This window comes from Squalius cephalus, assembly GCF_949319135.1.
Source record: "Squalius cephalus genome assembly, chromosome: 8".
Taxonomy (NCBI): Eukaryota; Metazoa; Chordata; class Actinopteri; order Cypriniformes; family Leuciscidae; genus Squalius; species Squalius cephalus.
The window spans coordinates 14,242,220-14,363,304 of record NC_137129.1 but is presented as its reverse complement, the minus strand read 5'-3'; the positions used below and the strand labels follow the sequence as shown (position 1 = coordinate 14,363,304).

Here is a 121,085-nt window from a genome sequence, read left to right as displayed (position 1 = left end):
CGGTCGGGTTTTGTGAACTTACAGTGGCCGCTGCGTGCGTGTGTCTGTTAAAGCCCAAAGTAAACACCGGCTGTCCGCGCACCGTCCACGTAACGTAATTTTCGTCATCAGGAGGGTCCGCGGATGTCCACGTACAGCCCAATTTTTGTGAGCTTACAACAGCACATGTGCGAGTGAATAGGGTATATGTCGAACGTCGCATGACGAAACCGGAAACCTGGTCTCATCGCATCCGCTTGTCATAGAAAGTGTTAACAGCCGTATGAACTGACGCCGATATCTATGGAATTTTAAGGTAATCAGCTAACCTACCTATCTCACTTTGTTATTGGCGTTTTATTCTATTTAAATATCTAAACGTTAGTGTGAAGATTTATTTTTTTTTTTACTTTTAAATATCGATCTTCACATGCGAGGGACATTGGTTATGATCATCTTTGCTCGATCCTTTTAAGTTATCTTGAGTAAAACAGTAAAAAAATGCAAGAAGCACATACAAAAGACCTGAACCGGAAGCGATGCGTTCTGTTTTCCGGTTTCGTAATGCGACGTTCGACATATACCCTATTGAGCGCTTGAAAACAAAATCCTCTAGATAGTGCGCATGCGCCGAATGCGTCTTTCCACGCTCACGGCCAAAGGAACGCGGAAAATGAAGCATACCCGGGCCTTAAAGGTGCTGTATGTAACTTTTTCACTCTACTAAAGCATAAAAATACCATAATATGTTTGCAGATATTTAGGAAACATGCTGAGTTCACATACTCGTTTCTCTGAAAAACACTTCTACAGCCAGTTATTTTTCTTTGAAATGTGCATTCCGTGCTTGAATGTCTGTTTTTGTTTTGTCTGTGTGATCTCGCCCACTGCCAGTTCACCCAATAGTATTTCGACACCCGGGATGCCAGTTGGCAGGAAACAAACTGGGTCAGAGATCGCAGATTCTACCCAAACTAAAAAGCCTCAGTATCCATCTAAAAATCTCTATGAACGAGAGCATATTAAAACACGGATGAATCAACTCATCAACTTACTCCTCGTAAGTCTCCTCGGCTTTCATTGTCAATTGTGCTCGTTCCTGAGTGCTCGTTCATCGAGTCTGAGCAGGAGGGGGCTGGGGAAACAACGATCTCTGATATTTTGAATTTGGGCTGCAGTACCTATTTCGACCACTAGCTGTAATTCTTACAGACTGCACCTTTAAGACCACAAGACGTAGGCTTGGGCTGCATCTGAAATCGCATACTTCCATGCTATATAGTAGCCAAAAAACAGTATGTGACAAAAGAAGTATGTCCGAAATTCACAGTAAACTAAAACTAAAAACTTTACATATTTACTAATAAACCTTGCAAACAAAATTACCAAAACTTTAACTAATAAACAGAAACTATGTTTAATAGTAAATTATATTGAATAACTAACTAAAATAATTCAAGCTCAACCATTCAACCCTGTTACCCAAATTATTGTACAAATTTACAATGATTTTTCTTTAATTTATGGGATTGTTCATTTATGTGTTTAAGATCAAAAGAAAAACACATTCTTATATTTACATGGAGTCTCCTTATCTGGAGTGTTCTCTCTGTGCACAATACAGTGTGGGATATGTCATGATGCTGGTACACAATTGGATTAAGAGGTTTATGGATTATAAAGACCTAAATGGGCTGACAAGGCAGTGATAGTCACCTGGAAAGTGAGTACTATTGGATTAATGGTGGCCCAGACGCTAACCTGTCAGAGAGAATTAAAGCAACAGCCTCTCTGCAGAGGTTCAGCCATGTTTGTCTTTGCTCCTGGACATGAGGAATCGTTGCTGATGCTAGTGTTCACTCGTGGAGAGGAAACAATTCCTAATTTTGATCCTGCCACTCATTAACCACTACTCTGGCTTTTATAAAGGTTTTCATTATATATTATTTTTGCGACTGCCAGGAAAAACAATAAATCCAAATACCAATGACTGATATAGTGAAAGAATTCCCAGTCCCGCAATTTCAAAGCAAGCATCTTCTCAGCACAATGATATCCAGGAATAAATGTTGCAAAATCTAGGACAGAAGGGAAGACTTTGTGACACTGAGAAATAGTTTAGGCATTAGACTACCAGCCAAATTGTTTTACCAGCAGTAGGTCAACATTGAGGAAAAGAAGTATTTTAAAGGACCCTAAACATTAAAATGCATTTTTATGAAGCAGTTTAAGAAACCTTTTTTTTAAGCAAATGTTATGTTCAGTTCAAATAGTTATGGAGATATTCAGATTTTTTTTGCATGTTTAATATGAATAGAACATTGAGAATAAATTTTTATCGTGACTTTTGCATACTGTACTGAATTAATGATCTCTGATGTGGTTTTACCAGAATACCCGTCGCAGATCTGTTTATGGAAATAGGATTAGGTAGGAAACAGCGATCGTTTCCTTGTTGCAGACCCTCTTTAAAAAGAGGCATCTGGTTGTATCATGATGAAATTCATGTTATAATTGTGCAGCTGTGTGGTTTTGAGTCATCTTCATAATGGCTCTGTTTTGTTGTTGATAAATCAGAAAGCTGTGAACAAAAGTTTTTGTTTGTTTTGTTTTTTGAGAAATCTGTTGCATGTAAACAAATGTGTTCTTTGTTTTTGATAAATCAGAATGCTGTGAACAAATGTTTTTGTTTTGCTTTTGATAAATCAAATGCTGTTAACATTTTTGTTTTGCTTGAATTTGCTTTGTTTTTTGTTTTGTTTTGTTTTGTTTGTTGTTTTTTAGAAATATGTTATGAGAAATCAGAATCATGTAAACAAAAGCATTTTTGTTTGTTTTACTTTGCTTTTGCTTTCTTTTGCTTTGATCTGCTCTGATTTGCTTTGCTTTGCTTTTCTCTGCTTGGGTTTCTCTTCATTTTGTTTTTAAAAACTAACCAGAGCTAACTGGCATCATAATCAGTTATGGGATAATTTAAAAAAAATCCCTTGTGGCCTTGTTAAGAGTCATATTTGCTCTTTAATAACAGAATCACAGCACACATGTGACAGCCTAATGTCTCATTAAGGTCATGTTTTTGCATCATAGTGTTTTTGTTTTTGCATGTTGATTGCACTCCATATCAGATAAAGACTGCAATGCATCAAACAGTCAAATAAACCCTTCCAGGCAAAACTGTTTGGATATCTTGTAACATGATTCAAAATTAGGTCAAATGTCTGCAGTGACTGCATTCTGAAAGTCTCACAGTGTTTTGCACACTCATTAAATGAATGTTAAACACTATTTTTATACTGATGATTGACTATTCTGGAGGCAAACGCTTTAGAGAGACTTGCAGCGTTTGCTGGTAAGACTTATGACTATGTAGTTTGTTAGTGGTGAATGTTGCTGAATAGACCTGAATGTAGCATCTGCAGCATAAATGTAAGGTCAGCTAAATTTCACCCCCCTTCAGCAGCAGTTCATCTTAAGCTGCTGTACAACAGTAAGAAATCTGAGCCAGACGCCACATATACCTCCTACACACAATCGATATAGCAATTATGAGATGACAGGACCAGATTCAATATACACTAACACAGCATCTTTGTTAACAATCCCTCTGAACTGATTCAGCACCCTGCTCATCACAGCCAAAGCATCTCTTTCATTGGGGTCCATCTGGTTTTCGGGAAATAGCGCCCTCAGCTGTCCATACACCATTATGAGTCAAATTACCTTTTTGTATTCAAATAATTGTTTGGAAAATAGTTTCAATCTTTGACATTTCTATTATTCTTATAATTTATTTTAAAAACTTTGACATACATTCATCTCTCACAACCGTATTTGGTTCATCCATTCAGTTCTTTTAATCATTTTGGCCATTCTACCTATTTCTTCTTATGTACCAGTGTCAGATTGAGCTTTTTACTTAAAACTCTGCCTAAAAGACCAGCATCTCAGAGTCTTCTCTTCACTGTTGTTGCGGATAAAGTTGTTGTTTATTGTGTACTGTTCAATGCAATTAGAGACCCTGATCTTCTTGTCCTCAAGTTGTTGTGCATCTGTGCTGTCCTCTTGTCTCTCTATCCTAATGAGATTCTGTTGGCTGGCTTCTTTTAAGGCAGCTTTTGAAACCAAAATTCATAAAATACACTAACATTGTACTGCAATTGTCAGTCTTGTTTCAAATTTGCACACCAGAATGATTTCCTATAGTGATAGAAGATTTTTAAAGATTAATCTCTTATGCTCATTTGATCAAAAATACAGTAAAACAGCAAAATTGTGAAATATTATAACAATTTAAAATAACTGTTTTCTTATTTATTATATTTTATAAATCAATTTAATCCTGTGATGGATATACTGAATTTTCAGCATCCATTAATTAATTTATTTTAATATTTTAATTTGAATACTTTTGTGGAAACTTGTACTTTTTTAGAATTCTTTGATAAAGACAAAGTTCAAATCCAAATATGTTGTTTTGCTAGCTATAGCGGGGAGCAAATGGCAATCCAAAGAGCTGTGCACCCTCGAGCAAGAATGACAAACACCGATTGTGACAGAACTGATATAGCTTCTGACACGTCATTGGTCAGTCACGAGTGAGTGAATTAATACGTGATTCTTGATGTGATGTGTGAGATACGACTCCTTCCACCATGTACTGACCATCTCTGTCGGTCTGGAACTGTGAAATAAAACTGTACTTTTACTCAAGTATGTTTCCAGGAACTCTTTACACCACTGCTTTACTGTCACTTTTGATCAATTTAATGCAGCCTTGACATTAGCCTAATTATATGGTCTATGACTGCAGTCGAAGTCCACTTTTGGTCTAGATATCAAAGCTTTTTCAAAACCTTATAATGTAAAATTATCATTCAATCGCCAACAATGTATCCAATCAGTTTGTTCTCATTACAGACTGTGACCTTCACGCAGTCAGCAAGAGCTTCTGTCATGCAGAGTTATGTCTTTAAGTGTCTTCTAAAGTCAAACAGGCCCAGAAGCTGTGAATAATTTGTCTTGCAGAGAAGGTGAGACGTGTGCCTTTGAAAGCCCTCAGGGCTTGTACATAGAAACTGAATCCTGACAACTGAACTTCCTCTACCCTCTTCATAAGTCCTGACATGTGACACCCACAGTTTTACCGTTCAAGACCTATATAAACAGTTCAGAGCTCTATAAAACATAGTTAACCCAAAAATAAAAGTTCTGTCATCATTTACTGACCCTCATGTCGCTCCAAGCCTCAATGACTTGCTTTGATACTTTGAATAACATTCATAGTCTTCTGAAGGTAAGAGTTTCAGTGAATAATAAGCATTTTTATTATTTTTTTGTATTAATTCAAGCAACTTGGAATACACTCTATTGGCACTGATGGTTCCATGAAGAAACATCCATAGAACCTTTCAATCACACAAAACCTTTCCATTGCCCATATTCTTTATAGTGGAAAATGTTTTCTTAGATGTTCTTATACACACACAAAAAATGTTTCTTTAATGACATTGCTGTGAAAAGCCCCTTTTTTATTTTTAAGAGTGTATATAATGCACAATTCATATAAACCACCTGTACATTTGCTGCTTTTTTGGGTGTAAATTTTGGTGCTTACAAGCCTCTGGTCACTACATGCTTTCATTGCATGGAAAATATTTGCATGAACATTCTTCAAACTTTCTCATTTTTTTGTTTCACAGAAGAAAGTAAGGTTTCTTAATGACATGAAGTTTTGGCCACATTTAAAACGACGGAGAAATATAAAACTATTGATTTAAATATTTTTAATATGTATGTTGGAGTGGGAAATACAGTTATAGCTCCCCGCAACTCTGATTGCCCGAAATTTCTTTACAGCATCATGGGTAATGTAGTTTTCCACCAGGAATTCTGGTATTAAATGATTACTTAAAAAATAAGTATAAATAATGCAAGTTGATGGCTTAAGCAGAGGCATACACCATCGAACAGCCTCATAGCTCACAACACGTCTGTCTTTAAAGTGTTAAGTTATTATTAAAATATATTTTTTTATATGGATAAAATTAAAGGATTTTATTTTACTTCCGGAACCAACCATTGCACTATTGACAGTAGACATTTTTAGAAAATTTTCTTGGGTGAACTTATACCTTTCAGGCATGTTTTGATATTTCAAAAGGTCCCCAAAACTATTTTGCTTTATATGAAATTTTCTTTTAAACTACAAAAAGAAGCATAAACTAGAAGCATTATGTGATATCTAAGGAAAAATAGTGAGGAGACTGGGTTTTAATTCTGATTATTTTATTTAAGACACAAGATTCCTATTACTGAAATAAAGAAACAATTAGCCACTTAAGGCTAAAAGTTGAAGAAAGTGTAAAGTGTGGTTTTTGATACTGTCATTTGTATACAGACACAGACAACGGGCATACTGTATTACCTTATGCAAGCTCAGCAGCCTGTGCCAAGCACTTTGGCAAGACTACAGGAAAACAATCAAAGCTACAAGGCTTTAAAAATCATTTTCTTGACATTAGAATTGGTGATAGGCAAAGGGTAATCGCCATGTGGGTGAAGTGCTTCCAAAATAGTTGTTGAATAGAAACAGTTTTCTTCCTTTGTCCTCAGTCAATATTTTTCTCCTTCAAAACAAATTATGCCCTCCATCCACACACATATCTGGTTTGTACAGTCACAACAACAAAATGGTTTATTGCCATTGTGTGTAAACAGACAGCAGGTCAGCCTGACATATTGACCTGATCTACAAACACATCTCCCAGGCCAGCAATGTGCTCTTAAACTGCCAGTGCTGGTTTTAATAGCAGTCGATGGCTTTATCAACAGGCTGTGCTAATTTGGCTTCAGATTTAGGGGCCGTTCACACAGAACGCTTTTTTCCATTTCCATTTTTCAATGTAAGCGTGCGCTAGACGGACGTCTTTAACCGTTGCACTCCCGCCTTTTGACACGGCATTTTAAAAACGTGACGCTCAAGTTAAAATAAGTTGAGTTTTTTTAAAAAGCTTTTCGTTCTGCGTTCTGTGTGAACCGGCCCTCAGTCATGTATGGAATGGAGATTAAATGATGCACTGTTCAAGCATTTAAAAACAAATCTGCATTATTGCAAACCCTTCACTTACCAAAAATGAGTTTAATCATTTTATAAACTACTTGGTCTATTGATATAAGGTGCAGCATAAAAGGTTGCATTGTTACTTTTAAAGCCTTTTGTATTGATCATGTAATATTATGTGGGCTGTCAATGGTTGGTCTTATGAGATGGATACATTAATTTGATTATTGATTGCAACCGCACAATACAATATTGTTTGACCTTGGTTCATATAAAAATTCTGCTTAAAGACAAGAAAACCCTTTTCTGACAAACCATGCTTGCCTGTCACTTGTTCCTGGACAAAAAGCTGATTATTATTCACAATCGGTGAAAATCATAAACACGTACTTATGTGGGCTTGGTATTCTATGACTAAAATGTATCCTGCTTATATAAAGCCGAGCTTTTAGGTGAATCTCATGAAATCAGTCAATTTCACATTAGTCCATAAAATCAAAAGAAAAAAATTGCTTAAATAAAATGGAGATTGGTTTTTAGGTCCATTATGATATTTTGCAGTGTGACATTCTTTGAGAATTAAGCTCATTTATCTTCAAATTTTCATTACCATGATGTGAAAAAAAAAGTTATTTTCATAAAAGTATTAAAACATTGTTTAGTTAGTGCATTTGTTGTAATTATTTTAAATTGTGTTTATTTTAATGAAAAGGATGAATTTAATAAAATTGTGATCATTAACATGGTTTTTTTTTTTTTTGTCATAAAAAATGTCACAATGCCAAAATAAGTTAATGGTCCTAAAGTAGTAATATATGTATATTTTAGCCAGAATTTTGTGTGTGTTGTGTGAGATTCACCTTTTTATTTTAGACTAATTATCAGCAGCATATCATAGTGGCATGTCAAAATTGTAAAAAAATGTAGAAGATTTTGAGAATAAAGTTGTAAAAGTTACAAGATGTTATGAGATCAATGTTGTAATGTTACATTAATAAAGTATAAAAATTCAAAAATGAAGTGTAATGCTAACAGGATTCACCAACTAAGAATTTCTTGCTCTTAATCTCGTAACTATACAATTTATTCTTGAAACGTATTGTCTTTATTCATGTAAAAGGCTTATTATGATATCCTCCCCAATTTTATTATCAAAATCTGTTGTCGTTTTTTTCAACATGCCACTTAAACAGTATTATAATAGACAGAAAAAATTCTTCTACATCTCAGACCTGGGATCTGGGCAGTAGTTTGTCTTACTAAATGATAATATATGTCATATAGTGACTGTGAGGGTGTGAGTCTGATCCATGAGGGTTGTACGATCTGTCTAATGGTTTTAACACACAGTATGTCCGACTCAATCAAATTCTCTCCGCCATGTCATCCTGACAGCACCTCCCAACATGGAATGTCATGGAATGCAAAGAATGATGAGACGGATCTGAAAGTGAATTTTTTCCTGAGTTTAAACAGCAAGTGATGCACCTGAAGCGAGGCCGCAGGCGGACACTGTGCAACAAAGTGTGAAAACAAGAACCTTATTCTGTGTTTTTCTCTTTCTGCAATATCATCAGAAGGTAGGAAACCTGGATAGTCGTCAACCCGTGGAGTACAGCTCATTTCCCATTATGTACATAACACAGCGATACACGGTTTTAAATTCAAACAAGCTTTTTTCTTTATATATAGATTTTCTCATATATAGATATATTGATAGAGAGAGAGCTTATTCATACTGTGGATGTTGAAAGAGAACACGACACATAATTTAATGTTAAACATACGATCAGTTTCAAATGCATGCCCCTGACACTATTAAGACCTTGCTGAAAGCTTCAGTCGTCTTTCTCCTCATAAATCGGCGGTGAACACCTCGCTGTGCGCTGTCTGATTATAGTGTTCATACAAAAGCCACTTTGCTTAAATTTTAAGCACACACGAAAGCAAAGCTGCGTTTGAAAACAGCTGTGCAGTTGCTCGAGATGAATGCGGAATCAAATCAGATGGACAAGTACCTGTGAACGCATCCACATCCGTATATATGACACTAAAAAAAAAGCAAAACGGGAATATCTGGAATGTGATTGAACTAATCAATAAGCAAATTTAATAAATTAGATTTCCGTATGAGACTCTCACTCATTTATCAAGATAACAGTGAAGCCATTAGAATTTTTTGATTTGCATATTCTAAGGTCCTTTTCCCAAAACGCATCCTTCAGTCCGACACGAAAGCGTGGCATTGCCACATACTCAAACCCTTCGGCTGCATTTACATTTGCTATTCTCGTTCGGGCCACAGTTGCGATGCCATGCAGATAGTAAAGATTCAGCACAAAGGTGGGGTCCATCAGAGAGAGAAGAGGAAGTTTGGGGTGGGCGAAACGTGTGTGGCGGGGGGGGGGGCGCGACGGAGACCGGCTCTGCGCGCTTTAGCTGACTTCAAAGTTCTGAGGCTGCGAGGCCGATTCCGAGGGCGCCTCCTGCTGCTGGGAGGGAGAGATGGCCAGCGCTTCCGGGGGGTCGTCTGTGCTCGTGCTGGTGGAGACCTGAGTGGGCATGTGATGGTGTTGGGCGAGGGGGCATGACCCGCTGGGGCCGGCCTGTGTTTCCTCTTTCTCCTCGTCCTCCTGCTGGGAGCTGGAGTGCTGGAGCAGGGATCCCGGGAGCTTGACGGGGCAGAACGCAGAGCCGGTGGGGATGAAGTTGACCTTGTTTTTGTCAGGGCAGGAGAAAAGGGGGACGGTGGCTGACTGTCTGGATCTGAGAAAGAGAGAAAAGAGAATGTTCCAAATGGAATACTAATGTATCGCCTACTAAATACTACACGTGCAAGTTTTTTTTGTTTTTTTACGATTTCTGTCACCTGATAGGAGTTTGGGTTCCTTTGCAACTGTCGCCTTTGGCTTGCTTAGTTCGGGACAGTTAATATTCAGTAATATTATTGTTTTGGCTGCACTGACAGTATCGGATGAGAACAAAACTGAATTGATTTGGATGATGATATCACTGATTTCTGCAGAGCTGCTTTATAACTGATTGAACTTTGTTATTGAACTGAATGGAATCAAAAGAACTGACGCAAAGTGAACTGAATCAACACTGAACTCACTTCAACTGAATATTGACACTATTTTCTTTTTTAGAGCAGCTTTACAGCAGAATTCAATTATTTTTCCATCATTGATCATTATTTTGATGTTTTGTGTTCAAGTCCTTCATTGCTGAGTGGCCAAGGAGCACCTGAAGGTTAATATGATTTTAATTTAATATGAATTTAATATGAGTGTTCCATACAGTCAGACGGTGAAATAACGAAATGCAAAACCTAGCTGAATTGTTGTCATTTAGGTTGGCAGGGCATGTAAAGAGCTAAACAACTGGCCTGACGGTGTCAATAAAAAAATTAAATAAAAACATTTTTGTTGAGCCCTGCATGCGATTTCTAAACAAATAGTCTGTGAAACCATATGCAACAATAAACGTGCTTCACTTATGTTTTACATTAGCATTAACATTTCAGAAATAAATAAATTCATTCATGCATTTTAAAGGAACACTCCACAGTTTTTTCATATTAAACTATGTTATTCCCTTAACTAAGACGAGTTGATACATACACCTCTCTCGTCTAAAAAGCGGTAAAAAGGATAACTATAATGTATGGCGGAATAGCACTTGGGAGCACTTCGACTTCGACTGTAACTGTATTTAAATAGGGAAAACTTAGAGGTGTTTGGTCGCTTAGACGCACCAGAGCGATTGAGTGCACGCACTGAGACGAGAGAGGTATGTATCAACTCATCTTAGTTAAGGGAATAACATAGTTTAATATGAAAAAACGGTGGAGTGTTCCTTTAAATCCAATTTCCTGAAATTATACATTACAGAAAGAGATGATGTTTTATATTCTGGTTTATTCATCACTCTTAAAATGGATGATCAAAATGAATGCATTGTATTGTAAGACACTATGTACTATACTCTGTTTGGATACTGAATATTTTAGCAAAATGTTGTAGGTCAACAGAATATTCCATGCATAAGGAACATTTGCATACTGTGTACATTATACATTCTGTGTGCTGGTATGCTATTTTAGGCTCACTGCAGAAAAAAAACCCCTACTCACGTCATTTCCTCAAACACTTTGATCTTTTCACAGCCCTCTGGAGGCTCCCGTTTGAACATGTAGCTGTTGTTGGGTTTTGGAGACGAGGTGAACTTAGGCAGAGGAGAACTGCTGCCGCTGTCTGCAGGAAGAAATTACAAATCTCAAATGATTCTCTGGATTATTATCAGAGCTGAGAATCTGTCCAACTCTCATGATATAATAAAGCAAACTATCAAATATAATATGAACTTGATATAGCTCCTTGACCAACAATCTGGCTTGATCACAAGTCTGTAGGTTTGACCTTTGTCTCTGTCGTCCAGCATCTCGTCAGTGGAGTATGGGCTGCCGTCATGTGAGCGGGGTGGGCATGCGGGTGAGGGGCAGGGCGACAGGCTAGAGCAGCTACTGGAGCGCCCGGGCACTGATGGCGTCTGAGTGTCTATACCACGACTACTGCTGCTGCGCTGCTGGGGCTGAAACGGAGCCCTCCGTCCATCAGGAACCTCCAGCGCCTGAGTGCCAGTCAAAGAGAGAGTCTTTTAACAAGTGTGCTCTGTTATCACTCTTCTGTACAAGAGCAGAATAAAATAGAGCAGATTTGTCCCATTTGTTCACATTAGTTAATGTTAGTTCATGGTGCATTAACTAATGTTAACAGATATAACATTTGATTTTAATATATGTATCAGTAAAGGTAGAAATTAATATTAACTAAGGATAATAAAGTAGAATAGAACAAAAGTATTATTCATTGTCATTTCATCGTAACTAATGTAGTTAATTAAAAATAACAAATGGAATCTCATTATAAAGTGTAACTGTTTTTTTTTTTTTTTTAATAAATACTTTTATTCAGCAAGTACACATTGTGACTCTAAAGACATTTATAATGTGTTACAAAAGATTTATATTTTCATATTATATATTTTTTACTTTCTACTGTTTTCAAAATTGATAATAATATTAAATGTTTCTTCAGCACCAAATCAGCACATTAGAATGATTTCTGAAGGATCATGTGACACTGAAGACTTGATGAAACAGCATCACAAACAGTCGTTTCAACCACACACAATCATTATTTCTGACTTACAATAATTCAAATTACTGTATCACAGGAGTACTGGAATAAAAGTTTATAGTTCGGTTATAAACACTGATCTCTATGATAGTTATTATCAAAACAGAGCAAAACTTTTTGAAAGTAACTGGAAGCTTAAAATAAAGATTGTATAAATTACATTGTTACACCAGTAAAACAAAAAAAAGTATGTGTCATTGAATCATTCAATTCAAGAGATTCGCTCAATAAAGCTGATTCATCCAGTAATGAAACAAGTACTTAGTGAGTATGCCTTCAGGAGTGTGCGTGTACCTTTAGCTCCTCTTTCTCTCCATTGTCTTTGATGAAGACTTTCTCCAGCTCATGGTTGATGCCTTCCATGCTGCTGGGAACCCTGGAGATGGAGGGCTTTGGCACTGTGATGTTGGACAGTGGCATCTGTGCTGACTTCGACATGGACGACTGTGCAGTGAGATGGTACAAATGTGCATTTCACAAACTATTCAGAAATTGCTGGATGTATTTACTAAATACACTGATATTACAGTATGTGTGTGAGCGTGCGCGGACCGGAGCTTGGCTGGCTGTGCTGATGGTGGTGGTGGTGCTGGTACAGCAGTGGAGGGGGGAAAGACGCTCTTTACTGTCTTTACTCTGCCGGCCTCCGCCCTGTTTACTGCGCTGCAGCTGGAGCCTGAGCTTAGCAATCTGAAAGTCACAGAAAAATAAATAAATTATAAAGGACAGAGGAGACAACAAAGTTATTTTATCATCTACAAGGATAGTAAATAAAAAGAAATAAATAAAAGCTGGGACTCGAACTCTGGCCGCCTGAAGCGCAGCTGTGCTAAATGTGAGAGTGCTGCCCATAAAGCTATGACTCCGATAAAATACCTTAACCCTCTGGGCGCCACGGTCGAGTTTACTCGACAAGATGCGGCACTGAATAAAACGGCCGATTTTGTCAAATAGGGTGTCAAATTTCGTTCAACCTCCCCTCCACTAGTTGGCAGACATGTCATACTTCATCCCCGACTCAAAAAAAAGTCATGCTTCTATACAAAATCTTCGAGCTAGAGCGCATTGAATCAGTGCGAACAAAAGCGGAGCTAGTGTGCAAGTGAGCCATTTTATCAGAGCAATATTGTCAACATCAGTGAGTATTTGCATTAGATTATTATTATTATTATTATTATCTAATGGCATCAATAAAGCTTACCCGCAATGAAGTGTTGTGTCTTCTATTCACGGACCCTGATTCTGAAGGGGAATAACGTTATCTGCCTTCAGAAAATGACGGTGATTCTGAAAGTGAAAGTATAGCCCTACACCAAGCACAAACGGTGAATCCTTTGCCCAATATAACGTTAGATGGTCCTTTGCCCAATGTCAGTGGTGGGAACAATGTTTCCCGGGGTCGGAGTGTTCATCGCGAAGTTAGCAGGCGTGTTAGTGTTGTGGGGAACGAGGCGGCCGCGGGAGATTTTTACCGTGCTAGCCGTGACCGTGTGCCTCTCCGCAATCGCGGCGACAGTATTGTGGTGGAGACTTTGTCTAATGCCACTGGGTATGTTAGACGAGGTCGAAGTATTCATAGGGCAGTTAGGGGGCAACGTGGAGGCAGGGTGGGGAGTCGCAATGACAATGACAGTAGTCCGAGCTGTGCACATTCGGCGCGCGCGCGAGGCAGAACTGGCCGCGCCCGCGCGCGCTGCTGCTCGTAGCAGGAGAAGAGGCGATGTGACACGGGGCAGAGCGGCTATTATGCATAGTCTATCGCAAGACCACACCATGAAACACTACAAGAAATGTCACCTGGATGAATAGGGAGTCATTATCTCTACAGCAAAAGCCCTGCAACAATTGTTTTTGTCTGCCATTTATTACACTGTTGATTTACTATCTATTTCCCTGACCATTTAGTAGTGTACACAATATGTGTTCTTTTTTTTGTGTTCATGTCCTTGTGATGTGTGCGTCTTTGTCAGCTAAAAAAAAAAAACAACCAAATAAACATCAACAAAAACCATAAAAATTTTATAATCCAAGATGGCGGCCACCATATGACGTCATAATATGCAAATTAGATGGGAAAATGTAATCCCTACATAAACTTTGGGTCATCCTTAATATTTCTCTAATTTACAGAAAGTCTCTATCTTTTATCACTTTTAAGATATAGCCTTTTGAAATTAAGATGTCAAAATCGAACATTTTAGGAAAAAACCTCTGGCGCCTAAAGGGTTAAATTGACCTGAGTGCTTGCTGTAACTCAGAACGGCCACAAGAGGTCAATACAAAACAGGCAGCTATGTGACAAGGCTCACCCTTTAAATCCTTTACCAAAACACACACACACACACAAAAAAAGTTAAATGTCTTTCCTGGTCTATTAAGAATTGCTACCCGTAGTAGGAAGAACAACAACAAATAAATAATATTGTAGACACTATTCAAGATACAACTGAAAACCCATCTCCTTTGTGAAACCTTAACTGCATCCTACATATTCTATGCTTTTACCATTTCTTAAACCCTCCCTGTTCTAGCTGATACTATTCTGAACAATGTCTGAAATTTTGTAGGGATAGCTCATCTTGCGTTATTGCCTCCTTAAAGTCTATTGCTTGTTATATTACTCATTTGTTACTTTAGATAGAAGCGTCTACTAAATTAATAAAATGTAAATATTGTAAATAATGAATCTACAACAAAAATTGGAAATTGATATTTAACCCTCATAGCCCAGGTCTCAATGTGACCCGCTCCGCCTTTTCAAACTGGCTTGATCACTCATAATTTACTTTTATTGTCTATATGTCCTGAGACAACAGAACAAGTCTAGACTTGTGCGTTCCTACTGAAAATACAATTGGTTTTCTGTACATGGATGTTTGTCTTGATAACGTTACATTTCTTGCAACAACATTCTCTTCTCTGATGACACGTTTACCGACTTGAGGACGGGACAACCTGTCAATCACATGAGATCACAGGCATAGCAAACCACAACGATTTAAACAATTCCCAATGGACACAAGTCCCGCCCTACATTTTTTCTTGTTCGAGAAGCCGTTTCACTAGGATATGTGTCACAATAGGGAAGAAAAAACTATCGTAACTTCCGTTTTGTGCTGACTTTAAACTACAGCCGGTACCACACCTCAACAAGAGGCAGCATTTCCTCCATCTCTGTTTGTTCTACATTAGAGATGTCAATCTAGAAAAGACATGAAAATTTATTGCAAATGACATGTACTTCATTTAACTCAAAAAGGCAGCAAAAACGCTGTTTGAAAATTACAGTGAAAAATGTTTTCAGAGGTGCTGGGCATTGCATTAACTGAATTACACAGTATGTGTTCAGTTGTAACAAGGGGAAATCCTGAATGTGCTCTCTTATAAAGCCCTGCTAAGTATGTCAATATACACAACCTAAATCCACTTAAGAGGTGTAAGGGGTTATAAGCCACTAAGCGAAAGCACTTGACATGAACATGGATAAAAATGTGGATAACGAGGACATGAACTTTCCATATGCAGGGAAGGAAAGAAGGCCTAAACAGCCTTTTCTTGGAAAATCTCCCAAATGGGAAACAGTGAGATTATTCAGGCCTTGCAGAATGAGCTCGCTGTGATGAACTCCTAAGAAGCCTCTATTACTTGTGTGTTCATGAATATGAATATGGACACAATCCTGTGGCTGCAAATACAGCAGGAATTGTGTGCAAGCAGCCAAAATGACAGATTCACATAAGAATTTAGAAAAGAAAGAAAAGACAAGCCTGAAAATACCACAAAATGGTTACTTTGGTGTCTCAAAAATGTAAGTATTAGATGTAAAAATCTCATGCTTTTAGTTGTGATACCTATTAAATATGTTTAATGCATATATATTTTTAAATATAAAATTAAGTTAGCATGAAAACTAGATTAAATGCATCCAATGTATGTATTGCACAGCAGAGGTCTCAACTGTATATAATACACACACACACACACACACACACACACATACATATTATATATACACACACACACACACACACACACACACACACACACACACACACACACACACACACACACACACACACACACACACACACACACACACACACACACACACATATACATGCATACATACATATACATACATACATACATACATATATATGGTAACACTTTACAATAAAGTGCATTAGTTAACATTAGGTAACTACCTTAGCTAACATGAACTAAGAATGAACAATAGCTCTTCAGCATTTATTAATCTTAGTTAATATTGATACGTTATTAAAATCAAAGCTTGGATTTGTTAACATTAGTTAATGCACTGTGAACTAACATGAACAAACAACAATGTTGTCAAAGGTTAATAAATACTGTAACAAATGTATTGCTCTTTGTTAGTTCATGTTAGTTAATACATTAACTAATGTTAACTACTGAACCTTACTGTAAAGTGTTACCAAGTGTTTCCCCTTGATTACAAAAAAAAAAAAATGCAACTCCTACATTCCTCAGAATTGTGACAACCACAAGATAGCATTTTTTAGATGTTTTATACTGCATGGCAGGAAGTAAATGTTCTAATTCCATTTTGTAAATGTTTATGCAAATTGTAGTTTTGACTGCGTTAATCAAGCTCAATCATTCAACCCTGTCACCCAAGGAATTGTAAGAAAACGATCAAACAAATATTTTATGGGGCTTTATGGGGTCTTTAATTTATGGGGAATATAAGTTGATTAATAATTACAAACCAACATTTGGTGGTTGGTTAGCCCCTTTTGTGTGACAGCTTAAATCTTAAATTAGGCTACATTTGCAGCTCTATTACCCATTCTGACATATTAAAAATCATTCTGATGTTTATTAAATGTTTATAAAAAGCTATTAAAGGTTTAGGTTGAAAGTTTTGAACCATATTTGACCGCTCATATCTTCTGGTAACAGGGTTGAAAAAAAAAAAAAAAACGGCAAAGCCCATAGAAAATGACCTGTGAATAAAGCGGCTCATTTTCTGAGGGTTAAACCCAGTGTCATCAGTTCTTTTTCCCAGCAAAAAAATAATACAAATAATAACAATTCTGAGCAGAAACTTGTTTGAGGGTTTGCACAGGAAATGAATTACTTTTGCACCTGCACGTTGCTCATGCAAGAGAGTAAATTAGACAGGTTTGTGCACATCAACGATTAGGGCTTTCCCTCAACACAATGTCTAATTGATAAAAATGTGACTTCAGTGCGAAAGGACACACGACATGACTTTGCACATATTACTTGCTCTAAAACCCACACGCCCGTATTGTTCCAAAAGCTTGGAGGTGATGGGAAAGTCATAAATTGGCAGGAGGGGGATAATGGTTGTTGCCGAGAGGGGAAGTTGATTGTTAAAGGGGGAGATAGTCTTATCTCACTGTTCCCTGAATTGTCAGGGAGGGGCTGAGCGCCCGTGATAAGGCTGACTTTGCTGCGGCTAGCGCTAGCAATAACACGAAGTGCAGCGCCGGAAGTCTGAAGCCACACAGGAAGTTATATATAGCAGCGGGTGCAGGAGGAGACGGATGGGTCGTCGTGACTGGCAGTCTTGTATAGAGCTGTGTAATGGGGGTTTTATTTCCATCGCCTGGCTACTTCGCTGGCCACACAGGATGAGATCATCGCAAATGCAGAAGTGCAATGCTCATCAGTTTCAGGACAGTGAGAGCTCTGTTAATAGCTGTTAGTGTGATTGCACTTTCTTGTTCTCCAAACCCAAGGGGAAAAACTACACAGCTGTGTGCGCAAGACACACATAGTATTTCACTGTTAAAAGGGTGTGTGTTTTGTGCTACTGATGTAAGTGCATGTGTGTGTGTGTGTGTACCTCTTTAAGATGGTCAGAGCTGCCCCAGGATGCTGAGCGCTGGTGTGTGCTCTTTTTCTCTTCGGCCTCGTCACTCCAACATCCAGGAGTCTGAAACACAAAATGCAATTTTGTCTTTTGACTATAGTGAGGATTTTATATTGTTTTTACATAAAGCTAGTTCTAATACGAACTAACTTCATATTTTTATAATTAAAAAATAAATAAATAAATATATATATATAAATATAAATATATATATATATTATAATTACACCATTACTCCAGTCTTCAGTGTCACATGATCCTTTAAAAATCATTCTAATATGCTGCTTTGGCTTCTCAAGAAACATTTCTTACTATTATCAATGTTGACAAAACAGTTGTGCTGCTTTATATAAAGTGCGATCATTTTTTTTTCCGGGATTTTTCGAACAATAGAAAGTAAAAAAAAAAAACAGCATTTATTTGAAATATAAATCTTTTGTGAATTTATAAATGTGTTTGATGTCCCTTTTGACCAATTAAATGCTGTTTTTGTTTCTTTCAAAATAAAATCTTGCCTTTTAGTGCACAATGTACACTTTACTTACTTTCTTTATAAATATTTTTTTACCTTTGGCGGTCCCATAGAAAAGTTTTGAAAGATTTAGTTAACTTCTGGGGACAATTTTCCCCCAAAATTGTAGCCAAGTAAATACACTCACACACCGATAAATCACATTCCCATGCTTCATCCTCCTGACCCACTAATTCACACCAAAATCACAAAGGCAGCATTGTTCCTGCAACCGGTTCCTCAATAAACGTTCACCTACATTCCTTTCAAAAACAACATTTTCTGTTACTATAGGAAAGTCTGCAGGCACACGTGGATGTGATGTGTGCACTCAGGTATGTTATTTGTTTAGTCAGCCCACCATGCAGCACACACACAGTAGAATCTGGAGCCCATAAATGAGGCCCTGAAGTGTCAATCCAATGTGATTAACAGCATATTATTATGCAAAAAAAGTCTATCATAAGCTGATGTCCACTGATATTTTCCCTTTTTTTTACCTCAAATGTTGACTGTACAATTGAACTTTTGTAAAGTTCGTTGGGCAATGTCAGGCCATTTTTGAGTGTCAGTCGTTGGCTCTAGATGGACGCAGTCTTGTTTTTTAGGATGATTCAACATGTAGAATCGGTGTCGGGCCGTCGGTGAGAGAGAGAACTCTGATTGGCTGTTCAGTTTAGCGAACGAGTCAGTGCACGAGAATAAGAGCAAAAGTGACGAAAGCAAGCACAGAAGTCATGACGGCTCAGACAGAAGGTTGTTCTAATTTTACGCCATCTTACCTGAGCATTCCACTGCGTGAACATTTTCATAATAACATGAGGGGAGTGGAATAAAGAATGTGATCAGCGTGACTGATATTCAAAACTGTAAGCACGCGCCACTTGGTTTGTGGTTTGTGTACCTGCAGTCTTAATTTCGCTTTCCCTTTTTGAATGACAAAATAGACGAATACAGCTGCTTAAATAAAACACCAACCACAATTTAATACACTTCTATACACTACTAGTTTTCAAATACACTACTACTCACAATTTTGTGGTCAGCAAGATTTTTTCCATCAAAGAATATTTGAAAAAAAAATCCACAAACTTTTAAATGGTAGTATATACACAGAATATCAATCACAATTCATTATGCATTGGAATCATCGCTGTCAGTTACAACTTGCTTAGAAAAAAACAAAACAAAAAACAAGATTAAAAATCTCAATAGCTCTGTTAAACAGCATGACTATCTTCATGATACTTTTGGGGGGTTTTAAGGGCTTCCTGTGGACCAATAGATGTGGTGGAAATGTGTATGTGTACCTTGTGAAAAACAGAGGAAATATATTTTCTAGTGAAAGATGAAAATGGCTCTCTTGAGCATACATTGCCTCTATGGGACTGCCTGGAGCTGCTGCTGTGGAGAGAGGCAGATTCAAGCCCAGTAAAACCCCTGTGTTCATCAGCCAAACAGACGTCACACTTCAAAGCCTGACCTTTGGAAACAGATCGACACTAGAAGGCCAAAAGGAACAGAGGCTTTGAAAGCCTCGTCCTTTCTTTCTGTTATTCAAATTTTTTAAGGGATTAACACTTTTTTTTTTACTACCCTTTTTCTGTGAAACAAAATTGTATACTTTTTATTTAGCTATTTATTTATTATTATTGTCTGTTATTATTATTTGTGGGATACTACTTTTAAGGTACTTCTTGCTCGAAGTTTGACAGCTCCTGGGCACACATTATTTTTTACATACTTTACATTATTGCAGCACCTCTATTCCTAGTCTGTCTGAAATGTTCTGATTGTCCAGCTGACCCTGTGGCTTGTGATTGGCCAAACACCTCAAGCGTGTGTCGGAAATGTAACAACCCTTACCAATATCGTGAGTATCAGCTTCCAAGGCTTCTAAAGCAATTGCAAACACAAAAAATATGAGCAAAGTTGGAACTGCCCCATTTTTTCAAGAGTAGTCTTTGTATATAGCCGGCATTGTACTCTCCCAGGTTCAGGAAGCGGTCCTCCGTAAAATGCACTGTACACAAGCAAACAGCATTATGAATAAATCTTACTTCATAACTTTTTTCTTTGTGTATGTGTTTGGATGGGCATTATGCTAATATTTCAAATTGTGGCATAAATGTTTGCAGAAGTAATATCGGGACTTCGATCGAGGAGTTTTAGGCAGGTATGGAGCAATGATCTCTGTTAGAATAAATCCCTTTTATGGGAGACTATGAGTTTTGTAACTTTGCAGATCTTATATATGCACAAACAGATATTTAATTGTATGGAAAAGAACAGTGCAAATATGCAACAAAACCTCTCCTTGTTTCATGATAGAAAGAAAGTCATAAGTGTTTGGAGTAACATGATGGTGGTGTAAATAATGATAGCGTTTTCTTCTTTTTTTTGGGCGAACTATCCCTTTAAGAAAAGGGATGCAGGCTTTTGGTTATTCCGAGAGTAGAACATCCCAAAGTCACCGCTGTTCACCTGATCTGACTGTGTTATTGCAGAGGAAAGCAGCACTGAATCACTGTAACAAAGGGGACGAGGGGTTAAACCCAAGACACGGTTCAATAATGGAGTGGGAAAAAATCTGAATCCCAACAGAGCTGCCGCACTAATCTATAAAGCTTTTGTCATTGCATCAAACTTTAAAGACAAGCTAACATGAGAGTTGTTTGTAGTTCTTTGACACCGGTGAGTAATAAAGGGTGAGACTTGAGATGGCCTGTCCTGGTAACACCCAGGCTTTGGCAAGTGAACATAATTATTGCACGTTTATAAACCGACTGGTTATACAAAGAATATATAAAGAACTTCTTGCATGAAATCTCACACCAAGGAAATACAGTAGGCACAAAAATAATTCAGTATCTCATGTCAGTAAGCAGAGCAGAGCCGCAGAGAGTGTGTGGCCTCCGTTGCCATGCAGCAGTGAAAACAGGATGCGGGGGGGTCATGTGACACGCTGCAACTCCTCCGTTGCTCTCACAAGTCCAAATGGACCACAACACCTGACCTCTGACCCTCCATTCACTCACTGCATGTGTATAAGGGGCCATATTTGGTTCTTTTGTAGCATTATAGTCCTCTTATAATGTTACTCAAGAAACAGTCGTAATAGTTTACATAATCATTTTCCACCCTTTGTTACTTTTTTAGAGTCAGGAGACTGAAGGCTAAACAAGAAGTTTTTGCTTCTGTATCTTTAAGCTCCTATTTGTAAATGACCTCTGTTATGATTGGCTCTGTGAAATGAATATCAGTACTCTGTCACTCATGTTGCCTTCAAATTGCCATTTTCTCATTAAAAATGAATGCATTCTGGTCAATTTGTTGCTGCAGATTGTTGCCCTTTAAAAGTTACATCACAGCTGTGTTATTTTAGGATTATTTACATTACTATAATTAGCTTTTATTTTTATGTTTTCAGCTTTCATTTTAATTTTAGTAATTTTGCTATGTGCTTTTTGTCATTTTTATTTATTTATTTTTAAATATTTTTAAATTATTTTTAGATTAATTTTTATTTAAGCTTTAGTAATTTATTACTTTAACCTATTTTATTTCAGTTAGTTGTGAAGACAACAATTTTTATATTAATTATTAAAATTATATTTTATTTTATTTCAGCTTTTTTGAATTAACAAAAATATTTGTAATAGTTTTAGTTAACAATAACAACACAGCATCACAGCAATGTCTTACAGAGATAAAAATGAATTTATGTGATTTAATCACCCTCATGTTGTTCTTTCCCTCTGCTGGAGATCACAAATCTCTTTTGAGCTTGTGTTCAATGTACAAGTGGATGCGCCCTATTTGATGTCACTGACTGCAAATGCTATTGGTTCTTATGGGTCATGTGACCAACCACGGCATGACATGTTTAAAAATGCAAATACAAATTCAATTTGAGAGTTATAGCAAAGAGGAGGTTTGTCAATAATGACTTACATTTGGTTTGTACCAAACAAAAAACTATCATGTGACTTCAAAAGAGCCAACCATTGACCCAAAAATGAAATTTACACAAAGCACAAATAAAGTTCCAACAGAATTACAGAATAGCGTCTGGTTTACACAAAACTTGTTTTTGCTTTGAAAACGCAAGACGCGGGTAGTGGAATGAATAAAAACTGCATGGTCTCAAGACGCGTTTTTTTAAAAGTTGAACTTCTTTTAACTCGAGCGCCACGTTTTTAGAATGCTGTGTCAGGCGCGAGCTGCTGCAAAATATGCGAGACATGAGCGCAACGGTTAAAGATGTCCATCTATCGCGTGTTTACATTGAAAATCAGTCGAAAAGTAGCGCAGTAGAATGAAAAAAAAAAATCGTTCTGTGTGAACATATCTAAGAACATGTTGAACAGATGCACAGTGTAGTTGTCATTCAAAAACTAAGTGTTAACAGTGGAGGCCGTTAACACTGGGAATGGCATTCTTGTGGTCTCGTCTTTCTGAACGGTTATATGACACTCGGTGCATGCTGAAGCACACAATGAGAGGCACGGCAGAGTCATTACCTTTAGACACACTGCACTCCCGGAGGTGCCAAATCTCACCTTCAGTGTAGCAGCAGATGGTGGGTGGAACTGTGGGATTGTGGTGATTGTGTTCTGCCTGATACACCTGCTGACATTTGAGGGTAAATCAGCACCTGACCATAAGACAGGTGTGCGTGAGGTACGTTGTGTTCTCTATAGGGACGTGCCATAGTAATCGACTAGTCAAAGAGGCTACTTGCTCTGTAAGTAACACCTCAAATTGACTGATTACGCTTGACCTGCAACTAACCCCAACCACGTATGCACATAGGGCTTGACTATAAGGACTGTCTGATGACAGTGTGAAAGACACTCAGGGCAGTTGACGAAATGGTTGATCAGTCAACGCTGCTTCGTCACGAAATTTTATCATTTGCATGTTTTTATGTCAATTTAAAACTTCAAGAGATTTTAAACCATTAAAGCTCAAGAAGTTACAAGAATTCAGTTCAGTATTCTTTTAGCGCACATGAAGCGCGCAAATACTGAATTGAGTTCTTTGAAAAATTATGTCAAAATGCAGACCTACCTGAAAAACTGAAAAGCACTGTTTATTTCATTTGTATCAATGTTCTATTGTATTTATTTGTGCTATTGCTTGTAATGTGTTTATTTATTCTTATTTTATTCTGACTGTTTGCTTGTCTTTAATTGTTAAACTTTAGATTAGTTAGGCTAGTAGTTTTTGTTGTTGAATCGAGAATTTCGAAATATTTGTTATCATAACCTTATTAATTAGAATACAGGGTTACATGGGTAAAAAAACAAACAATGAAAGCAATAACTGCTTTATTTATTTTTAGTGAAAATTTTGACAGGGCGAATAAAAATGTGAACCCTGGCCTGACCGGGCCAGCCGAAAGAAATCCTCAGCGTTGATCCCTGGTACATTAGAAAAACAGAGAAGATCTCTTTGCATGCAATCACAGAATGCATAGTAATGAGCTGGGTGAAAAGGTATCACTAAAAAAAGTTTCTTAGTTTATCATGTTGTTAGCTTGGCAACAGGGTTGCCCCATTCACCGTTTCCTGTGGAATCGGGCTGCTTTTAAACTGTGCCACTGGTAGATTTTTTTTTTTTTCCCAGCAGGTTTCGACATTGCTCTGACAAAATGCTTGTATCAAATTATTTCACTCTACCCAATTAATCTTCTAATAATGATAGAACTGTGCTAGATAATGAGAGAGAGTAAGGAGATTTTTGTGAGCAAGGGCACCGGCATGTGTGTCCGGCTATTATCACTTCCAAGGTAACAGATTGGTGTGCGTTCCTATTCTATGGCAAATGATACATCAAGACCTGTCAATCTGAATGATCAAACCAATCCAAGCTTGCTCCAGCTGTACAACAGTGTCCAATTGGTCTCTACACATCGTCCCTATCCACTAAACCAACTCAGCACACCGGAGATCCAGTTTCCATTGGTTAAACTTTCAAATGACGTTGGAAAACACTGCGTCATGATGATCGCATTCATCGCAAAGCGATCGGATTCCTAAAGTCTTACAGCTTTAGCCAAGCAGCATGTCATGTCACTGTGATCTACGCATTGACTTATGTTGTGTTTGGGCTCGTTCGAGGCCACCTGCTCTAAATAAAGATATGTGATCTACTATGGTTTACTAATGTATTACGAAGTTACAAACAACAACGCGCCGCAAAAGCATCATGAGTGTACGGTTTACACGTGTGTTGGTGGCGCTTTTTCATACAAATACTTGGTATAGTTTGGTAGTTGAGACCTTTTCAATGATTTATGACAAGTTTATCTGTTATGTTTGATGATTTTACAGATCTCATTTTCATGTAAAACAGTTAGTTTTTCATGTTATGAAAATAGATCACTTCTGATATGTCAGCAAATTTAAAAGCACGTGTTAAGTGATGGTCATATTCCATTTATTATCTGTAAAGCCAAGCTTCTAAGCTTTAAAACAACACTTATTTTGTATTGGTTAAGCAAGTGGTTGTTAAGTAAAGTAATAACTTAGTAGCGCCCACTGTTTCGGATTAATGAGGTTAAGGTTGACGATTAATCGATTAATTGATCGTTAATTTAAACAATGATCGATTATGGGAATTTCTGTAAATTGACATCCCAAGTAGGTAGGCTAGTAGATGGCAAGGCTGGCCATGTTCATTAATAAACCACTGAATACTCAAACTCCACTACAGTCACAACTGGTGATCATTACAGCCTCTGATAAAGTATTACAGTCTCTGAGTGATTTCTGCAATTCAGCTGTGGGTCTAATACAAACCCATGTGTAAGCAGCGAAAGTCTTGGTTCCCCGTCTGTGGTTAATGGTTTATTTGATACCAATAACAGTTTCATGCCAAATGCTAAAGGTAACTACAGTTTACAACTCAGTAGTTCTTTTAAAGTTTCCACACATTTTGACTGATGAAGGATTTAAAAATAATTTATATATAATGTGAATATTACGTTAAAAAACAGTTCATGTTTACACTGATTGAGAATCATCAGTTGGTTTCAGCTCACAGAAATCCCAGAAAATAGTCCAAAGTAACACAGCAAACATGCAAAAACCCAGAAGAACGATGGACCTGTAAAAGCTGTCAACCTAACGTTTGCAAACACACCTGAACACACAGGCTTTGGAGTCAGAGTTAGATTTGGAGCACAGTGGGTGAAAGTGCCTACCTGCGTGGACTTGTCTTTCATGCAAGAGGGGTTGTGCAGGTGGGATTCACGTGGCCACTGCCCTATCAGGTAGGGCCCGGTTATAGCACCCAAAGAGGAAGTCCGTCTGATCGAACCTGTGCTCCACACCTGTTGCGACTTTGACCTCTCAACTGCCATAAGGAACAAACAGAAAGAGAAACAGATGGGTGATGAGCAGACGGACTGGGGTTGCAGCAGCCCTAAAGTTATTTCCCTACAAACTGCTACCTGTTTACTAGGGCTGCAACTAATGATTATTTTGATAATCAATTAATCTGATGGACAACTTTAAAATATTATACATTAAAAAATATATATTTTTAAAATAAAAAATTGTAATTTTAAATTAAGGATTTTAATCCATTATTTTAAACAATATTATTCCACATCCTACCCAATGCTGTCTTCAAAACGATGTGTAATATTAAGCCTATGAAAACAAATATAGTGAATGCATTTATGTAGGCTATAATGTACAGCACATTATAAGCAAAAAAGGGTTAATATACAATCTAAACCTAAAAGCAACTGATTTCTTACTATTAGCAGGAATTAAAACAACTAAATTAAAAATGATAATAACCAAAAACAAAAAGCACAAAATGTTAACATACGAGGCATGAAAAACACATTCACAAATCACTCGGACATAGTATTTATATTACATTAATGGGCTATTCCAACAATAGTGCCATAGAATTTTCATTTTCGGGTGAACTATCCCTTTACAAAGCTGCATAATTATACTACTTAGATTTTGAAAAAAATATCTTACAAGTCCATTCTGCCCATATCCCATCTACCGTAGATGTAGACTGGGGCTCAGAAGCAGGTTAACTTGTTTGCATTTTGCATTTAAGCAGAACATCAATCCTTAATGCATTTGATAAAAATACCTCTTACAAATCCCTCATCCCACAAAGTTGGAGGGGAACTGGGTCAAGGGCACATGAACTTTTCTAATCAGCGATAGTCAGAGCGTGACATCTTCCTACAGCAGAGATGACAATATTTACTCCTCTCAGTGGCACTATGAATACATCATCAGATACATGGATCATCTTTATGGCTTTCAGAAGACTAACTCACTCAGGTATCTGTGTACACAAGGCAGTTGTAGGCAAACTGCTCTCATGTCTTTATGAAAAGCAGAGCCATGGGAAGTAAATGCCATGCCCTGGTGTTGAGTTCAATTCAAGATTATTAACATTCACCAATAAACTCAATAGTTGATTTCCCTAAAAGTGATTGGATGACTAGTTCCCTGGCAACCAGAATTGATGGTCAACAGCATGGCTATGCTGGTCCACCAGCTAGACTAACACTAACCAGCATAATCCCCCACCTGGACAAGCATGACTCCAGACCAACTGGTAAACTTTGTGTCATTGACCTGTTGGTCAGCAACTTCTTGTCTGGTGAATCATTTAAAAAAAGCAATTTTGCATTTTATCACATTTATGTGGTTCTGTACAACTAAACTAATAAACTAGTCATTTGTTAGAAGGAATAGTTGGCCAGTCTGTCTCATTCTAGCAAAGTTTGTCCGGTCCACAGCATGGCCATGCTGGTCCACCAGCTAGACTAACACTGACCAGCATAAACCAGTGTGGAGCAGCATGCATATTCGGGATGAATCTAGAACAACAGGAACCATCTACATTTGTGACCTGTTGACCAGCAACTTCCAGGCTAGTCCTCAATGTTGCAATTTAAGAATTTCAAATTTTATCACGTTTATGTGCAACTGTGAACTGTGCACCCTCATCCCTCACATCAAAAGTGACTTTTGACAGAAGTCAATTTTAAGAGAGAACTCAACACATTAAATGTGTGATTACACTGTGACCCAAGCCGACTGCTTATTTTACAGCTACAGTATTGGTTCACGCAATAAGCCGTTTTAAGCCTGATGACATCTCACTTGGTTGCAGTTTGCCAAAAGCTGTTCACACCTCCCTCAATTTTTTTATCATCGCCCATGTGTTTGCATGGTGTAAAGCCCACATCAGACGAGCAAAGCGAGCATCAAGTGAAACCAACAGAGAGAACAGCGATGAAAACTCAAAGGAGATGAGAGATCCATTGTTAGTTGATGAGCAAATGTCAGAGCAAGTGTGCAAAATGTAAACCACGTGTTTTCAGATATGTGGTGTAAATAATTCGATCTAAGGTACTAAGCAGGATTCAGAGAATGGGATTAGGACTAAAAGACAAACGTGTGTACGAGAGACGCTGTGGACACAGAGAGTGTACACTGTTGCTATGGTGATGAATGGTCAGCTTATGGATTATAGAGTCCATTCTAGAAGACCATATTTAGACTTGGCCCTTATATCACTGTGCGCTTTTTAGGAAGTGACTAACTAGAGACAGAGTCACTGGAAAATGTAGGTTAAATCATCTCAAACTACAATATAAAGGATTTTAAACAGCAATCATACAAAATTTTGTTTTAGTTTCTTACTTGTAATTGTTGCAAAGTGCACTGCTATAAAGATGACATTCATTGAGAAAAATCATATGGATTACACTTTTTAACTTCTTTCATTAGTAATAGTAACTCATAAATATCATGATTTTAGACCAGCAAATCATATGCATATTATATTGGATTTTCATGACATGCATTTGAATGCACATTAATGGAACTCCGGTTACCATGAAGAAATATTAACCTGAATAAACAAACAAGAGTGCACTGACAATTATGCATTTACAGTAGGACAAATGTTGATTTTAAATTCACATTTTGTTTGCTTTTAGACTCTTTGTCTGTATTGGCAATTGACAGCATGTTGACAGCTTAATTTGCATTTAACTAATGTCATTTAATTAATAGCCTAATGTTTGTTCTTAATTTAAGGTATTATAAAGTGTTATCAATCATTTTAGTATTGAATACATATGAAGGGATGAAAGCTCTCTCTATTCAGATAGATGGGAAAAGCTATAGAGAGGGAGTGAATGACAAATATCAGGTTAAGTACGATGTTGTAAAACAAGCTTATGCTGAGTTCCAATATCAAAGTTTGGCTCTGACATCTGGACTCAGGCCAGATATACCAGTGCAGTGCATTCACAATTTCTTTTATAGATGTAAAAACAACCTCACTGAGAACTGTTAACAAAGGAACAGACCTGTCACCAGTCCTAAACACTTGATTCATCAAGGTGAAATGACAAAATACTATGATGTTCAAAATATATACAGTACGACATTGATGCTTGAGCACTGAAGACTGAAAGATTCAAAACTACTACAGTGGTTAAAAGTTCTACAGCAAACACAACTTTTATTGAAACAGTAAGTTGGGGTGAGACATATGAAGAGGTTTGTCATTTTGCAGCCATTTTAGTTTGTCATAGCCTGGCAAAACCTTGATTTGCTACTTACTAGTAAGAAGCAGGTGGCACTTTGTTAAACAAAAAGTACATAGAATTTTATTATTATTAACTGCATTTAATTGAATATTAATTGTGTGTATCTGGTAAAAGATTATTTACCAACATTTAGGAGTTTTCTAGTGTTTAAAAAAATGTTCAAGCTTATTTTAAAAGGCATAGTTCACTCAAAAATGAACATTATGTCATTATTTACTCAACCTTATGTCATTCCAAATCGGTATGACTTTCGTTTTTCTTAGATTTTAGATTAGTCCATGACCCTCAACAACCCAAAAAGGCTCATTCAGACTATATATTAAGCTATGCTTCTTTACAGGTGCCATAGTTCAACATGTTTTAGCATGTGTGCTAACTGTCAGACCACAGCTCCAACCTGAGCTTGTTTTTTTTTTTTTTTTTTTTTTTTTAGCATTTAGAAATGCATACTACAAAAACCTAGAGCTTGAATGAGTCAGTTATGGCCTGGCATTAATTTACTAAAACAAATGCTTCTCACACGTGTGCTTTGTTGCACTAACAGCTATGCTTATTTGCACGTCAAGTTGGTATAGTTAAACATGAAGGGGCCGAGGTTGACTCGGTGCACGGTTTGACTTGCCCAAATGTTGCTCAGTGAGTGTGGAAGGCATTTGCTCATGGAGCCCTGGCATTGGAATGCTTCCTCTCAGCCTGTTTTACAGTTTCCTGAGAGCAGATGGAAAGGCAGGGCAGGTTTATGCCAAGAACCGTTTCAGGAGAGCACACTGACACCCCCACAGCAGGGCAGGGCGGACAGATTGAGAGATTGAAAGAGAGATTTCTTCATGTCATCCTTCCCTTTAATCACTTTAGAGCTGCAACTAACAACCATTTTGTTAACCAATTATGTTCATAATTTATATTATTTATTTGATTAATCAATGAATCAGGTATTTCAAATGAATAAAAATTTTCAGTATTCCATTGAAGTTCATTTAAAAACATATATATATATATATATATATATATATATATATGTATATAAGGGCTGGGAATCGATAAAAAAAAAAAACTAATTAATTGCACAATTTGCTGTAATTAATTGCAATTAATTGCATTTCCTCCAAGCTTGTAATCATCAATATTTAAACTTATAGAATCACCTAATTAAACGAAAAAGGAACAGAAAATAGCCCTATATTAAAATAATATTAAACATCAATATATGTATTAATCAACATCAATGTATTATTCTTTTTCAATAATCAATCAACATAATCAATTTAACAGATAAAAAAAAAAAAAAATTATCAAAATAAAATATAGTCCTACAAAGCTATTATTACCAGAGCATGTGATCAGAGCAGGTCATTTTACCATTGTTGCCCAGCATGACTATACCAGCTCAGCAAACAGAAGTCTACTACAGAGAAATTTCACGTTATTTGAGCGGACTTTGCTTTTCCAGTGCGTGATCGGTACATGATTGGAGTGTTTGGGCCGTTAACGACAGAGCAGAACATTGAGCAGAGAGCGCAGCGCGCTGACACACACACACACACACGGAACGGAGAGTGCGGCGGCGCACACACGGAGCGGAAAAGACCCGCTCATGAAAGCTGCGCGAGAATGAAACCTGATCGCCGAACATGGAGAGGCGGGACGGCACCTTTTCAATAGCAGCCGCAACAGGAAATCATTGAAACGAGGGGGAAAAAAAGTGCTGCGTTAATTGTGTTTTTTTTTTTTTACGCGTTAAACTTCTCAAATTAATCGCAAAGATTAACGCGTTAATTCCCCCAGCCCTAATATATATATATTAGGCTTGGCACGATAGTCGGTGTTACCGGTGTTACACGGTGTTCAGTCGCAACACCGGTTTCATCACTTGCCCACCGCAGCACCGCAAAAAATTTTTTTAAAGCAATTAATTACGCAGTATCCGTATTTTCTGTCACCAGTTGGCTGTTGTATGATCACGCTTAACCATTCAAGCACGACAAAACAAGAGACCGCGCTGTAAGTCCTGCTACACACACGCACACACGGAAAAGACGCGCGTCAGTATCGAGTTCTCTTTTCGGCCTTGAACAAAACATAACACACACAAATTATGCCAAAATGTCCGTTTTGTTGAGTGTCCTCATAAGAGCAAATGATTTAAATAATATCATAAATGAATGTAGAGATTTGTGAGAAAATGTGACGCGTGTCAGATGGAGTGTCATTAATGTTAATCAAAGAACAAAGGTCTCCCGTTAATTTTGACTGCATGGGAAGAGATCGCGTCTTTTGCGTTTTTCATGAATAATAACGAACCCACCATTCACACACTGTGGTTGAATTCGAAATCGCACCCTATTACCCTCAAATAGGGCGTTATTGTATTCAACATGATCTCAAGCAGTGAAAAATAGAGGACACTGACAATGCGCTGAAAGACAGGACCGAGCAGGTAATATTTAATATGAAACAAAGTCTCAACTTTCAAATTTGGTCAGTCAAACAAAAATAGGCCTACCATTTTTTTGGCTCTTTAATGTGTCGTGACAGATTGCCTCAGTTAAAGCCAAGTTCAAATCCGAAGTTAATCAATAACTCTTCTGACTGCTTTGTTGCACAAAAATTGTGGAATTTGATTGCTCGCATGTCAATCAAACTCAATACGAATGATGAATTGACGCCATGTAAAAAAAAATATGACATCACTCTAACACCCCCCACCCCTACGATGAAACCGGTAATACCGGTGTTGTCACAAGTCGATTAACCGGTGGGAGAATAATTATCACCGTCACATCTCTAATATATATATATATATATATATATATATATATATATATATATATATATATATATATACACATATATGTATATATATATATATATATATATATATATATTAGGGCTGTCAAAAGATTAATCGCGATTAATCGCATTCAAAATAAAAGTTTGTTTTTAATAATATGTGTGTGTACTGTGTATAATTAAATTTGTATATATAAATACACACACATGCATGTATATATTTAAGAAAAATGTGTTATTTATATATATAAAAAATATATATTTATATATAATAGAAACTATATAAAAATATATATACAGTATATGTATGCAAATATTTCTTAAATATATACATGCATGTGTGTGTATTTATATATACAAAATAATTATACACAGTATACACACGAGGTTCTGACTATTAAGTCACGCTTTACAGGATTAAAGTGATGACACAGCACAAAACAATAACTAATTGTGAATACATTTTGTTTTATTATATTATTATCAGTTTTATCTATTAGCCGTGCAGTATGTGTAAGCTTTGAGCGTGGTAAACGGAGCGGCACTATGAATGCCGTTAGTAAACGCGTGAGAGGTGACATTCAGTAAAATACTGCGCTTGCAAACAGAGAGGGAGAGTGCGTGGGTGGACGAAACACTGAAAGACCTTCTGTTGTCATTCACACAATCACATTTTGACAAACATCATCGCAATACAGCACGTTTGGCTTCGAGCTGTGAATTAGGTCATATTAGACGGGGGACAGGTGGTTTTGCTCGCTGCACGGTGGGGAAATAAAACAGAGTAATTGCTTCGCTGCAGAACTGCAGCCTGCAGGTTATGATGTGTTCACATGTTTGGAATTCTTTTATGGCATTAATATGATTTAATTGGAATTGATGATCACTGCTCCTGGCGTTCGTTCTTGATTCAGTTACTGTGGGTAAAGTGGGGTGAGCAAACTTTAGTTAGTGGGATATAACGCATTAGTGTGACAGCCAAGGTAAAGGAAGTGCAAGCCAATAACATCATGCACACTGAATATGTGGAAGTTTAAGGGTTTCAGAAGTAAATACAGTCCCTGTTGGGAGTCGATTTGCATTGCAGTAAACACAGGCGCTATTGTACGACATCCATTAGCACAGTCGGAGTGCTGTTGGGCCGAGCGAAGCGTTTCGCGCAAGGAAACAAAAACGAACTGCGAGGCAGGGGGACATGCAAATGTGAACTTTTCCCCTGCAAACGCATCAGTGTTCACCGCTCTTCAACGAACTCACCCGCGCACGTCACATTTTTAATCACATCACCACCACAGCATTCAGACAATCCTTTTTCACTTTTGGACGCCACACATCACATTAAAAAGCTGGGGTCAAGGTGTATTAATAAAAACAAAACCGAGAATACAAGTTGCAAGTACAAAGAGAAAAACAACTTCAGCTAGGCCTATATCTGTACAACATGGTAGAAATGTGGTTGAAAGCCACTGTACTAAAAGAAAATGTGCTAAAAGAAGGAACAGTCTTCTCTGATGATGCTGCAAAATGTTCTACGGTGCAAAATCACATGTATTCCAGAAATAGTCCTTATTTAATAATTAATGCAAATAAGAACTGAAGTCAGGGCAAGAAGCAAGTCAGTCTCCAAATTAATGTTGAAACACCCAAAGCCAGAGATATTTTCACACTGAACTAGGCTATATATAGCAGATTGAAAACCATAATCAGATATTGATCTACCATCAGTATTACCATTATATTACTGATAATTGTTTGATACCTCAACGCTCAAAGATTTCAAATAAACACACTGAACCAGCATGTGTAAAAAACATGCATTGGGTGATACTCCTCATAGTAAAATAGTCCTATCATCAACGTGTGAGATCGCTGATACACTAGATAATCGTCGGGTTGGGGGTGGGTAGGGGTGGGAGAAAAAAATCGATCCATCGATGCATCGCGATTCTCTCTCCAACGATTCTGGATCGATTCTGAGCTTAGTTTTTAACCAGATATGCGATGACGCTGAGTTTGCTTTAGAAACACCCGTAATCTGCTTTCTTCCAATTCCTCACACACATACATACACCACTCAAACTTTCCGTAAAATAATCTTTCATAAGTTCGGAAAGGTTGAAGCGAATTACTAGGACATTCACAGGCTTCATTGCACAGGATGCGCTGTGAGAGACGCGCGCTTTGTTTGATGTTACGTTACACTTGAAGCGTGCTGTCTCGCCTTTCGGTATTTTCCTTACAAATGCTCTACGAAGTCATCATTTATGTGGTTTGGAATGCAGTGGACTTGTATATTTAAATATGAACCTCACTAACAGAAGGCTGCTTTCAATTTCAAATGCTGACGCGCGCTTTGTTTGTGTAGATTGCTCGCGCATGCGGCTGTGCGATTCCGTGTAAGTGGTTTAATATACTTGTGCAAAATTAACGTAAACACAGCCAGTTATGTCTTAAGGGATTAAACGGACAGGACAAACCACTTTACTTCTTATATTTCAAAAGAGATCCGTGCGTGAATGCAGCTTAATAGATCTCCCGCAGTCTATGATGTCATAGTAAAAAACAACAGTAAAGATGAAGAAAAATAAAATCACTCACAGTTCTTGAATGGAAAACGTTCAGATAATCTTAAATAGGCTACTGAAAGCACTATTTGTTTGTTTGTTATGTTTCTATGCTCCTCTTTATTATTTGCTACTTACTTGTATGTTTTGAAGTTATATTAGTTTAAAATTCTTAACATACAACTGTTTTATTTATTTTTTTGTATTTTTTTTTTTTTTTAAGTACTTAATTACCTATGTAAACTAATGAATTAATAGGGAGGGGAGGGGGGAGGAGTAGATAAAGAATCATTCTGGAATTGGATCGGATCGTGAGGTGACTAAAGATTCCCACCCCTAACATTTACATACTGTGAATCGTTTTTTTGAATCGAGAATCGTTTTTGAATCGAAAATCGAGCCTAAAAATCGATATCGAATCGAATCGTGACATTTTCTGAATCGTGCACCCCTAGGGGTGGGTGCTTTTTTTTTACTTAGGCATATTTGCTCATTAATTTGATCATTCATTTACTTGTTTATTTACTCATTCGTTTAATTATTTACTTACTTTTATCACAAGAAAATGACGTGAACAAAATGTGAATCGTTGTCCATCATTTTGTAAGCCAAGAAGTAGTAGGCTAGTTGGTGATAGAGAAAAAATGTCACGTCGCAATATTGGAAACATTTCAGTTTTACACCATGAAGGTGAGTCAATAGATATCGCACAAGCAATGTGGAAACTTTGTGCAAAAGATAAGTCGGCAAAGGAGTCCCAAACCCCAGTCAATTATTCACTACAGAAAATGAAATTAAAAATTGACAGAGCTTTCTTCATCTAACACAGAGAGATGAATCTACTTCAACATATGCTGATAAGATAACGGTATATAACGGTCTTACTTTATTTTCTTAATATTTATCTTGTGGCACATACGTTAGTAATTTTTTTTTAAAGATAATTATTTTGTGTTTAACAAGTTTGTGTTTGAAATAAAGCTGCTCTTAATTTTCATTTATGACTGATTATTGCAGTGTTCGGACCTATTAGATTGGTGTTACATCATTTTAATTATATAATTAATTGTATAATAGACCTACATGTTTTTAAATCCTTTTCAATGAGGAGTAAGCTAATTTATCTAAGTTTTTATTATCACATAGCATCGGTGTGATTCACTATGAAATTATGGCGGAGCAAATGAATTGTAATATTAATTTAACAATAATAGTAGCCTAACAATAATAATCGCAATAATAATTTAGTACATTAATTGGAAATGCCAAATCCTCTTGATATCGTCGATATCTCTGGCTTTCTTCGATACAAGATATCAACATCTATCTGCACAACCCTACATTACATTGGTGTTACATTTGTAAACTACTGTGAACAAGTCATGCTGTTCATACAACAATTTCACACCACAACACTCACTGTAGAGCAAAACAAAATTGTAAACATCCCTGAATTGCTGTGGGGTTTCTTTTGATATACCCTATGTCCTGTCAAACTTAAAATAAACAAGAAAACATTGCATTGCATTTTTCTATAAATAATATGTTCTACATGATTATTAGCCTTTCAGGACATTACAATTACGTGCTAGTTCTTTTGGGCACAGATACATTACAAAAGTTAACATGGGAACTGATAAATAGATAATAGCCTATATCCTTCATCTTTTGCTATTTTCATGTACTGTAATCAATTTCAAATAAGTCTATCATATGTTGTTGTACTAAGAGAAGTGAGAGATAGTGTGTTTTTTGTGATTATGTCATAATGCTGCTCTCAGGCCTGTTATCACACATCCACCCAGAAGCTGCACTTCAACAGCACTCTAATGCTCACATATATGAACACAAAGTCACGGCCAAAAATACTGCTGTCTTAGAGAGCAAGACAAAAACTTACTAAGTACAACAGAAGTACCCAAATGTATTTCTCCGATACATTAACTCCAGTGTTTCCTATTAATTATGTAGATTCTGGCGGCCCGCAATAATCTAATCTGTCCTGCCACATTTTCACAATGAACCGAAAATATTTTTAAACTTTACCTAATATCATATATGGTCTCCAACAATGTGTTTTGCGCCATTGCTTTGGCAAAAGTATCTGTCAAACAAGCTAAACTGAAAGCGTCCTTATCCAATAGCAAAAGGCTGCAATAGTGCGATTTAAGCAAATAGGCTAGTCTGTTGTAGGGCTAAAAATTAAAGATTATTTTGATAATCGATTAATCGGTTTAAAATCTTTTCTTTAAAAAAAAATAGATTAATCTGTGTAAAAATCTAGAATTTTTTATACATTAAAAATTCATTTGAATCCATTATTTTAAGCAATGTTATTCCACATCCTGCCCAATGCTGTCTTCCAAACAATGTGTAATATAAAGCCTAAAAACAAATATAGTGAATGTATCTATGTAGCCTACGCTGTACATTATAAGCAAAAAAGGGTTAAAATACAAATATTGCATTCTAAACCAAAAAACAACTGATTGCCTAATACCTATAGGTGCATTCACACCATTTTGTAATACCATAATTATGAGATTCCAGCTTGTAAAAAAGCGCTTCTGTTCTGGTAGAACTCGTAATTGCAACCTGTAAACTGGGAATTTTCGGAGAGTTCCTTATTTTTACCACGTGACCGTCGTACCACCCTTCTGCTGCTGATTAATTTAGCCGTTGACAATGTTGCCTTAAAAATGCATAATTCCCAGTCAAAGAACATGAACGGCCAGTCAAAGAACGAGTAAAACGTCACATTTTATCATCTCGGAATTACAGTAATTACGACATGGCGTAAATGCAGCATATGACTTATGAGTATTTGACAACAGAATCATCTTACATGATAATATATTTGTCTATCTTTATCTTTAATCTTTTTCTTCCTTATTAGGATGCAGCTGACAAGGACTCTTACAAACTCCAGTGAGAATCCTCTGCGTTGATCAAGAAAGTCCTCAGCTAAACCCATCTAGAGTGATGATCGATTTGGAAGGATGTTTGGTGATGGATGAACTGACCAACATCATGTCTTTTGTGTCCTTTTTTTGGACTGATTTACGCCCTGCCCTGGAGTACCCTAACTGTATGAAAAACAATTTTATTTTTTTCAGCAGGTAATGTTTAGCCTGGGAAAAGGTGAGCAGGCACCTAAAATTAAATACTGACATTACTGTGAACTCGAGAGTAAACATACATAGTTTTGGTGCAATTTGTTGTGATTGTCTTTTCATGTTTTATGAGGAAAATGTATTCAGGGCATGTAAAATTCATGTTTTGTTGTATTTCAAATGAAAATTAAAATAAAACAGAATACTAATTTTTTAAGTAACCATTACTTGATTATTTTAGGGCAACCAGTTTGCTCACATTTTTTAAGTAGTTGGGCTAGTACATTGAACTTAAATATACTATGTGTAATAACTGCAAAGTAATTGATATTACAAAACATTTTAAGTTAAATTAACTCATTTTTTTAAGTTACCATTACTTAATTATTTTAGGGCAACCAGTTTGCTCACATTTTTTAAGTAGATTCAACTTGTCTGGGCTAACAGTGTTCTATTTTTAAAGCAGAAATTAAAAAGACTAAATTAAAAACTATAAACAAAAACAAAAGCACAAAATGTTGTTAACTTGTACGAGGTATGAAGAACACACACTTTCTCGTCTGAACATAATTATATTACATCAATGGACTATTCCAACAATAGTGAATTTACTGTTATTGCTCTCATAAATATGACTGCTTGTGTTACATGTAGAATTTTAAACTTACACTTAATATCTAAAAATATATATATTTGAACAAAATGTGTATTTTAGTCAGAATTATTAAGCTCCTATTCCATTGTCTGCTTGACGGGCTCGTTCATTTCATGTCAGTGGTTTTAACAAGACTCACTTGTCAGAATATGCAAAATGGAAATGCTTTTGGGACTTTTACAGATAAGGATATAACCCTAAAATGTAAGTTATGCGCTGAGGAAAACACTTGTCAGCATCTGCCAAAGCAGCACGACAGGGAAAAACGCGGTAATAGCTTGCATTCGTTTGAAGCTCTTATAAATATAAAGCATTTGTAAGACTGGAAAAACTGGAAGACAGAGCTACTCTCTGTAAACATTTGAGCTCACTCTTGTGAAGTTAGCATCACCATTTGAGACGCAAAGTCTCACCTCAGAATACATCTTCCCCCACTCCCCCTCTCTCAAGCTGAGATCACATGAAAATCACTCAAAAATCCATTTAATGTGAATAATTATCATTGAGTATTATACATGTTTGATATCATTTGAAATGTCTTAGTGCGACTGGTACAAAGGTCTCATTCCCAAATAAGTAAAACAAAAGGAAATAAGGTTTTTAAGAGTTTAGAGACAACTGGCACACAAAGGAAAGTGGTCTCTAGGCAAATGGTCTCCTACTCCCAAAAGGTGTCAACTCTGAATATAAATTTGCATCGTTAGCAGATGTTTCCATGTGAAAGAAGTTTCTGTCTATATAATGAAATGCAACTAGAGGATCAGCACGATTCTGTACCTCAGATCAGCCCGTGATGCGGAGAGCCGCCGGGACTCTCAGCATCATAGCCTGGGAAAACCCAGACAAACTTCCGGCAAATTTAGATTTGCTCTGCAAGTAGTCTGGCAAAGAGCCCATTCAAGCCGATTTCTAATCCGTCCAAATCGAGGCACCAATCAGAAACGTTGAGGCGGGCTTTACACGATGACGATCGCTCTGGTTTTAGGTCTATCCAATTGCGCCCAGAGGCATTTGAGCGACGTCCATTGGTGAAGCGCACCAACTTTTAAATGCATTATTATATTCAAATTGCAAACACATGAGGACAGTCTCCATGAAAGACCCACTGGCAGATGAACGTGCAACTACATTTCTCTCCGAAACGATAGGAAATTAAATTAGGTTTAATAGAGGATTTTAACTGTGACAAGATGATTGGCAGGGCAGTTTAAGTGACAGGATGCACGCGACAGATCTGTCCGATAAAGATGACGAAGTAGTATGTCCCAAAGCTTGCCTAATTTTTTGCTACACATTCAAAAGTAAATACCTTTTCTTCACAAAAAGAGTACATACTTTTATGGCGTAGTGTAACTTAGGCGAATTGGGACACAGCATATGGCTTTACATGATGACGATCGCTCTGATTGGTTTTAGGGCTATCCAATTGCACCCAGAGGCATTTGAGCGACGTCCGTTGGTGACGCCCCTTTGGAAATGAGTTATTAATGAAGCTTTGCCAGGCCATAACTCAGTTACTACTGAGAATGGTCTGGTTTTAACCAGGCTATCAGCATCATGTATTTCCTAATGTCAGGTTCACATCTCTTCTCTTTATTCCATAGCTTTTGATGCTTTGTATTGATTATCTTTGAATTGATTATGTAATTGGCATGACACATTTACCTGACATAATAAATTGTAAACATTTGCTTTTATTCTATGGACTCTGGCATTATTTTCAGTAAAGAGTTAAAAAGAATAGTCAAACATTTGCACACTTTTAATGATGCACAGATATCATTAAAACCTTTTCATTTATGGAGTCTGATGAAATAACGAGAAAATACATATGAGAAAATGTACTGCATTTAATCAAAAATACTTTGCCACGAGAAAAGACAGTAACACGCAGAGACCTTCCCCTCTGACCGGATGCCTCCATTGGGCCGATTGAGCGCGGGCTTACACATTCTTATGTTTTGGACAACTTAAATCATGTACCTTTAGCGCAGTCTGCCGCTATTTTCCATATGCGTTTTGTCCATTAGAAATTTGCTAATGTAAAGCGACGTAACTGGCTGATGGTTTCTGAGCACAGCGCGCAGACGCGACTAATCGAAAATCAAATTCGTGTCGATTATTTTCATTATCAATAATAATCGATTTTAGCGATTAGTATTTGCAGCCCTAGTCTGTTGCGCTGAGTCCACTCAGTTCACAGTGAATCCAGCGAACTACATTTATGCATGTGCTGAGAGTTTAACACGCATTTGGGAACAGTTAGTTCACCCAAAAATGAAAATTATCCCACAATTTACTCACCCTCAAGCCATCCTAAGTGTATATGACATTCTTTTTTCAGCCATACACATTATATCCTGGCTCTTTTAAAATGGAAGTGAATGGTACCAGATTTTGAAGCCCCAGAAAGCACATCCATCCATCATAATAAAAGTAATCCATATAAGACTCCAGCATGTTAATAAAAGCCTTCTGAAGAGAAGCGATGCATTTTAGTAAGAAAAATATCCATATTTATAACTTTATAATCTATAATCACTGGCTTCCGCTAACAGTCATACGCAAGTCGAGTTTCACTAGATTTGTAATAAGAGGCAATTCAATTGTAAACCTGTTTTCACAGAAACTCCAGATTTTCATTCAAATTAAAGCTAAATGGTTTAGCCTATCTCATACAAGTATCTTGGGGATAATTATAATGATAATAATAATAATAATAATAATTGATGCATTTAACATTAAAATGTACAAAAATGTTTTTTTTTTGGGTGGGGAAGGGGTCCGCCCCCTATAGTCTCTTAAAATCTTGTGGGAAACACTGAACTCAGTCTACACTCGCAGTACATCAAATGAATAGTGCTTAACATGACACACTGAATTATGAGAGCTCAGAGACAGCATGTCTGAAACAAGAGTTTCACTTCTAAAAATATCTGACTGTTCATTTAACTCATGATAAAACGCTCAAGAATTCAAGGCCACAGAATCTTTGATGATTTCTGTAATAAAAAAGCAACAACTGCACATTAAAAGCTAGACAAAATTTCTGTCAGTAGGTAGCTGATATGACATCAAGCAGTGTCAGCAGTGTGACACGATATACTTAATTTTAACTATTTGAACTAAAAGTATTTTGAATTGGCTGTATAGAAAGCTGGGATATGATACAGTGTTTTAACATTAACAATCACACACAACGTTTAAATTAAATGCACTTTCCTTTAAATATATACAAGATTAACTTAAAATCCGGATGCTGAATATTACAAATTAATAATAATATCCATATGATGTCCAACTTTGTGCAGTAATGCACATTACAAATTGCTTACTATAATAATAAAAACAATGTATAGTTAATTAATATAAACTTTGTAATTTTTTTGTTACTTACAAATCTATTAATAAGCAAATATATCCTATGTTTGTTGCACACTGCAGAAAAATACAGTGAGAACTTCAAACTGAAATTCAAACTTCAAATGGCAGAAGATATATGATTTTTCCAATGCTTGTTCAATGTCTAAACCAAAGTTTTCTTTCTTGGCTAAAACAAACATTTAAAGGTCCCATGGCATGAAAATGTCACTTTATGAGTTTTTTTAACATTAATATGAGTTCCCCTAGCCTGCCTATGTTCCCCCAGTGGCTAGAAATTGTGATAGGTGTAAACCAAATCCTGCTTCGCCTTTGAGAAAATGAAAGCTCAGACGGGCGAATGTGGAATCTTCCCTTTATGTCATCATGAAGGGAAAGGTTATCTCCCCTTTCTCTGCTTTGCCCGCAAAGAGAATTTGGCCCGCCCATGAGAAAATGAGCTATGCGAGCGCGATATTGGTTTTTCCTCGAGAGACATCATGGCTTGCAAATGAGTGAAGCATGGCAGTTGCTCAGTGTTTGGATGTACAAATGAACACAAAAGTTTTTTTTTAGTTCCTTCATCCGAGTCTCTGAAGAACCAGTGGGTTATGTGAATTTCTGATGTGTAATTGTTCAAGTTCAGACAGATAATCTTTCTCTCAAAATCGTTCAATACTGTTTATGCATCAGTAAATCAAGCCAGTGACTAAACGATCAACTTCACGTCGTTTCTCTTAGTAGGATGAAAATAATCGTATTTAAACTGTGATTAAAACAGAAAGCATCAAAGAAAAATCCCTTTCCAATCGCCCAAGCTGTCAATCACACAGCGCGAGTTTATTTGGACACTTGCCAAAACTCGTTATGAAATCAATGACGCTGTTACACTGCACAACGAAGCTCTTACTGTATTTAAATGATTTCATCATGTTTGCATTGGTGAAAGCATTAGTGAGAGTGCAGAAACTGCGTTGCAATGATAAGATCTTCATTCACGCGATCAACAGGCTGTCATCTGCTTAATGCTCATCACTGCAACCTTTTATGTGATGGGAATAGATCTAAATACTTTAAAAACTTCTCACGATTCGTTCATCTCGATAGCTGTAGTAGTAAAAACGTATAATAGCTGTCATTGTAAAAGTTTTCAAGAGAGTTCCACATGTAATGCTAGCTATTTCATATGAAGCATGTCAGCCAATCACAGCAGTGAGGGTTTACACTGAAGTCTCACAGCAGACACGCCCCTTCAAACAGAGCGTTCAAATCAGAGGCTAAAATCAGGGTAGGAAGAATACCTTTTATTTCTAAATTATGACAATTTTTGATCTAAAAAACATGCTAACATTATAAGGGCACCCCAAGAAACATTATAAAATAATAAAATAATCCATGCCATGGGACCTTTAAAAAGACTTTAGAGCTCCTTCTGATGGGTCATTCATGTATGATTTGTTCATTGTGTCTGTCACTTGACAAATGAATGAAGAAGTAATTATTTATGTTCCTCATAAATTATATTTGGCTGCATTATAATGATTTCCTAATTCGAAATATGATCAAGATTGCGTAGGAGGACGTGTTCAGGTATTTTGTCTGTTGAAAATATAGCATTTAACGCCACTTAAATGAACAAAATGACTTCAATTAAGATCTGTTCATTTTGATGAATGAGATTGAACGAGAGATTCAGTAAAATGATCCAATCCTCCCATCACTAGCTCCTTCCTGAATTTAATATGATTTCCATATGATAACAGACAGATAAACTTTCATCAGCCAGGCAAATATTTAAAGGTGAACTAAGTAACTTTTTTATCTTAACCGAACAGCTTCGGAGTCATTGGAATAGTTATATGACTGTTTTCGGGTTGAATGGTGGTCTTCTCGCACCCCTCGAGCGCCTGTGAGACGAAAAACCACCCTTGCAACTTTGGGCCGGCGAACCGCCGGCCGCAGCATCAGAAAGTATCGCGTGATATCAGGTCTCGCGACGTAACGAACTGCTTTACGGCACTGCACACATACACTATCTAAACATTTATATGCTAGCCTTCTGTGTATCATACATACCTCAGTGGACATGGCTCCGTGCGTTCGCCGGGTTCTTTGAAAACAAATGCACATGACCAGCGGGAGAAGATGGGAGGGGGGAGAGTCGCCAACGAGTTTTGACGACAGTGTTGTCAAATATCTATTCCGAAGCTGTAGGGGGAGCTCTATAGAGAAACCCGCGAGCAAAAAGCGAGAAAACAGCGAAGAAATCGGCAAAGCTGCATAATGCATATTGATTCTCCTTACAATATAATCAAAAAAAGGTGGACATTACATTAACCTGTATCTCTGATACAAAGCCTCAGCAGAAGGAATGCCTTATCACAAACACCAATTCATAATCAATGATTAAAATAATGTCAAGTGATTCATGATGATTAATGTCAACAAAAATGACTGCATACTGTAACCACAATCTCCATTCATATGCATTGGCCTCAGAAAGTATTTGGACTCACTTACTCTCTGAATGTAATATCACTGCAAGCATATAAATTGTAGGCTATTTGGTTTGATATTTTGTTAATGCAATGGATTAAAAACAAATGTGAATTAGACATCCAAATCACTGATCTCTATATCATAGATCACTGGTCGAAATATATTTTAGAGCCACTGTAGCATCATTACTGTTAAATCTTTTTTTAATGACAATGGTGGCTTATACCAAGTTACCATAGGTTTAAAGTTAGTAGTGTCGAAAATATGTAGGCCTAAATATGAAGACTGAAAATGCAGTAGGCCTACTGGGAATGAATGGACATTTGACATGTTATTTATCCTAAATATACAGGCAACACGTCGAGTCGTTAAATACGGTTTTAGGTGCTCAATTTGCAACATTTAGGTTTCATAATAATGTGTTATGAAGCAGAACAGCAGGGTTGAGGTTGTGTGTTAGTGACGAGGCCCCCTGTGTGGCCTTCACACACACACACACACACACACACACACAACCTCCAATTACCCACGTAATTCTTTCCATCCCTGCTCGATAAACAACAGCGAATTAACTACAACCATGAGAAAGACATGCAAGCTCATTCATTCACGACTGGGTACATAGAAAGAACGCAATATTGATAGTTATGCGTGTGTTTATGAAGCTACAGATCGCTAGCTTTAGCAGGAGCTGAACCAGCGCGGGCCGTGTCTCAAAACCTAGCGAGCTCACTACATAAACGGCTTTTCTGGGCATCACAGGGGGCGTGTACACGGGACGCATTCTTGCAGAAGACAGAAACGGAATGGAACCGAACGCAGCGTTTCAAAAAACGCTTATGACACAACGGGAAAAACGTTCGTGTTCGCGATATACGATGACTGTCTAGGCAACTCACTAGGCTTTAAATCACAGCCATGGTCATGATGCATAAACACCCTGATTATGCACATTAATATATATTAACGCTTTAAACGCATTTGGTTTCGTTTAAATAAGCAGATTTAGTTAATAGGGTTAAATGTATTTTAAATATTTATTCACTGTAATATATCTAATACTCTTATTAAAGCTGTCATATCTGTGTCATGCATATGCGTTTATGGTTTATAGTGCTATAGTGACAGTTTTATGTGAAGAATGGATGTTGTTTTCATATACAGTACATTATAAACACCCTGACCCAATTAAACGACTTCAGCAGCAGCGTATGAGAAGATGCTAAAATGAATGGCAGTAAATGAAGCAGGATTTGGGCCTGTTGTTTACCTCTCAGGACAGGTGAATGAGGGCAGCGCTCGGGTGAGCTCCTGTGGTCCGGAGGAGAGCGCCTCTGCCGCGGGATCAGCCGACCGTCCAGCGAGCCGTTTCCTGCCGGACTGGCGAGCGTCGGGCTGTCGGAACTGGAGCTGCTGTGCTGGGCTGCTGCGGTCGGTTCTGTGTTGCTTCCGACTGAGATGGAGGAGGAGGAGGAGGAGGAGGAGGAGAAGTTGGACGCGGGAGGGCGGGTCGGGCTGTGCTGCTGATTTCCACGCAGGAGCTGGTAGGGCACCGTGGCGCGAATGGGCTGCAACCGGCTAGTGTTGCCGGCGGAGGATGATGATGATGATGATGCTGCTGCTGAGGAAGAGGAGGAGGAGGAGGTGTTGATGGGGGACCCGTCATTGCCGCGCTTGACCCGAGCCGAGTGCACAGGTGATGCTGACATGACTGAACCTAACTATGTAGTAGTTTTACTAAAAAATACGCTAATACATTCCTTCCCAAGCCTTCATTAACTAAACTCACGTCATTAATTAAACTTCTTATTAAAAGTCTTTTAACAGTTAAAAAGCAGAAGCTTATTTTAATGCTGGTGTAATGCGCAGCCTCAGCTTGTCGGTTAGTGTGCTGAAATTGTAGCAATGTAACGTTAGCTTCCCTGAACGAAGTTTTTGTCCTTTAGTCATGCAGATGATTGGATGACGCTAACTTGTCCTTAAAATGTGTCAGGGGTTCATCCTAGTCTGGAAACCTAAAAAAGTTAACGCTGAAGAAATGTTATCCCGACTGTCGTGTGTCTCTGCACCCCTCTTTGCCTTGTTACTCCAAATGACAGGCACTTCAGCGGCACAGTCATCGAGACGTGTGGGCGGGAGCGTCCGGCGCTCTTTCGACCTGTGATTGGTGCATCGCAAGATCAAAATAAAATATGATTGGTTTGGCAAAAATGATGGACTCAGAAGGAGCCAATGGACTCATTGTGGTTAAGCACGTTTGGGATTCTGTCTTGCTATTGGTTGAGGCTGTAAACTGACAGACTAATCTAATGGTACAAAGTACAAACATTAATACTAGATAACACAGATGGTGTAACGGACTTAACGGTAAGCAATGCAAAGAGCTTTAGAAGACATACGAGAGACCGGGGCTCTAAATGTCATTTATTAAATGTATTAATTAATTAATTTTAGCTCTAAGGTTGACCAGTACACTCAGGATAAGTTTCCCCAATAAATGTCAAATTGGGGCAAGTTGTCACATTTTAAATGTCATTTATTACATTTGTTAATTGAAATGTCATTTATTCAATTCGGTAATTTAAAATGTTTTAAGACAAAACAGTGATGTGACATTTTTGTTAACATTTAAATGTTTTGACTTTTCTGAAATATATATATATATATATATATATATATATATATATATATATATAAATGTATTTTACCTATAAGTACCTATAAGTACACAGTCAATTTTATATCATTTTTATATCATTTTTCTGCTAAATAATATTTGCAAGATATGTACATACAAAACAGCAAATTGCAACAAAACAATGTAATCAAATACGATTTTAATTAAACATTGTCATTACATTCCGCTCATGCTCAGAATTTAGCATAAACATCATGTGGGATCAGAATCAATGAGGAATTCTGTTCCAGATATGAATCAATAAGGAATCCATAGTTAAGGTGACATTACATTATTTTACAGACATTTTAAAGGGCAAAGACAGCACAATGCAAAATTTGATTACTTCAGTACAGTGTTTTGAAAAGGACAGGTCAGTGACTGAGACATTAGGAGGAACCTTAGATGAAATAACTGCATCTGACGAATCAAAACAAAGACCAATAAAAAAAAAGTGAGATTTGATGTGATATCAAGCAAATAAACTATAAAGTAAAGTACAGAGGATATAAAGGAGACACAGCTAAACCTGAGTGCATTGTGTACATAGCAGCACGCACTATAAAACCCATTCATTAACCTAAATTCAGATGAAAGGGGGGAAAAAACAGCTCAACAACTATGTGGCCTGTTCAAACAGAACAGTAAATCCTATTAAAATCCATGTGCATGTTTTTGCAATCAAACAATGTTCAGAATACATATCTGCCTCCCAAAATGGAGCAAAACTTAAAACCTTCATGCATTAAAACCAAACAACAACAGTAGACGTATGCAATGTTCACACCAAAAAAAAAAAAGCATATTTATATATATATATATATATATATATATATATATATATATATATATGCATACATTTACAAACAAAGAGATATAACATTGGCCTGTTTATAATGAGCACTGCAATGTCCGTCTCTCAATTTTAAGTGCAATTCTTTCACTTAAGGTCATGTGTGTAATTTTTGTGGTGTAAAAATCCCAACTTAATATGCAGACACAACTACAAGTAAGCAAAACTCTAATTATAAAGACGAAATACTCCAAGGCACTCATGTGGTGAAAGTAAAAAGCCAAAACGAGTAGATTCTACACTTTTATTTGGAGGTTTTTAATGATTAAGCCCAGTTAATTAAAGGCTTTTTAATTTCACCATGTGAGTGCCTTGGAGTATTTCGTCTTTATAGTCTGATCCAATGAGCACCAGTGGCTACGTAAAGACTACCGTGCAGCACTCTCTGCTTTTGTGGTTTTATAAGCTTTATTACTGATTCCCCTGAAGTGTAAACACCATCAAAACATTGTTTGCATCCAAAACAGCCCGGCACAACAACACTGACTCAATGATATGCTACACCTTTAAGGTTTATGGGTACTCACTGTAGTTACAGCAAATATAGTGGACTAGCCAAAAGGCCATTATGATTGTCATTTTTAATATTTATATATATTTTAAAAATATAATTTATTTTTGAATTAAATACTTATATCTGTTATCCAATTATTTATTTTAGATATGTTTAAAGAATTACATTGCTAAGTGACAGATTACTATAAAATCATTCTTTCTATGTATCACGACTGGTTTAAGTGAACGATCTGGAAGAAAACTTCTTGAAACCGGTTCCATAAATTACAGTAAGTCTTTGCAGAACTAAGAAAAAACTGAGGAAGGCCAACGCAGACTGCGATGTCTGAAACATCAAACAACCGAATGCACCTACTGAGAAACATAACAGTTTCAGCATATCATCTTATGCTACAGGACCCCACAGAGTCAAAATGCTAAATTGCACAGAATTTACACCCGTAAAATTTAAACAAACTACATTTGAAAAATGTAAAGCCATAGGTCATCTTATAAATACTCATCTACTGTTTTTAAATGAGGTGGTAACACTCATCTCACACAATCAAGTGTAAGATCCTGAGAGACTGTAAACCATCTTGATGCGAACTTCACTAACTTATTTAAACTAAATGGACAATATGTTCGTTTGAGCCCAACACCCTATAGTCAGTGACCGATTTTTTTTCAGCTAACTGGAACTAGATCTTCATTTATTTAAGAGGCAAGCGGTTAAGGAGAATCTTGACAACCAAAGGCTCATAGTTCATCACGTGTAAGTGATATGACTGATGGGCTGAGAGTCACGGCTCACAAAGCACCGAGTTCTCCAAGGAGAAGTCATAACGAAAGTTGGCTAGTTTGTCATTTATGTCGTGAGGCAAGGTGATATCTGTTACAAAGGGCAGGCCTGCCTGCATGGCAAGGATGTGTGGTGCTAAAGTGAAAGGTATATCGCCTAGAAGTTCAGGGAGAGCAGGGGTGGCGTCCACACCGTGAGTTTCAGAGGACATCTTAGCAGATGTGGGCTGAGAGGAAGGCTGAGCAGTCTCTGCAAATCCTCTGTTCCCGGCACTGGATGGCTGAACAAAAAGAAAGAAAATCCACAGTGAAAACTGAGAAACCTGATCTGTTGAAGAGCAGTACTGTTATTATGTTCATCACAGCATGTGTGACTCAACTATAGTACCATTTACCAGACTGTGAGCTGTGCCACTGTGAGCAGGTGTTTAGCTCTTTAAATCCTCATCAATGCTGAATGCTCAAGGTCAAGTGATATAATATGTCAGGTATCAGTCCATTTAGCATTATTTGTTATTAGTAACACTGACTGCAATGAGTCAGGAAATGTGCCTCTCATTATTACCCCCAAAAAGAGAGAGCCTGCAGCCACATAGCTGAGAAATCTGGTCTCATATGAGGTGGATGATTCATTACAGCCCTGAAACATCACGATGAAGGAAGCCTCATGTTGCACCACAACTAGAGCTGAACGTAACAGTCTGACACAACTAATGATGCACAGATGTGCAGCATATTTAATACTGTTTGTAAATAGATGTGAATCATTTTCATCAAGACAATAAGCAATTCTCATTCAACTACACTACTGTTTAAAAGTTTTGGGCCAGTGAGATTTTTCATTTTTTTTGAAAGAACTTAAAACTGTTATTTAGCAAGGACACATTAAATTAATCAAAAGTGCCAGTAAACACTTTTATATTGTTACAAAAGATTTCAATTTTTAAATGCTAGTCTTTTGAACTTTCTATTCATCAAAGAATCCTAAAAAAAAAAAAAAAAATGTATCACGGTTTTGTATCACACTGAAGACTGGAGTAATGATGCTGAAAATTCAGCTTTGCCATCACAGGAATAGATTACATTTGAAAATATATTCAAATATAAAACAGATCTTTTGTATTTTACTGTATTTTTGATCAAATAAATGCAGCCTTGGTGAGCATAAATGACTTCTTTCAAAAACATCAAATATATATATATATATATATATATATATATATATATATATATATATATATAATGTATATTATAGACCCAAAACCTTTGTATGGCAAAGAAAATTCTAAAATATATAATAGTTTGGGTGTAGTGGTGTATTATAATATAATCAGCTCTAATACACCAGTAAGAGACACTGTCAATCCTGTGCATTATCAAGTAAGGTCAAATGTGAAACTAAATGCTCAAAAATATGTTAATTTGTCAATAATTAAATGAGCAAAGCTTTCTTAAGCTGCAGGTAAACATAATCTGGTTGTCATAGTTGTGGAGGTGGTTTCTTACTTTTCCTGTTTGTCTTATATGAGTGCCAAACACATGTCAGACAGGGAATGATGATCTATTAATGCCAGTTCTTTACTGTAACATGAGACTGGAACAATACATAGAGGGAGAAACTAAAACACTGAACAACTAACTGAACTAAATAAGGTGGAAATCTTAACTTCCATACGAATGAAAGTGGATGGTGATCGAAAGCTGACTAAAAAGCACAGTAAAAGCAGTCCATATGATTTGCACTAAAATCCAAGTCTCCTGAAACCACATGATAGCTCGGTGCGAGAAACAGCCTAAAATTTGTTTCACTCAAAATTGAATCTTCTCCTTGGAAATATTGGTCACTATTCATATTCATTATAAGGAAAGGAGTAGCTTGGATATTCTTTCAAGGAAAAAACTAAATCATACCAGTTTTGATAGACACAAGGTAAGTAACTGATTAGAATTCTCAGCTTGTCCTTTAATCATCTGAATGAGGTTTCTGAATAGCAGCTTTGTGTAGCTCATAACACACGGCTTGTGGTCCGACTGAGTCACAGAACTGCTAATTCAACTCTGGTCATTTCTGAGGATGTGCTTTCGTGGCATTTAACAGCTTTCCTATAAAGTGTCATTCTGTTCCTGTCAATGTTTCGCATGTAGTGTCAATTAATTTCCCCCTAAAAGTCTGCATCAAGCGTGAAAAGCATTCCCTATTGTGGCGTATATCTGAGTGAAACAGAAAAAAAAAAAAGATGTACGGCTGGACCTTTTGGATTTTGTCCATCGGGAACTGATTGGATCCTTGTTAATTGCTGTGATCTCATGTTAGCAACAGGTTGCTGGAGACGAGGGATTATTGTCCCAGTGCACACGTCATCAGAGACGAGATGTTACAAGAGGGAGAGGAATGTTTTTATTAAAGATTCATTTAAAAAAAAAAAATGCTGTGCACAGATAAATCCTTTATAACAAACACTGCACCATTCCATAAAAAAATGAGAATTTTCTATTTTGATTTCATTGTGACTAACATTAAAGGGTTAGTTCACCCAAAAAAGAAAATTGTGTCAACAATTCTCTCTCATGTCGTTCCAAACCCATAAGACTTTCGTTCATCTTCGGTGCACAAATGAAGATATTTTTAATGAAATCTGAGAATATAGAGTTCATTCACCCAAATCTCGGATGGTTCAAAATGTTCATAAAGAGCTTGTAAAAGTAATCCATATTAATCGGGTGGTTTAATTGATCAGCAAACTTACATAGAGCACTCAAATATAGTAAACGGAAACTCTACTTTCTTGACACATGAGAACAAACCTCTGTTCTTTCAAATTCCATTAAAAAAAATCTTCATTTGTGCATCGAAGATGAATGAAAGTCTTATGGGATTGTAATGATATGAGAGTGAGTAAATAATGACAGAATTTTCATTTCTGGGTGAACTAAACCTTTAAAGCAGGGGTGTCGAACCTCGGTCCTGGAGGGCCACTGTCCTGCAGAGTTTTGCTCCAACATGCCTCAACACACCAGCCTGGAAGTTTCTAGTATGCCTAGTAAGACCTTGATAATCAGGTTCAGGTGTGTTTAATTGGGGTTGAGGAACTAAAGTAAACTCTGCTTTAAATCATTGTGCTGTTTTTCATCATGTGACCTCTTTGGAACTTCTAATTCTTTGGAAACTCACATAGCAAACTACACACCGTCAGCCCTCTTTGACAGCTGATGATTTTCATGTGGTTTTTCCATTATTTTTCCATGTGATTGTAAAACGCACTTATTCTATCCACAACTCCAATAACTGACTCTAGGCTTTGGGATTTTGTGAAAGCCTCTCATATTCAATGAGAAAGAGTGAGACTGAGCGTCTTTCATTAGCCATATGTCTCCAGGCGGTGCTGGAACAGATTGCTGAATGGCAGCGGCACATGTTGGCGCTGTTCAAGTCCTGCCACCTGGCACCTGTCACACACCCGCTCGGCCAGCGCAACTCAAGGGGATCTTTCTCTCTTCAGTGCTGTTGCGCGCCCAGCACACAGCATATGGAAATCACGCCGGCCCACTAACACAGACGACTCTATGAGTGATCCTTAAGATTTAATTAGGATCATAGTGAAAACGTAGCATACTCTGTGTTTACTGATACTCAGCTCTAAGCAAAGAATGTTTTGATGTTTCATCATCCGCCAGGTCAAACTCGTAAGTTTGATCACTTAAAAAAAAAAGTAACAGCACACCTTTCCTCAACAAGCATGTACATCAAGTCTTTATACAGCTCTTTTCCAAATAATCACACATTTATCCAAAAATGGCTAAAAGAAGCATAAAGGTGCGGTGACACTAGTGAAAGTTTGCCAGCAAAAAAGTCCACTGTTAATAGTGTATCGATCAAAGTGACACAAAAGTCACTTTAGAAATGAGCAGCTTTCTGTTGTTCAACTAAATTAAACCTGTTGCAAATCTTCCAGTGGAAATTTTTCTCCCTTACGGGAAATTCCAGGGTTCCTGATGAAATGACTGAATTTTGCCCATGTAAATAACGGTAAATGTGACTGCACCTTGAATTGTGTCTATATGATTCTGACTTGTGATGTGCACTACATTTACAGTCTTCTGCTATGTGATAGATTTATGTGAAGAATGGACTAAAATTTAAGTTGTTATTCACTGATAATCTTGCCCACCAGTGAACCTCTGGGACTGGACCAATGAGTCAGTGAGTTGTTCAATCTTTTGAGCCTATACTTTCAATAAACCCGCTGATCCGGTTCACAGCAGTTTCAACACAATTCAACAGCAATTTGTAACTGTTTTGTTTTGGAAAATTGGTGGGTAATTTGAATTAATTTTTACATGTTTGTATTATCTGCTTACGCCCTACTAATGCTTTTCCATACGAATCACATTGTACAAATTCATACAAAGTCTTACATTAATAGCTCACTTGATGGGAAGTTTATAAATGAATGATGACTTACCTAAATTTTGTTAGAAGTTCGTTGTCATACCATCAAGTATATGTAATTATGGATCACTCTACTAAGTGAAACAAAACACACCTTAGATGGTTGTACTATTACATTTGTTGCAGGCTGCTCAATGTTCATGGATTGAATTTTCCGTCGCTGGTCCTCAACAGTTTCACCTGAAAGGCAAAGAATAAACACAATGAATACTTTTAAAATCAATCACAGAAGAAAGGAATAGCGATTCCCAATGCCAGTCATAGACGCTTTACGGCAACGGCTTGATTTTCAAAAAGAATAATAACTTTTCCACCACGGCCAGGACAATAATGTGGATTAACTACATTTAACAAGGTAGATTACTTTCTTAGATTACTATCGTAGATATATTACAAAGCATTCCTTCTACGTACTTACAGCCACAATCAACGGTGTTACTTAAGAGTAACCTGCAACACCTTGAAACCATAACTAGACCGAATGCTGAGTAACATAAAAAGGCATTCTCCATGCAAGACCGTTTGCATCATTACATCTTTTTCCTGTCTGAAGTTGCAGATGGTCTAATTCCTGCTTGAAAATGAAACCCAGCCTCTTCCTGTTGCTCCTGAAAATAACACAGCTGAATGTCTTGGTGATCGTCTGCTCACCTCTGGGGCCTTCACACACACCACGGCTCCTCCCTGTGTTATTAACACCTTCACAACACCTCCACAAATAACTCCCTCTGAGATGGTGTCCATTGTTTATGTTCAGGGAAAAGCTTGTATGACTTGCGTTTAAAGGGGCGTTCACAGTGACAGCGATATAATCACCAGAGGTCACCACTAGGTCTTGGTGTTCGTGTGCAAGTCACTGTACCTCCTGGACTGCAGTTTCCAACTGCATCATGATGTGGGTCACATTCTCTGCTTACATTTTTTTTTTTTTTTTTTTTTTTTTTTTTTGCATGGGCAATGCTCTCTGTTCCTTATTTAGTCTCAAACTGCCATCTCCAAACGACACGAAACACTGTAAGAGTGAATTTCTTATAAGACCTTCCCTATACCATCGGGGAGTATTGCACCAAAATATATTTTTTAACCAAAACCACAATTCAAGTTTCATTTCCCTAATGTTTTGATGTTGTAGCTGAAAATCAAAACTGAAAGTAAAGTTTTGGTAATTGAACTCTGGTTTGATTGCTGTTAAGGTGTTTGAACATTTTGTTGTGTTCTCAGATAATAAATCAAGCTGTAGAAAAGTTTTTCCACAGTGAGCTGATTCTTGATACTTCAGCCAAAGATATTGAACATATTGCAACCTGACGCTGAAGGCTGAAAGAGTCAAAACATAAATTGTCTATTACTGTATTAAAGTTTGAGAGCATTGTGACAGTCTGCTTTCCTTTTGTTCTTTTTTTTAAGGCCTTCTTGTGTGTTTTTGGTCATGCACCTGCTCTAAAGTTTTTTCTTGTTTGTTTTTTTGGATGTGCACTGCACATACAATCATTGGAGAAAAGCATAATTTGAGAAGCGCTAATTAAACAGCATTGTTTCAATCAATGATTTCGGCTGAAACCGAAAAAAAATGCATATTTTTTGGTTGCCAAAATTTTGGTGCATCACTAACAGACCTGATCCGTTTATGACCAGATGTTAAACACATGCTCTTCAGGAATGTATAAAGTCTCAAATCAATTTTATTCAGCTTTAATAGCCAATACGGAAAAACAAACAAAGGGTGAAAGAGCACAATTATTGAATTCATTCACTGGAAGCCTTTACATTACACAAGCATCTAAAATCAAATAATAAAAAAACAATATTAAGAAAAGTAGAACACTATTCAGTGCTATTGGCTGGATAACTTCAGCTGTAATACAGCCAGTCGCTTACAGCAGTGAATCAATATTAACACCAAGAACGATAACTATAAATCAAAGTTAAAAAAAAAAAAAATAGCACCCACACCACAACCGTAACAATAACAACGATCTCGTTTTAATCACTTTCAGATCGATTTCTTTCAGGCTGGTGACCAATAAAAACATTGACAGCCAATCAAATCCATTTGTCTTTAAAGCGTGTGTTCTGGGTGTAGTGTTCTCAGGTGCTTGAATGTTATTATGTCTTGGAGTGGATTGTGGAGGCCAAGATGTTTATCGCTTGTTAAAGCATTTGTTCTTTCTGTGAATGAGCATTTAATATTAAATAATTCAGTGGAAACAATTACAAAACTCAACATTTTGCTTGTACTGTCCTTGTTCCAAAAATCATGGTGACATAGGTTTACGTTTCTCGCAGCCACCGCACTAGCCATTAATTTTAATCGAAGGAGACGTAGGCATGTTATCCAGGCATTAATGGCAAGGAAAACCCCTTATATTGGGAGTGGCCACATATGAGGTGTTTCTGGGATGTTATAGTACGCGTAGTACACGAGTTTAATAAAGAAATTGTCTTCTGTCCAAACATACCGTGCCCTCTTTAAAGAATGATGTGACTTTAACCAGATGACCTGTAAATGCAAAAAAAAAAAAAAAAAAAAAACATTGTTTCCATTGCAGTTTTGCAAAATATTCCTTTTTTGAATTGCCTGAAAAACCACCTCATACGAGCGTAAATTTGTTTGTTTTTTTAAATATATGGGAGTTTTTACGAAATATTGCCTGTATTTTCAATTGGTGCAATTTGAAGGGTATGGAAACGCAGCCAAAGCTGAAACAATCTGTATTGTATGAAGCGATATATAAATAAAGGTGAGTTGACATGAAACATAAACTGATCCTTTGCTAAGCTCCTGCTGTTTGCCACTTTACAAATCATATATGGCCTCATTTGCACTTCAAAGTCAAAGCAAGGAATTTCTTTCCCCAAGAGAAGTGGATCTGTGGCACAGATAAATAATGCAATGTAAAGTAAGCCTATATCGAGCCTATATGTGCTGTCAGCATGTTACCGCAGCCGCATACGCAAGTTCCTTGGGCCTGTTCTAGTGTGCTGGAGGTGAACCGAATGAGAGGCTGCTCACTCACTGCAGAGCCAATGAATAGAGCATGACGTACAGATCCCCTTTTATGTAATCTGGGCGTAATGAGTGGATCTAGAAGGTCCAACCACACCCTAACCCTACCCATAACTATATCCCTCCACCCATTAGATCAACAGAGGTGGAGCTGGACTAGGTCAAGCTCCACCCATGATGTCCAGAGAGGGGAGCTGGACGTCATTTGGCTCTGCAGTGAGCACCACTTAATATGAACCGCTCACACTCAGTAGGAGTTATGTGCAGTGTTATATATCAATGACATGATAGATAGACTAATTGCGATTCCATTCATACAGGAAAAATTATCAAAAAATTTAAGGTAGTCAATTTGAGATGTGAACAGAACCGTATTAGTGCTCCAAACCAAATCGACAACAAGTGTGTTTTACTGCTGTGTGAAGGTAGCGGTCATGTGTTTGTCCCGTCAGCCTGGCGAACCCCTTTAGTCTATATCCAGGTTGTACCAGAGCACTTCAATGTAGTCCAGGAATCACGCTTGAATTGAGTTCATCTACAATTCTACCCTAAAGTACTAAGGCTGGTTCACATGAAGCAAGCTGCACTCTGGACCGGATTAATTTCATAATGTTACACCACGTACCGTTTGTGTTCCAGTTGCCAAGCACACTCCTTAAGCCCATAATGAAGAGTGAATAAAAGAGGTTTCAAAAATCAAAATAGACATTGGGTGATGTACTTTGTTTCAAAATGAACCTAAAATGCTGCTGAAGATTATGACTCACAAATCAATAGAACAATAATATATTTATAATCAGTTTGTAATAAACACTGAGACTTTGCTTTAAAAATAATAATAATAATTTATACATCCCAGAACCGAACACAGTCAATATGAAATCAAAAACTGAGCCTATTTACTTGTATATTTCTGTAGGCCATGCGGCCTTGCCAATAGTGCAAATAGTAGCCTATAATTTAATACCAGTTAACATTGTTTTCATAAGAGTTAAGCGACAGGCTTCATATAAATGTTAACTTCAAATTAAAAGCATCAAAGCATCACTCTCCTATCGTGAGATTCTCTGTTTATTTCCAAAACATTCTCACAGTATGGTTAGCCTAAAATTGGAGAACCAGCATAGTTTGCCATCCATCAATCCTCAAATATTCAGCAGTAATTTTCCATTCCCTGGTTACCAATATTTCCTCGAACTACATGAGCACATGGTGTGAGCTATTCAAATCTGGCTCAAGCCCTCAGTAAACATATCCTGCTTTTTATGAAGCAAGGGATCTCTCTTTCCCTTTGACCTACATTCCCTCTAATACAGTAAAATGTAGGCTGGGAGGCATAAAAACATAAAACCTTATTACTGCAAGTTGCAACTAGCACAACAAAAGGAATGCTATGTAATTTCATTGTATTAACTGTCGAGGCTGTGGCATCTGTATCCACTCCAGGTACAGGAAAGGTGGTCCACAGAGGTACAGAGAACCCCAAATACATGTCCTGACTGATTACTACTTCATATTAAGGGAAAAAAAGTCAATGAGACTAAACAGAATTGTATTAACTATTACTATTGATGAACTACATTGACAGTGAATGTGAGGATTGAACTATACTGCCCTCTTGTGGTGGATGGGAATTAACCAAACAACGTTTGGATTTATAGTTTCCTATTAACAATATTTTGGATGGTCACACGGATAGATAGATAGATAGATAGATAGATAGATAGATAGATAGATAGATAGAGATAGAGAGATAGATAGATAGATAGATAGATAGATAGATAGATAGATTTCACTTTATTATTCAACTAAAAGAAAAAACAAACAAAATCTAGACATTCAGAAAGGTGCTCCTAAAATAAAATGATCAAATGACTTACCAATGATGACAAATCCATCAGTTTCCCTCTCAGAAGATTTCTTGGCTCCGTCATTCTTGAATCCGAAAAACTTCAACATCTTGTGTGTCTGTTGAAAATCAGTCACTCCTCAGCACACGTGATATGCTGGTATGAAGCAGATTTCGAAATCAATCGAGTGTAACAAGTGTAATTTGCTTTTTCTGTATGCATTCAAAATCAATGTGATCTAACGTTATATAAAGTCACAACATGAAGTCAATGAAAACTGTGCTGCCGCTTTGTTTTTCCTAGACAGCTCAAGAAACAAGCAAGTTAGCAAGCGTTGCTATACTACATTTCTGCTGAAATACAGTGAACAATAAAAAGAACAATCTTTTTGAGATTTGAGTGAAATGCTGTCTTACTTAAAATCATACGAGTATAATATTTCAGTTTTGTTGTGGTAAAAGCGAGCTACTCGACTGAAGTTTTGTTTACGAGTCCTTCCCACGCCGTGTCCATCTGCTTTTTCGCTCCGTGTGAAAACAAAAAATAAGCTTTTGTGTATCACTCTTACAATGCGTCTCCAAAAAAAAAAAAAAAAAAAAAACGACAGTTCTTCAAGCTCACGTAGTAAAGCATCAATAATGTATCTGTAAATATTTACTAGCATGTCCCTTACTAACAACTGTGAATATACGCTTATTATGCATGTGCTTATTAAAATAACCATGTGCGTGTGATTTCTGTGGGTTGGAGAGAGTGTTGTTCACTTGAATTATTCCCTGTAAATATGAAAAAAAAATTATTTTATTTTGATAGAATACAATCAAATATGGCTTTTATTATAAATCTATTTCTAATGATGGAAAATACCATATGATTAAACAAAAATGGACTAAAGGAAAACCAAACGTATTGTTATTTTATGTAGAAATTAATTATAGCCCTAGTGAGTAACTTGTCGGTTAGAAAAATTAGTAAAGCATGACGGACTAGGTTTCTGTGAAGCTTTTAAGTAATGACGATATTGTAACGTTACCATTTCTTTTATTTTTCCTTTTTTTTTTTTTTTTTTTTTTTTTCCTCAAACTGTTATACTGCATTTTGATATGTAAATGGTTATTGTCATGTTCACTGAGGTAATTTGACAGGCAATACATAAAAAAATAAAATAATAATAATAATGATCAAAAGAATGAGCGGAAATGATTCGGACTTACCACAACTAGGAACTATAGTTAACAGGCTATTTGTTTCGAGCGGTTTTCTCTGACGCACCGGAAACGTGGTCATCCGGGAAAAAATACGTCACTTGATCCGAGTTTTCCCGCGGTTCTGTTTGACTCGACTGAAGTCATTTTGGGTTTTATTTCTTGTGTGGTTTGCCGTAAACATCCGCAATGTCAGGCGTTTATGAGTCCCCGAAGCCCAGAATCAATACGTCGATGTTGTCTCAATACATCAATCGGCCAGTCTGCTTCATTGGACGCTTGGAAACGGTATTGACCTATTATTCACTTATATGCATGTCCTGAATAATGAACATTCCATCATTTATTTATTCCGCAATGAGCCATCTAACGTTAGCTGTATAATGAAAATCAAGCGCGAATGATGCATGGTATAAGTGTTATGATACGGTGTAGTGTATTTGAGTAGTTATCAGTATCATGTTAACTACAAGACGAGCTTATTAGGGCGAATTTTTCCACGCATTGCAAAATAAAAGCGTATTGGAAGAGTGTGAGTTCTGTCTAGCGTGTGAACATGACAGTATGGTTGTGTATTGACAGGTCCATCCATCAGGAAAGGTTCTTACTCTTTCAGATGGAGAAGGAAAGACTGCATCAGTGGAGCTCAATGATCCTGTGAGTGATCAGTTCAGCAGCATATGATGCACCTCTGTGTATGATGTTGGTATTTATTAAAAAGGTCATATTCCCCCCCCCCGTCCTGTTTAGCTGGATGAAGAGCTGAGTGGGATTGTAGAGGTTATTGGAATGGTGTCCAACAAAGGAACAATCATGGCTGTTTCACATACCCAGTATCGTGAGGACAAAGTCTCTTTCGGTATTATTTGTTATATTGATTATGATAGATTTATTGTCAGTGTCATTTGCACTTGGATGTAAAAGATTTCCTCTTGCTTTGCAGATCTGGAGCTGTACAACGAAAGCCTGAAAGTCCTTCATGACTATCCCCAGTATTACCCGTTTGAGGTGTCATTAAGCGGTTAAACAGCACTTTTATTTTCATTTTACAGTTTTTGTATAATTGGATATTTACTGTTTGTCCAGTTTTTGTTACTTGAAATAAAACTTATATAAAACTTTTGTTCACATTATTTATTTAATGAAGACTTCTACAGCTGTACGTTGACAAAATAATTCTGGGAGTTATTTACAACAAAATATTAGGTAAGTAAAATAAAAGTTTGTACCATTTTTACATTGCTTTTTTCATCATGAAGCAAAGCATGACTAAATTAATGCATTTGTCTTAATTTAGCCACTAATGTTAGTTACTATGAGAGAGATACTTATGAAAGTATATTTGCATTTAAAGTGAGCTGAGCATAGTTAAAAAATAAATGTACCAAAAGCATTTATTAATTTTATTAATGTAGTTATTTCTAAATAAGAATTTCATGTTTAAATTCACATTGATTATACTCAAATAAAAAGAAGGGTTGACTGATCAGTCATGTAAGTAATCAAGTAATTTTTTGTTTTTCTAACTGTATTGGGGGAACAGGAGTGGTATGATACCGTATTGTGTTTATTTAAACAGTTTTGTGTATCCTATAACTGCAAGATGAGTATAATAAAGGGATAGTTCATCCAAAAATGAAAATTCTGTCATCATTTACTTTCCCTCGTTTTTGTATCTTCTGCTGAACACAAGAATGTTTGTAACCAATCAGCTGATGGATATCAATGGTGTCCCACAACTGATTGGTTTCCGACATTCTTCAAAATATCATCTTTTGTCTTTAGCAAGAGAAAGAAACTCAACGTGAGGGTGAGTAAATGATAGAATTTTTTATTTTTGGGTTAACTCTTCCTTCAAGGTGAATTACTATGCACATTGCAAGTAATAACATACTGGTGAAGACTGGTTAGCACTTGATGAATGAGGGGATATGTGAGGCTGGTCTACAGACATATGTTTGTTATTCCACATTCAAAAATAATGAAGAATTATTCTTTTCAGGTTATTTTATTCAATGCTTGTCTCCCAGCATTTCCTAAAAGTGGACACCAAGATTATTCATTTTGGGCTTTTTTTTATACAAGACTGGGTTCAATAAACTTGTTTTTATTCTACCACTAGATGGCAATGAAGTGAAAAACTAAACATGAATTCCATGAGTTGGAATCATAGATTGTAAAAATGGAATACACTTTTTTTTTTTTTTTTTTCAAATAGACAAATGACATTTTGTTTATTTTTATCGTTATGCTTTTACAACATAAGACCTAAAATACAAGAAGTGAGAAAACAAAGTTTAGCATCTTACTTTTTTATGAATAAATTAAAAAGTATCTGGATTTGAACTGGTCTTGGTTTAATTTTATGAATTTTGATTATGACAATTTTTAGTTAGCTAACATTATTTGTAATATAAAACTATAATATAAAAAGACTATGGTCTTATTTTTTTACTATTTACTACTTATATTTACTATTTTACTCCAGACCAGTGAGCAGAGGAAACTGCACTCTTTGGAAACTAAAACCAGAATTTTGGAATTTTCCTCTTTAATTATGCGAGGGAGGCTAATATTTCTATGGAAAAAAAACTTGTACCATTACAAAATTCATCAATCATATGACAACGTGTCAGGAGGGGGCGAATGAGCCAAATACCTCAAGCATTCACTTCAATATAGCTGTCATGTTGAGTAACTCCCCTTTTTTTGACAGGACAACCCATCTTCATCAGGATAAAAGGCATTAGGGTAAAAGATGCATTCTGCATGTTGTAGTATTTAATATGATGAGCAATAGGTGGCCTGCATCTGTAGCGCTCGATGGTGTGGTGAGGAGTTGCCCGAGGTCAAGCAGCTGCCATATTGTTGCAAGTTCTGACAAAGTGCTGTGTGTACCACTTGCACAGGAGTGTGGCAGTATCTATAGCCAGAAAAAAAAGTTATGTACACAAAAATTCACATTTTATTTTATTAGTATTGGAAAAGACTAACAACATTCTCTTTTTAAAATATAAAATATGTTAAATAAAACAGGAACCAGAAGACGAATTAGATTTTATTTGTATTGGAAATGAGTAACATCCTCTTCTCATTTACTACAACAAATTTATACCAGCTTTTTGTATAAGAAACATTTACCTGTACATACATAGCATATATATGTACCTATTAGATAATTAATATAAATTTGAATATACATTTTTATTAATTTAATATATATAAAATTGTATTCATTATTGGCTTTTATTCAACCCCCCTGCAGTTTGGGAAGCCCTGGCCTGTAATAAATTATCCTAATCAAATAAATGTGATGACGAGTTAGGTCAAAAGGAATGTAAAAGTAATTAAAAGTAGTCAGATTATATTCCCTAAAATGTGTAATGTAGCCTAATAGATTGTTGCTAACTACAGTTTTCTTCATGTAATTAGTAGGCTATTAATGGATTACACTTTGTAAGTAGCCTAATCTAGGCTACTCAGCACTGACTACAGTGATATATTTAGGCCTACTTTCTAAATTGTTTTATATAGGTCAGAAATGGAATAGGCTATGCCGATTTTATCAGATGTAAAATACGTTTAATAGAGTCAAGCTTTTCACCTTTGACTTAAACATTTACTGTAGAACGGCTACTTTAAGAATAAATAGGCCTACATTAATTATTATTATTATAATAGACAGCCTATAGCCTACTTTTTAGAAACATAATTCGCTGAAGTGGAACCATGCACGTGCTTTGATCAAATAATTATTCTGTTTCTAAAGATTAAACATTCAGTCATATTTATTATTATTATTATTATTATTATTATTTTAGTAGCCTTTAACAATTAAATGCCCCGACCAAATATGTGCAAACCAACTCGATCTCGTGTTCACACTCGGCAGATTTGGTCAGCTTCCAAGCGAATTCTGGTATTGTTAAAGAACGCAACAAGGACCAAAGACATGTAAATGAACCAAAAACGGGACAAGATGCAACCCTAAAAAGGAGAAAATGCTCAAGCATACCTGTTTTTTTCTCGTGTCGCGATGTTGCCCATCACAGTTCGGTTCAGCCATCAGAACCGCGTCTCCTCGCCGCAGATCTTCATTTTGTGTGTTTGTGTGTGTGTGACTGAGGGATTCCCGCCGCTGTTTTGACTCCTTTACACATTTTATAATCTCTTCACGAGTTCTCAGCTGGTCAAAATACCATCGTACAACGAGCGCATTAAGACCATGCGCACAGCATTGTTTTGGATGTTCGGTAAGTTCCGTCATGAAATAATAAAAGCTGACTAATCAAAATTTGTCAAGAGATTTAAAGCACCGTTTTTGAAGAGTGTGCATGAACTTGCTCTAGGGCTACTATGTAAGAACGAGCCTATGATTGAATCTGGAAATAAAGCTAAATTAACTGAGAAAAATGAGAAATAGTCCTCAGATGTCATGTCTAATTTATAGCAAAACATCTAGCGTTAATTCGATCTCAAACAGATTCATTAAAAGAAGTTATTACGCCACTGTGTGATGTCATAAACCAACGTGGTTGAAGTTGCGACCACTTTGCGACAATACAGTTTCGGGAAACAGCCGTGAGTTGATTTCTTCAATGGTGCATCCTAGCAGCGAGTTACGTCGTTGTTCGGGAAACGCACCCCTGGTTGAACGTGTTTAGGTTCGGTATCTGGTCCTGTGTTAAAAATGCCAATGTGAACGCTAATTGAATTTGGATCAGGACTTTTTTTTTTCTCGGACCAAACGAACCGACCTACAAATGTGAACACAACACACCCAAGGAAAAAAGGAACTATTTTACCAGGTGGCAATTATTATTATTATTATTTTTAATTCGTTATGTGAATCATACAAACAAAGAATGTGAAGGTCCACCAAGACTGGGGTGTAAACAAATTTTACTATGGATGAGTTTGTACAAATTCATAGTTATTAACCACCAATTTGCCAAAATAGTTACAAATTGCCATTAGCTTGTGTTGGCAAACCCATCTGAAGTTCATGACTTTGTAGATTAAAAGTAACCCACACTACTTTGCCCTTAATTAAGATAACACAACTTCATACTGTATTTTTCTTCTAAAACAGCCTTTTCTGTTTCCTAAGCATTTAAGAGTTTGCACTAAGAGATTTCCTGCAGCATCGGATCTATCTGCTCCACGGATGTGCTCACTGCCTCAGGAAGGTTTCTCCATATCATCTTCTGACATGTTTAACAAATCACCCAAGCACAATTGGTTCAAGAAAACCTTCATACCCTGTGGTAATGCATGCAAGTTCCCAGGGCCGTTAAACTGTCTTTTAGTGCCATGCAACAGCAAATCTCTGCAGCACTTTACATTTGCATCTATTTGTTTAGCAGATGCTTTTTCTAATTCCAGCAATTTATCCAATGAAAGGTTAACAACAGAAGCACATAATACATATTTTGGCCATACTGAACACCTAAAGTTCACAAGTGAAGTCAAAGCTCATTCTGCAGTTGGTGCTTGTGCAAATGCTTAAAGGCACAGAATGATTAAAACATCAGTTTTTCCTTGTCATGACTCCCTTTGATGCGCCCCGGGCAGCAGATTTGGAATTTACTTCAATTTGGTGACTTCATAAAAGTACTAAAATCATTTAAAAAAAGAAAAGAAAAATGGGATTTAAAGTACTAAAATCATTTTTAAAAAAGGGGGATTTAAAGTGGAGCAGCAGAGAGGAAACCAACTTGATAAACTCCACCAGAAACAATTTGTATAGAAATTATTTTTTTTAATGTCAACAGAAACCGCAAAAATGGGCATATCATATTTGGTGGAAATCTGTAAATTACTGTCAGTTCTGGATAGAAACTGATTATATGTAATATGGATTACCTGCAGTTCCTTCCTGAAGCCTAATTTGGGAAATCCTGGCATAATACAATGTTTAATGCACTGTTTCAGAGTCAAACTTTTTACCTTTGACTCAAACATTTCATGTAGAAGAGCCACTTTAAAATATTGAGGATGTAAATATAGCAGACATGCTTCATATATCTCTTGCATAAAGTGTCAACTTTCCCCTTGGTGCTGCAAGTGACATCTTAAGTGCTGTTTAAAAATATGGCTCATGATGACATCACATTGTCATAAAACGTGTGATGCGATCTGAGCTTTTACATCTGAGGCATAGCTTGGTTGTAATTACAACAGCACAGCAAGCATTTTTAAACAGATTTATGATTTTTACATTAGGAAACATATTTGACTTTCAGAGACGGACCAATTAAATTTATCCTACCATTAGTATCAATAATAATTTATTGACGTCTGTTGCTGTATTTGCTGTGGTTCTCCACTGATGTTCTCCGACTCCTCCTCCCTGTAAGTCATTTTGAGTGCCTCGTTGCCCTGTCACATTTTTTGTAGCTTGTCAAGTGGAGAGGTATTTCACTCACTGTACCATCAAGAGGGTTTGATCGTTTCCACATTTTTCAAAGAACTGAGATTTATCAGATGACAAGGCTGGGAATAGGGTATGTGATGTGACCCTTTTCTGAACTATGTAGTTCAAGGAAACATTCAGGAAAAGTAGATGTGATAAAAAGTTTCAACACACCTACTCTACCTACACCTACCCTAATTTTTTAATGATTATTTCTGCAATATACAAACTGAAGTAATGGAATGGTATAGTGACCAAACAATTCCCAAATGATCTTATATTTTATGTTCTTCAAAGTCGACAACCTAGATTCCAATCCTGTTCATTCTGGACCTGCTTAATGAGGTGCATTCTGGGAAGCTATAATAGTTTTTCCTGCACTGGTCCAACCCATCCATTTTAAAAAAAAAAATGAATTAAATAATATAATATAAAAAAAAATATATAAAAATATGTAATATTATATATATATTGTAGAGGTACAATTTATCTACAAAATTAATTTCAAGCATTTCAACATAAGTCAATAGATTTAATGACATGATAGATATATGCACAGTTTTTTCTCCACTGATCCAACTCATCCATATTGTATAAAAATACTATAAAATATGAAACCTTTTACTATGTAATGCCTTCTGTTTGTTAAACACAACCTAAAAAATCCTTTAGAAATAATAAAAATCTTTTTTTTTAAATCTTTGAAATCTGTGACGTCCTCAAATTAAATGAAAGAAATGACATTAAAAGGCTATATTTTTGAGGTGAGACAGGGCTTCAGTTCCTAAAAGAGAATTTTTTTAGCTTGAGGATACTGATAGAAATCCAGTTTAGACCTGCATATTTTCTCAAAGGATTTTCCTCTGCCATCTGCCCATGATAGTTGTATTAAAGTTAGAGTGCAAGCAATTGTTATATTAGTATAATATAATTTAACTGAAGACAGTCTTGTTTATTTTTCCAGTGACTTTTTACACTACGTCTGTGAGCTAATGGCTGATAAAAACACGCATAAAATGTTTGATAGGAATACAGGAATCAAGCCTGTCAGAATAATCACCCTCCCAATCCACTGACAAAAGGGGGTTTTACTCTAGGAGTCCCAGAGCAGTGAGCCGGTTACTGTCAGGATACTGGCACACTGAGCACAGAGTGATTACAGAGAGGTTATTACTGCATTATTCACAGAATATATGCCTGGCCTCAATGAAACTTAGCCTATTCTGCCTCTAGCTCTTTCATACGGAGATGTCACACACGATGAGGATGTAACTGGACATGCATGATTAACTGGATGACTGGATTATTAAGGAAACAGACAGTACAGCAATACATATTTAGGTAAGGAACCACCATAAGCGATTCCTTCTGTTCATTTTCATACTATATTTGTTATTTTGTTGGACACAAGAAAGTCGAGGGTCTACATATTGAAAAGATTTTCTTTATGTGTTATGGCTATTGATATGAATAAGTCTAGAAAAAGTCCAGATCTTCAAGTGTAAAATAGAATATATTAATAGAATTATGTGTTAAATATTATATTATTTTTATATATTATTTGTAGCAGAACAGAATAGGTTTAAAAAAAACTTTCACCTAAAAAAGGATCAAATGTGCATTCACTTGTGGAAAAAAGAACATCGTCATCAAATAAAATGTAAAGTTTTCTCAGTCAAATTCACTGGAATAGCAGCAGCATTGTGTCACACTGTACCGCAGTGAAGTGATTTTGTAGCACCTTCAGGGCATGACTGCCTCAGGGTAGTTCATAGGATATTGCTCTTCCTGACCCTCATCATTTCTATTGTCAAGATTCCGATTTTATAGATGCGGAACTTTGGGCCAGGTGTAAAAGTGTTGTAATGATCAGTTTAATTAATCACTGCAGTAAACTGCATACAAATTGGAGTGGAGATGGCTTGAAAACATATTTCCCAGGAATAAAGAAACATTGATTATTAAAGCAAAAATCTAATTAGGTATTCATTACAGGGATTTTTACCACTGATAAGGATTTCTCATTGCTTAAATTTTTTTACTGTGGTACAAATTACTGTAACGCACAGCCTGAACCGGGTAACTGCTTTTATGAAAGTTTTTTATTACTTAATGGATATACTGCTGTCCCACAGTAGACTTTAATATAATCCTGTAGCACGATGTTTGGTTGCCAAACACAATTGTATTTACATATCATGTATAATGTTTTTACAATGTTTCTTCAATGCTGTTATTAAGGGTCTGTCAGGATGTACTTAGGATGTCAAAAATGAATGCATTATTTTAGAGACATGTTTTCAAAAATGAATATGAAATGTTTAATATGATTCATTTGTAGTGTGACGGCGTGAATAAGCAGGAAGAATGCAGTGTGGTGTGATGTTGTGTCTCCTGCTGCTGATACTGTCCTGTAGTGCTAGCAGCAAGAACAGAAGAAAGAACAGACAGAAACCTGACAACACTGTCATCCAAAATGAAGTCAGAAGTAAGTAATCTGTCTGCCTGTCTGTCTACCTCTCTAATGTTTTTCAGGTTTTTTTTTTACGATTGCTTGAACCAGTTTCTCAATACTTCAGTTACTTTTTCAAAACTCTTCACACAGTGAGCACAACAGCGGTCTATGTGGGCTAAACTGTGGATAATTTTCCATTGCTTTGGCACAAAATGCATTCAATGACTACATCTTTCAAATTACATTAATTCTTTTCTCACTTTCTTACTCAGACACCACTGCCAAAATGTACCTACAGGCCAATTTGCACATTTACATATCTTTTCAAAACTGTTAAAGGTATGATCAAAACCTAGCTTAATACAAAACTGAATAACTGAATAAAATGAAAATACCATAAAAAGAATTAGATGTAGTTGAACACAGTTATTACCATATATACAAAAGGGGATTGGAATAATTTGTACTGTAATGTAAACATGGACCATGTAACATAGACTGGAGTGAATTTTAATCAGCAGAGAGCTGTCGTTCTTGTTTTGAAAAACATTGCATAGGCTACCTGTTATTACAGTTTATCTCAGTCGGTTTGGTACATATCTTGAATCATGCAAACCATAATTTGCAAACTGTGTTCTCTGACAGAATGTGATGGTTTTTGATGACTGATTGAAAATGCACAAGGTGTAATGTTCAGTTTGATTTCTGTTTCGGTTTTCCTGGCTTGTAACTCATTGTTTCCTGTGTTTCCTTTCTTTTTCCAATGTTTCTAGAATGTTCTCTTTTGTTGTCACAATGACTCATTGTTTGATTGATTTTATTCAACTGTTCCTTGTTCAGCCCTTCAATTACTCTGTTTATAAATAGCCCTCAGTTTGAGTTGTTATTTGGCCATTCTCATTTATTTTTAGTTGGAAGTTATTCTCCTGTGTTCCAGATTTCTCCTGTGCTCCTGCATGTTTTTTGTTTTAATTTATTGTTTAACTTTTCCTTCCTGCAATTAACTGTGACAGAAGAACAGACCTACATATTGGTCTACCAGCAGATCAGATTCTCTTCCTAAGCCAGGAGGACAGCACCCTTGAGGACCACACAAGACATTTTTCATAACTGGTGCCCTTGGTGCATTATCCCGATTCCTCCCCTGTGTGTTTCCTTAGAGCTGGTCTAAACAGTCAAACTAAAGCATGCTTGCCTGTAGATGGTCCTCGGGTGCTTTTTTGTGAATACATTGAGTGGGTGTTATGCCACTCTGGTTCCTCCTGGACAGTGGTTGAGGAGGAAGTAAAAGCTCCAGATCCCATTCAGCCCCTTGTCAAGCCTAACACTGACCCTGAGCCTGAGCCACGGAGCCAGAGCCTGGTGCCACTTCCATCCCAGTGCTGGAGCCTGCCCCAAAGTCTGACCAGGGGCGAGAGAACTCACCAATGTCCATCCCAGAAGGTGTTTTATCCACCTTGGTCAGTCATCGTTCTGCCTCCGCCACAGAATTCAGGGACAACGACTGCATCTCATCCTGCCTCATCTCTGCTTTGGCTCCGTTGGACCCTGGCTTCACCTCGGCTGCTCGTCACCGCTGCTCCACCTTGGCCTCCTGGTCTTCCAGTGTCTCCAAGTCCCTCCCTTCACCTCAGTTGTTTGGGCTCATGACTGCTGCATATAGATCCTGCCTCAATTTATCTTCCTTTCTGCAACCAACTGTGACAGAAGGCTGCACTTTTTAATAATAAATAATAATACAATTTATTTAAAGGTGCCTTTCATGGCACTCAAGGACACCTTACAAAATTCATAAAAAAGACATTAAACAATCAAACCAGTACAGCAACAAACATTAAATCACATAAAAGCCTGCCTAAACAGATACGTTTTAAGACGAGATTTAAAAACTGAGAGACTAGAACTGTTGCGAACTTCTACAGGAAGAGAGTTCCATAAATGGGGAGCAGCATAGCCAAAAGCTTGTGACCCCATGGAAGTTGTCCGAGTGCGTGGCAGAACAAGTGTAAGTGCAGAAGCAGATCTTAGAGTGCGGGAAGGAGTGTGTATATGAAGAAGATCTTGAAGATATGAAGGAGCCAAATTGTTAAGTGCTTTGTAAGTAAAAATTAAAATTTTAAAATTCACACGGAATTTAACTGGGAGCCAATGCAACTTCTGTAAAACAGGAGAAATGTGTTCAAAAGTGGAAGTTTTGGTAATGACTCGAGCTGCAGCATTTTGTACTAACTGTAATTTATGAAGAGATTTGGAAGGAAGCCCATAAAACAAAGCATTACAATAGTCGATTCTTGATGTTACAAGAGCATGCACAAGCGTAGCAGTACTCTTGAGTGAAAGGACAGGACGCAGACGATTTATATTGCGAATATGGAAAAATGCAGAACGGGTAACTCTATTAATGTGAGATTCAAAAGACAGAATTGTGTCAAGAATGACACCCAAACTTTTGACCTGATTCGATAGAGGAACAGAACAGTTATCTATTTCCACAGAAGAAATATTCAATTTTTGTATGGCAAATATTACTTTCAACAGTGCAAATGCATTGCTGTATGTGGTACAGTGACATGATTCACAGTTACTATTTTCTGTTGATCTGACAACAAATTATAGTCTCCAAACTCTTTCACCTTGCATCCTTACTCATGTCCTTCCTGGCTGTTGACCTTGTTCGTTTCCTTATTGTTGTTGTTGTTGTTGGTTTCTTTTTTCATTGTCAGAAATTGTAACACTGTGTTGTGCTTTATATATCCTTGCCAATCGAAGGGTCATGAGATGCACCTCTGAGATGTAGATCATTGGTTGATTTAATGCTTTACATTCCCCGTTTATAGTGAGATTTAAGATATACCTGCGCAATTTATCAATACAGGACACATTTACAGAAGAGTGTAATAGAAATGTATAGAAAATATGTTTGACAGATGACAAGTTCAGCCATTTTGCTTTTAATGATTTATGCAGTGAACTAATGCCTAAAGGTTTTGGGGGTAAGACTATGCAATAGAGATTCAGAATAGTATAGTCTGATCAACATGAGCAATTGATAATGTAGGAAACAGCAGACAATTGTACATAATCAATTGCATGAATGTACTAATGACAATTGTGACTAGATGATGTGGAGGTTGAACAGGTAGTTTTGAGAATTAGTTGTGATCTGAGAAATGCACCAAAGCATTTCAGAAAAAAACTGTAGTGATTTTAAGGTCATTGTTTTTTTGACAAAGTGTGTTTTTTGGGTGAAAACTACTTGCTAATATGAGTTGATTTAAGACATGCATGAAGTGTTTTGGAAGTTTTGGTGCATTTTGAATGTAAAATTAACATTGTACAAAACTAAAAGTTGGTTAGGAGAATTAATTTAGAAAAAGTGTCATTTTGAGAAAGACTTAAATATTGAGAAATGTGTCCTAGCAATTGTATAAACCCCCCCCCCCCCCAAAAAAAACCTGTTGTTTCATTTTTCTGCAGCTCTGTTCTGTCCAGTGGAGTTGGCTTTTTTGGTGGACAGTTCAGAGAAAGCTACAATACTTCTGTTTGAGAGGCAGATGGATTTCGTGTTGCGCTTCAGCACCAGGCTGATGCAGATGCAGGTGCCCGGCTGGCGGATGCGGGTGAGAATCGCTGTCCTGCAGTACAGCAGCAACGTCTTAGTGGAGCACAACTTCCGGGACTGGCAGGACATAGATGTGTTCCAAAGCCGAGTGGATGCTATGACCTACATCGGCCAAGGCACCTTCTCAGCTTATGCCATCTCAAACGCCACTCAGCTCTTCGTCCGAGAGACAGCGGCCAGCAGCTTAAGAGCAGTGCTTCTGTTGACGGATGGGATTGACCACCCGCGCAGCCCCAGTGCTGTGACTGCAGCTGCAGATGCAAAGAGCAACAACATACGCATGTTTGTCATTGGGCTGTCGGGATCCACACGAGACGAGCAAGACAACGGTAGACTGAGGTCCATCGCCAGTGCACCGCCTCAGCAGCACCTGTTCAGCCTCAGTGACCCACAACTAGATGAAAAGCTCTTCAGAGAACTGGTGAGTGTTTGGAGTAGGATATGTTTTCACCTGGAAGGCATAAGAGATGGTTAGGATCCATTTAACTAACAGGAAATGTTCTCAGAACTTTGACTGACAACATTCTGGCAAGGTTCTCTCAAAGTTATTAACAAATGCTCTTCCAATAACATTGATAGAACATTCATTCAGCGTATTTTGGTGTTCTATAATGTTCTCAGACATTAGTAGAAACCATTAGTGGTCCTAACCACTCGTTTTGAAACATAATTTCATATATGAACAATATCACAATTCCATCAAGATCTGTGTGTATCTGTCAATGGTTTATACTTTTGTGTATCAGTCTACAATGCTCTCTTTTCTCTTTTACAGAGTGAACTTGCAAACACAGTTGTAAGTACAGTTTTTCAAACTGAATTTGAGATGTGATGGATAACAGTCATTTTACTATAATGACCAACTAACTGTACATTATCCTACTTATTACATTAATGTTGTTGATAAATGAAAGTATGTATAAATGTCTGCAAAATTACAAAGCACAAAGTCCACTTCAAAGGGATTTTTTTCTTCCTAGAATGTACACTTCACAATTTTCCTAATTTAAATAATTCCCGCCCAAGGCATACGCAAAATAGGGCAATTCCAAAACATGTTCGAAAAAGGGGCTTCATAGAGACAGGAACTAAATAGAGCTTTACTTACAGACTAGGAACGGAGATGTTGCATTAATGTAAAATATGTGAAAAATTATGTTTTTTGAACATTCAACCATGAAATCCTATTCGAGACCCCAAAAACAAAATCAGGACCTTGTAAAAGGACATAAAATGGCCTATTTTAAATAAAATAAAATAGTTACGGTTATGTTTGGTTCTATGGACTCTTATTTTGATATTCTGTTTTGTTTCCCTTGGTTTCTGTTTCCCTGCTGTGTTTAGTTTCAATTTCCTAGGCTTCTGATTAAATCCTTGTTTGTTTCTATAGTTATGAATCACATTACTACATATTTTATTCACATACACGTACATATATTCATATACATTTGAAATAAAATAAAGAATAAAGAAATGATCATGCATGTGAACTGGTCCCCAAAGAAGCTATCTAAAGCTTATACTAGGGGGCCATGACAAACAAGCAAAAAAGAAAGATGTGTGGCCTACATATAATACATTTCATACATCTCATTCATACAACAAATAGTGGGAGATCCCATTTAACAAGTACAATTTTGTTTAACAGTTTACCTTGAGGTTGAAAGATTTGTACTGACATACATGCAGAGTGAGAAATAGTACGTACATCAGGAAGATGTATACAAACTTTGTAATTGTTTCTTGAGGTTTTGTTTAAAAGAAAAAATAGAGCTTGAACTTTTCAAATTTTCATCCAGCTCGTTCCAAATCTGCGGTCCCCGGCACACTACACTCATACCAGTGCATTTTAATCTCCGTTTTTTACCAGTAATGATGTGCGTGTTTCTGGTGAGGTAAGTGTGCTGGGGATAGCAGATGGGAACAAGCTCACATGGACTGTTATTCAAGCCAAAGACCACCTGATACATAGTACATGCATTGTGAAATATATTATATTCAGTAAGTCTTAAAAAACCGTACCTAGAGAAAATAGGACGAGTTGGAGCATTGAAATCGGACCATGATATGGCGCGAATGATTTTTTTTTGTAGAATTTCTAATTTTTTTAGGTGAGTGGGATCAGTGTTGCACCATATAATATTGCAGTAATTTAAATGAGGTTCAAAGAGGGTTTTGTAAAGAGTAAGTAGTATTGCGTGGGGAAGCAGGTGTCTAAGCTTAAAGAACAGACCAACATATTTTGAATAGCTGTTTGACAAGGTATTCAATATGGTGTTTAAAGTTTAGGTGATCATCTATTAAGACACCCAAGAATTTAGCATCTTCACTCTCTTTAGTTCCTCTCCCTTTATTTTGATCTGGAGATTTGGATCCTCGAAATTAGGTTGTTTTTTATTTGGACAGAATATTATGTAGTTATTATCCCCAGCCTTGTTATATTCCCTGTTTGGTTATGTCCTTTGTTGTGTATCTTTCGTGTTCATTAAAGACTTTGTTATTTCTGTGTCAGGGTTTGGATCACGAAAATCATACACATGACAAAAAAAAAAAAAAAAAAAAAAAAATGGCATGCTGACTGTATCATTTATCTCTAATGGCTTATTTCTCTGTTACAGTGTCCTCAGCCCAAATCCTGTCTGTGTGAGAAAGGAGAGAGAGGTCCTCCTGGAAAACCAGTGAGTTCATATCTAAATCAGTTTGATAGCCCAGTCAATTCTCGTCATATCATATCCAGCTTTCTCTGCAGATTGATAAAATAGGAAATCATTGTAGATGTTTATAATCACAAAAGTACCAACATGATTAATCTGTCATTGTATCAGCGATTTCAGGCCCAAAAAAGGCCCATACATAAATTATCACATTCATCTAATCTTTCCTATCGATCCGCTAGCTGCCCGCCCCATAATCAGGCCATCAAAAAAAATGCGTCTCTGTAGGCAGCCTAGGCTCTGAGATCTGCACACAAAAACAATTGGTTTCACCAACCACTCAAAACCAAAATAAATAGTGTTCCAACCAATCACCGACAGGGGGTGGGTGTTGTGAGGTTGATAGACGCTGGCTTCTTCTTCATCTCCGACTTCGCATGCTCACAACACCCACCCCCTGTCGGTGATTGGTTGGAACACTATTTATTTTGGTTTTGAGTGGTTGGTGAAACCAATTGTTTTTGTGTGCAGATCGCAGAGCCTAGGCTGCTTACAGAGACATGTTTTTTTGACGGCCTGATTATGGGGCGGGCTGCTAGCGGATCGTTAGGAAAGATTAGATGAATGTGATCATTTATGTTTGGGCCTTTTTTGGGCCTGAAATCGCTGATACAACCTTTAAACAGTATGGTGTTATTAACCAGGGTTATTACAGTAAACTAAAACCATAAAAACTTTTGTTTCTTGAAATAAAGGTAACACTTTATTTTGATTGGTCTCTTTTGAAAATTTTGTTAACTATAAGTGACTTTGCAACTACATGTCAACTAACTCTCATTAGAGTATTAGTAGACTGTCTGCTTATTATCTGCTAACACTGTATTGTGATGGTCATCCCACAGACATTCTACTGACTATAAGAAACTTTGCAATTAAATGTCAACTTATTCTAACCCTAACACTACCAGTCTACTAATACTCTAATGAGAGTTAGTATTAGACATGTACAGTAGGTGCAACGTTACTTTTAGTCAACAGAATGTCTTAAAGCCATCAAAATAAAGTGAAACTGAAATTAAATACTGCAAACTTTAACTGAATTAAAAATTTTAAAATTAAAATTTCAGCTAGTTGCAATGACAGCATTTCTCATTTCCATCTTGTTTTACTTGAAGTACTAAAATAACCTAAACTAAAACTGAAATAAAAATAGATAAAAACTATATAGACATACTTTTTAAAATAATAAAAATCACAAAAACATGACAAAATGACTAAAAAAGTAACTAAAATTCAAATGAAAGCAGAAAAAATAAAAATAAAACTATTTAATAATATTAACATCAATTACAACAGTCTCTCCATAATACTAAAATAACAGCAGAATTTTTTTTTTTTAATTTATTTTGTCTAATCAGTCTCTGAATACTCTGAATGGAGACATCAGACATCAGACCTATGATGTGGAAGACAGTTTCAAACACTAGTAGATCCTTGCCTGATCTGTGCTCATGAATAAACAAAGTTAGAATTGTTTGAGGAAGAATTGTTAAACAGCAATAATCCTCTCTCTGAGCTGTGTTTGATCTAACAATGTGAGGCGGTTAACTCCATCGCTCTGAGTCTGAAAGCCCTGGTTTACAGCCAGAGCAGGTGGATTCAGGGCGATCAGAGAGGCGGTACATGAAAACATAGGAAGTGTTTCCCACACTGCAAGTGTAGCAGGTGCTGGAGCATTCAAGAGGACCCCTCTGTGCTTTCAAATATGTGTACGCTTCACAGGGGGGGTTAAGATTTTCGGCTATTGGATTGGATCAAACCTTGAAAATGGGTCGTTCAAAAGAAAAAAGGATTCTGAAATTGGATTAGATCACAAAATGCAATATTGGTTTTGATCTGGAGCAAATTGTCAGTTTGTGTTTTTTTTTTGTTTTTTTTGCTTTCCCCCAAGACACTTTGCATTCACTTCACTCTCAAAACTTGAGTTCTTTGCAAATTAACATATAGTTTGTTGGAAGAACGCAAAACTTTTGCAAAAGAACTCAAAAGCATTAAAGTGTATAATTTTTCACCTATTTTACATATTTTTTCCATCACCATGTCCCTTTAGTGACACAGTAAAGGTCTTATTGTTTAAAGGAAATTGTAGCCAGTCTCGGTACTTGCTCTGCAGCAGCAGCAGCAACGTAGCAGATCTATTCCGCCAAGACCAAATGCATTAACATTGCCATATCCATTACCTTGGCAATCTCTATTACCATACCGCTCTCCCGAGAGTTGTCATGACAGAAATATTGTTCAATTACACAAAGGAAATTTTATCCAACCATGTTATTTAAAATGTATGATTGAAGTTATTTTGCCTGCTCATTCTATAACTTCTTGTGAATATTAGGGTAAACCAGGCGATCTAGGAGTTGATGGGCCTCCTGGTCCTAAAGGATCTAAAGTAAGTCTCATTTTATTACAAATTCTGTGTTATTTTTTGTTTGCTAAGCTGATCAGAGTTGTGATTTTTGATTGGAAAATTATTTTATATATAAATATATTACATTAAAAGATAGAGCTGACACGTATGTACAGACCAGAATCAAGTATGGGCTGTTTTGAATTGAGCTAGTAAACTACCACCTAGCAACCAGCCAGAACATAGCAACACCCTGGCGACCACCCACTACACCCTAGAATTGTGGAAGCGAGTTGTGCACAGGCAAAAGACACTTGTATTTTCTTTAGAACATGTAAAGAATTGTTCTCAAGTCTGATTTTAGGGTTTTCTCTTTTTATTCATAGGGAGAAGGAGGTTTAAATGGACGTCCAGGATTAGAGGGTATAAGGGTACTATATCCTCATATATTATTATGTATATATTTTTATTATATTAGCATAAATGTTTTTTTGCATGTTCATTGGTTGATTTCTGAGCGATCAAGTCTTTTCTTTTGTTACAGGGAAGACCAGGACCAAGAGGAGAAAAGGCTAGTATATTTGACTTAATGACAGTGAATTCAGTAATTTTACTGTACAACATGGAGTACTGTACTGTACTGTACTGTACAACATGATTCTGCTTGTCAGTAAATGATGAAAGCTGTTTAATCCTGACTGATGCTTTCAAAACATCAGGAGACTACGTCACAGAAGACAGCCTGAGGATGAAGCGTTATAGATGATATTAGAGACAGGGCAATGAAATTAACTTTCACTCTCTCTCCGTATAGGGGGGAAAAGGAGAATGTGGCACCCCAGGGGTGAAAGGAGATCAAGTACGTTTTAGTAAATTATTCTCTTGATCTGTGGTCTGCGGCCCACAATCTGTCATGATGATCCTGTCCTTCATTCCCACAGGGCCAGGACGGACCTCCTGGACCACGTGGACAAAGAGGAGATCAGGTTGCCTTTTTTATCCCCTTTTTATAGTGTTAAAAATGTTGGGATTTGTAAGATTTAAAAACATTTTGTCACATGATCCTTTAGAAATCATTCTAATATGCATAATACATTTATTATTATTATCAATGTTGAAAACAGTTGTGTACAATTCTTTTTCAGGATTCTTTGATAAATAAAAAAATTATCTTTAAAAAATATCATTATACAGAACCATTCAAAAGTTTGGGCTTGTTTAGAATGTGTTTTTTTTTTTTTTTGGAAAGAAATTCATATTTTTATTCAGTAAGAATGCATTAAATTGATCAAAAAAGTACGAACAATTATTATTTTACAAAAGCTTTCTATTTCAGATATATGCTGTTCTTTTGAACTTTCTATTTATCAAAGAATCCTGAAAAAAAGTTACACAACTGTTTTCAACATTGATAATAATAATACATGTTTCTTGAGTAGTAAATCAGAATATTAGAATGATTTCTGAATGATCATGTGAAACTGAAGATTGGATTAATGATGCTGAAAATTCAGCTTTGACATCACAGGAATAAATGACATTTTAAAATATATTCAAATAGAAAACGGTTATTTTAAATTGTAATAATATTTCACAATATTCCTGTTTTTTCTGTATTTTGATCAAATAAATGCAGCCTTGGTGAGCATAAAAGACTTCTTTTAAAATTGTTAAAAAATCTTACCGATCCCAAACTTTTGAACGGTAGTGTGTGTGTGTGTGTGTGTCTGTGTTTATATATATATATATATATATATATATATATCAAATATTTTGATTAAAAAAATAACAGCATAAATGCATAAATAAACATCATAAATGCATAAATAAACAGCATAAATGAATCAAATATTGCCATATTTTTCTTTGATTCTTACAATATATGCTGTTTTTGTTTTTATTTAATTAAATTATTATTAAATTAAATTATTAAATAATATAATAAATTATTAATTATTATTTAATTACAGTAATGAATGAAGAGTAACATACCTCCCAAGCTCAGTGAGGAAATGATCCTGCTTACACAGTCAGATAGCCTCTCCTCTCCCTGCACATATGGAATGTGATTGAGGGATTAAGTGCTGTTCTTACACTAATGTAACATAGCTAAAGCAGTGAATCCAGGCCTACACGCCATTGTTCCTCTTTGACGGGTTTCTTTGTTCCTCTGGATTAGCATGGGGACAGGGGTTACTATCTCCTGCCCGCCTACTTCCATCTCTGTCCTTGTGGTTTTGGTTTGATGACAGTAGCCTCCGTTTTTTTTTACCCGATTCAGATTTAGAGAGCTTCAGTTTCCCACACAGTCTATTCTCTGGTGTGTCTGGCTGTCATGTGTCTAGTTAAAACACATTATAATTGATGGCATACCTTGGTAGAGGTCCAGTACAATTACTTCAATACAATTACAATCCTTCAATATTTAAATAGACACACTCTTTCAGTACAACTAGCTCATAGATCATAGATGTGATTAGTGTGAAGTAAAATATATAATAATAGACTAATAAATGAATATCTATCTGTTTTAGGGACTGAGTGGCAACCCTGGTGACTCTGGCCCTGAGGGCCCTGTCGGACCTAAAGTAAGAATATTGCATCTCACCATTATGATGTGATATTATGAATGGTAACATGAAAATGATATGGATCATGGAATGACAGTGACATCTTTCCCAGGGTGAGCGAGGACCTAGCGGACCCTCCGGACCTCCAGGGGACCCAGGGTTCGGGTTTCCTGGTGCAAAGGTAATGGCTTCAGATTAGTTAATTAGTTTTGATTTCAAGATAATGGCAAAAATATTTGTTTATCTGGTTAGACAACATGTCATGCATGCAGTTTATGTATTTTATGAATAATTGAGATAAGACAGTTGTCACACCACAGAACTGTTTTCTTTTATATACACTTCCATTCATAAGTTTGGGTTCAGTACTTTTCCAGCAAGGATACATTAATTTTATCAAATGTGACAGCAAAGACTTTTACGTTGTCACAAAAATATTTAATTTCAAATAAATTATATTCTTTGAACTTTCTATTTTTCAAAGAATCTGGAAAAAACAAAAAAAATTATTAGTAATTATGCTAAAAATTCAGCTTTGCATCACAGAAATATATTACACACACACACACATTTTTTTTTTTATATTACTGTTTTTACTGTACAGCTATGGTGAGCATAAGAGACTTAAAGAAATTAAAGAAATGTACGGACCACAAACTTTTGAACAGTTGTGTATCAGTATGCAGTTTTGTTATAATTATAATGGAATCATATCCATGTAAACTCTTTGTGTTTTGTAAGGGGGACAAAGGTAGCCAAGGCAGACCTGGGCCCACCGGGCCTGTTGGGATAGGGGAGCCAGGAATGCCTGTAAGTGAAGTGATTCGGCAGTAACACCACTAGAGGGAGATACAGATCCTTGGTCAAGTGTTTTTATGTAACAGGCAACTATCAGGCATCTTATCCACTGGGTATGTATAGTATAATGTACTAATATTTAATATCTGTTTGTTAGGGCCAACCAGGACCTCAAGGAGTTCAAGGCAACCAAGGGTTTCCAGGAGAAGGTTTACCAGGGCCAAAGGCAAGAATTAACAATAAAAACTCCATCTTCCTCCCCTTGTGAAAAAGAAGTGTGCTTAATTGTTTTTAATGTGCACTTGTAATGTACTTTAAATCTTAAAATTACATTTATAAAAAAAAAACCTCCTAAAACTTAAGTGCACTAAAGAGAGTACACTTTCATGACTATTTCATAAAACATTTAAGCGCACTTTTTAGAAATGGATTCAAAAGTGAATAATGTCAAATTATTTTTTTAAGTACATTTGAATTTTAATCATTATGTTTTAATAATCATTTTTCGTGCTTTAAAGAAGTGCACTTAATTTGATGTGTTGACTAACATATTAAAGCACATGTGAAGTATTTGATTTTAATTTAGTTAAGTTTTTTATTCGATATTTCATTTAAAGTTAAGACTAAATTGCAACTTCATTTATACTTACATTGAAAGTATGTACTAAACATTATAAGTGTGTAATTAAAAATATATTTAAATACTTGTATATTTTAGTTTACCATAATATTTTAGCATATTTAGTTAGCTTGTCAGTACATTCAGTACACTTTAACCATATTTCAGTAACAATAGAAATAAATTTGAAATTACATTTAATGATGTATTTAAGTCATACTTAAGTGGGTCAAAAAAGCACCCTAAAGTTCAGCTAATTGCATTTATTAAAAATTTAAACTATAATACATTTTCATTTAATTTTAAAATAACATGCAGTTAAGTGTCTGAAAACATTACATACATTAACACACTCAGGTATATTCCTTTAAAGTGTATAATTTCCTTAAGTACTCTTTTTGCTATGTAAAAATGCTAGTATGCTAAATGCGCTGCTCATGTGATTGACATCTAATTATGTACTGAATAATGTAATGATGCTTTCAGGGTGACCGGGGATTTGAGGGTCCTAAAGGTGTACGTGGACCTCCTGGGTTTAGCATCAAGGGTGATAAGGTAGAATACATTATCAAAAAATAAAAAACTGACATGCTGTTGTGGAGTGTAATCAGATCCATCAATAAGACACTGCTCATTTCTCTCTTCTGTAGGGTAACACAGGGGAACTGGGTTTACCTGGACTGATGGGATTTCCAGGAGTAGGGATCCAGGGTGAAAAGGTAAAGCAAAGTTCTTATCTATCCATAGGCTGCACCCAAATGCCTACATTGTTTTATAGGAAATCATAGTACAACATTCAATTTGAAAATACTTTTTGATGTGGCATCTCTGGCTGCAGGGAGACCTGGGACCCATTGGACCACCTGGACCAAGAGGCCCCTCTGGAGTGGGCATGGTGGGCCCTAAGGTGCAGTGTGTGTGTGTGTGTGTGTTTGTGTTTGTGTGTGTATGTGGTTCAGGTAAACCCTACATTATATTATTCCACAAAGATGGAAATCCTTGTCTGTGTGGGGTAATATTTTGGTCCCCATGAGGAAAACAGGAAGCCTGTGAAGGGATCAGTTCAAGACGCACAGGTCCAGGATTGGCCATAACCCACAGGTCTTCTTCGGTACAATGAAATAGGGGCTGTAGAATCCGGACTGTGACCTCCGCACGCATGACAGGGCCACCCACCATAGTGTAATGGACTCCCCAGAAGTGGGGAGGAGATCGTACGAACTGAATCGCATAGCCGAGCCTGATGGTTCTCGCGACCCAACAGGACAGGTTGGGAAGCTCTAGCCAGGCTTCCAAGAACTGAACCAGCGGGGTCTCGGTGGGGCAGTGAAGCGGAATGACCGGCCGGACAAGGGAGGCATAGTGTCCCGGTGTGGGGGCACGGTCATAAGCCTCGTTCTGACAGAGTAGGCCAGGGAAGGACCAGCGTTCCACGGGGGCCTGCTCTGACAGGGGTCTGGCGACAGAGGGGGACGAGAGTGGTGAGGCAGAGCTTCGCACACTGCCATCCACGGCCTCTTGGGGCTTGGAGGAAGGGGCATCAGTTCATAGAAAAAAGATTCTCCCCCAGCCCTCCACTGGGGGAAAGAGTGGTCCTGCTACCAGCTCCTGAGAAGAACTGAGCCCTAACTCCAAGCTGCCCGTCTCAGGAGTGCTGCTTAGCCTGGCGTTTTGCCGGCTAAGGGGCGGAGACCGGCGGTGCTGCTGCAGGGGGGAGGCCTCGGCGTGAAGCAGACTAAGGAACCGCATGTACGGATGACCGTCGGTGCAGAAGGGCCTCAGTCTGCTTCTGGGGGGTCGAAGACTGTCGGGCGCAGTCCTCAACCACACCGCTGAAGAGCCCAGCCTGGGACATGGGGGAGCTGAGAAAACGAGTTCTCAGACCCCCTCACATCAACCTGGCTGAGCCCATTCCTGGACCACACTTGTGGACATCACCTGGCCCAGGGGGGACGCAGGTACCAATGTCGCCCGTAGACCAAGGTCTGTACAGTGCGCGGCGGATCGACCAGCCCGGACATGGGAGGCATAGCGTCCCTGCGTGGGGGCGTGGTCGAGTTCCCGCGTTCTGTCAGTGTTGGCCAGGGAAGGACCAGCGATAAGTCATAAGGGAACTCTCGCAACCTGGAGGCGTCCTGATGCACGTCCGGGAAGAAAGGCACTGGGGGCGAGTACTGGTAGTGCAGCACGCGCCGCGCCTAGAAACCAATCGTCCAGCCTACAGCGCCACTCCAACAGATGCTTTCAGCTGCCCGGGAAAGCATGGCCATCAGCTCAGGATCTGACTCGGCTAACGCTGGCAATCTCGAGGGAGGCAACGCAGTCAAATCCTCATTTCCAGAGGAATCAAGCCTGCCTTGTGATGCTGTGAGTGACATGACATCATCTGCTGGAGCCCTGAATGAAAACACTGGGTCCCCGAGAGGAACCAGGCACACACGGAAGCTCCATGGTTTGCTATGTGGAGGGGGGCGTGGCCCGAGGAACGACTCATCGCTTATTGTGCCACACCGTAACCCTCAGATCACCCTGGCCACCAGTCAAAGTATCCCTTCTCGAGGAAGAGATAGATTGGGGTGTGGCAGAGGGGACTCTACCCACACGGAGATCATTGAGTCTCGATCTAAACATCGCAATGGTCATGTTCCCCACAAAAAAAACATGACTCATCCACGTTAGGCAGATGAATCACGCGCCCACATCCAGTAAATACACGGGCGAGCCGTCTTGAAAAAGACGTGCTACGTGCAGCTCTTTTAGAGAGAGGAAAAAGCTCAGCAGAGTGCTGAAGCACCCAGGGAGAAGCACACACACTGTCGGCAGATCACTGCACAGACCAGCAGCAGGCAATGTGATCTCGCTGGAACGCGCCGTTGCACCAACACACTGGAGAGCCGCTCATCTCGTAGAGTGAAGATAATTCAGAATGGCTTGTGGGAGTGAAGAAAACTCTTGGCTCCGAAGCGAAAACATAACTGCATGTTGCCAGAGTACTTCCTTATTTACCCACGAGGTGGGGTGGAGTTACGCTATGCAAATTCCACAGACCCATAGCATTTTCTTGCCATTGGCTCGTTTTGTATTCTCGAAGGTGAGAGGTTTTCTAAGCGAAACCCCATTCGTCGTCACAACGTAACTCGTAGTGACCATGAAAGAGAATGGAAGTTATAAATGATCGCTTTGGCAACTAACTGAAATACTGTAAATTTGTTGTAAATGCGTTACTGTAAATATGTCACTGTAAATACTAAAATGAATAAAACTGAAATAAGTATTCATTAAAGCTATATAGAAATATAAAAAAAAAAAATTTGGGATGAATTTTTCCATTACAGTTTTTCTCGATTGCTTAAACACTATAACCAGGCTTTTGAACTAAAATTTCAAAACCATAATGCCATTTATCAAAAAGCACACCCATTTCACTAAACTATAAACACTATTCCCTGTTTTGACACATGAGTCAGATTTGTTGAACTGTCACTGCAAAACTGTACACACAAATCCCTTCATTTCTCATTGCTTAGACCATGTTGTCATTTAGAAAGCACTAGCATTCAAAATTGTTCACTCAATTCAGCACAGCTTCAGCTCAGTTAGCACACAATTACCCAGGTGGAAACACTAAGAGTCAAAATTTAACACACATCAATCAGATCCTTCAATAGATATATAAAAGGGCCCAAATCAGTTTATTGCGTTTTGGAACAATGGATCCAGAAAGACATGAAGGAAGAGGGATAAGAATGAGGAGGAGGAAGGGAAAGGACAAGAAGACAAGCAGTCTCAGATGAAATTCAAGCCACTCTAGTTGCCCATGTCTTTGTCAATGTTATGACTATGAGGGAGGCTTGGCTACGAGTAAGGCCAAATTTGAGTCGCTTTACCGTCGCCTCGAAAGCCTTCAGGGAGGTGTGGTGGCAAACAAAATTCTATCACTGAATAAGAGACAAACATTTCCAATAGTCTTTGATGAGGTTTATTTTCTTGCAAGAAAAGGCCAGCAGTCGTACAGTCAGACAGTGTGGCTGCAGAGTGTGACAGTGAAGGCATCCTTTCTCCTTTATAGTCTTGACTCCCAGAATGTTATCTTTCTAGGCAAATGATGGTATTTCAACCATATGTGGAACATTCTTAGACTCGTTCATCATATTGTATCCTTGAGTGGAGGCCATCCTGTCACGTACCAACACTCTTTACCATTCCAATACAATTCGACTTCCATATGGTTTGTGTGTGCTCTTTTACTGTCATATGTTGGTCACACACATCTTACTGTAAGTAAATATAAAAAAAAAAAAAATTGAGGAGAGAGTAAAAAAAAAAAAAGAGTAAAAAAAAAAAAAAGAGTAAAAAAAAATATTTTTGTGTGTGTGTGTTTTCTGTGTATGAATAAAAATGTGCCAATGTATCCACTGGTTGTGTCTTTTGTGTTCATCATGTGAAAAGGTTTGTGATGGGGGGAACCACAAGCAACATAACTTACCAGTTTTGGAAATGTTGTTTTGAATTTATTGCACCAGTGTGTTAGACTATGTTGTAGTGTGTGTGATTTTGAGGGCTTGTGTGTCCTGTCTGAGGGCAAAGTTTGGTTTTTCAGCAAGAGTGAATGGTTTTGAGTGTAGAGCTTCATTTTGACCTGAAAATAGGATGTTTGGAGAATTGGGTGAGAAGTTATGGATTTGTGTTTATAGTTTTGAGAATACGAGGCATAGTTTCAAGAAATGTGTTTAAGCAATCGATAAAAACTGTAATGGTTTGTGTGATCATCAGTGTTTGTGATTGTATAAATTTGTTCCCAGGGAGATCAAGGTTTTCCAGGAGAATCTGGCCCACAAGGTGAGAGAGGAATAGGAGAACCAGGACCAAAAGTATGTACAATTTTAATGTCCTCACAAAGCAAATTAAATATTATCTATATGACCAAATTTTTTTATATAATCTGTTTAATGTAATAGTGATATATAGTTGTTTCATGATTTTAGGGTGAACCAGGACCAGATGGAGCACCTGGTATTCCTGGCATCCCAGGTGAAGATGGCTCTGTGGGTCCAAAGGTACAGTGAAACACAACATCCTGGGTCACAGGTTTCTTGTAATATGGTTACTATTTCATTTAAAAATTAACCAATGGATCGTCACTTAAGCTACCCTTAATAATTAATGAATGTCATATAAAGTCATAAGTTTTAAGGTGTGGCTTAAATGTCTACATATTTCTGGGGCCACTGTGACTATAACACATTCTTATTTTTTGATAGGAAATACAGGAAAGCTTCAATAAAGCACACATGCATTGCTTTCCTATATTGTTTCCTCACCTGGGCATTTCTGTCTTTTCTTTATTATGTTAGGGTGAGATGGGTTTACCTGGTATACGAGGTCCAGAGGGCTCACCTGGGAAAGGAATTCCTGGTGAGAAGGTACAATGACGTTTCTTTCTAAAAATATTTATTACTTACCACAATTATATGGATTAAGTTATAGTTGAAAAGCATCTCTCATGGTTAAACAGTGAGTTCTACATTCAGTGAGTACAGGAGTCAATATTTGCAAGACAATGTAATATATTTTCTGCCATTTGCAAACATGTCAATGGCAAATGGTGGAAAGATATCTGTTTTAGATAATTTAGTTTAGGGCTGAATCTCACAAAACCAGCCAAGTCTAGGTTGTATATCACATTTTTATCAAAAGAAAGTACTCTACAATTCAAAAGTTTGGGATCAGTAAGATTTTGCTTTTTTGTTACACTATTTTAAAGTGTCCTTAATGTACACATTTAAGTACTAAATCATATTCATTAACAACATGTACTTACTAGAAGGGCTAGAATTAAGGTTTGGTTTAAGGTTAGTTATGTAATTATGCATAATTTACTGTTTTTACTACAGTAAGTACATGACTGTAAAATAAAGTGTCACGGAATTTATACTTTTATTCAGAAGGGATGTATTCAATAGATCGAAAGTGAAAGTAAAAACATTTATAATGCTACAGAATATTTTTGTTTCAAATTAATGCTGTTCTTTTGACCCTTCTATTCATCAAAGAATCATGAAAAAAAATGTATCACAGTTTCCACAAAAATATTAAACAGCACAACTGTTTTCAATATTGATTAGGCCTATTATAATAAATGTTTCTGGAGCAGCAAATCAGCATATTCGAATGATTTCTGAAGGATCATGTGACACTGAAGATTGAAGTAATGATCCTGAAAATTCAGGTTTGCATCACAGGAATACATTACATTTTAAAATTATATTCAAATAGAAAACAGTGTCGAATCAACATTGTCTTAACATCAACCTTGAATAATGAGAATTACAAAAAAACTCAAAAGTAAATGTCTTAAAATATGCTGTCGTATGCGTAGTCCTAAAAATAGCCTTCATTTTCTTGCAAAATATAACATCTTAATATCTTACATGTGTATTCATGAGGCTTGAGTTTGAAATAAAATACTGCATAACATCATGCCACTCAACTCTATTTCAAAGTTAGTCAATGATCAAAAAGCTGAATAATCTCAAATACTGTCTTTGAATGTATTGAAGTGGAAAATACTGTCACATAATCACACTAAATAGTGTTTATGAATCTCTCCACAGGGGGACAGAGGTGACAGAGGATCTCGGGGTCTCCCAGGAAGCCCTGGAGCAGCGGGACCCCCGGGGGCCAAGGTGGGTGGGACACATTTAACCTTTAGATTTCATTTTGCAATGTGGAGGTTAATGTCCAGGTTTTTATGTTTCAAGGTTTAGAATGTCATATTTCATGATCAGATGACTTTTAAGGAGTTCATAAAAGGCCTTTAGGGTTTAGTTGTACACTTTTATGGTTGCTCATAATCAATCCTTTAACAGTCGGCCTTGGGTAGTGAGAATATTCATCCATAAACCCATAAACTAATAAAATACATTACAAATCTAAAATGTATTTCCTGGACTTTGTCATTAAAAAGTTGTTGGAAATAGGCACAAAGCAACAACTCTCATATAGGACATGCTGGATTCAATATATTATCTCATCATTCTAAATTATTTTATTATTTCAAAACCTACAAAATGTAATATATTTTTACAATCACTAGGACACATTCCTCAATACTTAGTCACCTTTTCAAAACTCTTCACACAGTGAGCACAACAGCAGTCTATGCGTCATTTCATTACCATCTATACAAAATGGGATTATTTTTGTACTGTAATACAAACAGCAGAGTGTCATTCTTGTTTGGTAACGAAACTTTACAAAAGAAAACATTGTATAATGCTACCTGTTGTTAGTGTTTTTTTAGGTAATTGTGTGACAAAGTCTATTGGGTGACAACCCTTGCTTGTGTTATGGAAGAATTTGTTGATTTGAGACATGAATGAAGTGTTTTTGTAGTTTTAGTGCATTCTGAATGTCAAATTAACTGCTGTGACATGTTGAAAGTTGGTTATGACAACTGTGTAAAGAGTTTTGAAAAAAGTATTGAGAAATGTGTCCTAGCTATTGTTAATACAACTCTTTTTTTCTTCAAAAGTATCTATTGTTTTAAACTATAATTATATTTATAAATTATACACAACTGATCGCTCACTGATCACATTGCCTTATATACAGTACACTATTACCATTTTTAAAAATCGATCGATCGATCGATATTGATAAAACATTTCCTTTCATTTATAGGGAGAACCAGGGAGTTTAGGTATGATGGGGTTACCTGGACCTCCGGGTCGAGGATTGCCTGGTTCAAAGGTACGTATATGTCTCACAAAGTGCAAATAGAGATAGATTCTATTTACACAAAGTGTAAAAAGAAATAATATCCTGTTTGTACTAAAGGTAAATAGCTGAGAAAAGGTGGGCGGAGCTAGTGAAAATAGCTTTTGCCAACAAGGTTGGCTATTTGCATTCTTACCTAATGTTATACATTATTGTATGTACTGTACATGCTCTTCATCATTATGTTGGTTGCATGTGTACTGTTAGGGTGAGCCAGGACCTGCAGGCCCCTCCGGTCCTGTTGGAGAGCCAGGTGTTGGGACTACAGGCCCTAAGGTTATAGAAACAAATACATATTACATAGTTTAATAGGAGTTTTTTTTTTTTTACTCTAATAAAATCTACATTGGCATGTTTCAGGGTGACAGAGGGAGTCCAGGACCAGTGGGGCCAGTAGGAATGAAGGGGGAGGGTTACCCCGGACCACGGGTGCGTGAAGGAGACAAAGACTTGATACAAACAACACAGAAACAAAAGACTTTGATACGAACAACACAGAAAACAAAAGCAGTAACATCTATACATGTGATATATTCTCAGGGGCTTCAAGGGTTGCCTGGGCTGCCGGGTGAAGTTGGACCTGAAGGACAAGGAATTCCTGGCCCAAAGGTATTGGTCATTATGCAATTTTAAAACAAACAGTTGCTGACTTGATCTTTCAGAAAGTGAGCAAAGTAAGCATTTTTCCTAAAGTGATGTTGTTTTCAGGGCGACAGGGGCTCACCCGGAGCTACTGGCCCTTCAGGGCCCCCAGGAATTGGACTGCTGGGATCAAAGGTTCAATATCACTACTTAGAACATACTGTATGTAGAGCCAATACACATTTTATGTTGATTAATTCTTATGAGATTTTTATAGGGTGCAGTTGGCCAGCCTGGTGCTCCAGGTCTTCCAGGCCCTCCAGGAGAGGGAATTCAGGGTCCCAAGGTAAGGCTCCAAGGCCTGCCGTCCTCATTAATACAGTAGCTCTATCAATTAGGACATAAAGCTAAACATAACTGTATCATACAAAAGCTTAGAACTCTAAATAAACTTTGTGTCATCACAGGGAAACTCTGGGTTTCAAGGGCCCCCTGGTCCAAGAGGGCCTCCAGGTGATGGCTTGCCAGGAGAGAAGGTACTAGAAAGGCAAACACTGACTGATTGTGTTATATGTCAGTATGGTTAATAATATAGTACTGTTCAAAAGACAATGTAACAAAGTCTGATGGTTTTAGGGTGACAGAGGCCTAGTGGGTGAGCGTGGGAGAAAAGGAGAGAGAGGAGAACATGGAGTACCTGGACAATCAGGAGGCAAGGTAATATCCAGTTATCAGTTAGCAAAATCTCATATCATGATTTTCTGGGCAGCCTTGTAGTTGAGACCATCTATTTTGAGTCTAAGTCCAGGCTGAGACCTGTGAAGGTTGAGTCAGAGTCAAGGTTGAGACCACAGACCACAAAACATATCTATAGTGTTGTAGTATTCAAGACTGGACTTGGGCTCGAGTCATGACCAAGTCCAAATGCTCCCAAGTCCATAACAAGACCATACAGACTCAAGACAGAGTCTAGTGGAGTTCTACAACACGGTTTCTAAATTTCAATTCTAGTCCTGGAGGCATTACAAGTACAAAAAACAGTGATCAAGTAATCAAGACAGTTTGTCTTCGGCTTGCAACTATATTTCATTTGTTAGTTATTCACTATCATGACTTAAAGTGCACATTAGTAAAAAAGTCCATATTGTTGTGATGTATGAAACACTACTCACACAGATGTCACTTTCAAACCAAGAAGCATTTTGTTACGAATCTGCGTGAAGAACTTGAATCCGTTGGCAAATTTGCTTGGGGAATTCTTTTGCCATCACATAAAATTATATTAAAGCGACTGGATTTCATCCCATAAAATTCACCAAACAACTTTAAACGTGACCGGACATTTACTCTAATGTAACTGATAATGTAGATAATGTAAGATAATGTAGAATATACATAAATTACCCTGTTACTAATAAAATTCAACTTACATTGTATAGGGACAACCAGGAGAGAAGGGAGATCCTGGCCTATCTGTGAGTCAAAAAATTTTTCACAAAAACTTTGTCATCAGATACTCACAAATATTGTATAAATAACATACATTGAACTTCACCCCGCAGAGAGAAGAGGTGATCAGAATAATCCGGGAAATATGTGGTATATAACCATCCCTACCACTCAAAACTATATATAGGCTGTTTAATCTGTGTTAGGTGGAGGCTCTTACTTTTTTTGCATTTTCTCTCAGGATGTGGTGTGAAATGCCGGACGAGTCCTCTGGAGCTGGTCTTTATCATCGACAGCTCAGAGAGTGTGGGTCCGGAGAACTTTGAGGTCGTGAAGGACTTTGTGAACGCTCTGATCGATCGCGTGTCCGTGAGCCGAGATGCTACGCGTGTTGGGGTGGTGCAGTACAGTCATGTTGACGTGGTGGTGGCGAGCCTACATCAGCTGTCTGACCAGGCTGCCATCAAAACTGCTGTGCGCAGGATGCTGTACCTCGGCGAGGGCACCTTCACGGGCAGCGCCGTCCAACGGGCCACTCAGCTCTTTCAAGCAGCTCGGCCCGGCGTAAGAAAGGTTGCAGTCGTGTTGACGGATGGTCATGCCGACAAGCGTGATGCAGTGAGGCTGAAAGATGCTGCAGAAGAGGCTCACAATGCTGGGATTGAAATCTTCGTGATTGGTATAATGAACAGAAGTGACTCCCAGTATGCAGAGTTTAAGAAGGAGATGAACATTTTGGCATCTGATCCTGATGAAGAGTATGTCTACTTAACTGATGACTTCATGAGACTGCACAGTACGTACTCCTATATTTCTTTTAAATATGGTGTACTTTGCTAAAAAAATTTATGCTAACGTTTTGCGATTTTTTTTATTTTATTATTATTTTCAGCACTGGAGATTAAACTGCTAAATCAGATCTGCGAGCGTGATGATGGAACGCCAAATGGCAAAACATTCTTTCCATTTGGGCCTGATCCACTTCCAGACGGAACTGAAGCTTCCACCAGTGATTATTTCATCCCAGTAGGCAAAGAGGTAATTTTTCATACTACAGAAAGACACAGTAATACATTAAAAAGAAGACACTAAAATTAAAATTAAAGAGAAAATATTAAACTTTTCAGTAAAATTAAAATGATAGAGCGCCACACATGCTGTGAGCACAAATTAAAGACTTGCTCCCATATTTTAGGTAAATCATGGCTACGATTTCTCTAAGATGAGGGAATTAATTAATCAAATGTGGCCATGAATTAAGTCTGGTTTTTTTTTTTTTTTTTTTTTTTTCATGATGTGTGGGCTTCGTAAAGATATACTTAAAATATGTACTTTTTTTAAAAGGAAAATGTCACGTTGATTTCATGATGTAACCATCAAGTAAAAAAGTAATTTTCCTTACACCTTTTAAATGTATTTTTCAAAATAAAAAAGGAACAACTTTTTTTTAAAAATATCTAATCAATCAGAAATTAAAATCCTGCTCATCACTAAAGTAATTTATAAAATGTAATTATATTTATATGCATTTCTGAATGAATTAATAGATCTGGACACAAAATTCTGTTTATATCATAAAATATGAACAGAAATTACAGAAACATTAATATGGAGAAAAAGTAGCACATAAAATGATCGATAATCATAATATAAACACCAACTGAAGGTTGATTGAAAAATTCTCTTTATCACAGGCTGAACTTCCAACAGAGTTTGAGACCACCCTTTCTCCTCAACAACCAGATGAATATTATGACACGAATATTGACACAAACTGGAATACCTTTGACGAATCTGTCAGTGAGTTCCCTAAGGTGACAGAAGCCCCAGCTGGAGATAAGAGGAGAGACCAGTCCTCCATCTCAGTAGTAGGACCCCAGACGCCCATAAACTGGCGGCATGTTCCAGAAATCAGCCCTCCTCCACGAAATCTACCTGCACCGCCCCCTCAGCCTGATGCCTTCGTGAAAGGTAAATGCACTGGCCTACACCACAATTATCTATAATTTCGGGTCACTTCTCAAGCATTCACATTTAAATTTAGTTTGAATCCAGATTTTGTTCAAGTACTTCAGATCTATGTTGTTGTTGTTTTTCAGATGTAGACTGTAGGCAGGGATTGGACCCTGGGCCATGTAGAGAGTACAAGGTGAAGTGGTACTATGACCCGGAGGCCAACGCGTGCGCACAATTCTGGTATGGTGGTTGCCAAGGCAACAGCAACCGCTTTGAGACAGAAGACATTTGTATAAGCGCTTGTGTGCAGACATAGCACACCTTCACAATAAAGCACAGGGCTTCATTCAGCTTCAGCAAATTTCTTTCTTTTTTTTTTTTTACTTTGCAGTCATGCACTATGCATTTTCATTTTAGTACATGTCTTTTATGAGTACAGTAAGGAAGCCTACACTGACTGTAGATCAGATTGTGAACCAACACTACTTTAATTATTGTTTACTAGACTTAGTGCTGCTCCATTTTCTTGAGAATAACATGTATATTCTTCCTAGTCGCACTGAAAGTATCATTAATTTCTTCATTTTAAATAATCCTTTTCTGTATGTTGCATCCTTAAAAATACAGTATTGTAAATATTTATGTTAATTGTGATTTACAATCGTCAACTTACTAGTGAATTATAACTTACTTTTTTCCACAAAGTGGAAAAAAAGAGTTGCTGGTAATCCCCTTTGTTTTCAAAAAATTACCAAAAATGCTTATATACATAATTTAGGGTCATCATATGTGGTCATCACAGGGCAATGCTGCAGGGAGTCCAACAATTATTGTTTAACTGCAAAGTATTTTTGTGAATTTTTTTTAATATGCGTTAAATAATACATTACGTTAACTTCAAAGCTAATGTTAAGAAGCTAAAGTTCTGCTAAAGTGACCCTCCCTCATTAAACTGTATAAAGTAAAATTGAAATGTATTGTACAAGTGTATGCCACTCTAAATCCATGATTATTTTAATGGTTTTGCAATGTAAGCATCATAAAGTATGTACATACTCTAAGATGATATTTTAGACCAATATATTATGCAACAGAAAAGCATTGCACAAAATTACTAATACTGTGTACCAGGAAGTACTTGTATTATATTTTAAGTAGTAGTTGTATTATATTGTGTGATTAACAGCATTTGCATTTCAAGGATGTTTTCCCATATATCATTTTTAATGTTTCCTTATAGCAGTGAGCATGACTCTTAAATTTGGGTATGAGCTCCTCCCTGCATGTCTTAAATAAATGACAATCAAACATCCTGAAGTCCTTTTTCAATATAAATGAATGACAAAGTTTGGATTAACTTGTCTTACATTTGACAGATTTTAACAAATATTCTCAACTTGAATTTTTTACGTTCGGTCTGTGATGAAGCGAACCATTGTGTTTCCGAAGCTTATGTTGATAATGTTTTGGACGATAAAGTTCTTAGTCTGTAACTTTGTAAAACCTGTTTTAATATGTATTATAGAACAATAAATGTAACATTATTTACATGTAATGGTCTTACTGGGAAGTAATGTAAACATGTATTAAACAATTTCTCCTTAAAATACATTTTGAATGCTGTCTTATTTTTAGATTTGCTGTTGGTTCTATTATTTGTTAATCTGGGTTAAATCTGTATTTATATCCATATGGGCGTAAGTGGTAGGTGTAGTACTCTAGTGTGTGCATTCCCACTGCATCTGTGTAGTGGAAAGAGATGGCTAAATCTGAACAGCATCCAGGGCCCTAAAACACAAGAACAGAACAATGTATATTAGCATAAAGAAGAATCAATCAAATCCTATCAAATCCTTTTTTTTTTTACTGTACTATCCTATCAATTTTTTTTTTTTTTACTGTACTCATATACATCTTACTTCTCTCTTGCTATTTCCTGGTTATATCTGCATCTGACTGATTGATCATAAGCCAGGAAATGTGAAAAAGGCCTAGAGCACAGGTGTCAAACTCAATTCCTGGAGGGCCACAGCCCTACTGAGTTTTGTTCCAACCCTGCTTCAACACACACTCACCTGCAGTTTTCAAATAAGCCTAAAAGACTTGATTAGCTGATCAGGTGTGTTTAATTAGAGTTGAAGCTAAACTCTGCAGGGCTGTGGCCCTCCAGGAACTGAGTTTGACACCCCTGGCCTAGAGGTATTTTATTTTCATTCCAAGGGGGTTTAACAGTGGAATCATCATCATCATCATCATTATTATTACTGATTATTATCATAATAATAATAATAATAATAATAATAATTATTATTATTATTATATTGTTGTGGATGTAGCATCATGCAAAAGCAAACATTTTTGGATAAGATGCTAATGTAGATTTACCCTACGTCACTAATGACATGTCCCTGGATCAACATCCTGAACATAACTCTTAACTGGAAACTTATCAATCAAATATAAATAGTTACAGAGTTGTTCCTGGACCAACAAGGAAGCAGAAACTGTCTGACTTGATGGTTCTGTTTTCAACTGCCACGACTGGGTAGGAATGCTTGTAAAACTCACAGCCACCAGTATTTAGTTGAAACTCACTGCCGAAGGGTTTACAGTTTTTCTTGATTGCTTAAACACATTTCTTGAAACTATGCCTCGTATTCTCAAAACTGTAAACACAAATCCATAACGTCTCACCCAATTCCCCAAACATCCTATTTTCAGGTCAAAATGAAGCTCTACACTCAAAACCATTCACTCTTGCTGAAAAAACAAACTTTGCCCTCAGACAGGACACACAAGCCCTCAAAATCACATACACTACAACATAGTCTAACACACTGGTGCAATAAATTCAAAACAACATTTCCAAAACTGGTAAGTTATGTTGCTTGTGGCTTTAATAACAATTAATTGAAAAAAAAAAATGTAAATCAGCTACATGCACATAAACATGGCTTAATTTTATTTTTAGTTGAGTCTGTATTTTCACCCACAGGAATGATAGTATGAATTAATGACGTCTTTATCATTTGTTATCATTTGAAGGTAGTTGATGACCCACATTAGCCTAAAGGCTGGTATTCACAACACAACTTTTAAAATCTGAAAAGATTTTTAATCATTAAGCATCAAACACTTTGTATGACTGACTTTGTAAACGGCTAAAAGGAAAAACTGGGTATTGTATGCTAAATGACTGAGGGTCACACACTACCAAATGCAACAACCGCACAAGCGTCTTGATGCTAGTGGGGCGAAAGGTAGTGAGGATTTTAGGGGCCCCGGCCTTTAGAAGGGCCCCACAATTTCATCCGATGATCATATGCAGGGGTGCGTTTTCCGTACAGTGACATAACTCGCTGCTTAACTGCTGTAGTATGATGCATCGTTGAAGAAATCAACTAGCTAGTCATGACTGTTTCCCAAAACCATATTGTCACAAATTTGACGTTCAACCACGTTGGTAATGATGTCACGCATGTGGTGGAGTAATACATTTTTTGAATGAATCTGTTTGAGATCCAATTAATGCTAGATGGTTTGCTATAAATAATTTTTCTCAGTTATTTTGCTTTATTTCCAGATTCAATCATAGGCTCGTTCGTAGAGCACGTTCGCACATGCGCACTCTTCAAAAATGACGCTTTTAAATGACATTCGTATGTATTCTGAATAAAAGATATAGATTTTACTGAATGTATGCTTGCTTATTTGGCTCAAGATAAGGATTTATTGAGTCCACATGTCATGCAAACAAGAAACTATACTTCTAACGACAGGTCTGTTTGCGAATATTCGTTAGAACTATGTTTTTGGGAAACACAGACTCGTTGAACTATGCTGATAACGATGGAACTTGCGACCCTAGTTAGTTTAACAATACTTTTGGGAAACGCACCTGTGGTTGTTGCTGTGGGCTCTCCAGCTATGGCTCTGGACACAGGACAACTGAAAACAATACTTTCTAAAATCGGCTCAAAATATCAAACATGTTTGATCTCCTTTGACTGGAAGGAAGATAAAAAAATCTGAATCTGTGCCCATCATACTCTATGATTTTCTGTGAAATCTGTCAACTCCGACTGCCCAAACTCCTTGACTTTCTGACTTTTGACTCCTCCGGACTGTAAATTGGGGCAAAAATCAGGGCAAAAGTTGTTTAGTGTATTGATTCACCCTAAAACATCTCCTTCTTACCTCAACAGGGTTGTAATGCTCATAGAGGAGGTACCAGGGTCGTCGTCTGGGTAGCTGTCTGGGCAGGTAATAGTCTGGAGGGTAAGGGTGAAAGGTTTGTCTCTTCAACACGTCTCTGGAATCACCTGTCCTAACTTTCATTGTCTCCATGCATTGTCCCAATCCTTTATCCTCAAGGTCTGTGTTGTGTGTGCAAAGTCCATCAGCAAAACCCTTCACAAATCTCCTCAAAGCTTCCTTACTGAGGACATAACCAGCCCCTCCGCTCATGTAGCCCTGTTTAACGAATGGTGCGAACCTACGCCCAAAATACAGCGGCTCCTCTGTGTTGTGCTTGGACAGACCGTAGCGCAAATTCTCAAGGACAACAAACGTGTCATCGTCAGCTTTGAGGAACCAATCAGCATCATCCAGATGGTGCTTGTGAATGTGCTGGAAGGCCCGTATGGTCTTCCAGTAGAGTTGACTGCGTCCCTCTGACACGTTGAGCCCTACCGTTGGGAAGTCTGACTCCTTCGAGCTCATGTACAGAATGATGTTGCAGCGTTTGCCCCATGTGTCACGCACATGTTGGGTTCTAGATTCCAGGTGTTGAGGCTGCGTCATTACCCAGCATAACACTCTGACCTTCTGGCTAAGGTCTGTGGCTCTTCTGTTCTCGGCTATAAGAATATTAGAGTTTAGCTTAAGGCCCCTTCATTTTACATTTATTCATTTAGCAGATTACAATTACAATTGAGGCATACAACAAGTGATTCATCTTAAAGAGGCAATAAACATGAGAAGCGCTATGCAAAGTTTCAGCTATTGTTCAGGATAGTATACTGTACAAGCCAAGTTCACACCAAGGACGATAACAACAACAATAAAGATATACCTAGTTGTAAAAATCATTTTAAGAATAGCACCACAACTAAACCGATAACAACACAGAGGAATGATATCATTGGAATTAATTTCAGAACTTTTTGTGTGTTTGTTTTCAGCTGATGAACGATATAAACACTGACAGCCAATCAGAATCCTCCCCACTTTGAAAATATATTCGATTTTTTTAAAGATTATTTAAAGTGGCAGTCGACAAAACTGTAGTGTAAACTTAAAACAAACAGAACATTATCGTGCGTTGGTGTTGATGCTAATAATTAAGTTTTACCTTTATAGTTAGCGTTTTGGTGTGAACAGGCCTACAGCCAGGTTTAGCTTAGAAACAGAATGTACTGTAGAGAATGACTTACTGTACCATACTAATCTCAATATTTTTGCAATATGTATACTTTATGCAGGCAAGGAAAACATGGGTGATCTATTACATTTGTCAAAGTGTGCAGTATACAACAAACCACATACATTATACAAATTGGATTAAAAATGCTAATTCATAACGGTAAGAACCCTTGTGAAAAAGAAGTGCACTTAATTGTATTGAATGTGCGCTTGTAGTGTAATTCAAATCTTAAAAGTATATATTTTAAACAAAAACTGTACTTGCAGATAATATAATTTTAATGAAATAAAAGTGTAACTTTTAAAAAGTGCACTTTGTAATAATGCTAAACTAAAAGTTTTACTTTAATACATTTAAAATTTTTGTTTTAATCTTTTGTCATGCTTTAAACAAGTACACTTACATTGATGTGTTGACTAACATACTAAAGTACATGTAAAGTACTTGTTTATTTTAGCCGTCGTTTATTTTAAATATACTACATTGCAAACGTCATAATTACAAATGTGTTTAAAAAATAGGACAAGTTAAAATAGAAAGTTATTACTATAAATGTTGCCTGTACATTCAGCAGTACACTTTAACCATATTTCAAAGACAATAGAATTAATGAAATTACATATAAAGTTGTACTTAAATCACTGCACTGGGTCAACGTTAAGATAATTTCATTTCATATAATACATTTTCATTTAATTTCAAATAACATGTAATTAAGTGTCTGAAAACCAGAGGTGGACAGTAACAAAGTACATTTACTTGAGTACTGTACTTGCACTTTTTGAGTATCTGTACTTTACTCGAGTATTATTTTTTTGTGGAAACTTTTTACTTTAACTTCACTACATTTGAAAGACAAATATACTTTTTACTCCACTACAATTCTGTCAAGGTCCTTGAGTAGAAAGTACGGCAGTCAGGGGATGATTTTGGTTGTAAATTAAAGTCGGGTTGACATCAGAACCCGACTGATGTTGGTTTCTGACGTCAACCCGATTTTAATTTTCAACCACAATACTTCTATCAGACGTCAGTGTCCGTTAATGTCAATCTGGCGTTTGATTATGACATCAACCTGATTTTCATTTTCAACGTTGGGTTTGGTCTTCTAAATGCGATTTTTTTTTTTTTTTTTTTTTCATTGTTTTGGAGCACACTAGCTTATAGATAACAGTAAGGCTAACATATTCATAATAAAAGTAAAAAAACTTTAAATAGGGCACTATTTGAGGGAACAGCCTAGCCTAGAAATCTAGCCCTAGCGGCAGCAAAATTTATTTTGCAGCCAAGGTAGTCTAGCAACTCTCCATTGACTTTCGGAGCTGTAAAAACCTCAATTGGGTCAGGCCAATCACATCGTGTATAGAGTAGGCGGGGCGGGCTTAACATAATGACGACAGAGTTGCGACGGTTCCCTGCTACTTGAAAACAAAGAATGGCGGCTGCTGGAGAACAGTCTTTCGAATTGGCTTTGGCCACGACTCTGGAGGACTTGGAGTTAAGTTTTTCTTTGAGAAAAGAGCAAAGAACGGCACTTAAGTCATTCTTAAAAAAGGAAGATGTGTTCGTAGTTTTGCCGGCCAGATTCAAAAGTTGAATCTATCAACTAACGTCAGCTCCGCTGTTGGGAAAACGCTCTGGTTGGTTGAAGCGCTGTCCTATTGTGTGCAGAGGGAATTTGAAAGACAGCCATTTATCCCGCCCCTCGGATTGAGCCGTGTCTATGGTGAGTTGCCAGACCTAACATCTTGATGTAGGTCTGGCTTGCCAGGCTAGGAACAGCAATTTGGGTGTCCGAAACCATTGTGGACGTTATTGAGTGCACTTACTCAATCTCACATTCAATCCCAGTACTGGAACTGTGTTCTAGAAATAAATTTGAATATTGATATGAGGGTAGGTAGGCATAGATTCAGAGGCATAAGGTACTGTAAGTATTACATACAACAATAACAATAATAAACATTGCATTGACATTTACTTAAGTACTTTTAAAAACTTCTGTACTTTTACTTAAGTAAAAATTGGTCTTTACAACCTTTACTTGTAACGGAGTAATATTTGATCAGTAGTGCCTGTACTTTCACTCAAGGAAGTTGTGTACTTTGTCCACCTCTGCTAAAAACATTACAAGTACAGTATTTCCACAATAACTAGGCTATATAGTCTTATGTATGCCAAAATGTACTTCTTCTTTTTTTTTTTTTTTTTTTTTTTTTTTTTTACAAAGTAAATAAGTTATTTCAAAGATGATAATGGGTTTCATTTGTTGAGGTCGTATGACAACAATTGAGCACATGTCCAGAATTACATAACACAATTTATTAACGGTAAATTCTTTAACAAATGTGTACACTAAATAAATTCACATGCAGCAGACAAGTAAGCTATCCATTCCAATTGTATGTATTTTGTTTGTTTGTTTTTGAGTAAATGTAGTAGGTCATCTGGGTATTCTATTCTATACAGAAAATGTTCATACTGTGTAGTATACATAGGAGCAATTGTAGTATAGAGTATAGAGTAGTATAGTATATTATTTCCAACAGCTTCTGTCCTCTTTTCTGCTTCTTTTTATTTACTGTGGTTGTGGCTGATTACAGAGGAGAAATGCAAGGGTAGAGAAAAAGTCTTTGTCTTACCTGTGTGCCATACAGTATATGTATTCCTTGCATGCATGGCAAATGTAGGTGTCAGAGTCCTTAGAACACGTGAATAAGTTATTGAGAGAAGCAGACTTACTGCTACGCCACTTAAAAATAAAATGCAGTGCTTAAATAATCTCATGTCTACGATATGTATGATAAAATCTTCTTCAACTCATTTAAACAAAGACAGCATCTCTTCAATGCTCCGAACGTCCTGCCCTTAAACACACAGGTGACTTTACATATTGTGCAACAAAGTTCCACAGATTGCATTGTTGACATCAGTGCATGGAAAGCCATGTAGCCTACTTTTTTTTTTCTCATGTTGTTTTTCCTCATGATTATATTATATTATATTATATTATATTATATTATATTATATTATATTATATTATATTATATTATATTAACGTATCTGAATATTTCTGAACATGTTTTAAAAGAAAATATATTGCATGTTTTTTTTAATATAGCCTATAAAAAAATATGTTGTCTTTTTCTGTTTCTTATTTTTCTTACTTTAACATCTATATATAATTCAGCACTGCAGTAACAATACAGCCTAAATAAAGTGCCTGTTCAATGTTGTAAAATGGTCATATAAAACATGCAATGAGACATAGGCTAATTATTACCCATTTTAATACACTACACAAACCTGTCCCAAATAAGAACAAAAAACTCTCATGATTGTCACGATTAAGTTATTGATTTGTAAACATTAACTTGGCAAAACACAATGTTCTAAAGAAGATTTAAATGAACTTTTAATAGGTCTTGGGTGACGTATTTGAATGAGAAAGTGATTGGCGCCTGGTTTCTTAGTTGCACAACATTCCAATCGGCGCCAGAGGGCAGCAGCGGCTGTAATAACACTCAAAGCGTTGCGGTGAAGAAGACTGCAAGTACGGTTGGGTAATCAACAGTGTTATGTACATTATGACCTTTTATAATTAATAATATCAGATCGGTTCGTCTTTCTCATGAGCTATGGCTTTTAGGCTGGTGCACTAACACTTCGTTGCTGTGTTCAAATAGGACGCACTTGTCGCTGTATTATATCTAGAGGTTACTGTCTGTCAGATTGTGAAGTTATGGCACATCCAGCACATGTATCAGTGGTTCGGTCTTTGTATAAGAGAATCCTGTTACTGCACCGCTTCCTGCCCATAGACCTGCGGGCTCTGGGTGATCAGTATGTGAAAGATGAATTCAGAAGAAACAAGTCTGCATCAGGTGAAGATGTCACACGCTTCATGACAGAATGGCAGGTAAGAGGGAAACCCAGCTGTGAGCTTCCATCACTTGACTGCAGAGAAAGCAAATACATTTAAATCACTTAATTACATGACAGTGCTTGAATCGAATCAAGTCTTATAATGGGGGTCCCCCACAATAATTTATTTTATTTTATTTTATTTTATTTTTTGGTGGTGTGGCTAATAGTCCTATTGTGTTTTTTGTCACTGTGCATCCCTACATTTACATCATTCCACTGTACATCATCATTCTCACATAACCCCACATGTAAATTCCCCTTATTATTTTTCATCCTCATCCTATGTTGTCAGTGCATTGTAAGTGTTGTTGTAAAATGGAAACAAATTTATATTTACAAGAGATGTTACCAAATCTTAAGTTCTTTGAAGGGATAGTTGACCCAAAAAGGAAAACGTTGTCATCATTTACTCACCCTCAAGTTGTTCCAAACCTGTATGAGTTTCTTTCTTCTGTTGAACACAAAAGAAGATATTTGGAAGAATGTTGGAAATCAAACATTTGACGGTAGCCATTGACGTCCATAGTAGGGAAAAAAAAGGAAGTCAGTAGCTACCGTCAACTGTTTGATTACCAATATTCTTCAAAATATCATACTTCTTCATACTCATACAGGTTTGGAACAACTTGAGGGTGAGTAAATGACAACATTTTATTGTTTGGGCGGAACTATCCCTTTAATGAGTCAGGCCTTTGCTGAAACATTCCACATGATGGCAGCACCTTCCTGAAGTCTCTATCATCATGAAGACATAATGGAATTCATCCATAACCCCATAACTAACAAATCCTTTTCTCCCAGGGAGCACCGCTGTTTCCTGACACCATCTGTGTACATTAATTACACTTTAATCCAGCATCACTTTGATGAGACCTATTTCTTGCATTTTAGTTATGTGGTTACAGAATCGTGCTCTGACGCCATGCTCGAATGAAATGTTCCATGACAAATCCAAAGATCGAATTCAACGCATGAACTCCACTTAAACATGCAGCAGCATGCTTTCAAGGAGCAATAATCCAGATCTTCCTTTACTCTAAGCCTGGATATTGGAGTTGATTTTTGAGCCGTCAAACTTCACAAGATGTATTACACTTCTAGTATGGTTCTGGTAGCTCAGGATTGTGGACAGAGCTCTTATTGCAGTTTTACAGTCATGCAGTATCATTTCAGAGGACTCGATGTTCCTGTACTGGCTTTGACAGAAACAGATATTCTTTAAGAGGGTAAAAATCTCACACTTCCAGGTAATGAGAGTCATTATGTCCTTGCACAGAAGGACATGTACACATCCTTCCAAAATTGACAGCTGACTGTCCTGAAAAAAATGAGTCTAGCCCTTTGCAACATTTCGCTTATGCACGTACACAGTTAGAAAATAAATCCGGTAAACACAGAAAATGTAATAAAATACACAGAGTAAACCTTAAAGGGATAGTTCAGCCCAAAAAGAAAATGTTGTCATTATTTACTCACACTCATGTCATTCCAAACCTGCGTTACTTTCTTTCTTTTGTGGAACACATAATGCCATACATCAGTAGGGCTGGACCCGAATATTCGAATATTCGAATATTCGTTCAGTGGGTTGGTATTCGATTTGAAAATTTGACATTCGAATATTTTTTTTTTTTTTTGCACACCTGGGATCCCCCGCGAAACAGTTCTCATTCGCGCTTGAATAAGGCCGGCGACACACTGGCTGCGTGACGTGTCCGTTTTTATTTCGGCTCCCATGTTAACAGGTTGGAGTTTATGAAGAATATGTTCAGCACCCTCTCTCCAAAGCTTTGAATATTCGATGTTCATTACTACCAAAGCTTCGAAGCTTAAAAAATGGTATTCGGACCAGCCCTATACATCAGCTTTGTTTGGGAAAGGACTGAAATTTAAGTCATTGTTCACTGATAATCTTCCCCTCCAGTGAACTTGTAGCAGTTTGTGACTGAATCATTGAGTGAATTAAACTCGACTACAGATAATACAGACCATTTTTGTGAATTGGATAACACAATTGAAAAGATTTGACTCAAAAGAACAATTTATTCATAAGTGAGACTTCACAAATTCTTTCATGAACACATCAAAGACAGCTACAACAATTTTTATATTTTTCTCACACAAAGCTGCCGTGTGACTTTAGAACACTTAAGAACCATTGTTTGGACCACTTTTATGATGCTTTTACAGTAAGTGGCTTATTTGTCATTTTGACAGCCTGTTTACTTTCAGTATAATAAGATTTCCATTATATTTCTCAGAAATTCACTGTTTGTGTTGCATGGATAAAAGTGAATTAAACAGGTTTGGAATAACATGAGGCTGAGTAATTAAAAAAAAAAAAAAAAAAAAATGATGACATAATTTTCATTTGTGGGTGAACTCAACTCAAAAGTGATTCCAGTAGAGTTTGATATTGATATTAGCATGTTACCACGCAAACCATGTGATGTGATAATTGTAAAAGGAATAATAATGGGTAAAAGTAATCACTTTTTTATTAGTTTGGACTGTTTTGGTATTGAGTTCACTTACAGCGAGTAAAAACATAGTTTGTGCTGATCACAATGTGATTTTGGGGTTGCATTGAGCATGAAACCCTTTAAATTCAATTTACAGTTTGTGAAATACAATTTCAGTTCTACACCACTATGTCCACTGTAAAACCTGGGTCCAGAATCAAAAACAACGTGAGCCTTTTTCTGTAGGCCTATATCATAGGAACATGCCTATGTTGCCTTAAAGGGATAATTCACCCAAAAATGAAAATCCTGCACTCACCCATATGTCGTTCTAAACCTGCATGAGTTTCTTTCTTCTGTTTAACACAAAATATGATATTTTAAAGAATAAATGCCTAAATTCAATCTGTTCATCATATAAAGCGATCTAATGTCTTCAGAAAATTTGGACTTGACTGCTCAATTCAAATGGACTAGTTTTATGATCACTTTAGGAACTTTTTGAAGCGTCCAAGTCATAGGCTTTATTTGCGGGTGGGACATGTCTCCACCACTTTTTGCCAGGGTCGATATTGTCCCCACCCCACCACTTTTTGAAACATCTCGCAGCACGGATGTACCTAATACAGATAAATAAAACATCTCCGGTTAACTTGTAGGGCATTCATTTCGTTCATTTGTTAAATAAGAGACAATCTAGTGCTTAAATGTGTTGTTTTTAAATCAAGCTGGGTGCTTGTTGCCGCTTGCTATCAGTGGCGCAGATACAGTGTTCTCTTGTGGCTCAGTCCGAATTTCGACTCCCGCCAAATTATTACCCCCCCTAGCATTGGTAGGTTTAGGATTAGTTGTGGGGGAGGGGTTAGGATTAGGGGTGGGGTTAGGATTAGGCAATCAGGTACTGACTTTAACGAGGGGGGTAATAATTTGGCGGGAGTCGAAATTCGACACAACACCGGTGAAATCACAAAAACAAATTGTACACAAACGTCACGTGTTCCTGCTTAAAGGAGTCATAACCTAGTATTTCCTTGGATACCTACTGCTGTATTATAGTCTTTCAGGCCCTTCTAAAAAAGAAAAGTGGAAAAAAAATAAACACAGAGCTCCTCAGACCCTTATTTCTGAAGGCATTATTGTCTCGCGAGATCTGATGCGATATTTTGGCTGTCGTGGACGGTCATTTTAATAATGCAAATGAGGGGCGCGTTGATTGGTTGCAGGAAGGAGCGGGGTTGACACCGCAGGTAACATTTTAGCATATCATTCCAAAATGACATCATGGCGCAAGTTGTGAATGAACCTGACCTGGCCGCGACCGGCTTCCCGGCCAGTGTATAAGCGTTAGGCAATCAATATACAACAATAGCCGAATTCATGATGATCTCAGTCATTTGTTTTTTGCAAAGTAACGTTAGCAGCCATTCCCCATGTTTACCTCGAAGCTAATACTCCCGCCAGTGTTGTGCCTGAACGCGTTCATTGAACGATAGTTCATGAACTCGTTCATATTTTGGGCGAACGTGAACTGAACGTACCGCATTACTGCCTGATGAACGTTACTGTGAACTCGTTCATTCTGGTGTCTGTGAACGCCACGCTCTCTCAGTTTAACTTCGTTCAGTAGGATGCCAGATTTCTATAAAGCCTTCCAGGCGAAAACCCACCTAAAACACACCGTAAACCGGCCTTAATATGTAGCGGAAAAACACCCAATCTGGCAACACCAGCCACCAGTGTCTATTGACTCTCTTGTTCGATCTCGTTCATCAAAATGAACAAATCTTTTTTCGAGTCATTTCGTTCATTTAAGGGGCTTTAAATGTTACTATTAACTGGCAAATTCCCCGAACACATCAACCTACGCAATCTTGATCATATTCTGAATTAAGATATCATTATAATGCAGTCAAAAATCGTTTACAGGGAACATAAATAATTACTTCACCTCGAGTCTTTCGTTTATTTGTCTAGTGACAGACGCAATAGCATACAATAGCCGCATTAGCAGTTAGCTGCTGTTTGTTACACACAGTAGAGCAATAAAAACACAGTCTTACCGTTTCAATTGCAGGCAAGTCTCTGATTGTTGGAATGGCGCTTTTCCCGAGCTTCGATGCCAACTTCGCCTGATATTGCCCCAAATTTGTGAAGGATTCCGGCGTACAATGTTTAGCACAGCACAGACACCTAACGATAAGCCAGTGGGAAGGGTTGAAGGAACCGCGTCATTAAAAATGAATTTAATCCACTGGTCCCTGATCCGTTCTTGGTAGAGAAAACACATTTACATGTTGATTCTGGCAGTCAACAACAGAGCAACTCACGTGTGCACTACGTTTCTGCATCTTTCTCGACTGAACTGAATATGAGGGGGAGAGGGGCAGGGCTTCCTGCAGCATAGGTTTGCGGTGTCCATATATGGTATATCCTGCCCCGTCTTGACGTCAAGACGGGGCAGAAATCAAAATCTTGTTTTTTAGTGCGCGTGCACGTGGGCTATTTTACAAACCCTGAGGTAAACAAACGCTTCACTTTTAAATATCGGCTTCCCGGCCAGTGTATAATCATTATGCAATCATAACATACATTGATTCTCGTGGAAAAGTGAAAATTGCAGGTTATGACTCCTTTAATATACTACCACTGATGAACATATTCGCGTTTGATGAGGAAAACAAAACAAAAAAACAATACGAGTGCGGATTAGAACCCGAAACCTCTGACACGCTTGGCAAAAGTTCTATCACTTGACCAATAAAGTACACAAGCAAAATTTGCGGATCTATGCATTTATTCACGTGAAAATTCTAGACACTAACAATATTAGTAGATCTCATTAAACGACAAATTAAATCCAATGAATGTACTATTTAAATTGATTTCTGGACATCCAATTTTTATTGTACACATACAGTATCTTACACCCTCACCCACCCACCTCCTGTCCCACCCACTTTTTAAAACAAAGGTATGCCACTGGACAAAGTGTCAGTTGCGTAGCTGTCTATGGAGGAATAAAAAGCTCTCAGATTTAATCAAAAAGATCTTCATTTGTGTTCCGAAAATGAATGACAGAATTTTCATTTTTGGGTGACCTTAAAGGTAATCTCCACCCAAAAATGAATGTTCTGTCATCATTTATTCACCCTCATGACATTTTAAACTTATATGACTTGGTTTCTTCTTGGGAACATATAGAAACATATTTTGTTTGGCTACACAATAGACGCCAGTGGGCTTCAATGCTGTTTGGTTCCCAATTGTCTTCCAAATATCTTTTGTGTTCGCAAGAAGAAAGTAAGTCAAAGTCATACTGGTCTAGGTAGGTAGCTCACTATTTTACAACAGAGCTGTAGTGCTTCACACTCGCTCACAATACAGCTGTGAATGGAGGAGTCCACTCTAAAATTAGTATTGGGAAGGAGTGTGTGTGAGTGCTTAAGAACCTCCTTCCTACTCGTTCATTTGGAGGTGAGTGAATTACTGTGGGGTCTCAGTTTTCAAAGCACTGCTGGAAAAAAAAAAACAATGAGGAAGGGTGGCGGAGCCAGGAACAGACGTAGAGCGAGCCTCCAAATGTGATTAGGAGCACTGAGTGTTCACTTTAATCCAGTTACACCAGAGGGCCCAGGGGGCTTCTCATCGCCTAATAAATCGACCGCATTGCAACAGACAAGCTTTCCCTGAGGAATGAAAGAAAAGGAGAATGTGAAGGAGTGAAAAGTGTGTGCATTGTTGTTTTTATATATGGGTTTGCCATTTTCGCCTGGTAGATGATAAATCTGGCGAAGACATTTTATAGACTTATTTTGATGGAAGGGTCAGAATATCTTGGGATATTGGGAAAACTTGGGAGAACCCAGAACATCATATTAGTCATCAACATCTAGTTGCCTCATGTTACTATGTTAAAAACAACTCAGAACACCATAAAAAAGCTAATGACAACGCCCAGTAACCACCCAGAGCACCCTTGCATCTTTTCAATGTGCAAACACTACACCATGTTTCTTCATAAAATGTTTTAATATGTAACTTGGTCTGGGTGACAAAATGTGGATATCAAAGTTGAACCTCAGGAGCACCAAAGCACCTTGTGTCAGAAGCAAGTGCATTACCACTAATCTTATATTAAAGGTGATGTGAGATACAAAATAAGAAGGGGTGAAGGAGAAATTAACTTTATGAATATCAAAATAATAACAGGACCGAGCATTTGTGTCTGCATACTTGCATATAGTATACTCCTTGCTTATTTTTAAAATGTTGCACATAGCAATGAAAACAGGTGTGACAAAGTGCTGGTTAACCTTTTAACCAGAAATTTGCTGGCTCAAGAACTATAAAGGCCCTGATCTACTCTCTGTGAAGTTGTTCTTTGTTCTTTGCTCGAGAATAAACAGATGTTTGAAATGGTTGTACAGTGGTCTGCTGCTTGCGACCATTCCAACTCTGGCCATGCTGCAAGGAGTGGTGTCAAAAATGACAGTGGTGAGAAAAGAGTAGCATCAAGAAAGCATCTGATCATAGTGATGTGGTTATGTTTGCACCAGCTTTACATGTTTGACTTTGATGAACTGAGCGAAAAGTGAACCAGAAAATATTTTCGCGTCAAAGAATGTGGAGCCCAAAGCGCACCCATGTTTAACCAAAGTCCCTTTTTCGACAAGTCATTTCACTCGGCGTCCATCTTTGCACTGCCTCTCGGCATGCAAGTATAGCTCCTATCTTTTTGAATGGGGAAACATCAAATTCTCCAAAACTGTTCACCAAGCATATGATTAAATTTCATATTTGAAATCACCAATGAAATCTGACAACTGTCTCATCAATTTTGTTTCTAAATGCTAAATCTAAACAAATCATGAATTTAGCACTAGTGCTGCAGTGAGCATTGCACTTTTCCCCATTCAAAACAATATTAGTGACACGAAGGTCCTTAACTGTTATTGCGATATTTAGTTTTTCTGCAATAATTTCAATATTGAAACAGTTTCACCAGATGAATAGCTCTATTTAGAAATAATTAATCATTGTAGAATGATTGGGGTAATTTTGTAGGGGAGTGAATTTGCATAGAAAACAATGCGACGTTCATCTGTTATAGGACAACTTAGTTTGAATAAACGAGCAGACACTGATTAGCTACTTGATCGCCTAAATTAAAAAAAATAAAATTAATATTTGTGTAGTGTTCAATGTTGTTATCGATAGAGATACGCGGATGGGGTATTATTTCATCCGCAACCGCATCACAAAACTCATAATCCGCACCAACGTTTTTTCACCAAATTTCAAAGCCGCACCCGCCCGCCATCCGCTGATTGTTTTGCGGTCTATGGACGATGCAATGTTCTGCTGATGCAGCCGCAAGAAAGCCCTTGTCTGTTCTAGAAAGGATGCAGCAAAGATATTTAATGCTAATGTATGAGGCATAGACCTACGCTGAGTTTCATTCATTTACGATGAGATGCGCTCTAGTTCACAATGCAATGCAAGTGAACGCGGCGCACCGGCGCCTCCATGTCACGGTTATTATATTGTCTGCTATATTTGCTTTTTATTTATTAAATACATGCAATTGATGAAACATTTATTAAAATTAAGATACAATTTGTACAAAACGAAATTCGATTTAAAGAAAGGCTTTCTACAAAGAAAAACTTAGTGAAGTGGTAAAAATCATGTCTGACGATTTACAAAACAAAACTTCATTAAGTGGTAAAAACCATGTCTCCCGATATATTGCGCATCTTATGATCCTATATTTTATTACAATTGTTTTTGAGCTAAAATGTAATAAACATCATATAGGTTATATACACACTGTGTTTCTTTTATCAAACATGTTTGGGGCCAGTCAAGGGGTAATTAAACTGCACGTTCAGTTATCAGTAATGGTACGTTGTTTATTATTGCAAATGTTGATTGCTAATGTTTATTATTGCAAATGTTTTTCATTTGTTTAATAAATCTCATAATGATGGCACATCACTCATAGTCATAGCTTTTATTTCTATTTCAAACGATTGGCGGTCGGTCAGGGGGTACTTGGCAAAGAATCAAATACAGCTGGAAACGACGTAGACTATTAATAACACAGACTGTTAACAATTGTTTTTAATTAGTATTAAACATTCTCTATGATAAAAAAATGTTTGTAAAAAATATTTTAATAACACTGTTTTGGCGGTTATAGAGTTCTAATGACGGTGTTCAACTATCGGTCTCACGGTTATATACTAATCGTCACACCCCTAAATCTAATTCATCTTTATTAAAGCTACAAAAGTGATTGTTTTTGGTTTGTTGATTGACATTAATGACGGATTCAGGATAATGATTCGCATCCATTTTCTTTCTCAATTGTTTAAGTTCACGTAAGCGACTGTATTTATGAAGATACTCGCTGAGATGGGCATTTTGACATCATTTTGCGTGTATGTGTCCGTTCAAGCGCAAATAGACGAAAAAGAGAACGGAATTCAGTGTTTGCATGCTGTGCGCTCAGAAAACAATGCACGGGATCAGAATTGAGTTCTCTTTCGCACCTTCTTGCGCTTGAATGTTTTAAAATCGCTTGAATGTTTAAACTGGTGCCTAGTCTGTACAGATCACACATCAACTACGATCCCTATACTTGACATCCCTATATTGATGCTAGAACGATATATCGTGTAGCCCTAAGTTGGATCTAAGTTTTCCGAAAACTTCAGAAAACTTTTCCAACTCTAAAACACTTACATTGGAGATTTTGTTTGAGATTTTGCTTGATGTAAATTGGAGCCTTGAGCCATCTCCATTAACCCCAGGTTGCTTCCAGGGGATTGTCTCTGTAATTATTATACTATTTGTCACTTTGGATAAAAGCATCTCTTAAAAGACTTCTGACTTAACTGTGAATCCATTGTTATTTCAGTGGCACGTTTCAAAGCTGTACTGTGCATACGAAGTAGTGGTCATAGACCTAATCTATTTATCAGTATAGATCTTTAAAGTTATGTGCCCTTGGGAAAGTCAGGCTATTCCAGACAAACATAAAACGGGTTGCCTGATTACGTCAATGCGATGGGATGTGAGGTGTTTATATTCAGAAGGTGAGCTCCACCAAAAAGCTCGGCATTCAGTATGCCCACATCCCTTCCATTCTTAAAATATTACTCTTTGGCAGATGTTCAATCTAATTACATTATGTAGAGGAGGAAGCTTCTCAGACAAATGGCCTTTTACTTCCAAAATTGAATTGCGTCCAAATTCCAAGATGTTAGGAGAGTGAATGAGAGTTCTTAATGGTTTTGTTTTCAGTGTATTTTCCTGAATGAGTCTGCCTGTAATGTCTTGTAGGTTTGATCGTAAGCAGTCATGACAGACGTGACGGACAAGTTTCAATTAAGAATGAAGCTCATATGATAGAATCATCGGTATGGTGTAAATATGTTTAGTTCTACTCTGGGACTTTGCGTACTAGTGCTACAAGGATTGTGGAGGATAATCGTATTTAACAATTCTGGTTCTGATTCCAATTAATCATTGTCTTAGTTCTTTTGTGGATGACCAACCCACAATAATGTATCCTATATACTATGAAAAGAATGTTTTTAGTTACAATTAAGTGATTGTTTTAATAATTAAAATACTTACTAGAACAAAATCTATTGTGGGCGTCTGTCTTAAAGTGCACATTATGGACAATCAGTCGGTATTTACAGATATCTTAGTGTCATGATTACACACAACACACTTTATTTATTTACTTTATTTAGAATCAGACACGACTTTAAGGTGATTTGCTGTTCAGTGAGTGAGGGAATCGCTAAGACTGAATCAAATCAAGCATTTTTGAGCTACTTCTTTCAACAAATGTATTGGACTACACTGGTCATGCTGTATTCAGTATGTACATTCAGTAAGAAACTTTCAGTGTTTTGTACATGGCAGCAGAAGAATGTATACCTTGAAAAACATTGATACAAATGAAAATAGTTTGGTTGCAGTAATTTTTTTAAATGGAATTGATAGTGAAAAATAACTGACAACCCCTACCAAGCATGCACTATGAGGAGCCAGAATGTGTTGACATAATATAACAACTGTTCTTTATTTGGTTCACAGAAAAAAACAAGTAATAAAAACTCAGTGAGTGTTTTAGCGCAATTTTCTGACGTCATGGGATCACAACACTAAGAGATAGTAAATCTTTTTATGTTTTTTTTTTTTTTTTTTTTGTGCGTTCCCGAGATTAGACCTTCCTTAACATAATGCCGAAAACCCGAAGTCTCTAGGTGGTCTGGTTGAGGAGGAGATAGAAGTGCAAGATTGGTGCGCACAGACAGAACAGAAATCATGAGTTAACAATCGCAATTTTGTCCATAGGAAAATTGCGCTAAAAACCTGCACCTCAGATATGTTGTAAGGCCAGTTTTACTAGCAAGTTGAAGAACTTTGGCTTTGTAAAACTTGTAGAGACTCTGGACCTTTGTACAGGTGGTAATCACTGATATAGAGGGAGTGATTTAAGTGGGCTTAGAGAGAGCAGAGGGCATTGACCTCCATTAGACCTTTGTGGATTCCATGATACTTCGTAACCCCCGTGACCTGCATTTCATCTTGTGAATTGCAATCAATGAATCTCCAACAAAGAGAAATAAATAATTCTGTCACAGTCTGTAATAGTAAATCAATAGCTCTCTATAAAATGAATTTCTTAATTGTGCCTGTGTGTCAAATCAATACAAGAAGCAATAGCAGGCATAAAAGTGTTAAGGTTTTAGTTATCTCAGAAAAGTTCTAAAGTAGCTAAAAAATAAAAAGTTGCTCATGTTTTTTTAATGTATCCGTCTTATTTTCTGTGCAGAACTACAAAGACACCCTACAGACGCAGGTGCTGGAAGCGGCGGGAAACAAGAAGTTGGTATTTGGCGCTGATTTATCGGAAGATAAACTCAAAGACTTTCAAGAAGAGCAGATGGGGCAGCTTTACGAGCTTATGCTTGAGTCCACAAAACCCAACCGGCAGTTTGATATTCAAGAGGAGGGAACGCCGAAGTAACACCCTCTGAAGAGAAAAGAAGGGGAAGCCATACGATGGGTCATAGTTTGACTTATTATAAAATACTGTTGTACATAACCAAGTCTGATGATTACATTAAAATGCTACAAAGAGCTACTAATACGTGTCTCATATTTTTAAGAGCAAAACCATTCTGTGTGATAATCCACTTACGCCTGTCAATCAGAAGTAAAAAAAAAATTTGTGAAATTGGCCAGGTAGTGAAACTAAAGCATGCACAGCATTTAATGGTCATTTCCAATGATTGACATCAGAGTTTACTGGTATTTTGGTACTGATGTGTGAATAATATCTTACCGCTAAAAAGAGGGAATGCTGCTGTGTCTGTGAACATTACATTTGTGTATTTACCGAAAAAAGTTGTTCTGGTAATTTTTCGGTTTACTAGAATTACTGTGTGAAAGGTGCTATTGTCATTACCATCAAGTGCACACAGAAAAAGTTTGCAGACACAATAAAAAAAGTCATTCTCCAGACACTCTTTTCCTTCATTACAGATGAAAAAAGCCCAAATCAATAATGCTTCTCTCACTCTATGAATCATTAGATTGTCTGAAAAATAATACCTCATTAGCCTTAGACAGTATTTGTGTATACACTTTCACCGTAGATCTGCACAAAAAGCTTTGGCACTGTCAGCTAGCATCAGCTGATTGGTTGTGAGATATTTTCCCCCATGTTGAACTTTACCAAATACTGCTCTAGAAGACAAGCATCTTTAGTCAAGTAAGAAAACCAATTTAGTCGACAGTGAACACTAAAATCAATGGTTTGTGAAGAAATCAGTATTCATGTGAGAGCATGCAGCCTCAATACAAATAATGACAAGGAATGGTCCAAAGTGTTTTGAATAGAGGCGTTTAAGCGGAGGTGGTTTGTTGCACTTCAGCATGGCTCCCTTAACACGCAGATTCATTTCTGAATGCCACTTCAGTCATAAAACAAACTGTAATGACACAATACAGCTCCTATAAGTGAGCACGAGCCATAAACTGATCTCCCACAACAAAAATGTTGCGCAATGACAGTCACGCCACATAAATCTTTTTTTTTTATTATTATTATAATTTTCTATTATAGTCATGATAATTGAAAAGTGTTTTTCTTCTTTATTCTAATGCTAACTTCAAGTTAGTGTCAGGGTGGAATAAAACATGCTTACTAACATATTTGCTCCATGAAGACGTACACCCTAGAATCTTTGTGCTGTCATGTTAGAAGGGCATGACTGTGGATCGAATGGCTTCTGACAGGAGAGAAAGCGAATGCGTATCCTCAGGGATTATGAGAAGACTTGGAGGTAATATCTATTCTTTTCGTCTCAGAACACAGAGAGAAAGTGATAAAATGGCAGTGCACTCACGGCAACCTTTTGCTCGAGCTTCTAGAGTAAAGAAAAGCTGAACAAAAGATGGGAAAGGGCAGAAAGCAATGGGCAGAGACGATCCAACACTTCAGCTTGTGTGCAGATTGTAGTCGGAGGACACTTCAAAATGACAGGCATTGGAAAACACGCCGTAAAAAGAAAAAAGATTTTTCGAAGTTGTAAATAAAACAAAGATCATTGGAGTATGTTTTACAAGAAAATACTATTTCAGTATATCTACTTGAGTTCAATGTTACTTGCCATTTCTTTTTCATCTCTTTCAGAGTACTTTTTTTTTTAAAGGGGTGGTTGATTATGATTTCACTTTTCTAACTTCAGTTAGTGTGTAATGTTGCTGTTTGAGCATAAACAACATCTGCAAAGTTACAACGCTCAAAGTTCAAAGCAAAGGGAGATATTTGCTTTTAAAGAAATCGCTTTTTAAGGACTACAACAAACGGCTGGTAGAGACTACACGACATTCCTCCCGGGTTAGTGACATCACCAACCCTAGAATTTACATAATCCCTGCCCCCGGAACACGATTTATAGATTATCATGACAGAATATGCCAATCAATGACTAGAAGATAACTACACATCAGCTACATAAATTCATCAACTAACCATTCAGAAATGTCCTGTTGCCTCTACATCTTGTCACTTCTTCTTGAGTCTCTCCATCATTGTCTGACTCCGGTTTGAACATAAAAGGCTAGAAGTTTTAGAAATTTTCAGTGCATGAAAAAGGACACAAGCTGTTGTAGCTCCGCCCTCTGTGCCAGGAGCAGCAGCTCATTTGCATTTAAAGGGACAGACACAAAAAACGGTGCGTTTTTGCTCACCCTCAAAAAGTGACAATTTTAACATGCTATATACAAATATCTGTGGGGTATTTTGAGCTGAAACTTCACATACACACTCTGGGGACATCAGAGACTTATTTTACATCTTGTGAAAAGGGCATTATACCAGCCCTTTAAATAAATCCTGTAACAATTTATTTTCAGTGCAGTGTTTTACTTGAGGCACATGGTACGTATTTTGTGTTTCTGAAGTTAAATATCAGGAAAGATTACCCAAAAGTCCTTGTTTTAGCTTTGAAGACAAGGGTAGTAATTACTTCTTGTGCAACGTATCATCATTGGCTTAAGTGACAAGTAGCCTATTGTGTGCTGAACTATAACGTTTATACAGTGTGTAATTAGCATAAAACCTTGATTGAGGCCAAATCTTACAGGGAGGAATCATAGACATTATGGGCATGACTCTCAATGTGGAATACTGTATGAGGTTTAAATGAGTCAACAAAGCTATAAAATGAAGCAGCAGAAAGGATATATATGCTGAGCCAATAGAAAGTTTCCAGGTTATCATCAGGGTGCTGAAATGAAGACATCAGACTGTGTGCCTCAGACAAATCAATTTCATGTGTTGACACATTGCATTATTCATAACATATAAAACACTGTTTTATTCAAACAAACCCAGCCCATCGCAAACAATTTGGCACAATAGATGCAGATGATTTTGTTAATGTAGATTGACACACAGATATAATGGAATTGAAATAAGATTTTTTTTTTCTTAAATAAAGGATAAATAACATGAGGAAAGTCCCAGATGTCTAAATATAACTTCAGCTAAATGTTAAATTATGAAATCTCAGAAGTCAAGTCACATTCATTTATATAGCGCTTTCACAGACTGTTTCAAAGCATCTTTACAGTGATTATAGGAAATTAAAGTAACAGAGATTATTTGGGCTTTACAGCAGCTCTAAAATTATGTTACTGTCCAGCTAAAGTTAGTTTTGATTGATTCACTTCCGTTGCAAAGATAGTTATTAACTTGGGGGCTGCTTACATGACACCGTTCTAACAGAAAATCCCTGACGCGCTCCGGCCCGCACATCCACACAACAACAGTGCCTGGTGGCTCGAGAACGCAAACCTTGAAATAGGCTCCAAGGTGCAAGCTTTGAACATTTTTGAAAAACATTATCATCTCTGCATAAACTTCAAAAACGTGAATCTGTGAAAACGCTGACGGTGTGCACATGCGTATTACGTGTTTAGTCTATAGGTATGCATGTTTGAATATTTATGTGCGCAGGCGTGTAGTCTTTCTTTACAAATTGACCTCAACAAATTACTTGTCTGGCCTTAAAAATTAATAATACGGATTGTTTTGTTGCTTCCACATATCCATGTGAACTGGAATCATTTTGACCACGTTTTATCTGTACAGAGGTAAAGGGAAGGGAAGGAGGCCTTCACAGGGGAGAGATTAGTTGACACTTCAGGACTGCGTTGTCGTCGTGTCCAGGCGCATGTTCTTCATCAAATCTGGATACGACCTGGATCTGGCGGCCTGCTTTAAGCCTCGGGATAAACAGAGAAACTAATATTAGTGTAGACGCCATTCTTTTTATGATGTAATGAGTACATCAGGATTTATGGGAAGTGTTCCCGGTTCCGGCTGGTTCCAAATTTGTTTAAACTGTCTTTATATACCAATACATAATTAAAATGTAAGTACTCTGAAAAAGAGAGTATAAAAATCGAGTGTCTGTAGTCCTCGCAGTGTTGCAATAAACACAGCTACTTATTTCCATTCGGAACAAATGAAATGATTGGCTGGGCGACTGTCACTCTCCCTCGCTACCATGGCTCCCACCCCTGTTGCTACAGGAGCTGCCCACAGGCGCGCACCCATTTGACTCAAGGAGGCGAAGAGGCATGGAAGCTAGGAAGAATCACAATTATGGCAGAGAAAGAGCAGTCAAAATTCCCAGTACCCGCATATACTGACGCTTTTGACATTTCGTCTACATCCAACGCACATGGCACCCTTTAGCGTCAATATGAGACGCAGATAGCTTTGTTCGGTTATGGGTAGGTTTAGGTCTGGGGTAGGGGTAGGGTTAGACCGCTAGGAGGTGCCTTCTGGCCCATATCTATCTGCGTCTCATATTGACGCTAAAGGGTGCCATGTGCGTTGGATGTAGACGAAATGTCAAAAGCGTCAGTATATGACGCCTTGGGATGAGAGCGGGCTGCATATACAGTCAGCGAAGGTAATGGGAAAACGTGTATCAATGCAACCTATTTTTAGCTTTGCCTTATGTCACTAGCTCGTTACCGAATCAAACTAAATATATTTTAAACTTTACCAGTATAGATATGCTAGCTTGATAGTGAGTACTAACAGCCATGTTAGTTGTTTATATTCATAATGATAAAGTTAGGTATTTTATTACATGTGATTCTGACATGATGTCACTACATCTGCGCTCCTCTCCGCTCGGCGCTGGCAAATGCGTCTGTGGCAAGGGGGGCGTTATCTAGCGAAGTCTGTGACGGGAGAGAGGATCGGGAGACAGGTGCGGCGTAAGTGGGTCAAGTGCAAATGACAAACACCTCTTGTTTCAGTGATTAGCGTGGAGAGATCGCACATAAGGGACGGGGAAACCTCATTCATGGAGAGAGACACGCGGAGATCTGTGGGCTGATAGTAACCCCGGATTTCCACCAACTGCGGAACGGCTGCGGATCGGCTCCGCTGCGTGTCGGCTCCGTGCTCCGCCGTCCTTCAATACTCACCAGGTCCGGATTTGATGCAGAACGGCTGCGGCCATGACTGACAGCTGAAGTCACGAGGACCCACGAGATTCACATTTGATCGCACGATATAACCTGTCCCGCACAATCTGCCCTGTGCTGAATTGCTGCGGAACGGCTGCGGCATCCGGCAAAAATAGAAGCTCTGCGTATCTGCTCCGGAGGGCTGCGGATCGCCGGAGCTGGGACGGAGTCGGAACGCAGCCGTTCCGCAGTCAGTGAAAATACACACATTGACTTTAATGGAAACCTATTGACTCCGCCGCCGTTCCGGAGCGGATCCGCAGCCGTTCCGCAGTTGGTGGAAATTGCGGGTGAGAGTGCGGGTGCGAGTGCGGGAAGCGCGAGGACTCGATCGCTGATTACATTGGACTTTGCTCTTTGCTGCTACAGCGCTGTGTGCACAACTTTTTTTTTTTTTTTTCATTTATAAATAAACACGCCCACAGCTCCGCAAGCCAACCCTGTCCTCTTCCTTCCTTGAATTTGAATTTGAATTTTGTTACAGCGTCCTCCAGCTGAGCGGTCGGCATTGTGCGTTCATGTGTTTTGGGGGCGTGGCTTTGGAAGGAGCCCAGAAGGGAGGGGGTGGGAGTGAATGGAATAAGTAGCTGTGTTTATTGCAGCCCTGCGAGGACTACAGACACTCGATTTTTATACTCTCTTTTTCAGAGTACTTACATTTTAATTATGTATTGGTATAGAAAGACAGTTTAAGCAAATTTGGGAAAAAGTTTTTTCGAAAAAACCTGCCTACCCCACCTTTAACAATAAGTGCTTTTGAAGTAAGGGATCGAATATTCAGCAACCCGAGCTTTATCATTTGTTCATCTGTATAATATCTATTTTTTATTTGTTGAACATCAATAAAATTTTTACCCTTAAATGTGTTTGAGAGTTTTGAGGGTTTGAGGGTAAGCCCTCCGGTAGTGACTCTGTAGGTGGTGATCCTACTGTTTCGGAGGGGGTAGTGGGCGGGGAGGTGACGGGACTAGGTGATGAGTCTAAGTTCACAGAACCTCAGCCGCTAAATAGGGAGGCTCTCATTAAGGCACAGATGAGGGATCCTTCCCTAGCTAAGTGTTTTGCCTCAGCGGTTGAGAAGTCCAGCTGTTCCAGTGAGCATCCATTCTTTGTGGAAAACGGTGTGCTAATGCGCAGATGGAGTCCTCGGCTAGATAGCGCAGGTGAAGGTTTGGATAATGAGTGGAGTGTGACTTATCAAGTGGTGGCCCCGGTTGACTGTCAATGACACATACTGTCTTTGGCACATGAGAATGTGTGGTCAGGGCACTTGGGGGTTGGAAAAACTACCATCGAGTGCTTCAACAATTTTTCTGACCCGGTTTAAAATCTAGCGTGGTACGCTATTGCAGAACCTGCCACACTTGCCAGCTGGTGGGCAAGCCAAACCAGCCTGTGCCACCTGCTCCGTTACAGCCTATCCCCACAGTTGGCGAACCGTTCAAACATGTTTTAGTCGATTGTGTGGGGCCCCTGCCTAGGACCAAATCGGGTAACCAATTCTTGCTGACTATGATGTGTGCTGCCACCCATTTTCCTGAGGCCATCCCGCTGCGTAAAGTTACCGCTGCCACGGTTGTAAAAACATTGATAAAGTTTTTTACCTCTTACGGTCTCCCTAAGGTCGTGCAGACAGATCAGGGAACTAACTTCCTTTCAAAGGTGTTTAAGGAAAACCTGAAATCATTAGGTATCTCCCACGCCGTGTCAAGTGCCTATCATCCAGAGAGTCAGGGTGCGCTGGAGCGCTGGCATCAAACATTCAAGGGGATGCTTAAAAAGTTTTGCTATGAGACGAAAAAAGATTGGGATGAGGGGGTGCCTTTTGCTCTTTTTGCCATCAGAGACGCTAAACAGGAGTCGTTAGGATTTAGTCCTACAGAGTTGGTTTTCGGCCGTAATGTGCGCGGCCCGCTAACCGTTCTAAAAGAGAAACTCACTAGCGTTTCCTCTCCTAAGTATAGTGTGTCAGAATTTGTATCCAGGTGTAAGGATCAGTTATATTGCACCACTCAATTGGCTAGGCAATCCCTTGCCCACGCTCAAACTGGTATGAAGAGGTGTTTTGACAAGCGTGCGGTGGAACGGCAGTTTAAGCCCGGTGATAAGGTGTTGGTTTTGTTACCTGTTCCTGGCTCTGCCCTCACTGCCAGGTTTACTGGCCCGTACATGATTGAAAGGAAGGTTTCTGACACAAACTACATACTTTGTACACCAGACCGTAGACGCCGAACTCGCCTCTGTCATATTAACATGTTGAAGTCTTTTCACTCCAGGGACGCGGTGAAGGGTGAAGCGGGGACACCGGAGATTG

The 121,085-nt window shown here is 37.4% G+C and overlaps 6 protein-coding genes across 6 annotated transcripts; 3 read left to right on the top strand and 3 right to left on the bottom strand.

Moving 5' to 3' along the window:
• Positions 1–8,639: 8,639 nt before the first annotated feature.
• glcci1a (glucocorticoid induced 1a) lies at positions 8,640–46,318 on the bottom strand. The gene is made up of 8 exons (XM_079878713.1): positions 45,499–46,318; positions 25,843–25,994; positions 18,095–18,184; positions 12,793–12,930; positions 12,535–12,684; positions 11,461–11,671; positions 11,175–11,295; positions 8,640–9,805 (listed from the first exon to the last, which is right to left on the bottom strand). The coding sequence occupies exons 1-8, from the start codon at positions 45,935–45,937 to the stop codon at positions 9,475–9,477; spliced, it is 1,632 nt and encodes a 543-aa protein (XP_079734839.1). The 5' UTR covers positions 45,938–46,318; the 3' UTR covers positions 8,640–9,474.
• A 2,060-nt stretch (positions 46,319–48,378) lies between these two features.
• Positions 48,379–58,915, bottom strand: umad1 (UBAP1-MVB12-associated (UMA) domain containing 1). Its single transcript, XM_079878720.1, has 4 exons — positions 58,778–58,915; positions 58,392–58,517; positions 53,599–53,684; positions 48,379–49,335 (listed from the first exon to the last, which is right to left on the bottom strand). Exons 2-4 carry the CDS (start codon positions 58,468–58,470, stop codon positions 49,057–49,059), a joined length of 444 nt encoding a protein of 147 aa, XP_079734846.1. The 5' UTR covers positions 58,471–58,517; positions 58,778–58,915; the 3' UTR covers positions 48,379–49,056.
• A 714-nt stretch (positions 58,916–59,629) lies between these two features.
• Positions 59,630–61,197, top strand: rpa3 (replication protein A3). The gene is made up of 4 exons (XM_079879562.1): positions 59,630–59,854; positions 60,149–60,223; positions 60,317–60,425; positions 60,510–61,197. The coding sequence occupies exons 1-4, from the start codon at positions 59,756–59,758 to the stop codon at positions 60,590–60,592; spliced, it is 366 nt and encodes a 121-aa protein (XP_079735688.1). The 5' UTR covers positions 59,630–59,755; the 3' UTR covers positions 60,593–61,197.
• A 7,138-nt stretch (positions 61,198–68,335) lies between these two features.
• Positions 68,336–93,403, top strand: col28a1a (collagen, type XXVIII, alpha 1a). The gene is made up of 34 exons (XM_079878580.1): positions 68,336–68,469; positions 71,914–72,479; positions 72,834–72,854; positions 74,677–74,736; positions 77,108–77,161; positions 77,506–77,550; positions 77,664–77,690; positions 77,934–77,978; positions 78,061–78,105; positions 79,654–79,707; positions 79,802–79,870; positions 80,431–80,499; positions 80,645–80,713; positions 81,593–81,661; positions 81,757–81,825; positions 81,945–82,013; positions 85,909–85,977; positions 86,092–86,163; positions 86,461–86,529; positions 87,721–87,792; positions 88,790–88,858; positions 89,093–89,161; positions 89,246–89,314; positions 89,426–89,494; positions 89,594–89,662; positions 89,745–89,813; positions 89,935–90,003; positions 90,104–90,184; positions 90,907–90,942; positions 91,030–91,066; positions 91,158–91,712; positions 91,809–91,954; positions 92,611–92,887; positions 93,016–93,403. The coding sequence occupies exons 1-34, from the start codon at positions 68,349–68,351 to the stop codon at positions 93,186–93,188; spliced, it is 3,522 nt and encodes a 1,173-aa protein (XP_079734706.1). The 5' UTR covers positions 68,336–68,348; the 3' UTR covers positions 93,189–93,403.
• Positions 93,404–94,531: 1,128 nt separating this feature from the next.
• c1galt1a (core 1 synthase, glycoprotein-N-acetylgalactosamine 3-beta-galactosyltransferase 1a) lies at positions 94,532–101,084 on the bottom strand (the record flags this gene model as incomplete). Its single annotated transcript, XM_079879464.1, has 3 exons — positions 94,532–94,660; positions 97,070–97,731; positions 100,940–101,084. The coding sequence occupies 3 exons, from the start codon at positions 101,082–101,084 to the stop codon at positions 94,532–94,534; spliced, it is 936 nt and encodes a 311-aa protein (XP_079735590.1).
• A 709-nt stretch (positions 101,085–101,793) lies between these two features.
• Positions 101,794–114,234, top strand: sdhaf3 (succinate dehydrogenase complex assembly factor 3). The gene is made up of 2 exons (XM_079880038.1): positions 101,794–102,216; positions 113,544–114,234. The coding sequence occupies exons 1-2, from the start codon at positions 102,040–102,042 to the stop codon at positions 113,736–113,738; spliced, it is 372 nt and encodes a 123-aa protein (XP_079736164.1). The 5' UTR covers positions 101,794–102,039; the 3' UTR covers positions 113,739–114,234.
• Positions 114,235–121,085: the final 6,851 nt, after the last annotated feature.

Coding starts and splice junctions, on each gene's coding strand:
- umad1 (XM_079878720.1), bottom strand. CDS start 58,470: ATGTTGAAGTTTTTCGGATTCAAGAATGACGGAGCCAAGAAATCTTCT. Junction 53,685..58,391: donor TGATGGATTTGTCATCATTG/GTAAGTCATTTG, acceptor TTTGCCTTTCAG/GTGAAACTGTTGAGGACCAG. Junction 49,336..53,598: donor TAATAGTACAACCATCTAAG/GTGTGTTTTGTT, acceptor CTTTTTGTTCAG/CCATCCAGTGCCGGGAACAG.
- sdhaf3 (XM_079880038.1), top strand. CDS start 102,040: ATGGCACATCCAGCACATGTATCAGTGGTTCGGTCTTTGTATAAGAGA. Junction 102,217..113,543: donor GCTTCATGACAGAATGGCAG/GTAAGAGGGAAA, acceptor TTTTCTGTGCAG/AACTACAAAGACACCCTACA.
- glcci1a (XM_079878713.1), bottom strand. CDS start 45,937: ATGTCAGCATCACCTGTGCACTCGGCTCGGGTCAAGCGCGGCAATGAC. Junction 12,931..18,094: donor GCTCTGACCATCTTAAAGAG/GTACACACACAC, acceptor TGTGACTTTCAG/ATTGCTAAGCTCAGGCTCCA. Junction 12,685..12,792: donor GCACAGCCAGCCAAGCTCCG/GTCCGCGCACGC, acceptor CTCACTGCACAG/TCGTCCATGTCGAAGTCAGC.
- rpa3 (XM_079879562.1), top strand. CDS start 59,756: ATGTCAGGCGTTTATGAGTCCCCGAAGCCCAGAATCAATACGTCGATG. Junction 59,855..60,148: donor TCATTGGACGCTTGGAAACG/GTATTGACCTAT, acceptor GTGTATTGACAG/GTCCATCCATCAGGAAAGGT. Junction 60,426..60,509: donor TGAGGACAAAGTCTCTTTCG/GTATTATTTGTT, acceptor CTTGCTTTGCAG/ATCTGGAGCTGTACAACGAA.
- col28a1a (XM_079878580.1), top strand. CDS start 68,349: ATGCAGTGTGGTGTGATGTTGTGTCTCCTGCTGCTGATACTGTCCTGT. Junction 79,708..79,801: donor AGGGCCCTGTCGGACCTAAA/GTAAGAATATTG, acceptor CATCTTTCCCAG/GGTGAGCGAGGACCTAGCGG. Junction 79,871..80,430: donor TCGGGTTTCCTGGTGCAAAG/GTAATGGCTTCA, acceptor GTGTTTTGTAAG/GGGGACAAAGGTAGCCAAGG.